Source organism: Carcharhinus amblyrhynchos, chromosome 10 (assembly GCF_965287045.1).
Source record: "Carcharhinus amblyrhynchos chromosome 10, sCarAmb.v2.hapA, whole genome shotgun sequence".
Classification (NCBI taxonomy): domain Eukaryota; kingdom Metazoa; phylum Chordata; class Chondrichthyes; order Carcharhiniformes; family Carcharhinidae; genus Carcharhinus; species Carcharhinus amblyrhynchos.
Genome location: NC_137333.1, coordinates 98,509,366 through 98,653,544, shown reverse-complemented (window position 1 = coordinate 98,653,544; position 144,179 = coordinate 98,509,366). Strand labels below are relative to the sequence as shown.

The 144,179-nt window shown below is 41.7% G+C and overlaps 1 protein-coding gene across 1 annotated transcript; it reads left to right on the top strand.

The window, feature by feature from the left end:
- The first annotated feature begins 24,395 nt into the window (after nt 1–24,395).
- prkx (protein kinase X-linked) lies at nt 24,396–134,529 on the top strand. Its single transcript, XM_080197664.1, has 9 exons — nt 24,396–24,760; nt 57,030–57,198; nt 60,090–60,353; nt 87,140–87,259; nt 95,225–95,320; nt 111,004–111,061; nt 125,281–125,358; nt 129,758–129,900; nt 131,198–134,529. The coding sequence occupies exons 1-8, from the start codon at nt 24,595–24,597 to the stop codon at nt 129,881–129,883; spliced, it is 1,077 nt and encodes a 358-aa protein (XP_080053790.1). The 5' UTR covers nt 24,396–24,594; the 3' UTR covers nt 129,884–129,900; nt 131,198–134,529.
- Nucleotides 134,530–144,179: the final 9,650 nt, after the last annotated feature.

Genomic DNA, 144,179 nt, shown 5'->3' with positions numbered 1-144,179 from the left:
TTACGGGTTTAAAATGAACAAGCCGCAAGTGAAATTAAAGGCTTGAGAAGCATCTTTCTACACAGAGTAATGAAGCAAATGCCCAAGAATAGCTATTATGGCGATGAATATCCACTCATTTGGAAAGGAACTGCAATATTAAGAATTCTTTACCACTATACTGCAATCCCTTCCTAATTGCCTGCTGGTCTTGCATTTTAATTTTCTGCAATTTGTGTACATCGGACACAACCCACAACCTTATGAACTTTGTCTGGAGAGTGTGCAAGAAACAATAGTTTTCATTGTATACTAATACATGTGGCAATAATAAATCAAAGCAAATCAAAATCAACAGCTTTGTCCCCTGAATGCTAATTGTCCCCAGCCTCTTACCCTTCATCAAATCCTCTTCTTTTCCTATATTTCTGTGCCCACTCTCCAGTCTCTGACCCAAATTTTCTGATGTGGGTATGCCGGCGTTGGACTTTTTACCAAATTTTCTGGCCATTCTCGCTGGCGGGGTCTTCCGGTCCCACCAGTGGCAAACACCTGCCGTGGGTTTCCTGGCAGCAGGCGGGGCTGGTGGTGGTGGTGGTGGGTGAATAGGACAGGAAACCCTGTTGATAGCGGTGAGCAGAAGATCGTGGAAAATCTGCCCGATGGGCGGAAAATTACCAGTTCACCCTTGCCATCGATGGGCGGAGCGAGCTGGTAAAATCGCGCAAGAGCCCCCAAAAAATCTGGTTCACATCCGATTTCTCGACTCCCGGTATCTTACCAGAGCCGGATTTCCGGAGTGCTCAACCTCTCGCTGGAAATGGGCACGAAGCTGAATAAATTATGGTAATGTATTCTAATCTTCATTTCCTTGTTAGCAAGCCCTGCACTCAGTCGTCTGGGCTCACATGCTTTAGGCCTCGCCAAGAGAGGTTCTGTCTGGCAAGGGAAACACCTGTTTTCCATGAACGGTAACAGTCATGTTGCCCTTACCTGTAGAACCAGAGGCCGTGAAGGTCCCCCCCAGGAGGTCGAGGGCAAGGAGGGTTGCCCCATTGGTGCTGCCAGCTTGGCAACTTAGCAATGCCACCCAACACTACCAGGAGCAGGGTCTATGGGGGTGGGGCCTATAGGGGTGGGACTTATAAGGGCAGGGGCTTTTTGGGATGGGGCCTGAAGGGGCAGTCCACCGGGGAGGATAGGTGAGCCGCTGTGCACTCTGCCTGTGATCAGGTTGGTGGGGGGGGGGGTGCTCAGTGCCAGTCTGCAGGCGATTGGATTAGCGAGGAAGGGGGAAGGGGGGGCCAATTGATCTGGGATGCTGGGAGCTGCATTTCAAGGTGCTGTGGGGCTCACAATCCTCCACAGGCCCCTGCAATTGCAGAGGGGTGGAATTTGTTCAGGCTGCCCGCAGCAGCAGGGGCCTGACAGCTTTCTGTCTGTCTGTCAAAACCCTGCTGTTGGAATTGCACCTGTGCAGAATCAAAGGTCTGTGCATGCACAATAGCTCCCTCTGCAGGCTGGCTGGTGAATTAGGTCCGGCCCACTGGCTGTAGCAGTTAGAAATGGTCTGGGCCATATTTTTAATATCTAAGTCCATAAGATTGGAAGTGAAAGCTCACCCAAAAGATGGATCAGGAGCTTTCCCAATTTCATGTGAATGGAGATTTGGCTGAAGGCCAAATTCTCCATTCTCGTTTGCAACAGCAGCGGGGCATGAATGACCAGTGCAATCATGCCCATTGTGCCTATTTTAAAGACAATTAATTCTCCCAATGTTGACGAGACTGGTGAAGCTGTCATCTATCATTTATCATTTGTTGACCAGTGAAAATGGTGGCAACTTAACGGCTTGCTAGGCCATTTCAAGGAACATTTGAAAGTTAATCACGCAGCTGTGGCGTTGGCAGATCAAGCTCACACATAAGTCAATTGGGGATGGTAGGTTTCCATTCCTGAAGCATATTTCTGAATTGGCTTAATTCTGACAGAAATTATAGATACTCCAAAACACGGTGGGATTCGAATTCATATCATTGAGCGACACAATGACTCAATGTTTAGTTAAAGTTAAACTTTATTTATTAATCACAAGTAAGGCTTACATTAACACTTCAATGAAGTTACTGTGAAATTCCCCTGGTTGCCACATCCTGGCGTCTGTTCAGGTCAATGCACCTAACCAGCACGTCTTCCAAAATGTGGCAGGAAACCAGAGCATAGAACATAGAACACTACAGCACAAACAGGCCCTTCGGCCCATGAGTTGCGCCGATCACATCAACACCTATCTATAACCCCCAATCCCATAAAACCCTATATACTCATCCAGAAGTCTTTTAAAAGACCCCAGCGAGTTCGCCTCCACCACCACTGACGGCAGCCGATTCCATTCACTCACCACCCTCTGAGTGAAAAACTTACCCCTAACATCACTTCTGAACCTCCCTCTCCGCACCTTAAATCTGTGTCCTCTCATAGCGACCATTTCAACCCGGGGAAATAGCCTCTGAGAATCCACCCTATCTATTCCTCTCAACATTTTATAAACCTCTATCAGGTCGCCTCTCAACCTACGTCTCTCCAGGGAAAAGAGACCCAGTTCCCTCAACCTAACTTCATAAGGCATGTCTCCCAGTCCAGGCAACATCCTTGTAAATCTCCTCTGTACCCTTTCAGTAGCTTCTACGTCTTTCCTATAGTGAGGTGACCAGAACTGCGCACAGTACTCCAAATGAGGCCTGACAAGGGTCTTATAAAGTTGCATCTGGAGGAAACCCACACAGACACAGGGAGAATGTGCAAACTCCACACAGGCAGTGACCCAAGCTGGGAATCAAACCTGGGTCCTTGGCGCTGTGAGGCAGCAGTGCTAACCACTGTGCCACCATACCACCCCATAGCACTGCTGCTGCCTCATAGCACCAGAGACACAGATTCAATTCTCGGCTTCTGTGACTGCCTGAGTGGAGTTTGCACGTTCTCTGTGGGTTTCCTCCAGGTGCTCCAGTTTCCTCCCACAGTCTGAAACAAATGTGCAGGTTAGATTGATTGGCCATGCTAAATTGCTCCTTAGTGTTCGCAGAATGTCAGGGGATTAGTATGGTAAATCTGCGCAGTTACAAGGATAGGACCTGGGCATCATTGTTGTCAGTGCAGACTCGATGGGCAGAGTGGTGTCCTGCACTGTAGGTATTCTATGATCATTCACTGGGGTTATCATTAGACCAGTCTAGCAATATACAGTCTTTGAGTCATAGAGGTTTATAGCATGGAAACAGGTCTTTCGGCCCAACTTGTCCAACCACACTCTGTGAAAAAAATGCCCCCTGGACACTTTTGTATCTCTCCCCTTTCACCTTAAACCTACGCACTCTAGTTTTAGACTCCCATACCTTTGGGAAAATAAACTGACTATCTACCTTGTCTATGCCCCTCATTTTTCTTATAGACCTCTATAAGGTCTATAAGGTCAGCCCTCAGCCTCCTACGCTCCAGAGAAAAATGTCCCAGTCTAACCAGCCTCTCCTTATAACTCAATCCATCAAGTCCCAGTAGCATCCTAGTAAATCTTTTCTGCTCTCTTTCTAGTTTAATAATATCTTTTCTATAATATAACAACTTCTTTGCCAACAACATGATGTGGAGATGCTGGCGTTGATGAAGGAACAGTGCTCCAAAAGCTCGTGATTCCAAATAAACCTGTTGGACTTTAACCCGGTGTTGTGAGATTTCTTACTTTACCCACAACAGTGAGGAAGCAGATCTTTTGAAATCAATGGCCTTTTCAAATCTCAGGTCATGTTATGTTCCTGAGTCACATTAATAATATACCATCCATTATGGTATATTTTGAACATTTACATAAGCATGCCATCTAAATTTGCAACTAGGACTTGCATGTTTATATCCAGATCCATTTTCTGTTTGTACAACTGGAAGGAGTAAAACTGAGAAATGAAAAGAATTTGTTAAGATATTCAAAGCTGAATGTGGTTAATCCCAGACCTCAGTGTCCCAGTTTTGAAAATATGAGTCAGCTCACTGTATATAAACAAGCTGATCTTCACAACCCCCTCACTTCACCCCATTGGCATTTAATTGAAAACACACAAAGATGTGTACTTGGCAATCCTCCGATGAATCCTGTACACTTCTACCCGCTATGGCCAGGAAATTTTATCGAATGTCTTAACACAGCCATTTCATATTACTGTTTTCGCTATTTGGGCAAAGTGGTACAAACCTATTTGTAAATTAAACAGGTGACACCAGCATTAAAATAACCAAGGGTTAAATGGGGAGGTGATGGCCAAGTGGTATTATCACTAGATGATTAATCCAGAAACTCAGTGAATATTCTAGAGAACTGAGCTTAAATCCCTCCATGGCAGATGGTAGTTTTTGAATTCAATTTTTAAAAAAATCAGGAATCAAGAATCTGTTGATAACCATGAAACTGTTGTCAATTGTCAGAAAAACCCATCTGATTCACTAATGTCCTTTAGGGAAGGAAATCTGTCATCCTTATCTGGTCTGGGCTACAGACCCACAGAAACGTGGTTGACTCTTAGCTGCCTTCTGAACAAGGGCTAATAGGGATGGGCAATAAATGCAGGCCAACCAGCAACACCCATGACCCATGAATAAAAGAATAAAAATAAATAAAATAAATAAATAAAACATGTATATGTTTCGGCATGTTTTAAAACAGGATCCATTTATACTCAAATTCTCAAATGTGACCATGCTGAACCTTTGCTGAATGCTGATGTTAACTGTTCAGAAGGAGATATGGACATGTGAAATACATCATCCAGCCAGAGTAAAATTTAAATGGAAATTTTTCAAATTAACTTTTGATTACCAGGATGGCAGTGATTTAGGGATACAATTCACCTTGGACTCAAGCACATCAGCTGTTCATTTAGCAATAGCTTATTTCCTTGCCCACTGCCCACAGTACCTGCCATTTTCAGACAGCAAATACATTTAAAAATGGAAATCAGAGTCCTAAGATGTAAATAGGGCCACCAATTGACATTTTAGGTTGGAAATGATTGGAGCTTCTAAAGATCTCCTTCCCTAAACCTCCCTAATTCTCTCTCCCCTCCTTGAAGCCACTTCTTCAACCAACTCCAAGATTTCAGCCATTCTAATATGGGGGATGGTGCCAGAGTGTTTATGTCTTTGCACTAGTCATCTCGAGACCCTAAGTAATGAGACCTGCATCCAAATCCTTCCATGGCTATTGGTGGAATTTTAATTCAATTAATTAATAAATCTGGAATGGAACGCTTGTCTCAATAATGAAGACTGCGAGACTATCATGATTGTTGTAAAAGCCCATCTGGTTTACTGATGCCCTTTAGGGAAGGAAATCTGCCATCTTTACCTAGTCTGGCCTCCATGTGAGTTCAGCCCCAATGCAATGTGGGTGACTTTGAAATGGTCACTCAGTTTAAGGGCAATTAAGGATGACAACAAATGCTTGGCCTTGCCTGTGGATGCCCACATCCACCTGATTCTCATAAGACCTTCGAAAAGCACTGTCAGGCCCTACAATCGAGTATTGCTTGATCATTCCCACCTCAGGATTCCCACCAACCACACACCACCAAACATATCATGTTGCCCAATCCCACAAGCATTTATTGCTAATGCTGCACTAAAGATTCTCTGGAATTAAGAAACTGGGATGTGTCCATTTTGGGAAAGTGTGCGTACGCTTATATAGGAGTGGATACCTGATGGATTCATACTCACTGTGCTTGCATCTCTGCACTCTCGTATTCTCGACTAGAGACATCTTCTAAGCTCCCAGTTAACTGTCGGAATGAGCTGCAGACAGAAAAAGATTTAAAACTTAAAGCCATGGATTCTTCCACATTCCATAATAGAAGCCCTACAGTGTAGGAGGAGGCCATCTGGCCTATCACGCCTGACAAGAATCCCAGCCAGCCCCTATCTCCTTAATTGCACGTTTTTACTCTGCTAATCCCCCTGACAGTAAGGCATAATTTTAGCACAGCCAATCCACCTAATCCACATATCTTTTGAGTGTGGGAGGAAACCGGAGCAGCCAGAGGAAACAAAGGCAGACATGGGGAGGACGTGCAAACTCCACACAGACACTGACCCAAGCCGAATCCAGTTGGGTCCCTGGCGCTGTGAGGTAGTGGTGCGAAGCACTGTACCACCGTGCTACCCTGATATATTCACTGTGCTGATTTTCCAGGTTGATTTGGGGACACTTGAGCACAGTGGCAGGTTTCTCGGAGGATATCGGATACCCTGCTGCTAAAGGACGAAATATTTTAAAACCATCCATCAAAAAGGCCACAGGAAGTGTCTTAGAAAATTCTCCCATGGATCTGGTGAGGAAACACTTCTCTGTCACTTGGCAGTTCCTAATGATGTTAATAATTCACTCCAAGGGAAAAATTGCTGTTATTCTTCTGTGCAGGGGGTTCAGTGGCAAGGATGGTTGGTGGGGCAGGAGGCTCACAGCAGAAACCACCCCATTTCCTGATCAGTTGAGAGTCTACAAAATTGCTGAACCCACAAGCTTCTAACTAAAGATAAGAGTGCCCCCAGCTGAACCATAGCTGAGACCTTCAGTCATGAGAAATGTTGGCCAGGTGCTTGATGAGATTTCCTGAACAGTTCAAGGAAAGAAATCCCAAATTCAACTTCTTAACAAAAAAATCCCTGAAGTTTTTCTTATTCATTGATGGGACGTGGGCATCACTGGCTGCCCAACAATCAATACCCATCCCTAGTCACCCTTGTATTGAATGGCTTGCTCGGTCATTTCAAAGGGCAGTTGAGAGTTAGCCACATTGCTGTGGCTTTGGGGCCACATGAAGGCCAGACCAGGTAAGGACAGCAGGTTTCCTTCCCCAAAGGGCATTCGTGAAACAGATGTGTTTTTCCAACAATCTACAATTGTTTCATAGTCATCAGTAGATTCTTAATTCCAGATTTTTTTAAATTGAATTCAATGTCCACCAACTGCCGTGGCGGGATTTGAAATCAAGTCTCCTGAACATTAGCTGAGTTTCTGGATTAATAGTGTAGTGAAAATACCACTAGGCCATTGCCTCCCCTTCTCCCCACATGGCAAGAACCCTCCATGCCATGACTTTAATACCAGCAGCAGTGTGATGGAGCTTTTAAGTGGACATTAATGGCCTACTTAAAGACCTCAATTGACAACAGGATGGGAAGGCCATCCACAGCCTTCTGGACATGTACTTAATCGGATGGGGGGCTGGGGAGAAGACAGAAATTTCCACCTGCCACCCTCCTGTCTTTTTAAATGCCTCCCAACCTCAAATTTTCCAGGGACGGATGCACCAGATTCTATCCGTGAAGTTATTAAGGAATAGAGACTAACATTTTGTCACATTTGACCTCGATCTCTTCCTCTTGGCCTTTCTAGGAAGAAGCTAACTTCCCATAACTTTTTTTGGACACAGAAGTAAACTTCTATATTTATTGTGGAGTGAGCACAGTTCTTTGGAAACATCTAATGAAATCTGCATGCACTGTAACTCACAAAACTGCTGTCTATATTGGGAAATGCTATTCTGAACTCTGGTGATTACTGCCCTATACTTTGGTTTCAGGAACTACAACACTTCTAAAACTGTCCACCACTTTATCCTTCAACCACACTCGCTATTTATATAGTGTGTCCCCATGTTTGTTACATTGGTCTTTTGGGCTGATGAGGCTATATTCAGTCTTCTCAAGTGTACGGTGCAGATGCAGATTGGCATCAGATTTTATTCATGATGTAGATTAAATGTTTGTGTTCTTTCTGCTGAATATCCCAAAACACGAAATCACTCTGGCCCACAGTCTACCAACTCAGAATTGGGGTACCAATCAATCTCATTGCGATATCAAAAGCAGAGTAGGATGAAGTTGGCTGTATAAACATTCATTGTGCTTATTGCTAGAAGGCACAGTGGCAAAGTAGTTAGCATTGCTGTCTCACAGTGCCAGGGACTCGGGTTCGATTCCTGGCTTGGGTTACTGTCTGTGTGGAGTTTGCACATTCTCTCCATGTCTGTGTGGATTTCCTCCAGGTGCTCTGGTTTCCTCCCATAATCTGAAAGATGTGCTGGTTAAGTGTATTGGCCATGCTAAATTCTCCTCAATGTACCCGAACAGGTACTGGAGTGTGGCGATTAGGGGATTTTCGCAGTGACTACGCTGCAATTTTAATGTAAACCTATTTGTGACTAATAAATAAGCTTTAAATTTTAAAAAATTGTAAACAAGTTATGGTAAATTTGTATCAACCCTGGTTACACCATATTGGAGTGCTGCATGCAATTCTAGTCACCATATCACAAAAAACGTATTGAGGTATAGGAGAAGGTGTAAGAAAAATTACAGGGATGATACCAAAAATGCTGGGGGATTACATATTAGGTGGAGATGAGCAGGTTTGGTCTCTTTATTTGCTTGAGAAGGAAAGCCTGTGAGGCCACCTAACAGAGGCTTTTGAAGCTATGAAAGGTTTTGAAAATCTGTAAGGGGGAAAACGTGGGTGGCACAGTGGCACAGTGGTTAGCACTGTGGCCTCACAGCGCCAGGGATCCAGGTTCAATTCCAGACCACCTTGGGTGGTTGCCTGTATGGAGTTTGCATGCTCTCCCCATATCTGTGTGGGTTACCTCTGGGTGCTTCGGTTTCCTCCCACAGTCCAAAGTTGTGCAGGTTAGATAGATTGGCTGTGCTAAATTGCCCCTTAGCATCCCAAGATGCGTAGAATAGAGCAATTACTGGGGTAAACGCATGGGGCTACGGGGATAGGGCCTGAATGGGATGCTCTTTTAGAGAGTTGGTGCAGACAAGATTGGCTGAATGGTTTCCTTCTGCACTGTAGACTTACTATGAAAATGCATCTGTGGCTAAACAAGGAGATTAAAGATAAGACACAAGCAGACCATATTGTAAGAGTCAGTGTTGAAACCTCTGAAAACGGAAGAAATCGCACCACAGCAACAACAAGGCAGACAGAATGGTGGGAAAGTAATGCAGAATATCGTAACTTCCACCAAAGCCAAGGAATTTTGGCTAGGAATTACTCCACGGATAGAAATGGGTTCCTGCCATAGACCGGAGCTTTCTTCAGTACTGTCCAAACTAGAGATGATGTCATCTGGAGGAAGCATGTGGACCAGCTGTTGGGGAGAACCGATCCACCGGAAATGGAATCTGCTGAAATTCCTGGTTCAGCTGTGTAAAGTCCTGATCTGAACCTTCCTGTAACCTTGACAGTGAAAGACATTGTAGACCAAACACAGGGTCAATCTCCAGTTAAAACGTTAATGGTGATCACTAGTAGTAGTATCTCTGACTGAAGTTTAAAGTGGTATAATTCTAGCTCTCTTCTTCCTTTCTGAAAGGCTCGGAGGAACAATGTGAGTGACTTTCCAATCGCATCACAGCTCCTGCACATTTTCACATAGCGCTGACCTGCAGAACCATGGTAGTGGCATAATGTTGCCCCTAACTCAGGATGGTAACACATCCGCTCCCTGCTATCTTCTCAACCAATGATGCCCAAATGTCAGCTGAGCCAAACCACCATTGTACTGGCAGGATGCTGTGCTCTCAAGGTCAAAGGGGTGGTACAGTAGCACAGTGGTTAGCACTGTCGCCTCACTGCTGACTGTCTGCGTGGAATTTGCACATTCTCCCACTTTCTGTGTGGGTTTCCTTCAGGTGCTCTGGTTCCTGCCACACTACGAAGATATACAGGGTAGGTGGATTGGCCATGCTAAATTGCCCCTTAGTGTCCACAGATGTGTAGATTGGGTAGATTGGCCATGGTGGATGTGCGGGTTTATAAAGAATAAAGAGCAAAGAAAATGAAATCACAGAGACAGGACCTTTGGCCCTTCAAGCCTGGACCAACTATGCTGCTCATCTGAACAGTGATAGGGAAGGCGATGGGGCGGCGGGGGGGTGCCTGGCTAAGGTGCTCTTTCGGAGAGTGGCTGCAGGCACCAAAAGCTAAATGTCTTCCTTCTGCACTGTAGTGATTATATGGTTTCCCGGGCGTCGACTACAAACAACTGTTCAACATTCAACTGAATGCCAGAAACCTACTCCAACACTGATACCACTTGGGAGGAACCTTGTAGAAGTAGGAAGATATGAGGGAAAAAATGTAAAAAGTGATTCTGAGAGTCATAGTGGGGAAAAAAAATTGGACGCGACGTTAGGATCTCTCTGACTGAATGAATACATTTCTTATCTGTTGCTATCATTTGGAATGAAAAGGACAGAAAAGAGTCAGAGGAATAGAAAATCATTGATAAAATAAAGAACAGAAAGCCTGCGGCTGATAACTGAGTATAAATACAGATAAGACTGCTAGATTGTGGTGAAGGATGGCTGGTTGCTATCATTGACAATAATGTTTTGTGGCTGAAACATTCATATGGAATGTTGCTGTGAAATTAAACGTATTACTGCGAAAATATTCATAATGTGTGTATCATAGAAAGAAAAAAGTTGTTCATTGGATATTTCCAGATTTTTGTACGTGCAATTGTTGATTATGATTCATAACATTGTATTTTGTTTGCAAGGAGTCCATGGGGTGGCACAGTGGTTCGCACTGCTGCCTCAGAGCGTCAGGGACCCGAGTTCAATTCCTGGCTTGGGTCACTGTCTGTGTGGAGTCTGCACTTTCTCCCCATGTCCGCATGGGTTTTCTTTGGGTGCTCCGGTTTCCTCCTACAGTCCAAAGATGTGCAGATTAGGTGGATTGGCCATGCTAAATTGCCCCTTAGTGTCAGAGATACTAGTTAAAGAAAAAGATTATTTATTAGTCACAAATAAGACTTATATTAACAACGCAGTGAAGTTACTGCGAAATTCCCCTAGTCGCCACACTCCAGCACCTGCTTGGGTCAATGCACCTAACCAGCACATCATTCAGACTGTGAGAAGAAACCAGAAGAAACCCACGCAGACACCGGGAGAGGGGGCAAACTCCACACAGACAGTGACCCAAGCCGGGAATCGAACCGGGTCCCTGGTGCTGTGAGGCAGCAGTGTTAACCACTGTGCTGTCCAGCTAGGATAAATGAATGAGGTTATGGGGATAGGGCCTGGATGGGGTTGTGGTTGGTGCAGACTCGATGGGCCAAATGACCTCCTTCCACACTGTAGAGATTCTATGATATCTGTGATGTTTTAAAAATAGAAAACTGCAATAGGAAAGGATATGTGAGAGGTTTCTCTGAAATGCTTCCGTCAAGAGCAAACAGCTGACTGGTCAACACATTTTCTTCTCTAAGATTACTCTTCAAGCTCTTTGTGAGCTTCTCTGTCAAGTCACGTGAAACATTGCAAGATTATGTTTCCTTGCAGTATCGGAATACAGATTCCTGGGTCTGTCTTGGTGCTGTACAGTTTCCCCAGTGCAGTACCCTCCACTGATAAGAATGAAGTAGCATTGCTCTGTTAGGAGAGACAAAAGTTAATTGCCACCTTACACGCAAGCTAAAGCAGATGGAATAAAACATGCATCGTGCAGAACTGCCATCAACCCCCACTGTGACACAACTGTAATAGCTACCCTTTGAGATTTAGCAAGTCGAGTTACTTGGCGATATAGCTCTTGCCTTTCCCTGGATAGAAACAAGTTATTTCTGCATGATTTTGTTCACAATGAAAAGGGGAAATGAGTACAAGAGATAAGTATGCTGGAAATATGAGCTAACTGCAGACAGTGCTTAGGGTTGGGCAGGGAACAGTGGTGGGGGATTGGGGGAGGGGGCTAGTGGCAGGGGATAGGGCAGTCAGCATCTGAAGGAGAAAGATAAGTTAATTTTTGGATGGTATCTTTCATTAGGACAGTTCTGATCAAAAGTTCCAGCCTGTTTTTCACATTCAGCCATTCAATGAGCTATGGTTTAAGTTTATTTATTAGCATCACAAATAGGCTTACATTAACAATGCAAATGAAGTTATTGACGTCACTGCAATGGAAATCTCCTAGTCACCTCACTCCGCTGCCTTGTTCGGGTACACTGAGGGAGAATTTAGCATGGCCAATGCACCCTAACCAGCATGTCTTTCAGACTGTGGGAGGAAACCAGAGCACCCAGAGGAAACCCACACAGACACAGGGAGAACATGCAAACGCCACACAGACAGTGATCCAAGCTGAGAATCGAACACAGGTCCCTAGTGCTGTGAGGCAGCAGTGCTAATCACTGTGACACCATGCCGCCCTGCAGATTTATTCCTATATGTATTTCTATTTTTAAAAATATTTAAAACAATAACCCCCAGACTCGGGACTGCCACTGGCTGTGTTTGCTTTTTAATTCCTGTCACTGAAAACATAGCACAATAACAATAATTTACATTTATATAGGCTTTTAACATAATACAATGTTCCAAGCAATTTCACTCGCTTATTATCATAGGAAATTTGACATTGAGACACATAGGGCTCGGTTTTTGCCCCCAGCAATAATATGCCAGAGGTAAGTGGTTTCAGCGAAGTAATGGTGGGATTTTGAGACAGGAATCCCGCCCGCAAGAGTCATAGAGTCATAGCTGCCAAGAGTTATGCTAGCTGGCAAGCGCTGCCAGCTAATCAGATTGAACAGGGGCAGACTAGTCTCAGCAGCACCTGAATTCAGTTCCGCTGTCGGGACAGGGAGTCCCGAGAAGGAAGATAAGATGGATACAGGTTGAAGTGAATCAAGACTTTGTTTAGGTTGGAATCAGAGACCCTAGGGACTGGAGGTTTGGTGGCAGAAAAGACAAGGGCGTTGTGATTTGGAGGCCCGGTGGATGGTCACAAAGTGGAGGGGATAACATTTTGGAGGAGTGCTCCAATGGACATAGGACACCCCATAAAGCAGTCAACCTTGCTTCCTCCCCATCTTTTCAGTCGAGATCATTAAGTAGTCAGCAGGCCTTCTTCATTCCATCTACTCCAGCCATAAATACTATTGCGCCAATGGTGGAAACAGGCCACTGATCATTACCCGACCAATTAAGGGTAAATGCATGGGGTTATGGGGATGGGGCCTGGTGGGATTGTGCTCGGTTTAAGGGTTTTTAAAATTAATTCGTGGGACATGGACATCGCTTAACTGCCCGAGGGCGGTTAAGAGTCAACCATATTGCTGTGGCTCTGGGGTCACATGTAGGCCAGACCAGGTAAGGATGGCAGATTTCCTTCCCTAAAGGACATTAGTGAACCAGATGGGTTTTTCCGACAATTGACAGTGGTTTCATGGTCATCAGTAGATTCTTAATTCCAGGTATTTTTTATTGAACTCAAATTCCTCCATTTGCCGAGATTCTAACCCATGTCCCCACTGGAGTTTCCAGTGCTTCTACCTCTCCAAAATTTCTCAACACCTGTTTCTCCGGGATCTTTCAGTGCTTCACCCTCTCTGTGGTTTGCCTGTGACCCTTCTCCACAATCTTTCACTGCCTAAGAGTCTGGCATTGCCTCTTCCATGTTGCCTCTTCTTTGATGCCTTAATTTCCTCTGCTGCCCCTTGTCCTTTGTTCAATCTTATTGTTGTACAACTTTAAATGGCATTAGCACTTTAAAACAGTCAACTTTCTTTTTTTTAAACTGCTACATTGGCTGTTTCTCTGTCAATGCTTTTCCCGCACTCTTGGAGTTTTGGCAGGAAACTACACTCCTTTTCAAAACTGTCAACTTCTCTTTTGCTCTGTTAGAAGACTTCTACAGTGATTTCCACAGTTTTCTTATTTTTTTTGGCTGGCAGAACTTATTTTGTTCCAAAACTGCCAATCTTCACTGCCTGCAGTCCCTCAGTGCAGGGATCACTATCCAGACCCCCTGCAGGCTTTGTTCAGATTGGGAGATCAGCAAATCTCAGCTTCTCACTTTTCCATGTTTCTGAAAAAAGTTCTGCAACACCCTGAGGCTGTTGCCCACCCCCTCTTTTTAGCCTTTGAGTTTACCTAACTGCAGCAGAACTCTGCCTTCTACCCAAATTTCCAATTTTTAAATCTGGACCATGGCTCTTTTTATAGATGTGAATTTGTAAATTGAGTTTGTGTCTTTATATGCCCTGTTTGTGAACTGAAATCCCACTCACTGGGTGAAGAAGCAGCGCATCGAAAGCTAATGGCTTTTGCTACCAAATAAACTTGTTGGACTTTAACCTGGTGTTGTGAGACTTCTTACTCTTTCTATAGAAAGTACCTACAGTACAGAAGGGCGCCATTTGGCCAATCGATCTGCACTGTGTACTATCCCACAAGGCCCCATCCCCATAGCCCCATGCATTTACCCTAGCTAGTCCCGCTGACACTAAGGGGCAATTTAGCATGGCCAATCCACCTAACATCCACATCTTTGGACTGGGAGAAAATCGGAGCACTTGGAGGGAACCCACGCAGACATGGGAAAAATGTGCAAACTCCAGATGGAAAAGATTGAGTACGTGAATATTAAGGAGGAGGATGTGTTGGAACTTTTGAATTCTATCAAGGTGGATAAGTCGCCTGGACCAGATGGGATGTACCCCAGGATACTGTGGGAGGCGAGGGAAGAGATTGCAGAGCCCCTGGCGATGATCTTTGCATCGTCAGTGGAGACGGGAGAGGTTCCGGAGGATTGCGGATGTAGTTCCTATTTTCAAGAAAGGGAACAGAGATAGCCCGGGAAATTACCGACCGGTGAGTCTGACCTCAGTAGTTGGTAAGCTGATGGAGAGGCTTCTGAGGGACAAGATTTACGAACATTTGGAGAGGTTTGACATGATCAGGAATAGTCAGCATGGATTTGTCAAGGGCAGGTCGTGCCTTACAAGCCTAGTTGAGTTCTTCGATAATGTGACTGAACACATTGACGAAGGAAGTGCCGTGGACGTAGTGTACATGGACTTCAGCAAGGCGTTTGATAAGGTCCCCCATGCAAGACTTCTTGAGAAGGTGAGAGGGCATGGGATCCAAGGGCCTTTGGCCTTGTGGATCCAGAATTGGCTTGCCTGCAGAAGGCAGAGAGTGGTTGTGGATGGGGCTTTTTCTGAATGGAGGTCAGTCACCAGCGGAGTGCCTCAAGGATCTGTTCTGGGACCCTTGTTGTTTGTCATTTTCCCTGGATGGGGAAGTGGAGGGATGGGTAAGTAAGTTCGCTGATGACACTAAGGTCGGTGGTGTTGTGAATGGTCTGGAAGGATGGAAAAAGTTGCAGCAGGACATAAATAGGATGCAGGACTGGGCGGAGAAGTGGCAGATGGACTTCAACGCGGATAAATGTGTAGTCGTCCATTTTGGCAGAACCAACGGGATGAACGAGTACACTATCAAGGGCAGAAGTCTGAGTAGTGTTGAAGAGCAGAAGGATCTAGGGGTCCGGGTCCACAGGACTCTTAAATCGGCCTCGCAGGTGGAGGAGGTGGTCAAGAAGGACTCTTAAATCGGCCTCGCAGGTGGAGGAGGTGGTCAAGAAGGCGTATGGTGTACTGGCCTTCATTAATCGAGGGATTGAGTTTAGGAGTCGGGAGGTAATGCTGCAACTTTATAAGACCCTTGTCAGGCCTCATTTAGAGTATTGTGCGCAGTTCTGGTCGCCTCACTATAGGAAAGATGTAGAAGCTATTGAGAGGGTACAGCGGAGATTTACAAGGATGTTGCCTGGACTGGGAGACATGCCTTATGAAGTTAGGTTGAGGGAGCTGGGACTCTTTTCCCTGCAGAGACGAAGGTTGAGAGGCGACCTGATAGAAGTTTACAAAATGTTGAGAGGAATAGATAGGGTGGACTCTCAGAGGCTATTTCCCCGGGTTGAAATGGTTGCTACGAGAGGACACAGATTTAAGGTGCAAGGAGGGAAGTTCAGAAGTGATGTTAGGGGTAAGTTTTTCACTCAGAGGGTGGTGAGTGAATGGAATCGGCTGCCGTCAGTGGTGGTGGAGGCGAACTCGCTGGGGTCTTTTAAAAGACTTCTGGATGAGTATATGGGGTTTAATGAGATTGAGGGTTATAGATAGGTCTGTAGGTTGGTAGGTGTTGATGTGATCGGCGCAACTCGTGGGCCGAAGGGCCTGTTTGTGCTGTAGTGTTCTATGTTCTATGTTCCATACAGACAGTGACCCAAGTCGGGAATTGAACCTGGTCTCTGGCGCTGTGAGACAACAATGCTAACCACTGTGCCACCGCGCAGCCTAGTGATTAGCAGGTCATATTTAGTTTTTACTTAAAACACTCCTGTCCTTTTCTCTGCAGCTCAAATTTTACTTCTCTCGCTCCTGGAGGCCAAACCCTTCATTTCAGTTTTCTATTTCATTCCAGACTTTTGATCTACCAATTGTTAATTCATCTGCAATTCAGGCTATGGCACTTCCTTGACAACTCTCTCTCAGTCTATTACCCCTAAAAAAAAAGGCACTCAGGTGAGTACTTGTGCTTTCCAAACTTCAATTCAATTGGGAGCTCACACAGAGGCTGTGTCACCCAATTGGTGTGGAGATGCATCCCATCCTTGTTGCCGATACATTATGTAGTGCGGCACACTTCTGGTACTGCCAAGAGTTGACAGACTTTGTTAGGAAGAAAAGGTATTTATTGATAAAAAGAAACTTGATATAGAGATTTGCACTTGGGTGAGTATCACCCTTTTCCAAACTTCAACTTAATTGGAGCTCACATGACCCCCTTATCACCAATTTGTCATGTAGTGTGGCACACTTCTCCAGACTTTATTAGGAAGAAAAGGTTTATATTGAGAAAGAGAAGCTTGGCACAGGGGTTTGTAGCCCTAGGCTGTCTTAGATCAGTTGCTCCAGTCAGAATGGTTGGGGTTTGGAACGTGGAATGGGGTGTTGAATGCGCTGCCTGCTGTGATAGTGGAGTAGGACACTTTAGGAACTTTCAAGCAGTTATTGGATAGGCACATGGAGCACACCAGAATAATAGGAAGTGGGATAGCTTGATCTTGGTTTCCGACAAAGCTCGGCACAACGCCGAGGGCCGAAGGGCTCGTACTGTGCTGTACTGTTATATGTTCTACTATATGGCTTCCAGATGTACTCTTCTCAAGAGAGAGGACTCCACTCTCTGGGATGATTGCTCACTCTAAGTTCCCATTGGTTCCTCAAAACAGGTGACTGTCTTGTGCTGTACTGTCTTAGAGAGACAGGCACCATAATCACAACAATCTAGACCATGAGGAAAGGCTCTCCTACTTTTCTTCAAACTAGTGCCATGAATCTTTGACAGCCAGCTGACAGGCCTCAGGTTTATATCCCATCCAAATGATGACACCTCTCTCTCAGTAAGTGCCAGTTTACATCATATGCTCTGTAATAAGGCTACGAAGTCTACATTTTGACTCATAGGTAACAGTGTTACCCACAGGGCCATGGCAGGCACCTATGTATAATATAAATTCTACTTTTATCTTACAGTTTATCTCATGGCACTTTCTTCACCACTGATATTCACAGTATGGAACAAAATGTACAGGCGGACTGTGGGAAAACTCAATGTTCCCTATGAATATTGAGTGAGGAACTGAGTGAAAGATTGAATCAAATTAGTTAAGTTATCCCTGATTATGTTAATAATCTCTGTCAGTATGGAAAATTTCGCAATTGTGTCCACTTCTCCAAAAGCATTCCACTCTAATATAAAAAATGAGAGGACGTACATTATGCAGTTTAGGGGTGGCACAGTGGTTAGCCCTGCTGCCTCACAGCACCAGGGTCCCAGGTTTGACTGATGGTTTGGGTCACTGTCTGTGCAGAGTCTGTACGTTCTCCCCCTATCTGCGTGGGCTTCCTCCGGGTACTCCAGTTTCCTCCCACAGTCTGAAAGACGTGCTGGTTATGTGCATTGGCCATGCTAAATTCTCCCTCAGCGTTTCCAAACAGGCACCGGAGTGTGGCAACTAAGAGGATTTTCACAGTAACTTCATTGCAGTCTTATTGTAAGCCTACTTGTGACATTAATAAATAATAAGAAAATAATAAGAATAATGAATATGTTCAATTTGTCAGCAGGCATAAGTTATTTATGTTCTGGGCTTATAATGACTTGAAGAGGGGGAAGTCGCAAGCTGGGTCACTCAAAGTGCACACATAGCAGGGATCCATCCATCTCATGTCTCTTTCCGAGCATAGCGCTTCCCCTAGTTTCTTGGCAGTCATGCGGATCACTTGCTCATACCCAAGGTAACAAATCTCCCTTCAGCTCTGACGAAAATTACTTTAAATGAGGACAACCAAAATCAACCACAGTCAGTAAACAACAAAAGCAGACAAGGCTCTGAATAACCTAGTGGCGCCTGCGGCAAAAACAGATGAGTTTGATATTCAGGTGTGAAACGTCTATTCGAACACAGAACTGAAATAGGTGACGTGTAACAGGCTGAAAGATTCTGGGTTATGATAGCGGAGTAAAGGTTGAATGGTTTACATAGTAATCCAAACCACGAGAGAGGATTACATCCTTGAACACTTTTTGCAGACATTATGCATACTAAGCTTTCTGACATTTATTTGAATCTCAATACTGCACGTAAATTTTAGTCAAATCAGTTTATTGGTCCAAAAACTGGCTTTTACAGCTTAGGCTTTGTGACTTCAATTAATTTGGTGTTTTATGATATTACAATGATTACTTACATTGTATAGGCTTTTATTGAGAATGAATAGTGTTATACAGTCACAACATTCCTACATGCCAACTGCATGGCGCTCTGTAACTGTGTACTTGATTTTGTTTGTTCAACTACTCGCTTTCAGCCATGCCTATCTACCAAGGATTACAGACATCTGATATCTGCACTGATATTGGTTTACTCACCCTAATGAAGTGGGACTCAGGGGATCCGAGAGGTTAATTTACCTCACCCCCGTTCCTAGACATCGGATACTGTGTATCAAATGATGGTGGCCGCTGATCGCTTTCAAAATAAATCATTGTCGTTGTCCACTGAAGTTAGTGAACAGTAGCCGGGGTGGGGAGGTGGGGGGGGCAGTCAAGTTGATCTGATATGAAATCTTTGCTGGTTTTATGAAAAAAAGCTGCAAGGGCAGTTGAATTGGCCCCAGAAGTCAATTAGAATATGATCCTTGAGCCAACTCCGCAGGAAATTACTCGGTAGGTTAATGCCTATATTCTCTACATCTTGCCTTTGATGGTCTGTTGAAGATTGATGGGCATCCGATTATGTAAATAACCAAGCAGATGCACTACCAGGATATAAGTCAAATTTTCAGTTCCGATAAGAAGACATTAGCCTTCCCGCCTCGTGGGAAAAAAGTTTAAATTCATCTGAAATGGTCTGCTTCTGCTCCTAAGATGTGGGAGCAGAAGTAGGCCATTCAGCCCATTAAGTGTGCTCCACCATTCAATGAGATCATGATAGATCTAACATGAAAATCCAGAAATCCACCAAGATAACGACGACACCTATGTTGGACTCCAACTTATTGACTACAGCTCAGCCTTCAACACTACTATTTCAACAAAACTCATCTCCAAACTCCGTGGCCTGGGCCTCGGCACCTCTCTCTGCAACTGGATTTGAACTTCCTAACTCACAGACTGCAATCAGTAAGGATAGGCAACAACACCTCCTCCACGATAATCCTCAACACCGGTGCCCCGCAAGGCTGTATTCTCAGCCCCCTACTATACTCCTTGTACATCCTATGACTGTGTGGCCAAACTTCCCTCCAATTCGATTTTCATGTTTGCTGATGACACCACCGTAGTGCGTCGGATCTCAAACAACGACGAGACAGAGTACAGGAATGAGATAGAGAATCTGGTGAACTGGTGTGGCAATAATAATCTCTCCCTCAATGTCAACAAATTGTCATCAACTTCAGGAAGGACATGTCCCTGTCTATATCAACGGAGACAAAGCAGAAAGGGTCGAAAGCTTCAAGTTTTCAGATGTTCCAGATCACCAACAACTTGTCCTGGTCCCCCTATAGTTAAGAAAGCCCACCAAAGCCTATGCTGTCTCAGAAGACTAAGGAAATTTAGTACGTCAACTACGTTCTCACCAACTTTTACAGACACACCATAGAAAGCATTCTTTCGGCTTGTATCACAGCTTGATGTGGCTACTGCTCTGCCCAAGACTGCAAGAAACTATAAAAGGTCATGAATGTAGCCCAATCGATCACGCAAACCAGCCTCCCATCCATTGACTCTGTCTACACTTCCCGATGCCTTGGCAAAGCAGCCAGCATAATTAAGGATACCACGCACCCTAGGCATTCTCTCTTCTACCTTCTTCCTTCAGGAAAAAGATACAAAAGTCTGAGGTCACGCTCCAACCAACTCAAGAACAGCTTCTTCCCTGCTGTTGTCAGACTTTTAAATGGACCTACCTTGTATTAAGTTGATCTTTCTCTACACCCTAGCTATGACTGTAACACTACATTCTGCACTGTCTTGTTTCCTTCTCTGTGAACGGTGTGTTTTGTCTGTATAGTGCAAGAAACAATACTTTTCACTGTATACTAATACATGTGACAATAATCAATCAAATCAATCAATTCCACTTTCCCACTTTATTCTTATAACCTTTGATTCTCAAACTCATTAAAAATCTACCTCAGCCTTGAACATACATAACATTGCAGCCTTTACAGACCTCTGAGATAAGGAATTCCACAGATTCACTACCCTCTGAGGGAATAAATTCCTCCTCATCTCTGTCTTAAATGAGATACCCACTGCTCTGGGAAATACTCATATCTACTGAGAATCATGAACTTCTGATACTTGCACTGATGTTAAATTTATAAAGCACCTTCACAATTTTAGAACATTCCAAAGAACATAAGAATGAAGTGAAAAAAGGTGCAGTCAGTTATGCAGGAAACAGGGTGGCTAATTTGCACACAGCAACTTCCACAACAATGCAGTAATAACTAGATATCTAGTTTCTTTTGGAAAACAAGGTTAATTGAAGGATGAATTTTGTTCCCTGTTCTTCTTTGATAATGTACGGGGATCTGTTACATCTACTTGAAAAGGCAGAATGAGCCTTGGTTGAACATCTCTCATGGTGGCATGGTGGCACAGTGGTTAGCGCTGCTGCCTCACAATGCTTTGGACCCAGGTTCAAATCTGGCCTTGGGTCACTGTCTGTTTGGAGTTTGCAAGTTCTCCCCGTGTCTGTGTGTGTATCCTCCGGGTGCTCCGGTTTCCTCCTCCCACAGTCTAAAGATGTGCGGATTAGGTAGGTTGGCCATGCTAAATTGCCCTTTAGTGTCCCAAGATGTGTAGGTTAGAGGGGATTAGAGGGGTAAATCCATGGGGTTACAGGGATAGGGCAGGGGTAAGATGCTGTGTCGGAGAGTTGGTGCAGATTTGATGGGTCAAATGACCTTCTTCTGCACTGTAGGGATTCTATGTTCTCATCTAAATGGTGGAACTTCCAACAGTGCAGCATTCCCTTACTACTGCACTCGAGTGATTGATTTTGTGTTGATGTCACTGGAATGGATTTGAATCCACAACCCTGTGACATTAAAGGTGAGAGTAATAGAGCACTGAATCTATACACACTGTAGTGTAGTTTTGCCTATCAGAGTACCAGATTTCAAACTTTAGATCCAAACCCTCTTATTTTTGGTTTTAACTGAAGCTGACTGGATATCCTAAGCCTTGGGAAACCGGGCAGCTACATCCAAGAGGGGACTTGCTAGACCTAGGAGGTGAGTGTCTTTACGTTTACCTCCAAGATTGAGGATCCCATCCTAGGAACTACCGCCTACTCACAGCCATTGGGGACCCTCACCACCTCTAGTGTTCCCTTCGAGACCTCTGACCTCCCTTCAATGTCCCCCTGAAAGCATCCAACCTTCCTCCCAAAACAGGAACCCAGGATCAGTGGACGCCATTGGATGGATCATACACCCATTTGAACTCCCAATGGACCTATCATCAGAAATGGAGATTTCAGATGCAGTAAGCAATTAAGGCAAATGGTATATTGGCTTTTATTGCAAGAGGGTTTGAGTACAGGATTAAGGAAGCTTTGCTGCAATTGGTAAAGAACATTGGCAAGAATGTATCTGGAGTATTGTGCACAGCTTTGGTCTCTTTACCTAAGGAAGGATGTTCTTGCCATAGAGGGAACGCAACAAAGGTTCACCAGACTAATTCCTGGGGTGGCAGGATTGCCCTGGGAGGAGAAGTTGCAGACTCTGGGCATATATTCTCCAGTGTTTAGAAGAATAGAGTTGATCTCATTGAAGCATACCCATTTCTCTGAGTTTATCTGGGTGGATGCAGGATGCTTTTCCTAGCTGTGGGGGTTGGGGTCCAGAACCAGGTGACACAGTTTCTGAATAAGGAGTACAGCATTTTATGACTGAGATGATGAGGAGGAATTTCTTCACTCAGAGGGTGATGAACTTTTGGAATTCTCGACACCAGTGTGCAGACTCAGTCAGTAACTACAGACTCTATTTTCCGCTGCCCTTACTACCTGTCCCAGAGAGAGGCCAATCCATATTTTTGATTTGATTTGATTTGATTAATTATTGTCACATGTATTAACATAGTGAAAACTAATGTTTCTTGCGTGCTATACAGACAAAACATATCATTCATAGAGAAGGAAACGATAGAGTGCAAAATGTAGTGTTACAGTCATAGCTAGGGTGCAGAGAACGATCAACTTAATGCAAGGTAAGTCCATTCAAAACTCTGACAGCAGCAGGGAAGAAACTGTTCTTGAGTCGATTGGTACGTGCCCTAAGACTTCTGTATCTTTTCCCCAAGGAAGATTTGGAAGAGAGAATGTCTGGGGTGCGTGGGGTCCTTAATTATGCCGGCTGTTTTGCTGAGGCAGTGGGAAGTGTAGACAGAGTCAATGGATGGGAGGCTGATCTGCATGATGTATTGGGCTACATTCACAAGCTTTCACAGTTCCTGATGCTTCCGATATTGATAGTTTCTGATATTGTGCACGTTCTCCTCGCATTGCCTCTTTTTCCAAACACTTCCGCCCTGTTCACATCACATGCCCAAAATATGTGAGCTTCCTTGATGTCATTGCCTCAATATCACTGCCTCAAACAAGTTCCTCTTAACACCAGCTTCCTCGAGCACTCACTTGTGTATCCGCTTCACTGCCATGACACACATACTGGATAAGAACATAAGAACATAAGAAATAGGAGCAGGAGTAGGCCATCTAGCCCTTCGAGCCTGCCCCACCATTCAATAAGATCATGGCTGATCTGTCGTGGCTCAGTTCCACTTTCCCGCCCTCTCCCCATAACCCTTAATCCCCTCTCTTATCAAGAACCCATCAATCCGCTTCTTAAAAATATTTAGCAAGGCAGCCTCCACCACTTCAACGGGCAGAGAATTCCAGAGATTCACCACCCTTTGAGTGAAGAAGTTCCTCCTCAACTCTGTTCTAAACCGCCTCCCCTTTATCTTGAGGCTGTACCCCCTAGTCCTACTGTCTTTTTTGAGCGGGAAGAGTCTCTCCACCTCTATCCTATCCATCCCATTCATCATCTTATACGTCTCAATGAGATCTCCCCTCATTCTTCTAAACTCTAGCTTTTTGTGATTTATGCACTAAAACACCTAGATCCCTCTGCACTTCACTCAGCTGCAGGCTACACAAATTTCTTTGGTAGACCCTACATCTTCCTTGATGAGTGGCCCAAGGGGCTGGAAGGTATCAACCAGTTCAAATTCAACTCAATTAACCTTAATGTGAACAAAAAAACAAAGAATTAGGTGAACCAAAGACACGCAATGCCCAACCCAATCCTTACCTGGCATTGGATTGACATGAGGGGGAAGGGGGCGTGCCAGTGTGGCCAATCCACGCCGGGTCCTCCACCACTCTGGAGATCGAGGGCGGGGCCAAAGCCTGACGTTCCTCCCGCTGAGGCTGTCAATCAGGGCGTCCGGGCGCCCACAGTTGCGGCGCATGAGCGGACTCTCATCTCGTGGCCAGATTTCAAATTCGAACTGCCAGAGGAACAGAAAGGGGGCGGAGCTTAAAGCCTCGCGCCGATGAGCGGCTCAGCCTGACCTGTCAGCTAACGGTCAACAGCCAACCCAGCCCCGCCCCCGCCCCGGGCACCTCCCCCCCCGTGCCCCGCCAAGATTATCATAAGCCACGCCCCGCCGTCATCCCGTCGTTTTTCTTCCAAATGACCTTATGACAAGTCACGCCCTTCCCGAAGCCACGCCTCTTTCTGGAAGCCCCGCCCTCCTCCCGCAAGCGTCCCTTCACAAGCCCGCTTCACAAACGACGCCCATTCCACTAAACCACGCCTCCTTCTGCTAAGTCGCGCCCCTCTCAAGCCACCGCCCCTCCCAGTCCCTTTGCCAAAGTCCCGCCCATATCTCCAAAGCCCCGCCCCCAGTAGCTTGCCGGCGGTTAATGGCGAGTACGGCGGCGGCGAGTGGAAATGCTTTGACAACCTGTGGAGGGATTTAAAAGTTTTTTAATTTAATTTCCGCGGGGCCGGTGCTCGGGGTTTACACACCCATAGAACCAGTAGATATTAACAGTGAGCCGCGGCCAGTCGGTCCATGTGCTCTCTGTGTTGATGCGGCTGAGCTGAGGGGAAAATGGCAGCGCTGCGAGTCAAGGCGCCGGCCGAGCCCGGCTTGCGGTTCCCGGCGGCCGGGCCCAAGGAAGGAGAGGCGGGCGCCGGGGACTTACCGCATCCCCCGGCAGCCCCGCGCCAGAGCCGGGAGTACCGGATGGAGGAGCTGGAGACTGTCGCCACCGTGGGTAAGTTCCGAGGCAGCGGCTGGGACTTCACCCCCCGTCCCTCAACCAGACCCCCGCCTCACCCCAAACGGACCCCCCCCCCCCTCACCCACCCGTCTCAAACCCCACGCCCACCCACCCGTCTCAAACCCCACGCCCACCCACCCGTCTCAAACCCCCCCCCACCCACCCACCCGTCTCAAACCCCCCCCCACCCACCCACCCGTCTCAAACCCCCCCCCACCCACCCACCCGTCTCAAACCCCCCCCCACCCACCCACCCGTCTCAAACCCCCCCCCACCCACCCACCCGTCTCAAACCCCCCCCCACCCACCCACCCGTCTCAAACCCCCCCCCACCCACCCACCCGTCTCAAACCCCCCCCCACCCACCCACCCGTCTCAAACCCCCCCCCACCCACCCACCCGTCTCAAACCCCCCCCCACCCACCCACCCGTCTCAAACCCCCCCCCACCCACCCACCCGTCTCAAACCCCCCCCACCCACCCACCCGTCTCAAACCCCCCCCCACCCACCCACCCACCCACCCGGACTCCCTCTCACCATCCGAGATCCACATCCTCCCCCATAGACCCACCACATTGCTGGACCCCCTTGCCCCCCCCCCCCCCCCATAGGCCCACCACATTGCTGGACCCCCTTGCCCCCCCTCCCCCCCCCCCCATAGGCCCACCGCGTTGCTGGAACCACCCCCCCACCCTCATAGACCCACCATATTGATGGGCACCCCACTAGACCCACACTGCTGTCCCCATCCCTCCCACTGGGGACCCACACTGGTGGATTTCTTCCTCCCCCCAACCCCGAACACTTATTTCATGGTTCTGTCTTGTCTTGGCATGAAAAGTCTTTGCAAGATGCAATTTTTCTTTTGCATTTATTAAGTCGTATTGATGTATTTCTCCAACCTGGCAATTTTTTTGCTCTTATCTCAATTGCACATGTTACCTATTTAATGACAAACTTTTGGCAACTTCCAGAATTATTACCCAAGGGCTCTTAATGTTTTGGGTTATCTGTTTATCTATGTATCAGTATTCCATTCTGTACATTACATGTGTAAATTTCTGTATAAAATTACAGAATCTTAACAGTGCAGAAGGTCATTTGGCCCCTTGCATCTGCTCCGCTCAGAATCCCACCTAGGCCCTATCTCCATAACCCCATGCGTTCACCCTAGCTAGTGCCCCTAACACTGAAGCGCAGTTTAGAGTGGTCAGTCACCTAACCTGCACATCTTTGGACTGGGAGGAAACCAGAGCAATCGAGGAAACCCATGTAGACATGGGGAGAATGTGCAAACTTCACACGTCCACTGACTCAAGCTGGGAATTGAACCGGGTTCCTGGCACTGAGGTAGTAGTGCCAACTGAATATTCTTTATGTAATGTATATAGTATGTCTATATGTATAACATATAGTATGCAATGTGTTAGGTATATTGCATACGTCATGCTTTTTATGTGTTCCCAAAATTTTTAAAAACATATATGGTGAGTTATTTTGATGCCCCTAAAGTACCTCTTTTCTCTCCTCTCCCATTCCATTTTGGTATTGTTGAAAGCTTTTTCTGTTCTGAATGTTGGTAAAGATGTGGGAATGAAGTGCAACTATTGATCAACTGGGATTCAATTTTATTGAATTGTGTTTAGTTTCCCGGTTTCGCTATTGCAGTCGTAAGTTTAAACTTTGTCTTGATCCAGTTTATTGTGGTGCTTATGGTGCTTTGCACATGATTTGAATTAAATAATCAAATGAAAATACAATTTCCCTTATTTTGGAATAATTAGCTTTGGTTTCCTTTTGTAGCCTCCACCTCTGGATGTTTATTGAGCTAGACCTGCAAGTTTACCTTGCAGATTTGAGTGCTTTTTGAACATGTTTAATACCGTGGGAATTGAAATAAAAAAAACATCAATTTGTGTAAGGCACTCATTTTTGCCATCCCCCTTTTGAACTTGGAATGCAAGCTTTTTGTGCTGTTTACATATGTCACCAATGAGAACAAATGAATTAAGTCAGATTTTAGCTAATGCAAAGCATTTTTGTTGTGTTATATTTTCACAGTGTAGGTTTTGGGTCTTGGGAGGGCAAGCTATACATTCCGATTTTCCACGTTTACTGTCACAGCATTATAACTCTGTCTTTGGTGATGTGTTGGAAGCTTGCTGATGTATTTACTGGGCAGTGGGTGAAAAAATCCATCAAAAACTAGTTTGGTTCCTTTACTAGGTTTGCCAATAAGCCACCTCTATTTTTAGTTCTGCCAACAAGTGAGTGGGACATACATTTGGAGTTGGCTGTAACGTGATTGAATTTTAAAAAAATAAACCTATCTTGTGTAGGATATTTTCTACATTGCACTGGTAGCAAACATAGGAACCAAATCCAGTGATAGCAAACATTTGAGTCAGACTTTGGAGGCTATTAACTGGATAAAAAATATGAATGTAATTGTTTGGATTATTGACGAATATAGGAAGTATTCAAATTATCTTTACTGGTTGCACTATTGAATACCTAGCTTCAGAACTTGGATAAGGCTAGAACATTTGAAGTGGCAAGAACTCTGGAGAGCAAATAGATTTAAAAATAAACTTCAGTCATTAATGTAACTAGAATTAATTCAGTTTCATATCAGTTGCTGTTCTGGCTTTACTTGATAAACTATAGATATAATGGATTAAATTTATTTTGGAATTTGTACCAAATGCTTCCTATAAATCTTATGAATGTTGCAAATCACTAAGTTTTTGTGGCAGTTTTCAGTGAAAAAAGAGGATGTCAAAGATTTAACCATGTGTGTTGATCATGTCTTTTGATTATTGTACAGTTGCATTATGAATTTTTTGGTGTTTGTACTGACTTTGTAAACTGTTGTCAGTCCAGTAGTTTATCATGACTGTCAGTTCTTGATACAAAATATTTGTCCTGATGCAATGGATTTGTTGCAATTTAGCTTGGTTTTCAGTAAAAAGTAACACTTCTTAAAGAAGAATTATTTTATTTTAATAAGGACAGTTAAAATAGACTTTCAAAAGCCCGACAAGCTTCATGTCACACATCGTAAGATCCCAAGGCATTTTACAGTTTTATCAAACGGAATTTGACACCAAGCAATTAAGGAGATATTAGGGTAAAAGCTTGGGCAATTGAGGGCAATAGGAGGGTTTAGGGAGGAAATTCTGGAGCTTTGAAACAAGGCTGCCAAAAGCACAGTCACCAATCATGGAGTAATTAAAATCAAGGATGCTTGAGTGCAACGTGTCCTTTATTTTGTGTAGTGTACGGCTGGTTTGTTTGTGGGCAGGTCCTTCACCTTTTATGCGCAGTCATCTATACATGGTAACTTCATTATACTCAGCATAAACGAGAACTTTGGGTTGTTGCATGGCTGCACAGCTCAAAAGACCCTTGCTGAAGAGGCCAGAATTATAGAAGCACAGGTATCTTGGCGGGTGGGGGGACTGGGAGGAGATTAGCGATAGATAGGACTGGGTGATGGATTAGAAAAAGGGTGAGAATTTTAAAATTGAGGCATTGGTTGACTAGGAGCCAGTGTAGGTTAGTAAGCACAGGAGTGATGGGTGAATAGGATTTGATGCAATTTAGGACACAGGCAGCGGAATATTGAGTGACTTCAAGTTTACAGAACGTAGAATATGGGAGACCAACCAGGAGAGCATTAGAACAGTGAGTCACTTTTATTTTGTTCACGGAATCTACATGATGTTGATGCGGGAACATTTGTTACTTGTACCTGATGATGGTCTTTCTCCTTAAATCACTAGACTTTCTTGCATTTGGTGCTCCTATGGTGGTCTTGAGGATTTCTAAGATCAGTGGCAATGAAAGAACAGCTATATATGTTGAATCTGCATGATAAGAGACTTGGAGGTGATAGTGCTCCTACACTATTGGTGGTAGATTTCACAGAATTGTTTGAGTGTACATGCGTTTGACGTTGCTTTTACCTTTCATGAATAATTTGTTTACGTTTTGGTTTGTTGATCAGTTTATATTGGGCAATGTTTCTACTTCAGTTAATTATTTCTATTGCAAAAAAAAGCAATTTTGAACAATAGTATATATAGAAAATTGAAAATGGAGGGTTTCGTTAAATTGGAAACCTTAATTTTTTTAGTATTTGTTTTCCTAATTTCCTGCTGTAACTGAATACAGCAAAAGGTAGTGAATGCTTTATAATCATTTTCCCTATAAAAGATGGATAAGTTTGAGGTTTTCTATTGTTAAAACTGAGCTTTACATTTTCAACTTGTTGCGGGTGGTGACTTGAGCTTCTGTTTTTCGAATTGTTTTTAAACTGAAATTATTTCATTAGCATGTTCTAAGTTTCGCGTAGCATTGAAGTTTCAATTGAGAATTCTGTAATTAAATTGGTTTGTTTTATTATGACGAGGGATGAGAAACCTGCTTGACTTTATTCTGTGAATCCTTGACACATGTTATCAAATCCTGAGGCTGCTTAATAACATTCAGCAGAACTCTATTTTGCAGCTTTTCGCATTGTATCACTTTTCTTTGCTTGGGGATGAAGCCAGAATACCTGCCACTGTGCTCCTATTTGTGACTTCAGAGGCTTAATATGAGCTTTGGAAATTTCACAAACAGAAAGATCTCTCTCAACATTTCTCCAGTTGAAGTACCCATCGATTAATGCTTGTTTCCTTTTACTAAGGTCAAGGAATAATTTGCAAACGTAATGGTAGACTGCCTGAGAGGTTTCTGAAAAAATTAACCAAATTCCAGTTTGTCATCCCATTTCTCTTCACACTCAGAAAATGGGAATTATGAAGGCTTTTAGCTTTCAAACTCTCCTCTCAAATTTTCCATATTACCTAGGTTTTTTGGTTTATTTAGTACGAAATAATCTATTATACACAGTGGAACAGATTTTGGCTCAAGGCAGTGCCTTCACTGTTGGTTTCTTCCCTCACTTCAACAAGAGTCAGCAACATCTTGTAGTTGCATTCCCATTTTAGAGTCCACTTCTTATTCAACTTTAGTCATCACTCACTTATGGAGGATGAGGACGAATGTACAGTTCATGCACTGTTCGATGCTTCAGACTTTTTGAAGTAAAATGACAAACTATCTTTTTGTCTACTTTGTCCTCTTGCCTTCAAATTTCTGCATTTTTGACACCAAATTGGAAGTGATGTTTCATATTGTTAAAAAAGCTGATTTTGACTTTAATGAACTCTCTGCAAGAGCAGACTTTTGCACAGTCAATCCCATGTTCATTCAAGCTCTGTAAAAATTAAACTTGCCTTTTAATTATGAAGTCTGAGATTCTGGATTTCAAACAACACCCGCTCTACCCTTCTGCCCATTCCCCCCTCTCAAACTCTTTCCTCCCCACCCCCCCTGCCTCAAATGCAACTCAGCACCCCCCCCCACTCTCCCTGCAAGTCTGTAACCCTGGCAAAACCACACCCCCCCGCCCCATTCACATGCTCTCGTCTTCCTATCCCCTCAGTCATCCCTCACCCCTCTTTCTCACATGTTCTCACAATCTCAATCTCTCTCAGCTTGAGTCTTCAAGACAGCCTCCTGCCTCACTTGTTGTCTCTTCTTGCTGGTAGGGCTTGATTCTGCATCTGACTGTTGCTGGCTGTCCTGACCTCATCATTGGCTGGGTCGAGTCACCCCTCGCCTGCTTCCCATGTTGCTCAACGGCTGCTGACAGCTGACTGATTTTTGTTCAGTACCTCGCTGTTGCTGGGCATCAGTCAAGACCTGTTAACTCTGCATTTGCTGAAAGGCTGTTGACTGCACTCAACGAGCAGGTATGGGGTGATTCAACCAGGGTTCAGAAAGATAAACCAGCCAGCAACAGCAAGGTGCTGAACAAAAATCACAATCTCTCATATAGCAAAAAAGGCTATCAGCTAAAGTTTTAGTCCCTGGTAAAATTTTATTTCTGGACAGAATGAATCGGGAAAATCTTGCCAATCGTGACACAGTATCAGTGTGACTAACCCTGGTTACACCTAAAAAGTCAGACAATAGATCATGCAGTTTGTGGTTTTGGATATTGCTTCATGTTCAGTTAGGTTCTAAGAATTCCTGCTGTGCTATGTATAGCACATCTATTTGGATTGTCCAGGATTATGCTGCATTTGTTACGAAACGATTCTGCAGTTGTAACAGCAAGTTTGACATTTCAGTGGGTTGTATTCTTACAGCTGATTTACAGAGATCTTTTAAAAATGATGTCAGTGATCATTCTGAAGTTTTCTGGTTAAAGAAGAATTGCTGCCTAATTCTGATCTACTGACAATGAAGTTCTTCCAGGCTTTAGTGAACTCTTAGATGTGTATCAATCATGCTAGCAACGTGGTTTTACATGTTGTGATGCTGACACATCTTGGGATTCAACTTCCAACTGTTAAATTCTAGAGAGGAAGAAACTTAAAAGTTTGCCAATCATAGTGATTTGTGTTGCCAAAAGGAAATTGAGTGGTTTCAAAAAGAGGCAAAATGTTATTGGCTACTCAGACATCTGCCTGAACTACACTATATCGACAAGCCAGACTTTTGAGTAAAACCAGAGCGTTTGTCATTTGCAATAAAGGTGACTCGCAGCATATTAGAATATGTAACCAGGTGTGGGCTCGTTCACGGCAAAAATATCCAATATCCAAAATAAAATATTTCTGAAAGCATCAATGGTTACCTCAGCTGTGTTTTTAAGAAAATGGATGCAGTATGTAGAATAATTACAATATCTTGTTACTTCAGAATTAAAGTTTATTATCAACTATTTTGTATTTCAAAAATATGGATTTGTATATGTTTACTTTGTACTGGTCACATGGATTTGATCTGTGTTGGATTTTAGTAGTTCTGACATTGTTCATGTTGTTTTATGTATAGCACTGTGGATGGAGCAGTGTTTTGTGCTTTTCAAAGTCTAGTTGTAGTAAGTAAGGACAAGTCTGAAGTCAGTTTAATTGTTGATGCTGAAGGTTTGCAGATTACCTAGTGCTTGTAAATTCCCACTAGGTTAATGTGCAAGTTTCTCGGTGGCTGAAGAAATCTATAATTCACATCATAAAATGAGCAATTTTCTTTAGATTTAACAGCTGTGTGTCTGTAACACTAAGAGGTGGTACATCCATTAATGGGCTTATTTGTGTTATTGCATGTTTAGCCTTTTTTTAGTCCACTGATGCCATGCTTTACAAACTATTATTTGATCTTGACTTTGATCATTGTGATTCAAAAAATAATCAAATCTAACTTTTTTCAAAGGTTTAAAAAGCCAACTTAATTACAAATTTGACATTAGAGTGGTTGTGTATTCACACCCAATCACACTTTCCTCCCATCAATGAAGTCATGATCATTTGTTGGTTGATGTACCCAGGAAAGTTGTGGTACCGTGTTTAACACATTAGATGATTTGAAAATAAAGCTAGGTACTTTGTTGCGGTTATTAAGTTCCACAGTTTTTGGCTTTGATTGAATAGCATACACAGATCGCTAGGACTATCACAACACAAGGTTTTAAATCTTTGTAAATTATTAAAAAGAATTGAGAGCATTCTGACATTGCATCTGAAAAAACAATCTGTGCTGAACGTAGATAGAGAGATTGGGTACATATGACCAATGATTAAGATGAAGATTAACATTACAACATCACTACTCATTCATGAACGTGTTGCTGAAGTTTGCTGGTAATTATGTGGGTTCGTTTGGCTGTCAGTCAAAGCATTTGTATGGCTTATTTATAATTTTGGACAGGATACTGTGAACATAGTTATAAAAAAAGTAAATGTACAAATATTTTGGCTCCTATCATTAGAAGTTTATTTAGTAGGAGTGCCAAGTTCCTTTCCCTAGGTTCTTTAATGACATAAATCAAATTCCTGGCACCAGCCCATATCACTCAATTTTTGAACTCTGTCTCATAACTTGCACTGATAGGATTTGAACTTCTAACTTTAAGAATTGCTAGTCCAGCGTCATAAACACAACATAACCAAGCTAGTTTTGTCATTACCACAACGTAGTCAGTAAAGTGAAGCTGATTTGCAACTTGGACCATATATAGTTTTACAATATCAGCTGAGCAGAATTTGCCAAGTTTTACTCCCTCACAAGACCATCCCATTTTGTATCTAAAACTTGAGGTATAATCTTTCCATCTTAGATTGTAAACTTATGAATCAGCCATTTCTATAGACTCAGGGAAATTGTGGTATTGAGTGTTTAACACATTAGATGATTTGAAAGTAAAACTAGGTACTTCGTTATGGTTATTAAATTCCAAATTTAAACTACACTTTGATTTTAATACTTTCTTGTTGGAGAGTTTTAAATGCAATTCTTGGTTTTTGATTAAACACTATGCTTTGGATATTGATGTTTTTGAAAACTATTTGACCCGAAGTTTCTATCTGCGCAAACTCGATCATTCAGAAATCCTGACTTGTTCTCACTAACCTACTTGAGCATTATACATCCCAAGAAATGATTTTCAAGATTCTGATCATAATTTACAAATTTCTGTTTTTTCTCCAAGCTAATTTTGCAACAAAACACAGTTATCAAATTTAACATTTTAATTGTGAATGTACTTACCGGTGGTCAATTGAGGAAAGGAAAGTGCTTGCCATTGACCTCAAGATACCTTAAAGCAGTTCATGACCAATGCTGCCGAGAAGATTATTGGCTCAATCATCTTTTGAATTCATTTGTCTGTGTATGTTATGCATTTGATTGTGTAGTTTGTCAGAGTTGAATAATTACAACTAAAACTGAAGGACTGATGATGAAAGCAGTAAATACATTCCATTAAATGCTGGCAGCAATTTTGGAGTATCCAAAGGATGGAACCTGGTTCTGCTTCTGTTGGCAAGTGGAGACTTCAGCAATTCTCTATTTCCAATGCAAGGGATGAAATAATCAATCTGCATGCCACAGACAGACAAAACAACTACTGGGACAAGTTTATGAATCAATATTTAATTGTATTTTCTAATCTGGATATAGTCATTGTAGGTTCTGCTGACAAGAGCCCAGTTTTACCTATACAAGCCAAGAACAGGTGGTATTTTGGAATTGTTCTGTGTATACAAGGTATACACAGGTATATAGAAGGTTCTGTGTATTCTGTGTTTTACAAGGATGTTGCCTGGATTGGGAGGCATGCCTTGAGGATAGGTTGAGGGAGCTAGGTCTCTTCTCCCTGGAGAGTTGAAGGTTGAGAGGTGACCTGATAGAAGTTTGTAAGATGCTGAGAGGTATAGATAGGGTGGATTCTCGGAGGCTATTTCCCAGGGCTGAAATGGTCGCTACGAGAGGACACAGGTTTAAGGTGCTGGGGAGTAGGTACAGAGGAGATGTCAGGGATAAGTTTTTCACTGAGGGTGGTGAGTGAGTGGAATCGGCTGCTGTTGCTGGTGGTAGAGGTGAACTTGCTGGGGTCTTTTAAGAGACTTCTGGATGAGTACATGGGATTTAATGGGATTGAGAGTTATAGATAGGCCTGGTAGGTATGGATATGATCGACGCAACTTGTGGGCCGAAGGGCCTGTTTGTCCTGTAGTATTCTATGTTCTGTGTATACTCGAACAGTTTTTAAAATCACTTTGGCATTGAATCTTCCTTGTCCATTTCATTGTCTTAACTCTTGTAAGAGTGTGTTAGTTTGGAAGATTTACCAGGGCTTGAGCACAAAACTTAGACTGAGTGCAATACCAAAGACAATGGATGAATAATGGATAAGCTGTTTAAAAACTTGAATCATAAAATCCTTCTTTTTATTCCTCATGTTTTTACTGGTGCTTCTCTTCACTTAAAGTTTTATTTATGTCATTTTTATTTTAACTGAATTAAAATATTTCTATAAGATTTTACAAAAAAGATTTTTGCTTAAAGTTAGAAATGTAAAAACAAGATTATGCTACAGTATCTTGCGTTTGTTTTCATTTCTTGCACACGTGAAGCAGTTTTAATTTTCAGCACCCAACGAAGAAACTACACCCTGGTTAAATGCATAGCGCAGCCTCCAGTGCTGAACTACATGCTTTAGTTCTAATGTCAGAAATAAGTCTCTGGACTTAATTGTGGAGAGCTTTTCCAGATTTCTACCCTTTACAAATTGCATCTTGTCCAAATCTTTGCTGAAAACATTCCTTGTTTCCTACATGCATCTACTAAATTTATCCTGGTACCATTTGAAAAACCTTTTCCAAATTTATAAATCCTCCCATTGCCTTTTCCTTCCTATCCCTGCAGCCTTATTCAGCCTGTATCAATTTGAACCATTGACCTTTGTATCCAGTCTCATTGTCTTACCTCTAAAGGCAGAACCCCTATTGTTTTAGCCGAGTATCCTGCACAATTAGCTGTTTTGGATTTGCTCCTTATTTAAATGCTTTCCTGTCTTTTTGAAATTAGTATAAACATTTTGAAATCTCATAAACCACTGCAATTTTTTTGTTTCTGTTCATTTGATCCATATGTATATGCCCTTGCACTCGCAGCTTTTTGCATTTTCTTTTGGCTTTTATCTCATTTTCTTCTCCACACTCAGGATTATCCGAAACTACTTGTACCCTTGTTGCCATTATACTCATTAATGGACCCTAAATATGTTCAAATCTTTTAGTTGCCTTGATCATTCCTATCTTCCTGCCACATCTTTTCAGAACGGTACTGTCCTCCAATCCTACATTCTCCTCATCCATTGTTGATTTCCTTCACTATTAACATGGTAGCACCATGGTTAGCACTGCCACCTCACAGCTCCAGGGACTTGGGTTCAATTCCAGCCTTAGGTGACCAAATGGAGCTTATATATTCTTCCTGTGTCTGCGTGGGTTTCCTCCGGGCGCTTCAGTTTTTTTCCATTATCCCAAGACGTGTAGGTTAGATGGATTGGCCATGGTAAATGTGTGGGTTTACAGGGAGAGAGGTCCTGGATGATCTGTCAGAAAGTCAGTGCAGACTTGATGGGCCAAATGGTTTCTTCAGCACTAGGGATTCTATGATTTTGTATTATTGGAAAAGGCAATAGCCGAGTAAGTCCTGTTTTATAGCACGTCTTGTGTCACCTTCCATTACTCTATTGATGATTGTGAGTAGACTGATGGAATGGTAATGAAATAGATTTGATTTTTCTTGTGTTCTTGTGGACAGGACACACCTAGGCAATTTTCCACATTAAGAAGTTGCCAGTGTTGTAGCTGTGCTGGGAAGCTCGTCTAAGGGTGTGGCTAAGTCTAAAACTCAAGTCTACAACACTATTAAAATGTTAATTGCAGCTATTAAGTGATACTTTATACACAGGGTACAATAAAACCATCAGATCTTTGACCATCTGCCAAACCTGCAGGGTAGTTGAACATCTGATTGAAGGTATTTTTAAATTAAATTGCTGTTTCGATTCGTAGAACACTACAGCACAGACAGGCCCTTCGGCCCACACGTTGCGCCAATCACATCTATACCTACCAAGCCATAGAACTATCTGTAACTCCTGATGTCATTAGATCCCATATACTCATCCAGAAGTCTTTTAAAAGACCCCAGTGAGTTTGCCTCCCCCACCACTGACGGCAGCCAATTCCACTCACTCACCTCTGAATGAAAAACTTTCCCCTAACATCTCCTCTGTACTTGCTTCCCAGCACCTTAAACCTGTGTCTTCTCGTAGCGACCATTTCAACCCTGGGAAATAGCCTCCGAGAATCCACCCTATTTATTCCTCTCAACATTTTATAAACCTCCATCAGGTCGCCTCTCAACCTTCGTCTCTCCAGGGAGAAGAGACCTAGCTCCCTTAACCTATCTTCATAAGACATACCACCCAATCCAGGCAACATCCTTGTAAGTCTCCTCTGCACCCTCTCAATAGCTTCCTGTAGTGAGGCGACCAGAACTGCGCACAGTACTCCAAGTGGGGTCTGACAAGGGTCTTGTAAAGTTGCAGCATTACCTCCCAACTCCTAAACTCAATCCCTCGATTAATGAAGGCCAGTACACCATACGCCTTCTTGACCACATCCTCCACCTGTGAGGCCGATTTAAGAGTCCTATGGACTTTCCCTTTCATCCTGTTCTCAGACTCTAGCATAAAGGATGAACTGCTCCATTCACATTGGCATTTTCTTGACTATTTCTGTTCCCTTTGCCTGAAAAGATTGCTTCACATTGGAATATGGTTCCAGTGACCTAATCCTCCAGTGCTTTGAACATATGACTATTTTTAATGTACAATTTTTTTTTGGTTTACCATTCAACTGAGGAAAGTGAAGTTGAAACAAATTTGATCTTGCCTTTTCCTAGTGTTCACAGGGATGCTTTCCATTAGTTCCTAAAATGCTGTCTATGTTTATTGATCCACCATTTTAATTTATCGGCAGGGAGATTAATTAAGCAGTTCCAAAATAATTGCCAGAGCTGATCATTGAGTGGAGGTGAAATCTTGAATCTTGCTGGTCTGTCCAGCACAAGAGCTTATCTGGCAGTATGTTTGTCAATGGAGTTACTAAGTGCAAAGTTCTCGAGTTTGCAACAGAAAATATTCTCCACTCTTCTTTCTTAGCAGTCAACCCATTCAGCTAAAAATATGGCTGAAGACCTTCTGGAAATGCGTGGCCATGCTTGGTATAGTAAATATAAAAGTGACCAGTTTGGCTCAGTTCTAAGTATTACACGTATGACCATTGGAACCATAAGGCCAATGAAATGTTATCAATATCTGTTTCTTTTCCATCAAGAGAGATTATTAGTTCCTGGAAAAATGTGATCGTCACAACAGTTTACGTATATTCACTCCTCGCACGCAAAAACAACTTGAAGTGGATATGGAGGGTGTACTTTGTGACCTGAATCTGGAGAAAAGTCCTGAGACATGCTTTTGAAAATTTAAGAATAGAGTTAGCAAGAGATAGCAGTTGATGTCTTCATCTTTGGCCTCCATTGTTGGAGTGGGCAGATGGAACATAGAACACTACAGCTCAAACAGGCTCTTTGGCCCACAAGTTGCACCGATCATATCCCTACCTATAATCCTCAATCCCATTAAATCCCATGTACTCATCCATAAGTCTCAAGACCCCAACGAGTTTGCCTCCATCACCACTGACGGCAGCCGATTCCACTCACTCACCACTGAGTGAAAAACTTACCCCTGACATCTCCTCTGTACCTATTCCCCAGCATCTTAGACTTGTGCCCTCTCGTAGCGACCATTTTAGCCCTGGGAAATAGCCTCCGAGAATCCACCCTATCTATACCTCTCAACATCTTATAAACCTGCATCAGGTCGCCTCTCATCCTTTGTCTCTCCAGGGAGAAAAGACCTAGCTCCCTCAACCTATCCTCATAAGGCATGCCACCCAATCCAGACAACATCCTTGTAAATCTCCTCTGCACCCTTTCAATAGCTTCCACGTCCTTCTTGTAGTGAGGCGACCAGAACTGCGCACAGTACTCCAAGTGGGGTCTGACAAGGGTCTTGTAAAGTTTCAGCATTATCTCCCGACTCCTAAACTCAATCCCTCGATTAATGAAGGCCAGTACACCATATGCCTTCTTGACCATGTCCTCCATCTGCAAGGCCGATTTAAGAGTCCTATGGACCTGGATCCCAAGGTCCTTCTGATCCTGTACACTGCTAAGAGTCCTACTCTTGAAATTATATGACGTATGGTTATCTAATGTCAGAACTATAGCGTGCTTGAGTAGAGTTTCCAAATTGAAATGACAAAATTCAAAAATTCATAAAGAAGTTGTGTATGGGATCATAGAATTCTGTAAGAAATCTCACAACATCAGGTTAAAGTCCAACAGGTTTATTTGGTAGCAAACGCCACTAGCTTTCGGGGCTCTGCCCCTTTGTCAAGTGAGTGGGGAGTTCTGATCACAAGCAGGGCATATAGAGACACACACTCAATTTACGGTTTTCTAGGTATTGTTTGTCAGCTGAGCTAGTGCAGAGTTCTGGAGTTTTCAGCAGAAATTTATCTCTGCCCTACTTCCACATCGGTCAATTCATTGAACTAAAATGTGATTGAGGATTCCCCAGGGAGTACCTGGCTGCTGCACGTCTAATCAAGTTAGACTTAGTTATTCTATCACTGATTTATGCTCAATTCAAGAGGCCCTCTTAAACAGTTGGAGTATTGCTTCCAAATTTTAGGACTAAGTTGCTGCCTGGGGACCTTGGTGTAATATATGCTGTAGGTGCTAATATGCAACTAAGTATTAGCTAAGAAGCTTAGCCTGCTTAAGGAAATGTCTGGAGCCAGTGAACTCAAGGTAATTTCTACAGATTCAAATTTGTAACCATTGATGTTTATGAATAAAGTTTAACAGTGAATGCTGATACTTCTTGTTTACTATGCGCTGTTATATATTTTGAGTTAATTTGAAATACTTGTCTTGCCTTGATGAATATGCTAGGATTTTGTGATAATAGCTTAATAAAGCCAGCATTCAAAGAAAAAGCAATTTGTGCAACAGATTGTATACCTTTATCAGCTACAAGTTAGACTTCCTTGGGTTTCCAAAAGCTTGATTTGTTTAAATATGCTGTAGAATAAGCATTCTGGAAAAACTCTAAAATAGCTCATTAGTCATTAGTGGAGAGTGTTCTGTAGATTTTAAGATTTTTGGTTGCTTTCTGGGAACAATATGGATGATTTTATATTTCAATGTTGTGTTGGCAAGGGTAAGGCATTAGAGCATACACTGATAGGCAAGTTTAAAATACAGTAAAAAGTCTGACAACACCAGGTTTTAGTCCAACCTATTTATTTGATAATATTATATAATAGTATATTATCAAATAAGTAGGTTGGGCGAGTATATTATCAAATAAATAGGTTGGACTAAAACCTGGTGTTGTCAGACTTTTTACTGTGTTTACACCAGTCCAACGCCGGCATACCCACATCAAGTTTAAAATATGCAGTTTTTGGTTGTGTTTGACTTGACGAGGCTTATGTGGTGGTCTTGCCAGTGACACCTACATCTCAATAAGGTATTTTAAAAAGTAGGGGTGGGCCTATAAGGAGCATTATGAGGTGCTGCTGAGAAAGTTGGAGAGATGAACAGCTTAGCTACCATCTCTGCATTGCACTCAGTTCCCTGGTGACGGTGGCTGTTACCCTTTTTGCCATGTTTATCCAGGCTAGTTTTATTGGGGCCTGGGGGAGTTCAAGCAGTTTTGAGGGAACAGTTGCCTCATCTGCCTTCTTGAACTCACTTTCTTCATTAGGGCTTTAATGTTTGAAGCATGAGAGAATCACAGTAGGACTAGGGGGCACAGCCTCAAGATAAAGGGGGGGTGGTTTAGAACAGAGTTGAGGAAGAACTTCTTCACTCAAAGGGTGGTGAATCTCTGGAATTCTCTGCCCGTTGAGGTGGTGGAGGCTACCTCGCTAAATATTTTTAAGACGCGGGTTGATGGGATTCTGATGAGAGGGGATTAAGGGTTATGGGGAGAGGGCAGGAATGTGGAACTGAGCCACGACAGATCAGCCATGATCTTATTGAATGGCGGGGCAGGCTCGAAGGGCCAGATGGCCTACTCCTGCTCCTATTTCTTATGTTCTTATTTGACTTAGCTTGCCAAAAGTCCAGGTAAAGGTTCAGCCTTACTTTAAGAGGGACATACTTTAAAGCAGGCCTCCTCAGTTGCACTGGGAATCACATCAGTGATGTTGGTGAGCTGGCTAACTTGTAGTTATGATAGCCCACCAATTGTTTTAACATTTGGATCAGGAGTTTTAAATTAAAGCACAGGTCTTGTGAAAATGCCATCCGTATGTGTATCCAGTTCAGAACTTAAGTTAAAATTGGAACTTTAGCTTTTTCTGCTGAATTTGGAGTTTGAAGTTGCAGAGGTGAAATGAAGCTCATAATGCAATAGTCCTTCCCTGAAATTAGTACAATATATTATGAATTAAGAGGGTTAAGGGCCATCAAATTTGGTGACAAAATTGTGTTCAGATGATTTAATGTTTGTACTAAACAGAACTGATAAATGGCCATAAAAATATGCTTTCTTAAAGTTGTTCTTGTACACAAGTTAAATTATTAGTTGCAATCATGCACTGTCCAAAATTATTCATCTCTATTATTGATGCATGATTGGGCAAAGGATATTTTTTAATTTAAGGAATTTTGATAAGAGTCAGAACTTATGGTGCAGGATGTTGCCATTGCCCTAAGAGGAGACAAGGTAACTCAAGAAATGGTGGCAAAGTGACATCAGCTTGGGACTTTTAAAAGCCTTTGATGATGGAGGAATGCAAGCTCGTATAAAAATAGTGTGCTGCTGCTGCTTAATAATATGCTCAACGTGCAGGAAGGGGGAAGTACAGAATGGCACTTTTAAACTTCAGAAAAGAAAATAGCAAATTACAAGCACTAATAGCTACAGCATATTAGAATTATACAGTTTAAAAAACAAATCGGCAGTTTGTCCCATCCCATGTTGGTTTTTATCCTCCGGATGAGCATTAGCCCGAATTGCTTATTACTGCCATGCTCCCATATTTCCTCACTTCCCTTTCCTTCAATTGCTTAAGTAATCTGTCAACGTGAACTGAGCTTCACGTGCTTGTGCTCCAAGTTCATCATGTTAGTTTCTCCTGTCTGAACTAGATCCCTTAGATTTCATTTTGCCTCTATGTTTTGTCTTTCTGGGATCTGTGAATCACTAGAAATGATATTTGTCTCATATCCTGGCCAATGTTTATCCCTCAACTGTATTGCAACTGCACTTCAAATGTACTTATGCACTTTGGACGTTCTGTGGCCGTGAAGCTCTTCTAAATAATTCCAAATGAAAGTTATTTATTTATTTATTTGATTCCATCCCTTTATATCTTAAGTATTTCCATTGTATCATCCTGTAATCTCTATCTGTTTTGTATTTGTATTTCCTCATTCCAGCTGTATCCCAGTGAATCTGTGCTGATGCTTTCCATTTCCTCAACATCCTCCTTGTGGTGTGCAGCCTGAAATAACACTCTCTAATGGAGTTGTGATTTCCCTTGGGTTTAATATAGATTCACCAGCACGTTTCAACATTTATATTCATACCAGTTACCATAAAATTCTGTATTTCATTAGCTTTTTATTGCCTCATTCAAAACAGTGTTGGTTGTGCAGTCGTCTGACCTTGAACCACAAAATGTTTCTTCCTCATCAACCAGCTTCCTTTGAGCAATAATGTACCTTTTTTCAAGCAAAATCTACTCCCTTTCATCTACCGTTATTGAATTCCATCTGCCACTACTTCGCTAATTTCACCATTCAATAATATGCTCTTTGTGCCGAATTATCAGTAGTTCCACGGTACAACCGTACAAACTAATGGCAAACATAGCCCCTGAGCCTGTTATTTAAATTTTATTTTTCAGGATGTGTGTTGCTGATTAGGCCAACATTATTGCCCAACCCGAGTTGCCCTTGGTGGGGTGACCTGCCTTGGATCACTGCAGCCCCTCAAATGTAGGTAGACTTTCACATGTGGAAGGGAGGGAGTTCCAGGATTTTAATCCAGCAAGAATGAAGAAACAGTCATGTGTTTCCAAGTCAGGATGGTGATGAAGGCATGTAAAATCACTGGCTCAACACATCTGTCCCTGATGAGCTCAATGCATTCTACACCTCTTTTGAGCAAGCGGTCAGTGAGAGCATACCCTCCACCCTGGAAGCCCTGAATGAACCTGTATTTGGGGTCACCATTACAGATGTCAGAGCAGCTTTGAAGGTCAGCACAGAGAAAGCAACTGGCCCGGATGGGGTGCCTGGACATGCACTCGTCCTGTGTGGATCAACTGGTGGAGGTATTCACAGATATCTTCAACCACTCTTTACACCAATCTGAGTCCATATTTGCTTCAGGAAGGCAACCATCATCGCGATACCTAAAACAAACCAAGCAACATGCCTTAATGACTATCGGCCGGTGGCTCTGACATCCATCGTTATGAAGTGCTTCGAAACGTTAGGCTGGAATTGATTTGTGCAATACTATCGGACTACCTGGATCGCTACAGTTTGCCTACCACAGCAGTTGGTCCGCAGCAGATACAATTTCCCTGGCTCTGCATTCAACTCTGGAACACCTAGATAATAAGGACACCTATGTCAGACTCCTATTTATTGACTACAGCTCAGCCTTCAGGATTATTATTCTCACAAAACTCAACTCATCTCCAAATTCTATGGCCTGGGCCTCAACACCTCCCTCTGCGGCTGAATCCTGAACTTCCTAATTCACAAACCACAGTCAGTAAAGAGAGGCAACAACACCACCTCCATGATCATCCTCAACACCGGTGCCCCACAAGGCTGTGTTCTCAGCCCCCCACTTATACTCCTTGTACACCTATGAATGTGCGGCCAAATTCCCCTCCAATTCAATTTTCAAGTTTGCTGACAACACCACCGTAGTGGGTTGGATCTTAAACAATGATGAGACAGAGTACAGGAATGATAGGGAATTTGATGAACTGGTGTGGCAACAATAACCTCTCCTTCAATGTCAACAAAATGAAGGAGATTGTCATCGACTTCAGGAAGCATAAAAGGAGAACATGACCATGTCTACATCAGTGGAGGAGAAAGGGTCGAGAGCTTCAAGTTTTTAGGTGTCCAGATCACCAACAACCTGTCCTGGGCTGCCCATGCCAACACTATAATTAAGAAAGCCCACCAAAACTCTACTTTCTCAGAAGACTAAAGAAATTTGGCACTTCAGTGATGACTCTCACCAACTTTTACAGATGCACCATAGAAAATATTATTTCTGGTTGTATCACAGCTTGGTATGGCTCCTGCTTTGCCCAAGACTGCAAGGAACTACAAAAGGTCATGAATCCAATCCATCATGCAAGCCAGCCTCCCATCCATTGACCTTGTCTACACTTACTGCTGCCTTGGCAAAGCAGCCAGCATAATTAAGGACCCCATGCGTCCTGGACATTCTCTCTTCCACCTTCTTCCATCGAGAAAAAGATAAAAGTCTGAGGTCATGTGCCAACCGACTCGAGAACAGCATCTTCCCTGCTGCTGTCAGACTTTTGAATGGACTTACCTTGCATTAAGTTGATCTTTCTCTACACCCTGGCTGTGACTATAATACTAATCCTGCGCATTCTCATTTCCTTCTCTATGAACGGTATGTTTTGTCTGTACAGCATGCAAGAAACGATACCTTTCACTATGTTAATACATGTGACAACAATAAATCAAATCAAAAGGAGTCGTCCCCTTGTTCCTAAGCAAAAATCTAACTTTCCTTTAAGCCATGTCTGCTTTCACATCGTAAAAGCTCATTACCATATGGGTATTTGAACCAAACTGAAGTCATAAGTCTTTAAAATACAGAAGCAAAAATTGCACATTAAGCTATAACCTAATTCTAATATTTACAAATACAACTATAGATTATTTAAAATTACCTCTGTTTCCCTGACACACAATCTCTGCATTTATCATATGAAGGGCTCAGGATCTTGCATCTTTAATAAGATCGCCCCTCACTCTTTTAAATTTCAATGGATAAAGGCTCAACCTGTCTTGGTTCGCATGTGTCAAAACACATACACCGAATTCTGCAGTATATCTCCATTTAAATAACATGCTGCCTTTCTATTCCTCCTAAAGTTGACAAGTTCACATTTTCCCACATTCTCGCGTTTTCCCACGTAACTCCATTTGCCAGTTTTTTTTTGTCCTGTCATCGAACTTATCGATACCCCTTTGCAAGCTACTTGTAAGTCTTTGTTTCCTTCCTATCTTTGTGTCCTTAGGACATTTAGCAACTAAACGTTCAGTCCCTTGATATAATTTGTAAATAGTTATACCCCCGATCTCTGTGACACTCCACTCATTACATCTTGCCAACCCAAAAATGACATAAAAAATTTGTCTACTTTGTTTCCTGTTGGCTAACCCATCAGCACACCGTCGTTAATTCCACCCTGTTTTCTTCCTCCTCATTAGTATTTTGATACGTTAGTCCCAAAGCCCTTAACTTTTTTCTCACCAAACTTCTGTATGGAATTGTGTCAAAGATCTTAGGAAAGTTCATGTATCACATAATCACTGCATTTCTGCAGCATGCCTCCTACCCACCTCCCTTCCCCTCAATCTGCCATAATACATCGCCTCAGCACTGTTACCTGACTTAGCTGTCTACCCTTTCTGAAATCCATGTTGGCTAGATGAAAATTTTAGTGAGTCTTTCAGGGAAAGAAACCGGATAACAGGGGAATTGCTTGATAGAACAGACGCAGCACGGTTTCGTTAAGGGGAAGTCGTGTCTGACAAATTTATTGGAGTTCTATGAGGATGTGTCTAGGGCGGTAGATAGAGGAGAGCCGGTGGATGTGGTCTTTCTTGATTTTTAGAAGGCTTTTGACAAGGTACCTCACAAGAGGTTATTGCAGAAGATAAGGGGGCATGGAGTTGGGGGTAGGGTGTTAGCGTGGATAGAGGATTGGTCATCAAATAGGAGGCAGAGAGTGGGGGTTAATGGGTGCTATTCGGATTGGTGGTTGGTGACTAGTGGAGTGCCCCGGGGTCAGTGCTGGGGCCTCAGCTATTTACCATTTATATAGATGATCTGGAGGAGGGAACCGAGTGTATGGTGTCGAAATTTGCTGATGACACCAAGATTGGTGGAACGGCAAATTGTGCGGAGGGTGTGGAGAGTCTGCAGAAGGATCTAGATAGGCTGGGCGAATGGGCCAGGAACTGACAAAATGGAATTTAATGTTGGCAAGTGCGAGGTGGTCCACTTTGGTAGGAATAATGGTAGGAAGGACTATTACTTGGCGAAAAACTGCAGCAGGCGACGGTGCAGAGGGACCTCGGGGTCCTTGTGCATGAGTCGCAAAAACCCAGCCTGCAGGTGCAGCAGGTGGTCAGGAAGGCTAATGGGATGCTGGCCTTCATAGCGAGGGGGATTGAATATAAAAGTAGGGAGGTCTTGCTGCAGCTGTATAGGGCATTGGTGAGGCCGCAGCTGGAGTACTGTGTGCAGTTTTGGTCGCCGCACTAACGCAAGGATATTTTGGCCTTGGAGGGAGTGCAGAGGAGGTTTACTAGGCTGATACCGGAGTTGAGGGGGTTGAGCTATGAGGAGAGGCTGAATAAACTAGGCTTGTGCTCGTTAGAGTTTAGAAGAATGAGGGGAGATCTCATTGAGACGTATAAGATGATGAATGGGATGGATAGGATAGAGGTGGAGAGACTCTTTCTGCTCAGAAAGGACAGTAGGACTAGGGGGCACAGCCTCAAGATAAAGGGGGGGCGGTTTAGAACGGAGTTGAGGAGGAACTTCTTCACTCAAAGGGTGGTGAATCTCTGGAATTCTCTGCCCGTTGGAGTGGTGGAGGCTGCCTCGCTAAATATTTTTAAGACGCGGGTTGATGGGTTTTTGATAAGCAAGAGGATTAAGGGTTATGGGGAAAGGGCGGGAATGTGGAACTGAGCCACGACAGATCAGCCATGATCTTATTGAATGGCGGGGCAGGCTCGAAGGGCTAGATGGCCTACTCCTGCTCGTATTTCTTCATGTTCTTATAATATAATGTTGGGTTCCTCTGACATCGGAGAAATTCAACATTGTATAGATTTTAAACATTATCCTTAGTAATATTTGTGAACTGGATTTTGTTTTCCAGCACAAAAATATTTTCTTCAGTTTTTGAAATGTCACACCTCAGTCTACCTGGAGAGTCACTTGCAGGCAACCTGAGACAGTTCAGACCAATTTCGAAGGAGCTACAGGAATTCCATTTGCATTTGATAAGCCACTTTACTAGCAGGGTAAATAAGAACATAAGAACATAAGAAATAGGAGCAGGAGTAGGCCATCTAGCCCTTCGAGCCTGCCCCGCCATTCAATAAGATCATGGCTGATCTGTTGTGGCTCAGTTCCACTTTCCCGCCCTCTCCCCATAACCCTTAATCCCCTCTCTTATCAAGAACCCATCAACCCGCTTCTTAAAAATATTTAGCGAGGCAGCCTCCACCACTTCAACGGGCAGAGAATTCCAGAGATTCACCACCCTTTGAGTGAAGAAGTTCCTCCTCAACTCCGTTCTAAACCGCCTCCCCTTTATCTTGAGGCTGTGCCCCCTAGTCCTACTGTCTTTTTTGAGCGGGAAGAGTCTCTCCACCTCTATCCTATCCATCCCATTCATCATCTTATACGTCTCAATGAGATCTCCCCTCATTCTTCTAAACTCTAACGAGTACAAGCCTAGTTTATTCAGCCTCTCCTCATAGCTCAATCCCCTCAACTCCGGTATCAGCCTAGTAAACCTCCTCTGCACTCCCTCCAGGGCCAAAATATCCTTGCGCAGGTGCGACGCCCAAAACTGCACACAGTACTCCAGCTGCGGCCTCACCAATGCCCTATACAGCTGCAGCAAGACCTCCCTACTTTTATATTCAATCCCCCTCGCTATGAAGGCCAGCATCGCATTCGCCTTCCTGACCACCTGCTGCACCTGCAAGCTGGGTTTTTGCGACTCATGCACAAGGACCCCGCGGTCCCTCTGCACCGTCGCCTGCTGCAGTTTTTCGGATCAATTGACTTCCCAACTGCCAAATCCTTAACATAAATAGCACTCCATTCAACCCATAATGGCTGAGACATTATTAGTCCTGAAGGCACAGCCAATTCCAAATGTTAGATAAGCCTCAAGACTCTGGTCCTTTACATATTACATTTCTAGGCTGCATATTGAGTTTGCTGTTTACCATCCAATGCTGGAGTGTAGAAGAACGAGGGGAGATTTGATAGAGGTGTATAAGATTTGATAGGTATAGATAGAGTGAATGCAAGCAGGTTTTTTCCACTGAAGCTAAGGGAGGAAAAAAAACAGAGGGCATGGGTTAAGGGTGAAAGGAGAAAAGTTTAAAGGGAATATTGCGGGGCGGGGGGGCTTCTTCACGCAGAGAGTGGTGGGAGTGTGGAATGAGCTGCCGGATAAAGTGGTAAATGCAGGGTCACTTTTAACATTTAAGAAAAACTTGGACGGTCTCCTGGATGAGAGGGGTGTGGAGGGATATGGTCCAAGTGGGACTAGGCAAAAAATGGTTTGGCACAGACAAGAAGAGCCAAAAGGCCTGTTTCTGAGCTATAATTTTCTATGGTTCTATTAAGCTTTTTATGCTCTCTAACTGTACTTTGGGGGGAGGGGTGGGGGAGGAAGGATTCTGTTGTCTCGCTGACCAACTTGTTTTCTCCTATTATCAGTTTTTAATTCCCGGCCTTTACTCTTTTATGTAAATGAACCTAGGCAGATTTAATGCAAATTATTTGTTCTACATTGACAGTTACAATGCTTTTGTTTTAGTTTCATCAAAGCACTGTTGCTACTTATCAAACCATTAATGGGCGCAGTAACATTAGAGTAACGTTAGTAGAAATTCCAAAATGAAAATGGACTGTTAGGCCCAACCAGGCTTCTCCGATGATTTGAACAATAAATTTATTGTTTCCTTCTGTGTTATTGTGCAAGTTAGCCACAGTGGTAACTGCTGTCCAGTGTAATGACTGCTGTTAATGCAGACATCTCATCAGATTTCCTATGAGATTTCTTGATCAAAATCTATTTAGCTTGCATTAAATTCTGTTTTTCTGGAGGAAAATTTTGATCTCTAGTGTAGGAGGAGTATGAAATACTGATGCAACTGTTAGCAGTTGCATCTCTGTTGTAGTGATCTTTTGGTAACACTCAGGTGAATCCCCTTGGGACATTTTATCATGTTAAAGGTGTTAGCTAAAAGCAAGTTGTTACTGCTACACAAATTTAATACTGTAAGTGGGTTGGGGGGGGGGGGGGGGGCGGTGGCGGAGGGCTAAATGAAGCAAAACAGTTCAAATTAACAGTGCCTTAACTGATAGGTGAAATTTAATTAGCATTTGCTTTGTGTTTTGTAATATTATTTTGAAACAAAACACAATTGGTTTTGCTTTCTTGTCATGTTAAATTGAACTCCCTTTTCCTGTTGTCTCCAACTTGTGCTCCTCCTGCTATGATGAAATTAAACCTGCTGGCATGTTGCAAGACCTTTGTTCACTAAGTCAGATTCTGATGGCATCCATGAGCTGTCGTCCCAAGATTTCAGAAGCTGCTTCTTTGTAATGTATGTTACTAATTTGTGTTCAGTGGCTTTTGTTCTGGAAAAACTGGGCCCAAGCTAACAAGGAATAGTCAAGAATTATCTTGTCTTCAGCACCTTTTATTTTTTCCCGTGGGTACAATGGTAAATAATGTAGAATTGACTTTTAAAATTGAATTAAATTGAAGGTGAAGTTTATCTTACTTGTTGCTACATGTTGGAGACAATTTATAGGTGTACATGTATAGTATTTTAGATCCTGGGCTTTTGTTCAAATATTATAAAAATTATCCCTCTGCTGACCATTAATATTCTGAGACACTCAAACAAATTATCATGAAGGAATCTGTTCCACAAAGCTGTAGTGTGAAAATGGAAACTTGTGTATTGAGGATCGCTGAGAAATCTTCAGGGATATAGTATATTACATTGCTGTAGAGGTTTTTGGTCCTACCTGTCATAAGTATCAAGATTGATTTGATTTAAAAACAATGAGTTAATTCAGAAAGTAATCGAACAAAAACGTCACCTCTGGAAAGGTTTTCCTCATGACAGGACATCACTATCCAAGCATTTATGCTTACTGAAAAATCTGTAGAACTGTCTAGTGAAAGCTCAGAGATGCAAGACGTTTGGTTAAATCAAAAAGCAGATGGACTTCACTCATATGCAAACTCCAAAAACCGGAAAGGATTCTTTGATGCTCTGAAATCTGTCCCGGTCTACAGGTGCTGTCTTGATGACCTTTCCACACTGTTAGAAGCAATGAACCCAGTCAAACACCTGGCTGGCAGAAATGCTCCAGGAGCTGACGCTATTAGGTCTGAAAGGCTGGAGATCTGGTCAATAAGCTGTCTAAACTTTTTCTGTATATGTGGGAGCAAGGAACCATCATGCAAGAATGCAGGCATGCTTCCATTGACCATCTGTGCAAGCAGAAATCAAATCCCCAATCTTGTGACAATCGTAGAGGAATCTCTCACCTCTCCATCGCCCGCAAAATCTTTGCCAGAATGGGTCTGAAGTGCAATATCTCAACCAGGATCTGTTGTGAGGGAGTCAGTTTCAGAAAAAGGTCAAGGAACTACTGATATGATGTTTGTAGTGAGACAACTCCAGCAGAAATGTTAAGGACAGAACCTGGACCTTTAACACCACATTTATTGACCAGGTGAAGGCCTTTGCTACATTCACCATGACATAATCTGAGGTGTTTACCCAAGCATCCATGCCATATTGAGAATCACAACTGAGCCTTGTTGGTCATCTGGCCAGAATTTTGACGCTCACTTTCCAACATTAATCCTCTATGGAGAGCTTGAGTCTGGATGTGTTTTCATGATCAGAGAAAGCTCTACCAGAACGCACTGAAGGGTTAATTTAGGAGTTTTAATATTGGTGTCAAATGCTGGGAGAAATTTACCCAGGGATGCTGCATCTGGTGCACCAAATGAAAAATGGTGCAGCTTCCATTGAAGGCAAGTGTGTATCTGAAACAGAGAAACTGCAAGCCAAAGAAACCCCCCGCCACTAACCTCAGTCATCTGCAGTACCATGTCCTATTTGCAGCAAATCCTTCTGGGTACGGGTTGGCCATAGCCATTTACATGTCCACCAAAACCCTATCAAACACTGCAGATGATCAGCATGGCCATCTTTGTTTCAAAGGGCAACCAAGATGATCATTCCGTGTTTAATTTAGTTCCCCCTATTCACCTTCAAGCTTTTCCACTCAGTGTAGGATTGTAATATTAATGCCACAGTATAAATGATGTAGAGCCGTAAGAGATTACAGAGATAATGAACGATGAGTCCATGAAGGAATTTGTAAAAGATCATTTTAAAATCGACACGGGGAGCCAGCATAAGTTAGTGAACATAGTGGGAATGGACGAGTGGGACTAGGTACAAGTTAAGGCATGTGTGACAGAGCAAGTTTATGCAGGGTAGAACAGTGTCTAAAAGAATTTCAATCTCATCAAACCTGCAGCAACCAGGTCTCCATATTTACAGCATGTTATGAAATATATGCAATATTACTCAAAGAAACATACAATTTTTTCAAAATAGGTTTGCAATTTTTAGGCCTGTTTCTGTGCTGTAATGTTGTATGGTTCTATTTTAAACCATCAGCAATTGAGATGGTTGCATTCGCTGCCAGAGCCAGGATGACAGATTAAAAATGTTTTTGCAAGCCAATTGTTCTGCCAAACAAGCCGGTGGTGACAATCTGTTAATTGAAGTGATGTGTTTCTTATGACTTGCTCCATTTTATTTTTTAAACTGTCTTCAATTTTTTTATCAGAATTGAAATATTAGAAAAGTCAGAAGGAAAAGAATCAACAAATTTCTACATATTGACTTCTAATTTTCTCTTGCTTTGCTTACCTACTTGTCACCTGCTATTTCTGAAAACTATGTCCAGACATCAAATAGATCTTTGGCTCATGGCCAACCTCCTGTAATTTCTCTTTCTCCTTCAATAGCGTTGTATTCCTTTCCATCACTTGTTTCAATGGATCTGGTGAAGGCTGAGTATGTTTAGATGTCACTTCACTGGTCCTGCTTGCCAAAATTGCACAGTTCACCCCACTTTGGCAGCCATGCAGCGTTGTCCATCACTTGTGCACTTGCAGTATTTTCTGTAAAGCACCAGCTAAACAAATGCCAAGTTCTTAAGTTAGCATCCCCTGTGTTAATTAAATTGCCCAAGAAAATCTTGAGAGAACTGCATCTCTCCTTCCGAAAGGTGGCCTGTGCTTCAGTGAATTGTCCGGCAGATCTAAATGTGGTGTTGTATGAATTCACCTAAAGAGAAGGTGATGAAGGGTGCATTTTTTTTTGCTTCATTGAATAAGTGACCCTTCAGTTTTCAGATGTCTAAAGATGCAGTATCAGATGAACTAATAAACAGTGTGGTCCAATCAATATATGACTCCTGTCCGATAGCAACATATTGATTCTTCCTTGCTCATTTAGGTTTAAATGACAAATTGTGGCTCAGCAAGTGCCACCCATACTTACCACAGAACCATAGAAAATTACGGTTCAGAAACAGGCCTTTTGGCTCTTCTTATCTGTGCCGAACGATTTTTTTGCCTAGTCCCACTGATCTGCACTTGGACGTCTGTTAGGGAATTCCCGAAAATTCACTTTTTTAGGGAATTCTGTACCTGTATTCCCAGATCCCTCAGTTCAACTGCATTCTTCAGAGTCCTGCCATTTACCCTGTACGTTCTACTTTGGTTTGTCCTCCCAAAGTGCAATACCTCTCACTTGTTTGCATTAAATTCCATTGGCCATTTTTCAGCTCGTTTTTCTAGTTGATTCAAATCCATCTGCAAGCTTTGTAAACCTCCAATCTTTGTATCATCAGCAAATTTGCTGATCCAGTTTACCACATTATCATTCAGAACATTGATATAGATGACGCAACAATGGACCCAACACCGATCCCTGCGGCATACCACTAGTCACTAGTCTTCATTCAGGGAAGCAATCCTCCACAACCACACTCTGGCTTCTTCCATTGAGCCAGTGTCTCATCCAATTTACTACCTCCCATGTATACTTGTACCCACTGCTGCACCTTCAAAACAAGATGTGCCTTTAAAAATGGACTGCATCAATTCATTGCATGTCTGTGGCCAATCTACCGCATGTGATGAGCATTTTGGAAACATTGGGATAGAACGTGAAAGGCTGGCCAGGCATGCATTGAAGTAGTTAAGTCAAGAGTGTAATAGAAGGAATAGATGTTGGTTTTATCAGCAGATCAACCATTCCTCTGCTGTGCTGTCTTAAAACTTTTTTCCATTTGATAGACAACATGCAATAAGTTCAGTGTTGGTCATCTGTCTGCCTACTGAATGAAGTGCCTCTCTCCAGGTCCCTTTTGGTTTTGTGTATATTATTGCATCATTTTCTATTCTGTCCATGTGTTAATGGGCAACATATACTGTTACCCATCAGATTTCTAATGCTCGCCAAGAAATCCAGCCAGTAAATTGGTCAGAAATAACTGGAGCCTCTGCATGAAGGTTGTAACTTACTTCTCCACCTCTAATATTGATGCACCTTCGTTACTGATGGTATGAAGTGGAATTTTGACAATTTTTTTCTACTAAAGGAAAGTTAAATTGAACAAGCTGGACTGAAGTACAAATTTGAGCATAATAAACAGGGGACTTGCATGATGTCAGTGGGGATCAAGGCAATGGCAATAGAGGTATTATTGCTGGACTAATCCAGCATAATGCTCTTGGGCAGATGGTGAAATTTGAAATCAATAAAAATCTGGAATTAAAAGTCCAATGATAACTGAAGTTTTTGCCAGTTGTAAAACCCATCTAGTTCACTAATGATCTGATGCCCTTATCTGGCCTGGTCTACATGTGACTGCATGTGCCCTCAGGGCACTTAGAGGTGGGCAGTAAATGCTGGCCAGCCATCAGCATCCACATGAATGAATAAATAAAATGTCACAAACACTTTGGTCAATGAATTGTCTTTGAATTTTCATTTTTATACTGCTGCAATGCAGAAAATTCAACATTGGCAATTATTTTGGCCACCAGCTAATCTAACCTAATACTACATAAACCTTGGGGAAATGCCTTACAAGTCGATGTGCTGTGAAGCACAGTGTTTACTGTCTCTCTGAAATCTAGATGGGGAACATGTACCATTATCTGTCAGATTTCTAATGCTATCCAAGAAATCCAACCAGCAAATTGGTCAGAAATAACCTGAGCCTCTGTGCAGGGAGATTGTAACTTACTTCTCCATCTCTAATATTGATACACTCTCATTACTGATGTTACTAAGTGGAATTTTGGCAGAAGGCTTTACTACTGAAGGAAAGTCTCATGCTTAGAACTAGCCTGTCCGCATTGAAAGGTTGGACTTTAACCTGGCGATGTGAAGCTTCTTACTGTGTTTATCCCAGTCCAATGCTGGCATTCCCACATCATGTATTGAAAGGTGCCAAGTTTAATTTATGGGTGATATTGACTGCATAATGGGAAAAATCAATCAGGTTTCCTACTTAATGGTTTGTGACTAATGTAGGCCATTTTAAAAATATACTTTCATGGGATTTGGGTATCACTGGCCATCCCTAATTTCCCATGAACTGAGTGGTTTGCCATATAGATATTAATATGTAATGTTTCCTTTATTGGGATATGGGAAATCCAGCGTTCATTGCTCTGAGACGACTGAATCAAGCTAGTAATTATAGTACTGAGGTCATACATTAATATCCCACAGTAGCAAGTTGTGAAACCTGGTACTTTGTAAGCAAACGTCAGAAAATGAAAACCCAAGCAGTTCATTAATCCCCCTCAGGAAAGGACATCTTTCTATCTAGTCTGGCTTAATGTGAATCCAATGCTGTGGTACCTGGTTGACTTTTGATCCTCTCAGGGCAACAATTACTGCTGTTCCACATTCCTAGAACAAAAAATGTTTCTATCACTTTTCTTTGCACCCTTTTGGAATTATCAGTGGTCTCCAGATGATCTCTCGACAACCTTGGGCGACACGGTGGCACGATGGTTAGAACATAAGAAATAGGAGCAGGAGTAGATCATCTAGCCCTTCAAGCCTGCCCCGCCATTCAATAAGATCATGGCTGATCTAATAGTGGTTCAGTTCCACTTACCCACCTCCTCCCCATAACCCTTAATTCCCTTTATTGGTCAAAAATCTATCTATCTGTGACTTAAACACATTTAACGAGGTAGCCTCCACTGCTTCAATGGGCAGAGAATTCCAAAATTTCACTACCCTCTGGGAGAAATTGTTCCTCCTCAACTCTGTTCTAATTGACTTCCCCCTTATTTTGAGGCTGTGCCCTCTTGTTCTTGTTTCCATTCTAAGTGGAAATAATCTCTCTGCTTCCACCCCGTCTAGTCCCATCATTATCTTATGTCTCTATAAGATCTCCACTCAGCCTTCTAAACTCCAATGAATACAGGCCCAGTCTACTCAATCTGCCCTCATAAGCTAACCCTCTTGTCTCTGGACTCAACCTGGCGAACCTTTTCTGCACCCCCTCCAAAGCTAATATATCCTTTCTCAAATAAGGGGATCAAAATTGTACACAGTACTCTAGGTGCAGCCTCACCAGTACCTTGTACGATTGTAGCAAGACCTCCCTGCTTTTATGCTCCATCCCTCTCGCAATAAAGGCCAACATTCCATTTGCCTTCTTGATCACCTGCAAACTGAGTTTTTGTGATTCATGCACAAGGACCCCCAGGTCCCTCTGCACTGTAGTATGTTGTAATTTTTTACCATTTAAATAATAGTCCATTTTATTATCCCTTCCAAAGTGGATAACCTCACACTTGCCAACGTTATACTCCATCTGCCAGATCTTTCCCCACTCACTTAGCACTGCTGCCACACAGCATCAGGGACCCAGGTTTGATTCCAAGCTTGGGTCACTGCCTGTGCAGAATCTATGCGGGTTTCCTCCCGAGTCCAAAAGACATGCTGATCAGGTGCATTGACTGTGCTAAATTCTCCCTCAGTGTACTCATCAGGACTAGGGCATTTTCATAATAACTTCATTGCCATGCTACTGTAAGTCTACCTGTGACACCAATGAATAAACAGTTTGTGTATTTGCTATTTGTTAAAGCTTAATGGTTACAAAAGTACGTACTTTCTCTTTGTTCACCTCAACTTGCCTGCCATTTTCTGTTTTCATTTCAATTTGCCGCGTTATCAGATTTGCTGACCACCTTTATTTCAAAAGTTTCAGTACAGGCAATTAATTTCATTGCAAATATCCTGTGGAAATATTTGGACCATAACTCTTGCATTTGTTGCTTAAAATATAAAATGTATTTAAGAAAAGTTTAAGTTTATTTATTAATGCCCCAAATAGGCTTGCATTGCAAGTGTTTCAGTATAGGTGTCATATGCTCCATTGTGTATCTCTCTACATTTTATTTGAAAGTAGATTTGATGCATAGTCAAAGATCTCCCACAGTTGCTGTCTCCAGTGTGTCAGTGTGCTCACTTGTTGGAATTGCAACCAATGTATTTAACAGCCTTGGTGGTGTGATCATTAATGTGATGGTGATCAACTAACCAATGTACTTATTCCTGCAATGTAGCACATGCTCAATTCTATGCCCTCCCATGTAAACAGCAAACATTTTGCAAACTGTTCCCGATATCACCTTTCAGTATGGGCTTGTCAAGTTGAGTAAGTAATAGTTCAGCTCCTTGCATAAGAACATAAGAAATAGGAGCAGGAGTAGGCCATCTAGCCCCTACAGCCTGCCCCGCCATTCAATAAGGTCATGGCTGATCTGAAGTGGATCAGTTCCACTTTCCACTTAGTAATTTGCACTAATGCAAATTACATTGTACCCTCATTATGCAGATTACTGGCGATGGGAATCCTTTTATCATATTTGGCACTTAAAAATATTCAGGAGCTTGGATGTGCAACTTTACTGATATTCTTTATCGATGTCTGAAATGTATTAGGTCCATCGAGGCATCAGCCTGGCATAATTGTGGGACTGAGGCTTGACTGCTCTAACCAACCCTTGTGCGCAAAAGCTGAGTTCCTGTTAGAATCTCTACTTCTTGATATAACTATTGATTATCTTTGCAACTCGTTTGTTTTAGCCTAAATCAAATAATTATCTGACCAAAGAGATCTATATTGAATAGAGTTAATTTGCACAAGGTATGTCAGTAGCAGCTGTATAAACTATAAATAGTATTGGTGATAAATGCCTGTCATTTTTGGTTGATGGCAATGTTTCTGGCCTTGATATTTCAGGTTTGCATATTATGTAATGTATTGCTGCAGATTCTATTGAATAACCATTCTGAATGCTGCCAGTGGTGTTGAACAGAAATCGGCATGCTTTGGCTTCTTTGGCCTCCTTCGTAACCATTCTATGACTCTAAGATTTTAGCAGTTTGAGCGATATGAAAATTGCATTAAAGTTGGAAAAGTCTCTGCAAATAAACAGTATTTTGATGCAAATGTGAACATTTTTAAAAAAACTGAGATGGTTAGATAATGAAGTTCTGTGATAATTTTCTATGTCTGGGTTTTCAGAGACTGATCGTCTTTGTGCTGTTTTTCAGGGACTGGAACCTTTGGGCGAGTTCTGCTGGTCAAAGACAAGAAGACGCGAGAATACTGTGCTTTGAAAGTGATGAGCATTCCTGATGTAATCCGGCTTAAACAGGAACAGCATGTGCATAATGAGAAAAGCATCTTAACAGAGATCCATCATCCATTTCTTATACGGCTGTAAGTAGGTTTGTGTTTAGTTAAGATGATTTTGCCTGCTTAATGCAGTGTTACAATTAGACTTGCATGCAGTGTAGTCAGTGTTGCTAGTGTTAAGTTACTTTTCTGCCTTCTCTTCAGCATGAATGGCTGAGTTTACATTTGACAAATCTAAGTTAAATGATTTGACTTTTTTCCTGCTTGGTCCTTATTGAACTCCATTTTTTCCTTAACTGTCATGCCGGGAATTGTTTTGTGTTGCTGTGCATGAAAAATGAAGAATTTTGAAAAAATGTTAACTTTAATCTTCAGCATTAGATTGCACAGATGCTCCAACTGTTTAAAAGAAATAGTGTGGTCCATATGGGGTGCAGTCACATTTTAACATCAAACCAGCTTAAAATTTGTCATTAGATTATGGTAACAGCAGCTTGCATTTATAAGAACATAAGAAATAGGAGCAGGAGTAGGTCATCTAGCCCTTTGAGCCTGCCCCGCCATTCAATAAGATCATGGCTGATCTGAAGTGGATCAGTTCCACTTGCCCGCTTTCTCCCCATAACCCTTAATTCCCTTGCCTATCAGAAATCTGTCTACCCGTGACTTGAATATATTCAACGAGATAGCCTCCACCACTTCAATGGGTAGAGAATTCCAGAGATTCACCACCCTTTGAGTGAAGAAGTTCCTCCTCAACTCCGTTCTAAAGTGTGCCCTCTAGTTCTGTTTATTTTGGGTGTGGTTGACGTTTTAATTTTTAAAATTCCTTTTTATTTCGCTAAATGTCAATGCCATAATGCCTCTCTATGCCCACGTTCAATTTCTGACCTCGTGAACTCTGGTGCACTTCTGTGTAACATCTGTGTTTTGTATATGTATCTACTTGGGTACCTGATGGTTAATTTGCCTCATTCCTGGAGTACTGGCTACAGCGTTGGTCTCCTTATTTAAGAAAGTACATAATTGCATTAGAATCAGTTCAGAGCGGGTTCACTGAAAAATTGAACAAGTTGGACCTGCACCTATTGTAATTTAGAAGGATGAGAGGTGATATTATTGAAATATGTAAGACCCTGAGGGAACTTGACAGAATGTGGAAGACTTGAGCTAGAGGACACAATTTAAGAACAAGAGGTGGATTGTGCGGTGTTACTGGGGGATAGGAAGGACAGGGGTAGGCCTGGGTAAGATGCTCTTTTTGAAAGTTGTTGCAGACTAGCTGGGCCAAATGGTCTCCTTCTGCATTGTAGGAATACTATGGTTTTGTAACCTTTTTAAGATAGAGATGAGAAGGTTTTATCCCTTGGATAAACTTTATGCTGTGGAACTTTATTTCCCAGTAAGTGGTGGAGGCTGGGTCATTGAATTTATTCCAGGCTGAATTTGATAGATTTTTGATGGACAAGGGAGTCAAAGGTTATGGGATGGGGTGACAGTAAAGACAAGAAAGTGGACTTGAGCCCACAGTCAGACCAGGGACATCAAATGGTGTAGCAGGGTTCAAGAGCTAAATGGCCTACTTCTCCTAAGCTCCAGATAGCTGGGTCATCTCCCGACATGAAAACATACAAAAGGTGGAAAGAGACCATATGGCCCTGTTCCACCATTGAATGGAGAAGTGGAAACATGGAAGAGAGAAAGAAGGTTGAAAAAAGTGGATTAATGAAATGGAAAGAAACAACAGAATGAAATAAAGTAAATTGAAATGGGGTGAAGATGGAGGGGATTGTGCATGCTCAAGTTGTTAAACTGTTCAGTCTGGAACGCTGTAATGTGCCCAATTGGAAGATGAAGTGCAGTTCCTCCAGTTTAGAACATAAGAACATAAGAAATAGGAGCAGGAGTAGGCCATCTAGCCCTTCGAGCCTGCCCCGCCATTCAATAAGATCATGGCTGATCTGTTGTGGCTCAGTTCCACTTTCCCGCCCTCTCCCCATAACCCTTAATCCCCTCTCTTATCAAAAACCCATCAACCCGCTTCTTAAAAATATTTAGCGAGGCAGCCTCCACCACTTCAACGGGCAGAGAATTCCAGAGATTCACCACCCTTTGAGTGAAGAAGTTCCTCCTCAACTCCGTTCTAAACCGCCTCCCCTTTATCTTGAGGCTGTGCCCCCTAGTCCTGGTTTGCTAGAACATTGTAAAAGGCCAAGGACGGAAATGTGGGCACGAGAGCAGGATGGTGTTTTGAAGTGGCAAATGATAGGAAGGTCTGGGTCCTGCTTGCAGACGGACCGAAGGTGTTCAGCAGACCAGTCTACATTTGGTCTCTCCAATGTCGAGTAGACCACATTGGGAGCAGCAAATGCAGCAGATATGATTGAAGGAGGTGCATGTGAAATGCTGGGATGGTGAGCAGGGAGGAGATGAAGGGGCAGGTGTTGCACCTTCTACGATTGCACGGGAAGGCATCATGAACAGGCGGTGAAGTGTTGGGTGTGACGGTGGAGGTATCCCAGGGTGCCCCAGAGAAAACTATCCCTGTGGAGTGCTGATGGGGAATGAGGGAGATATAGTGGTGGCAATGGCAGAGGATGATCCTTTGAACGCAGAGACTGGTGGGGTGAAAAGTGAGGACAGGGTTCTGGGAGCAGTGGCCTGGGGGACGGGTATTATACACCTTGTTGCCTATTTACTTGAGCTTTCTATAGCACTTTGCAGCCTCTGTGCCCCCCTCACAACTTAAATTTCCACTTAGTTTTGCATCATCAGGAACACCACAATAATGAGTTGAATTTTACTTGGAGCTACTGATTTATCATTCAATTTGTCATTATTTTTGTACAAGATGCCAAAATGTTGCTGTTGATTTGGGATCTCATTTTGCCATTTGCTTATTTTTCAGCTGTCAGAATCAGTGGCCTTAATCATTTTTCTGCTGTGTTAACCTATCTATTAATGTTTAACAACAGGTACTGGACACATCACGATGAACGCTTTTTATATATGTTAATGGAATATGTGCCTGGAGGAGAATTGTTTTCTTACTTGCGTAACCTTGGACGTTTCAACAATGGTACTGGACTTTTTTACTCTGCAGAGATTGTGTGTGCAATAGAATATCTACATGCCAAAGATATTGTTTACAGAGACTTGAAACCTGAAAATATTCTACTGGACAGAGAAGGTCATATTAAACTTACAGACTTTGGATTTGCAAAGAAACTTGTTGACCGGTAAGTTCTTTTGCCTTGGCTACCTACTCCTAAGGCTGCCTGCTTAATATCTATCACTTTGCAACGTTTTATTGTTTTGTGCAGTGGAGCAAACCATCTTGTTAATATGTTTGAGAAATAAACATTACTTTATTTCAAGAGATTGTAATAGTTTAATGGCGATTGAGAATTAATGACTTTTTATGAACAAATAACTTGTTATGGTGTGGGCCTGTTGAGTGATATGTACTTAGAAATGATGGGGAAAATGTTTGGAATCTCTCATTGCAATAACACCTTCCACAGAACACTAACACCCAGGAAGTGAAATTAACAATCCACTGTTTCTGCTGTTGCTTTTAAGCGTGTATATTTAAGTTTCAATTTGAGATATTCTCCAGTGGATAAAATAATTCCCTCCACTGGTGCGCTAAATCTCCCAGAAATTTATCAATTTAAGTAAAACGTTAAGCATCAAAATGCTTTGTTTGGAGAAATTTTAATATTTGGAAACTTCTTCCTGTGTAAATAGCCTGTCCGGAATTCTCTGGCCGTTCACACTGGCAGTACGCTCCTGCCCTTGAGTTTCCCGCTGGAGTAGGGTGACGTCAGTAGGAATTCCCATTAACAGCGGCGGAACCAGAGAATCCCACCGCTAGCAAACAGTGTGCCACCTCCTGTCGGTGGGAAACACCCGGCTGGGAGGCTGGAGAATCTCGTCCCCTGTCTTATGGCCTGAAAGAACCCACTTTTCACAGAGTCAACTGAGCTCAGTTGATATACATGACGTTGACACCCTTGGGCTAAGAAAAAGAAAAGCCTGATGTTGGCCTTTGTTACTGACTAATATTTCAAGACCCCTACTGGAGAGCACATTAGATGTTTGTAAAGCACAGGGTTGAACTCAGCTGTGTCTGAAGTTTTGAGACGTTATGTTTCTATAAAGGCAAGCTTATTGAATTAGAATTATGGTAAATCATGTCCCGAGTTAGATTTTCTGTCAATGTATTTTTCAGTCCATAGTGTGCATCAAAAAGAATATTGACAAATGGTTGGCAATGCTTGAATAAATTATTGGTGTAAAACAGCAAGAATGTTCAATGTTGAGCGTTTTACACTTCAAGGTATTTTCAAGTTGATTTTGCACAAATTTAAAAATAAATAATTCAGGCGCGAGAGCACTATTTTTCATTGCATTAGCCACATGTGGCTTAACTGAGAATTCTAATGTGGTTAATTGAAATTTTTGGTCAGTAAAACTGACTTGGGTATGTACTCTTGATGCTCATTCTCACAGAACCGCACAGTGCTTAGCACTGCTGCCTTACAGCGCCAGGGACCCGGGTTCGATTCCCGGCTTGGGTCACTGTCTGTGCAGAGTCTGCACGTTCTCACCGTGTTTGCATGGGTTTCCTCCGTGTGTTCCGACTTCCTCCCACAGTCCAAAAGGCATGCTGGTTAGGTGGGTTGAGCATGCTAAATTCTTCCTCAGTGTACCCAGACAGGCGCCAGTGTATGGCAACTAGGGGATTTTTGCAGTAACTTCATTGCAGTGCTAATGTAAGTCTACCTGTGACACTTTTAAATAAAACTTTAAACACACTGCATTTTTGCTTTATTTTCTTGATTACAACACCTTGGTGTTGCACACTAATTTAGAAGATAGCCAATCAAGGGCATTTGGGATGGACAATAAATGTTAGCCTTGCCAGCGATGCCCACATCCCCTGAACGAATTAAAAACGAAAGAAACAGAAACACCAGAATGAAAGTCATAAACAAGGAAGCTCCTCAAGTGATTGCAACATCCCTCCAGTTCAGCAGAAGAAAACAAGCTCATCTGATAGCTCGCAGCTTCGGTACATCCCTTCATGGCGCAGGGCAAAGAACATCTGGTGTGTCTCCGTAGTCTTAGCAATCCATCTGCTAAAGTCAAAATGCTGTTTGCAACAGCTGGATAGAATAACTGTCACAGCACTTAAATTCTTTAATTACATCATAACTATGCTAGAACTTAAGCTTTAATGAAAGACTGAAAAGTTTTGCATTGAATGATAGATGTTTGATAAATAGGAAAGTAAATTTGTCCATTTGTATTTTGTAATATGGTATTCTAAAATTACTGCATATGGATATTAAAATGTTGCTGTAGCCACATGTGGGTGGTTTAGCAACTTCAGTTGGAAAATACTGCCTAGGCACAAGTGTAGCACAAGCTATTAAGGCTTCTAAAAAGCTAGAAGATTGGCAAATAATTGAGGAAGATTGTAACGGATGTCAGGAGGGCATGGGTCAGAGAGATGAAATACATTTTAATGTAGAGAGTTGAGAGGTAATGCATTAAGAAAATAGAGGATGGTAGTTACATATGCGATGGAAGAATACAGTCGAATGCCTCATTTCCTGAAACTGAATTTTTCTTCCATCAAATTTTTATACAAAGAGATCTATCTTTGAACATCTGTAAAGAGAAGACAAATTGGCAAACCTGTAGAGTATTTTGTGCATTGTTTTCTTTATGTCCAACGGGATATGCTTCAAATTGTTAAATTTGCCACACAACGGACCTGAGGGCAAATTTCGAACTGGTGGGATAAGAGGCAATTGCAATGTGGATACTAAATTGGACGAGTGACAGGAAACAAACTTAACTGTGTGACAGGAAATATTTGTTTTTTGAACTGGAGGAAGATTTATAGTGGAGCTTACTGGGGTCGGTGTTTGGACCCCTACTTTCCTGAATTTCAAAATTTGCTGATGATATGCAACCTAGAAATGTTGTGAACTGTAAAGAGGATATTGTAGAACTTTAAAAGGAGAGGAAATGTAGCAGAAGCAATTTCAGGTAGGAAGTGATTTGGTAGGAAAATCTTGGCAATATAAAACAAAGGAAACAATCCAAAAGAGTTGCAAGAGTAGAAGGACCTGACTGCATACGTGCATAAGTCATTGAAGATAGAATGTTAGGTTGAGAAAGCAGGTAATAAACCATACAGTAACCTAAGCTTTATTAATAGGGGCATTGAGTACACAAACAAAAGTTACATTAAACTTGTATAAAACATTGAGCGTTGTTCAAGTTCTGGGTACTGCCCATTACGAAGGATGAGAAAGCACTTGGGAGGGTGCAGGAAAGGTAAATGGTTTCAGGGATGAGTGACTTCAGTTACGTTTAAGTTTTTTTTAGTGTCACAACTCAGCTTACATTAACATTGCAATGAAATTGCTGTGAAAATCCACCAGTTGCCATACTCTGGCGCCTGCCCAGGTACACTGAGGGAGAATTTAGCATGGTCAGTACACCATTCCAGCATGTCTCTAGGACTGTGGGAGGAAACCAGAGCACCCGAAGACGACCAGTGCAGACACAGAACGCGCGGACTCTGCACGAACCCAAGCCGGGAATCAAATTCAGGTCACTGGCGCTATGAGGCAGCAGTACTAACCATTATGCCACCATGCGTTATGCCCATGGATAGATTGGAGAAGTTGGGACTGTTTTCTTTAGAGCAGAGTAAATGGGCAAAAAATCTATTCCCATTGATGGAAGGATCAAAAACCAAAGGACACTGACTTAAGGGGGCCTTATGGCACTGGCATAGCTGTATTGTCGCTGGATTAGTAATCCAAAGTTCCAGGGTAATTCTCTGGGGACCTGGGTTTGAATCCCATCATGGTGAAATTTGAATTCAGTAAACTTCTGGAATTAAACATCACAAAGCCAATGCCAATTGTCATAAAAATCCATCTGGTCCCATAACGTTCTTTAGGGAATGAAATCTGCCGTCTTTACTTGGTCTGGCCTGTGTGACTTCAGGGTCATCACAATGTAGTTGACTCTTAACTACCCTCAGGGATGGGCAAAAAATGCTGGCCCAGCCAGCAATAACAATGAATGATTATTTTTTAAAAATGTGATTAGCATAAGCGCCAACAGTGACCTGAGTTGTGACCTGGAAGGAATTACCTGACTGTGTGGTGAAAGCAGTTTGAGTCACGGAATTCAAGAGGTAAGTGGATTATTATCTGAAAAAGAAGAATGTCTAAGGCTATGGAGAGAAGGTGGGGGAGTAGTGCCAGCTCAGTTGCTCCTTTAGGGAGCCATTTGAACAAGGGTCAAATGGCTTTGTTCTGTCTGTAGCCTATCTTGAGTCTCTGTCCTGAAGATCAGTAAAATTATAAGTTTGATTAAAATAATTGAGCATGGCAGTGTGTGGAGCTAGAGTAGGTTGACCACAGATTTTAATTATGTTTTTGACAACTTAATTGAAACATTTTATTTTCATGTTGTATGAGCATTGTGGGCAAGGTTAACATTTGTTCCTCATTCCTGACTGCCATTGTGGTGAACTGCCCTCTTGAATCACTGCAGTCTATCTGATGCAGGTAAACTACACCCACAATGCTGTTATAAAGATTTTTGACACAGTAACTGAAGGAATGGCAATATAGTTCCAAGTTAGGATAGCCAGTGGTAGGGAGAGGATCTTGCAGATGGTGGTGTTCCTATGTGCCTGCAGCCTTTGTCCTTTTAAGTGGCAGAAGTCAGTTGTTTGGAAGGTGCTGTTAAAAGAGGCTTGATGAGTTGCTATATTGAATCTTTGACTTGTGTGTTGGTGGTGGAGGAAATGAATGTTTAAAGTGGTGGTTGGGTTGCTCATTAGGCAGACTGCTTTGCCCAGGGTGGTGTTGAGTTTCTTGAATGTTGTTCGAGCTGCATTCATCCTCGAAGTGGAAAGTATTCCATCCTACTCCTTGTGCCTTTGTGGACAGGCTTTGGGAAATCAGGAGGCGAGTTAGTTACCATAGAATTCCCAACCTCTGACATATCATGTAGCCACAAGGGAACTCAGCAATGATAATGCCATTTAAATGGCATGGGGCAATGATTAGATTTTCTCTTGTTGGAGATGGTTATTGTCTGGCACTAGTGGAATGCGATGTAATGTGGGGATGGTGGTTTCCCCATGGGAGAAGATTCCTTTTAAAGCCACTTTGGCTCCTCCCTGTTATTGGCATCATTTATATTATATGGAAGAGGTTATATCTTGTAAGATCCAAATTATGTAATTGAGCGATGAGATGAGGTAGATTAATGGTATTAAATGGGATTGAAATCAATTTAAAAACTCTGAGGAATGATACTTAATATCGATAAATAAGTTATTTTGGTTCCTCTTGCCCATGCCCCTTCCCCCAGTCACCCATTATTTAAATGCTCACTGGGATGTGATATATTACTGTTTAAATTTTTCTCTTTATAATCTCCTCATTCCCTTGTTCCTTAGGGAAGCCTACTCCCCCAGTACTATCATAGCCTCCCCCCACCCTGAACCTGTGCCACTCACTTCTTAACAATGTGTTTTCTTTCCATGTTTCAAAAAACATTGTCTTCAGGAACACAGTTGTTTGAAGAAGCTGTCTCCTGATAAGCATGAGATGAAACCTGAAGACTTCTGTGAAGCATGATAATTTTGAACTTTGTAGGAAGTTTAAAAACTGGTGAGGGAGAAAATGAGATTCTTGAAATTATGACAGCTTTGTTAAAAGTTCTTACTTTTTTTAAAATTTGCATGGGATTATGGCCAGTGATTATTTAGCATGTCTTTATAAAAACAGGTGCCATAGGATGAGTAGTGTGAAGGTGAAAAAAAACTGTTTCACTGATGCTGCGGCGCTGCACTTTTGACTTTGGGCTGAGGCATATTCACAGACTCAAAGTCCCTACTGCAGAAGGAGGCCATTTGGTCCATCGAGCCTGCGATGGCAACAATCCCATCCAGGCCTTATCCCTGTGACCCCATATATTTACCCAGCTAATCCCTCTGACACTAAGGGGTAATTTAGTGTGACCAATCAACCTAACCTGCACATCTTTGGACTCCGGGAAGAAACTGGAGCACCTGGAGGAAACCCACGCAGACATGGGGAGAACGTGTAAACTCCACACAGTCACCCAAGACCGAGTTGAACTTGGGTCCCTGGAGCTGAGAGGCAGCAGTGCTAACCACAGTACCACTTTCTGGGACTTTGCATAACTTTTTTCTCTGATGTATAAGAATGTAAGAAATAGGTACAAGAGTAGGTCATTTGGCCCCTCAAATTTAATCTGCCATTTAGTAAAATCAAGGCTGAACTGATTATGTGCTTAACACTATGTTCCTACCTAACCTTGATGCTTACACTAAGCAATGCTAGATGCCCCTTCTCAGCACTAATATTCCTTTCCTTGATAACAATCTTTTCAAAAAAACATAGCTGAACATACAGTCTAAAGGTTGAAGGTTCTAACAAAATAACTTGCACAAATATATGGCCTTTACTTTGAGATGAACTCTTGAACCCTGACACAAATTTGATTAATAGTTGAACTAATATATTTTTAAATACAATTTTAATATATTTTTGGCTATCTGTTGCTTTCACTGCTTGTTTTATCATACTGCAGGATTATTCTGTTCCATTGGGAACAATCCTTTAAAGGTCCTCCCATTGGTCTAAAGGACACTAATACAAAGATAATTCAAGGGTTAATCAAACCATTGGCTACTGTTTTAAGACACCTCCTGTCATGGTACTTCAACATCCGTCTTCCCACTACAGACAACTCACGTTGATTTTTTTTTTAAAATTCATTCGTGGCACATGGGTGTCATGGGCTGGCCAGTGTTATTGCCCCACCCCTAGTTTCCCAAGGGCAGTTGAGAGTCAGCCATGTTGCTGTGGGTCTGGAGTCACATGTAGGCCGGTTTTTACAGCAATTGATAATGGTGTCATGGTCATCTGTAGATTCTTAATTCCAGATTTGTTTTTTACTGAATTTCAGTTCCACCACTGGCCATGGCTAGATTTGAACCCGGGTTGCCAGAATATTAGCTGAGCTTCTGGATTAATAGTCCAGCAATAATCACTACGCCATTGCCTCCCTCTGTAAAGAATATAAAGATGAACTGAATATTAATTTGGCACAAAAGATAGATGTAGCTACTTTTATGATAGTTTTATACAGCTGGTTGCTGGAATGGTCAGTGAGATAAAGTGGCTGTGTTTTTGTGTGTGTTCAAGAAATGTTTCATTGGATCTTCAGCCGGCCTGACCAGAATATGGCAATTTATCATGACATCACTATTCTTTACATCAATGCCAACCAAAATGTTTTGGCCAGACTCTTTCAGAGATGAAATATCAGGCCACCCACACTGCAACTGGCTTACAGGAAGACCAGCTACGTGTTATAAAATAAATACTGAAAGTGGCTGAGCTAACTTGCTCTTTTGAGACTTAGACTTGGAAAGCAAATTATGAATCATGCTGTCACCACAGTTAACAGATTTCAAAGGCAAACATTTGATGCTCACAATATCCTTTGCATTGAACTTTATTGACGATAACACATTTTAGAATTAAATGCTTTGTGGAGCATCATTTTTATAGAATCCCTACAATGCAGAAAGAGACCATTTGGCCCATCGACAGCAATCCCACTCAGGTCCTATCCCCTTAACCCCAGATAATCCCCCTGACACAAAGGGCCAATCTCACCCAAACCTGTTCCCCGTAACCCCAAGTGTTTACCCCGCTAATCGTTCTAACCTCCACATCTTGGGACACTAAGGGGCAATTTAGCATGGCCAATGAACCTAACCCAAACATCTTCGGACAGAGGGAGGAAACAAAGGAGGTGAAGGAAAGTGTTAAACTAAAAGTGGAGGAATTTAGAGTAGCTAAGAGTAGTGGGCGAGAAGAGGATTGGGAGAGGTTTAAATGTCAACAAAGATTGACAAAGAAGTTGATAAAGAAGGGTAGGAGAAACTATGAAGCTGGGCTAGCGCTTAATACAAAAAAGGATAGCAAGAGTTTTTATAAATATATAAAAAGGAAGAGGCTGGCTAGGGTGAACGTTGGTCCTTTAGAGGATGAGAAAGGGGACCTAGTGGTAGGGGATGGGAATATGGCTAAGGTATTGAATAACTTTTTTGTTTCTGTCTTCACGGAGGAGGACGTGAATAATTTGCCGGGTGTTAGTGATGGAAAGGTGGTAGGACTGGAGGGTCTTAATGACATTACTGTTACTAGAGAGGCGGTGCTCGACAGACTGGAGGGGCTGATTGTGGACAAGTCCCCAGGACCGGATGGAATGCATCCGAGGGTTCTGAAAGAAATGGCGGAGGTGATAGTGGATGCCTTGGTGGTTATTTTCCAGATGTCGCTGGATTCTGGGGAAGTGCCAGGTGATTGGAAAACGGCTAATGTTACGCTGTTGTTTAAGAAGGGTGCCAGGCAAAAGGCGGGGAATTATAGGCCGGTTAGTTTAACGTCTGTGGTAGGTAAAATGTTAGAATCTGTCATTAAGGAGGAAATTGCGAGGCATCTTGAAGGGAATTGCTTGATAGAGCAGATGCAGCACGGTTTCATTAAAGGGAAGTCGTGTCTGACAAATTTAGTGGAGTTCTATGAGGATGTGTCTAGGGCGGTGGATAGAGGAGAGCCGGTGGATGTGGTCTTTCTAGATTTTCAGAAGGCGTTTGACAAAGTACCTCACAAGAGGTTATTGCAGAAGGTCGAGGGACATGGAGTTGGGGGTAGGGTGTTAGCGTGGATAGAGGATTGGTTGTCAAATAGGAGGCAGAGAGTGGGGGTCAACGGGTGCTATTCGGATTGGCGGATGGTGACTAGTGGAGTGCTCCAGGGGTCGGTGCTGGGACCTCAGCTTTTTACCATTTATATAGATGATCTGGAGGAGGGAACCGAGTGTAGAGTGTCGAAATTTGCTGATGACACCAAGATTGGTGGAACGGCAAATTGTGCGGAGGGTGTGGAGAGTCTGCAGAAGGATCTAGATAGGCTGGACGAATGGGCCAGGAAATGGCAAATGGAATTTAATGTTGGCAAGTGTGAGGTGGTCCACTTTGGTAGGAAGAATGGTAGGAAGGACTATTACTTACGGGGCAAAAAGCTGCAGCAGGCGACGGTGCAGAGGGACCTCGGGGTCCTTGTGCATGAGTTGCAAAAACCCAGCTTGCAGGTGCAGCAGGTGGTCAGGAAGGCGAATGGGATGCTGGCCTTCATAACCAAGGGGATTGAATATAAAAGTAGGGAGGTCTTGCTGCAGCTGTATAGGGCATTGGTGAGGCCGCAGCTGGAGTACTGTGTGCAGTTTTGGGCGCCGCACCTGCGCAAAGATATTTTGGCCTTGGAGGGAGTGCAGAGGAGGTTTACTAGGCTGATACCGGAGTTGAGGGGGTTGAGCTATGAGGAGAGGCTGAATAAACTGGGCTTGTACTCGTTAGAGTTTAGAAGAATGAGGGGAGATCTCATTGAGATGTATAAGATGATGAATGGGATGGATAGGATAGAGGTGGAAAGACTCTTCCCGCTCAAAAAAGACAGTAGGACTAGGGGGCACAGCCTCAAGATAAAAGGGGAGGCGGTTTAGAACGGAGTTGAGGAGGAACTTCTTCACTCAAAGGGTGGTGAATCTCTGGAATTCTCTGCCCGTTGAAGTGGTGGAGGCTGCCTCGCTAAATATTTTTAAGACGTGGGTTGATGGGTTTTTGATAAGAGAGGGGATTAAGGGTTATGGGGAGAGGGCGTGAAAGTGGAACTGAGCAGCGACAGATCAGCCATGATCTTATTGAATGGCGGGGCAGGCTCGAAGGGCTAGATGGCCTACTCCTCCTATTTCTTATGTTCTTATGTTCTTAAACCGGGGCACCCGGAGGAAATGCAGACATTGGGAGAATGTGCAAAGTCCATACAGACAGTCACTCAAGGCTGGGATTAAACAAGGATCTCTGGCAGTACGAGGCAGCAGTGCTAACCACTGTGCTGCGTCTTATGCTCAAGTTACATTCAGACCTGGGTGACTAAATGGGTCGAGGCAGATTGGTATGAAAATTGGACTGTTCTATCATTAGTTTTTGCAGCAATCAGATCAAGTGTGCAGTTCCACTTGAGCAGCAAAAGCTTGGGTATCTGAAAGATAAAGGAGACCATTTCACAACCCTAGCCCCATGCCCGTTATAGCAACGAGCATGGCTATTTAGTTCACCCCCTCAATCATGTAGTCAAATTATTTAAATATGCATTAGATATTACAGACATTAATATTTAGTGGATTACAAGAGCTAATTTTGGAAAATATAATCTCAATTTGTAGTTAACAGGTTGGATTTTATTAAAACTGACAAATGATTTTCAGTTTGCTTACCAGATTGATTCTTGGGTTCATTACTTTGGTAGTTCAAACTCTCAAATTCCTATTAGCATCTCTATGGTAGATCTGTATTAACACTGCTTGCATATATGACCTACTGTATTTAGTCAGTGTACCTGGATCAGATGTATGCACTAGGTTCCATTTCTAATGTATTTCTTTATGTATCTGGAAAAGACAAATTTACTGGAGTTCTATGAGGATGTGTCTAGGGCGGTGGATAGAGGAGAGCTGGCGGATGTGGTCTGTCTTGATTTTCAGAAGGCGTTTGACAAGGTACCTCACAAGAGGTTATTGCAGAAGGCCAGGGGACATGGAGTTGGGGGTAGGGTGTTAGCGTGGATAGAGGACTGGTTGTCAAATAGGAGGCAGAGAGTGGGGGTCAATAGGTGCTATTCGGATTGGTGGTTGGTGACTAGTGGAGTGCCTCAGGGGTCGGTGCTGGGGCCTCAGCTATTTACCATTTATATAGATGATCTGGAGGAGGGAACCGAGTGCATGGTGTCGAAATTTGCTGATGACACCAAGATTGGTGGAACGGCAAATTGCGCGGAGGGTGTGGAGAGTCTACAGAAGGATCTAGATAGGCTGGGCGAATGGGCCAGGAACTGGCAAATGGAATTTAATGTTGGCAAGTGCGAGGTGGTCCACTTTGGTAGGAAGGATTATTACTTACGTGGCGAAAAACTGCAGCAGGCGACGGTGCAGAGGGACCTCGGGGTCCTTGTGCATGAATCGCAAAAACCCAATTTGCGGGTGCAGCAGGTGGTCAGGAAGGCGAATGGGATGCTGGCCTTCATAGCGAGGGGGATTGAATATAAAAGTAGGGAGGTCTTGCTGCGGCTATATAGGGCATTGGTGAGGCCGCAGCTGGAGTACTGTGTGCAGTTTTGGGCGCCGTACTTACGCAAGGATATTTTGGCCTTGGAGGGAGTGCAGAGGAGGTTTACTAGGCTGATGCCGGAGTTGAGGGGGTTGAGCTATGAGGAGAGGCTGAATAAACTAGGCTTGTACTCGTTAGAGTTTAGAAGAATGAGGGGAGATCTCATTGAGACATATAAGATGATGAATGGGATGAATAGGGTAGAGGTGGAGAGACTCTTCCCGCTCAGAAAGGACAGTAGGACTAGGGGGCACAGCCTCAAGATAAAGGGGGGGGGGGCGCGGTTTAGAATGGAGTTGAGGAGGAACTTCTTCACTCAAAGGGTGGTGAATCTCTGGAATTCTCTGCCCGTTGAAGTAGTGGAGGCTACCTCATTAAATATTTTTAAGACGCGGGTTGATGGGTTTTTGATAAGAGAGGGGATTAAGGGTTATGGGGAGAGGGTGGGAATGTGGAACTGAGCCACGACAGATCAGCCATGATCTTACTGAATGGCGGGGCAGGCTCGAAGGGCTAGATGGCCTACTCCTCCTATTTCTTATGTTCTTATGCAAATTCTGGACTGAGAATATATCTACAATATCACTATATTGTATTGTGTATTTTCTTCGTAATGTACTAAATAGTTTTACTTTCACCAGTGCATCACTTTTGAGTGCATTGTCAACAGTGATGTTAATGAATTCATCTTAGTTTGCAGCGAGAGTTGATTAGTAGTTTATTAATATTGTATTGGACTATGGCTATGTTTACATGGGTAAGTTGTCAGTTCATGTCCCCCTCCAGAAGTGACCATTGGATATTGGCTGAGTTTCTATTCCAATATAGATAGAGGGTGTGCTGTTATTGCTTAAGGCACCATCTTACTAGTGACTAGTTTAACCAGTTCCATCTGCAGCTTCATGTAGATGGCATTATTTTGAAGAGAAACAGTGTGTTCTAGCCAGCATGTATATAATCCACAGAAAGGGTCATTAGTTTGATCTTTGGTGTGGAGGGGTTTTCATTGGAGATAGATTGAGTTGGTTGGGCCTGTACTCACTGGAGTTTTGAAGAATGAGAGGCTACCTTGTTTAGATATCTAGGATTCTGAGGGCTTGACAGGGCAGATACTGAGAGGTTATCTTCCCACGTGGGAGAGTTTAGACCAGAAATGTCAGGGTAAGGAGTTGCCCATTTAAGACTGAGATGAGGAGAAATATTTTGAGGATAATGAATCTGAAATTCCTTACCACAGAGGGCTGTTACTGTTGGGCTAAGTATGCTCAAGGCTGAGATGGGCAGTTTTTTTAATCAGTAAGGGAATAGAGCGTATGGAAACAAGGTGGGGAAGTGGAGCTGAAGATCACATCAGATCAGTCATGATATCATTGAGTGGTGGACTGGACTCGATGGGCTGAATGGCCTACTTCTGTTCCTAAGACATGGTCTTATTCCTCAGTCAATATCGCTAGGACATATCATTTGATCGTTACCTCATTTGTGGGTCTAAAACGTAAATCTTTTTTCTCTTCCCCCTATATGTGCCCTAGATCTGAGGAGTATTTCTAACATTTTGTGGGTTTTTTTTATTCATCGGACTTCACTGTTTGAAATTTGGCTGGGTTTCCTAGATTACAACATTCAAAAGTATGTAATTGCCTGTTTTGGATGTCTTAAGATTATGAAAAGCAGAGTATAAATGCAAGCCTTTCTTTTGTTAACGTTGACAGTGCACGAATCATAAGCCTGTTCTCTCCCCTATAAAATCCCGATAACTTCCCATGCTAGAAAAAATGTTGTTTCTCCAGTTTGTCCATTCGCACGAGTTTCCTGATGCAGATTAACAGTGCTGGAAAGTCCGAGGGAAAAACCCAGCTCCCCAGAGTTAGTTGCAAGTTTTGGTTTGGATGCTGAGGTGGTGAATAATACTATTGCAAGAATAAAGGATTCTTGAAATCAGAACTATTAAATTCCATACAACTAAATTGCCAAGCACTTCTATTTGTGTCTGCTCACCCTGTTTTTCTGCATTTCTTTTAACTTGACGTTTCTTTATAACATACCCCATTATATATTGTGTCCTTTTTAGTAATCTGTTAAACTTAAAGTGAATTGCCAGTCTTGTCAGTTGATAAGCCTGCTGTGCGTTCCTAGTATTTCCTGTTTTTCAGCATTTAAAGCAAGACCTGTCGCAATAGTGTTCACACAGTAAAAAGTCTGACAACACCAGGTTTTAGTCCAACCTATTTATTTGATAATATTCTCAAGCTTTCGAGGGGTTACCCTCTTCGTCAGGTGAATGGAGAGTTCTGGCCTCAGACAGAGCATATAAAGCACAGACAGTTTAGAGATTACTGATTAAAATGCGAATCCTTACACCTAACCTGCTGTTCAAGACCTGAAGTGGCTGACAATGTGAGTGGTAGGAGCACTGATCACAGTTTAAAGAGATGTGTATTGTCTCCAGACAGTACAGTAAGTGAGGTTTTGCAAACCCAGGCAAGTCACGGGGGTTACAGATAGTGCAACATGAACCCAAGATCCCTGTTGAGACCGTCCTCATGTGTGCGGAACTTGGCTATCAGTCTCTGCTCAGCGACTCGTGGCATTCAGCCTCTGACCTTCGGGTAAGCATTCTCCAAAGCGGCCTTCACAACACACGACAGTGCAGAGTCGCTGAGCAGAGACTGATAGCCAAGTTCCGCACACATGAGGACGGTCTCAACAGGGATCTTGGGTTCATGTTGCACTATCTGTAACCCCCGTGACTTGCCTGGGTTTGCAAAACCTCACTTACTGTACTGTCTGGAGACAATACACATCTCTTTAAACTGTGATCAGTGCTCCTACCACTCACATTGTCAGCCACTTCAGGTCTTGAACAGCAGGTTAGGTGTAAGGATTCGCATTTTAATCAGTAATCTCTAAACTGTCTGTGCTTTATATGCTCTGTCTGAGGCCAGAACACTCCATTCACCTGACGAAGAGGGTAACCCCTCGAAAGCTTGTGAGAATATTATCAAATAAATAGGTTGGACTAAAACCTGGTGTTGTCAGACTTTTTACTGTGTTTACGCCAGTCCAACGCCGGCATACCCACATCATGGCAATAGTGTTTCCCACCCCTTTTTATTTGCCATTATAGAAACTCCACGTTCCCCTTTTCACCCATACATCCAGACTGGAGATGGGAGCTGAGAATTCTGACTCTGTCTACATCATGTGGTCACCCATCTTTCCTTTACATCAAAACCCTTGGAACTGTTTTAATTTAATTCTTCCTGGTCTCCAGTCTTTAGAGTTTGGTAATCTTATATGTCCAGTTGTGTGTCTGGATACAATAGATCGTTATGATACATATATTCATTAGTATTACACAAATACTATTTTAAATTATGCTTCATTTTGTAGAGCAGCTCACTGGACATTTCACAATGCTGAGATTACTTCGAATCTTAGAAGCCCTACAGTGTAGAAAGAGCCATTCGGCCTCTCTAATCTGCACTGATTTTCCAACAGAGCTTATTGGCTAAGCCCACCCTCCCGCCCTATCCTCATAACCCCACACGTTTATCCCACTAATCCTCCTGGCCTACACATTTTGAAATGCTAAGGGGCAATTTAGCATGGACAATTAACCTAACCTACACATCTTTGGACTGTGGGAGAAACTAGTGCACCCGGAGGAAACCCACGCAGACGCGGGGAGAACATGCAGACTCCACATAGTCTCACACAGCCAGAATTGAACACGAGTTCCTGGCATTGAGGTGGCAATATTAGTCGCTGTGCTCCCCGTGTTGATCAGGGAGACTTTCATTTGAGTGAATGGGAAGAGGCAAACCAAATCATCTAACTGTTCTCCTACATCTGTCTGTAATATGAAGCTGGCAGAAAGAATTGTAATGTTTCTGCATCTACTTCATGGCACTCAATTTGCCTTCATATCTTTCATTTGTGTTAATGCTCTTAAAATACGACTAAATGCAGAGTTTCTAATCCTGAATACATTATTTATCTCCCCCTTTTGAAATGGTACATTTTCATCTTAGCTTGTATTTGATATCATATAAAATAGTTATTGTATTTTTTATAAATTATCCTAGTGCATATATTGACAATTTTTCGTAGATTCCTCCGTGATCACACGAGCACAGTAAGAAATCTCTCAACACCAGGTTAAAGTCCAACAGGTCTATTTGGCACTGGCTTTGAGTATCAGGCTCCTTCATCAGGTGAGTGAAGACTTGTTTCTACCTATTGGACTTTAACCCAGTGCTGTGAGACTTCTTACAGTGCTTACCCCAGTCCAACGCTGGCATCTCCATATGATCACGAGTGCAATTGAAACATTTAATTCTGCTGTGAAATCACTTTTTACCTTGCAATGCTATATTTATCTCTAATGTTTTCTTTCAATTACAGTAATAATTTTGCCTTGGGCATTTTACCTCTTCAGAATCTATAACCTGCACACCCTGAATGCCAGCATGAACTTGTCTGCTTCACCTTTTTCTTTTGGTGCAGGTGCTCCACCTACTGGCTAACTTGAGCCATGACTAGTCTCAATTTTGACAAACTTTCCACCCTTTTGTTGTGAAGTTTATCACGCCATGCCCGTTGTGGAATTTTAGCTCAAAAGTTGGACTGTTGGTCCAGTAACAACTACTTAGCAACCAGCTGTACCATCCCTACCAGTCTGGCCTACACATGATTGCAATTCGATATTTTCCCTTCCTAACAGCACTGTGGGTCACAGTAGTTTAGTATAGTGGCTCACATTCACCTTCTCAAGGGCAGTTGGGAATGGGCAACAAATGCTGGCCTAACGAGCAGCAACAACGTCCCATGAAAGAGTAAATAAAAGATTATATGGCTAAATCTGGATGTTATCCACTCCATCACCGCCGGGATGACCCTTTAGATCTGAGATGGGGAGTAATTTCTTCAGCCAGAGGGTGGTGAATCTATGAATTTCACTGCCACAGAAGGTTGCTAGGTCATTAAGGTTAGTAGAAGAATGGGGTTGGGAAACTTATCAGCCATAATTGAATGGCAGAACAGACTCAATGGGCCAAATGGCCTAATTCTGCTGCATCTTATGGAATCCAACTGCTTGCATCTTCAGCTATCATTTTGATGCTGAGCTGCACTTCAGATTCTGTCTATCACCTGTACTACCTGCTTACATCTTTTTGCCTGACACAACTACTGTCTCAGCTTATCTGCTGCTTGAAATCCTCAGTCTCCAGATCCCACAATCCTGATGCTGTCTTGGGCCAGTCTCCCAGATCCTCCTCCCCCTCCAGGAGCTTGAGCTTATTCAAAACTCTGTCCGTAGCTTCACTGGCACCATCTCCCATGTAGTATAGATAGAACCACAGTGCTGTTAGGAAGGGTACATGTGGGGCTGGTATCACAAAGACCAGCCTAAGTAGGGGTGGCACAGCTGGTTGCTGAGCAGTTATGATACTGGACCAACAATCCATTGGATGGACTAAAATTCTGCTGCCCCCCACATGCTTGCTGGCCTACAAAAGTTACCATCATGGCAACACATTGATAGTAAAATGATCATCTTTGATCAAATCCTACATGGTTTCACATCTTCCTTTCTGTGTAACCTTCTCCAGCCTTTATAGCCCTTCAAGATTTCTGACCTCTAATGTGCTCTGATTTTAATCACTGCACCATTCACCACTCTGTTATTAGCTGCTCAGATCCTATCCTCTGGAATTTGATCCTTGAACCTCCACCTCTTTATCCCTCTTTCCTCTAAGTCAGTCTTGCGATGAAACCTGAACTCAGGTTGAGAACTCAAATTTTAACATGCCTCGAGTCTCCTATGTACAGGAGGGAAATAAAATGAGTCAAGCCTTGGACACCCTGTCAAACTTCAAGAAAAGCTTTTATTCCACGTGTGTGAAGGAGCGCTGAACTCGGGCCTGAAATCTCAGGTTGCCTGCAAGCCTTCTCTGCCCTGGTAGAGTGGTACAGGTTAATATACTGTTTTAAGTCACAAGGTTTACATTAGCATGTTAATTCCTCAAGTTGGATACAAAATGGCTCTTAATCTTGTTATGCAGACTGTTCAACTGTCTGACTGTTTAGTGCAACTTTGTTAATCTGTTTCTTGAACAGTTCAGTTTACCCGATTATAATGTCAGAGCGTCGTATTTGCCCAACTGATTTGCACTGGTGTGTTAATCGATATCCCCCTCTGCTAGCTGATCATGTTTTATGGAAGACTATACCCTCCCAAAACTATGTGGAGCCTGACTGTCTTAATGCCGGTTATTCCATTGTCATGATAACTTAAGTGATCTCCCGTACATCAGAAGTTGATAGCATGCGTTAATCATTATCTGTTGGCAGAGCCGGCTTCTCACTGCCTGCATTAACCCTTTCCTTTCCTTCTGGTGAAGTCCACCCCTCTGGGCTTGCTGTACGTGGTCCTGCATATGTTATACTGAAACTAATGCCTGAACGGACATATAAACGAAAATATAAAAAACATGATCCCCAATATTGCCCTACAGCATGTGCATATGCTGGCTGGTTGGGAAATGGCTGTCCACGCACTGTTCAGTGGGTTTACGTGCTTTGTCTGGCATTCTTGAGCAGAAGAACCAAGAATGATGTGATAGGGCAAGTCAGTGTACCTGATACAGAACACCCTCTTGTAGGTGTCCCAGGGTACAGGGAAAAGGTCCCAAACTAGGGAGGGGAATGAGGAGTAGTCCCAAAAGGGTATTTTGAAGTCAAGGATGAGGATAGGACAGAAATAGGTCCCATGTGTGAAATAAAAGAAAGGAGCAGAGTAATAGGCTCAGAGCTCAAGAAAGAGCTGCAGGGAGCAGACGTTATGCTAGGTGGCATGAGAGGAGTCCTGAAGGTCTGAGAAAGCAACTGAAGGTTCGTGACTCCATGCCATGAGCTACTGGGGCAAAAATAACTGCTGGACCAGTGGTGTTCTGCTCGGCACAACCGAATATCTGACATTGTGCATGGAAGATAAAGCTGGAACATGCTGAGTTGTAGGGGGAAAGAATCTCGACTGGCAAGATTGAAACCCTACATGGTGTGGCATGCTTCTCTGATTGGGAGTGACCTCTGGAGAGAATTCATGAGCAGGATCTTCAAATGTGGTGATTGGACACCCTGGTGAAAAGGAGGTGTTCCAGTGGGAGTGGTTGGCTCTCAATGTGATAAGTCTCGGTGGGTTGTTGAAAGATCCATGGAATCTGTTTTAGTGGCATCTGTCATCTATTCTATTGTATGGCATGTTTGACCATAACTCACCTGTTAACTCACCTGTTAATTCACATGTACCTCACACTACTTACCCTGAATGTTAGAATACAAGATCGAGTTTGTAAATTCTCTTATCTTTCAGAACTTGTATGGTAAAGTTTGTTCAAAGCTCTTGGATATTTGTGGATTTATTCATAGTTGCAAACATTATCTACTTTTGAACAAAATGTAATTTGTTCCGAACTGGATTGCCACACATCTCCGGTCTTTCTTCGAATGGAAAGTTTCTGGTGCATAACAGAATGGCTGTCTGTAGTGCAGAGCAAATTGTCATCCCATACAACTTTGTGTCTCTTTCCAACGTGTTGCATACCACCTCTCCATTTACTGCAGTCTACTTCCATGATGATAGGTCTCTTGGGTAATCTGCTGAGTACCATAAGGCATCATCTATGTTTTTGATATTGTGAAGTAATAAATGCAGTGCCAAATTACAGGCTGCTATCAAACATCACAATCAATTAATCTAGTCATTTAAAAATCTACTTGAACCACTTTGAAATTTCATAAGAACACAAGAAATAGGAGCAGGAGTAGGCCATCTGGCCCTTCGAGCCTGCCCCGCCATTCAATAAGATCATGGCTGATCTGTTGTGGCTCAGTTCCACATTCCCACCCTCTCCCCATAACCCTTAATCCCCTCTCTTATCAAAAACCCATCAACCCGCTGTTAAAAATATTTAGCGAGGTAGCCTCCACCACTTCAACAGGCAGAGAATTCCAGAGATTCACCACCCCTTGAGTGAAGAAATTCTTCCTCAACTCCGTTCTAAACCGCCCCCCCTTTATCTTGAGGCTGTGCCCCCTAGTCCTACTGTCCTTTCTGAGCGGGAAGAGTCTCTCCACCTCTATCCTATCCATCCCATTCATCATCTTATACGTCTCAATGAGATCTCCCCTCATTCTTCTAAACTCTAACGAGTACAAGCCTAGTTTATTCAGCCTCTCCTCATAGCTCAACCTCCTCAACTCCGGCATCAGCCTAGTAAACCTCCTCTGCACTCCCTCCAAGGCCAAAATATCCTTGCGTAAGTACGGCGCCCAAAACTGCACACAGTACTCCAGCTGCGGCCTCGCCAATGCCCTATATAGCCGCAGCAAGACCTCCCTACTTTTATATTCAATCCCCCTCGCTATGAAGGCCAGCATCCCATTCGCCTTCCTGACCACCTGCTGCACCTGCAAATTGGGTTTTTGCGACTCATGCACAAGGACCCCGAGGTCCCTCTGCACCGTCGCCTGCTGCAGTTTTTCGCCACGTAAGTAATAATCCTTCCTACCATTATTCCTACCAAAGTGGACCACCTCGCACTTGCCAACATTAAATTCCATTTGCCAGTTCCTGGCCCATTCGCCCAGCCTATCTAGACCCTTCTGTAGACTCTCCACACCCTCCGCGCAATTTGCCGTTCCACCAATCTTGATGTCATCAGCAAATTTCCACACCATACACTCGGTTCCCTCCTCCAGATCATCTATATAAATGGTAAATAGCTGAGGCCCCAGCACCGACCCCTGGGGCACTCCACTAGTCACCAACCGCCAATCCGAATAGCACCCGTTGACCCCCACTCACTGCCTCCTATTTGACAACCAATCCTCTATCCACGCTAACACCCTACCCCCAACTCCATGTCCCCTGACCTTCTGCAATAACCTCTCGTGAGGTACCTTGTCAAACACCTTCTGAAAATCCAGAAAGACCACATCCACCGGCTCTCCTCTATCCACCGCCCTAGACACATCCTCATAGAACTCCAGTAAATTTGTCAGACACGACTTCCCCTTTTTGACATTAACTTTTAGAAATTATTGGTACACTATACAGAAAACACATCTAGCCCAACCAGACAAGGCAGCATTTATACATTGTTCGAGCCCCCTTCATTCTTCCTCATTTTAACTTCTTCAACATAACCCTCTTTTCTTCATACTTGTCTGGCTCTAACTTGCGTTTAGTGTTTGTTTAAATATAACCAACCCAATCTAGACGAATCAGTGAAATACAAGTGTCTCATACGTTTGGAGAGCATTAATTTTGATGAAAATTATTATTAATTCAATATGTTTTTTATTCCTCCATTTCTGTTCAACCACCTTGGGGTTGCTGAGGCTGGTGCTGGGGAGCTGAAGTAAAATCAATGGAGGGGACTCTTACTTAACCCTATGATTCAACCGTGTGTTCTTTCACCTCCCTCATCCTGTCAGGCTTCTGCTGGGAGTCAGTAAAGCATGACATTACCAATACTCACTCGTATGGCTTTATATTACATTGTTTTATAGAAGTATGTGATTTTACTTGCATTGTCTGAGTTATCATAGAATCCCTACAGTGCAAATGAGGCCATCCGGCCCATCAAGACTGCACTGTTTCTCTGACAGAGCATCTTAACCAGGACTCCTCCCCCACCCTATCCCCATAACCCCATATATTTCTCATGGCTCACCCATCTAACCTTAGGATGCTTATGGCATCATGAAGTTTGGAATATGAAACCACCTCTCTACATTTGATACTGGAACCAAAAGTTGGCTTATGATTCCCTTCACTAAGATTTGCATGTTCAAAGTGAAAACTGTGCAAAATACATCCCAGTATTTCAACCAGTTTGATTCAAAGAGTACATGATTTGATTTATTATTGTCACGTGTATTAGTATACAGTGATAAGTATTGTTTCTTGCGCGCTATACAGACAAAGCGTACCGTTCATAGAGGAGAGTGTGCAGGCTCGAAGGGCTAGATGGCCTATTCCTGCTCCTATTTCTTATGTTCTTATGTGTCATGTTACAGTCATAGCTGGGATAGAACATAGAACACTACAGCACAAACAGGCCCTTCGGCCCACAAGTTGCGCCGATCACATCACCTACCAACCTACAGACCTATCTATAACCCTCAATCTCATTAAACCCCATATACTCATCCAGAAGTCTTTTAAAAGACCCCAGCGAGTTCGCCTCCACCACCACTGACGGGATGTAGAGAAAGATCAACTTAGTGCGAGGTAGGTCCATTCAAAAGTCTAATTTTGCTCCTCAGTTTAGTGTGTCTGAACCCAGAAACTTTGGCCAATCCGCCTAACCTGCATGTTTTTGGACAGTTATGTTTTAACTGGTCTCTCATTTGTTGAGTGTTGTGGTTGAGGTTTGAAAAAAAAGTTAACTGTATCAAGTACTTTCAGTCAATTCACTGAGAGCAACAAATTTGAAAGTCAGTACGTTATGCATAGAGGTCAGTTACCACAGCTGCTTTGACTATCAATATGTTAAGTAAATGTCCATATTCTAACTCTTAACGAGTGCCACTCACCCATCATCCCTGTTTTCTGAGCTATGTTTGTCTCCCAAACCACCAGAGCCTTGGTTTTAAAATTCTCATGCTTCTGTTCAAATCCTTGCATGGCCTCACACTTCCCTATCTCCTTCAGTCCTATAATTGTTAGAGGAGGTAGTGACATTGTCACTTGACAAGTAATCCAGAGACCCAGGATAAGGTCCGAACCTGGAGTGTTTGGATCTTGGTTCGAATCCCACCATAGCACATGGCAAAATTTTGAATTCAATAAAAATCGGGAATTAAAATTCTAATGATAACCATGAAACCATTGTTGATTGTCATAAAAACCCACTTGGTTCACTAATGTCCTTAAGGGAAGGAAATTTGTCATCCTAAATGGTCTGACCTACATTTGACTTGAGACCCACAGCAAAGCGGTTGACTCCCATATGCCTTGAGGATGGACAACAAATGCTGGCCCAGTCAACGACACCCACATCCCATGAATGAATAAATAAATATACTTCCAGCTCTGCTGAGTTTTTATTACCTGCCACTGGCTCCCTTAGCCTCTGCCACTCTTGTTGCTTTCTGCTTTTAGCATATTCCTTTAAGCTACCTTTTGAAGTCTTTGAGGACCTGTCAGAATATCTCATTCTTTAGCTTGGAGTCCATCTTTCTATGTTAAAGACACTTTTTAAATAGAAGTAGTTGATGGAAGATCCTATTGAATATATATATTTAAAAAAAAAGCTGTTATTGTTCGGAGCTTGTTTGCGGGCTCAGACACATTAAACTTGGAGTAAAGATCATGTATTCTTTGAACATTATTTGAATCAAATTAGCCTTGAAACACTGGTATTCGGCCTTCGGTTTGTGTGCAATCAGGATCCTGATTTTCCTATTGCTTGCCATTTTAACACAATCCTGCTCCCATGTCCACATGTTTGTCCTTGGCTTGCTGTGATGTTCCAGTGAAGCTCAATGCAAACTAGAGGAGCAGCATCTCATCTTCTGGCTAGGCATGTTTATTTAATTTTTAACTGTTCTCTACCTTTTATTTCTTTATTGTCTTTATTTTTCTTCCCCTTCCGTTCTTTCCCCCTATTTTATCCCCCACAGGCTTCCCTTTTCTCCATCTTTGCTACCCTTTTCTCCCTTCCCAGTTTTGCCCCTCTCCCTGCAGGGGAGTCTAAAGCTGGAGGGCATAGGTTTAAGGTGAGAGGGGAGAGATACAGAAGTGTCTAGAGGGGCAATTTTTTTCACAGAGGGTGGTGAGTGCCTGGAGCAAGCTGCCAGAGGTAGTACTAGAGGCGGGTAGAATTTTATCTTTTAAAAAGCATTTAAATAGTTACATGGATACGGTGGGTATTAGAGGGATATGGGCCAAATGCAGGCAATTGGGATTAACTTAGGGGTTTCAAAAAAAAAAATAAGGGCGGCGTGGAAAAGTTGGGCTGAAGGGCCTGTTTCCATTCTGTAAACTCTATGACTCTGATTCCCACCCATCTCCCCCTTCTCCCATATCTTCATCTGTTACAGCTTACTCTCTGATTTCGGCTTCTCTGCTGTATGGCCATTCACACCTTCTATTCTTTCTATGGACTGCTATTAACAGCTCTTTGCTTTTCCCCTTTTTTGTGGCTATGACTCATCTTCCGTTCCCTCATTGGAGTATAAATACCTCCCATTTTCTATGCTTTTTTTTAGCTTTGACAAAGGGTCACCTGGACTCGTCAGCCCTTTTCTCTCCTTACAGATGCTGCCAGACCTGCTGAGATTTTCCAGCATTTTCTCTTTTAGCTTGAAATACTGAGATGTACCCTACAGGGTTTTCTGTTATTACTTTGAATGCGCAAATCCTAGCGAAGAGAAGGGAATCATAAGCCAACTTTTGGTTTGAGTATTAAATGTCGAGGTGGTTTCATATTCCAACTTCATAACAGCCATATGATGAGAAACAAAACAGATTTTCCAGTTCTGCTGAATTGCTTCTTAATTTTTAAGAGTTAATTAAGAGTGGGCTGTTCCTTTAATGAAACATTTGTGTTAGTTAACAGAACAGTGTTGTGCAATTGCGTAAACACTGGAAGTGATCTGTTTTCCCAGTTGAAGAACAGTGTGTTGTTGATTTACCATAATTGTAAAGCAGATATGGATGTTGAAACCATACCAGCTGTATAAAGTTGACATTTGTTTTCAGGAGTTACATTGTGCAGTTGGATACCAAGTATCTGTGTGTTTTTAATTATATTTGAAGTCCAGTGGGCAACACAGTAGTTAGCATTGCTGCCTCATAGCATCAGGGACCCAGGTTTGATTCCCTGCATGGGTCACTGTCTGTGTGGAGTTTGCATGTTCTCCCTGTGTCTGAGAGTTTCTTCCAGGTGCCCTGATTTCCTCCCACAGTCCGAAAGATTTGCTGGTTAGGAGCATTGGCCGTGCTAAATTCTCTTAGTGTCCCTGAACAGATGCCAGAGTTTTGATTTGACAAACTCAGTTTACAAAATAATGGTTGGAATGAGGCCACCTTGGAGATCACTTACCCGAAGATCAGAGGCCAAATGCCCGTGACCGTTGAAGTGTTCCTCAACAGGAAGAGAGCACTCTTGCCTGGTGATTGTTGAGTGGTGTTCCTTCTTCTGTTGTTGTAGCGTCTGCATGGTATTTGTAGTGGTGCATATGTCGTAGCGTCTACCGTGCAGACACTATGACAACAGATGAATGAACACCGCTTGACCATCATCAGAAGTGTTTTCTTCCTGTTGGGGAACACTTCATTGGTCACGGGCATTTGAACTATGATCTTTGGGTAACCGTTCTCCGAGACAGTCTTCACGACACACGACAATGCAGTCGCTGAGCAGAGACTGATAGCCAAGTTCCACACACGTGGGAACGGCCTTAACTGGGATCTTGGGTTCATGCCATACTAGTTGTAACCCCCCCACGACTTGCCTGGGCTTGCAAAATCTCACTAACTGTCCTGGCTGGAGATAATACACATCTCTTTACCCTGTGCTTAACCCCCTCTCTGCTCACATTGTCTGTACCTTTTAAGACTTGATTACCTGTATAGTCTTGCACTCCAACCATTATTTTGTAAATTGAGTTTGTCTTTATATGCCCTGTTTGTGAACAGAAGAAGCAGCGCTTCGAAAGCTAGTGGCTTGTGCTACCAAATAAACTGTTGGACTTTAACCTGGTTTTGTGAGACTTCTTATTGAGCAGAAAGTTGCTAGTTGCTACATCGAGGCACCATGAGGTGTTGGTTAGGAAGCAGACCCCACCTCCCCTAGCCTTGCCTAACCGCGCTATGCGGACCATTCAATGGATTGAGAAGCCCTTTGATTGTAAGGCACTGTCTGGTGAAACAGGAGTGAGCTGCTTCTCCGTGAAACAGAGCACATAGCAGTCCCTCAGTTTTCTTTGGAAACTGATGACTAGGACTTTGGAGTATGGCAACTAGGGGATTTTCACAGTAATTTCACTGCAGTGTTAATGTAAGCCTACTTATGATGCAAATAAATGTCAAAAACTTTTCTTTAGAATGAAGAGCTCAGCAAATTTCTTGTGGAGTCAGCAAAAAACATTGGGCTAGACCTCGCTAAGAAAATGTTGAAAATCTGCACGCAGTGAGTAAATAACCCAGCAATTTGTAGCGAGGAAGAGGAATGCCATGAATTGTGAATGGGCTCGGAACGTTATTTCTGATTCTCTCTTTACAGATGCTGCTTGATCTGTTGAGTCTTTCGAGCATTTTCTGTTCTATTAGAAAGCTTTAATTCACATTCTTTCCTTCTCTGTCAGTACTGTTTCTTCTTCTAATTTTGAATCTCATTGATTAAAACAAACTGGCCCCATTATTCATCAAGATCCCAGGTAGCCCAGTGTCCTCACTGCGTGGTTATTGGCTTGCACTTTCAGCTGAATGATTAATTAGGAAAAGCAATCTAACAAAACAGGCATCATCGCTTGTACAGGTTATGGGCCATTGTCTTTGAATAAGTAATCTGAGACTTTTAGCCAAATCTAAATATCTGACCGAAGAATTGTATTGTCTGGGATCTGGTGACTTGTTTCAGTACACGTTTTTTGATGGATTTTTGAATTATACAAATATCAAAGCTATAGAGTTGAAGAGGGATTGAGGGAGGAGAAGTCAAACCCACTTCATAATGTTAACTTTGGGAGAATTTTCCATTTTGAGAATGTAGTCAAGAAATGTTTTGTATATTGAGGAATGTTCAGTTGAAAGCTGAGCCCTGCTTGTAGCAAGCCAATTTTTGCTGATGATTTAAGTGGCCATAATATGTGCGCTTCACTTGTTCTAACACCAGATGGTATTATGGTCCTGCATTGTAACAATGAGGTTAGTTATATTCTGATCAAGACCATATTGTACGTGATTTTTTAAAAACACTAAATGTCCTCTTTTTAAAAAAATACATGTTCTGGTATGTCTTAACTTGGATTACAACAGCAATTTTCAGCATAAGAATTTGAATGTATGTTTGTCACTTTAGCATCATACAGTGGCACAGTGATTAGCATGTAGCCTCACAGCGCCAGGGACTCAGGTTCGATTTCTGGCTGGAGTCACTGTCGGTCAGGAGAGTGCATGTTCTCCCCATATCTGCGTGGATTTCCTCAGTTTCCAGTTTGCTCCCACAGTCTGAAAGACGTGCCGGTTAGGTGCGTGGGCCATGCTAAATTCTCCCTCAGTGTACCTGAACAGGTGTCAGACTGTGGCGACTAGGGGATTTTTCACAGTAACTTTGTTGAAGTGTTAATGTAAGCCTACTTGTGACACTAATAAATAAACTTTACACTTTAGAATTTATTGGGATGTGTTGCATGTTAGGAATCGAGGGAATTCCACTTTTGAACTATGGTGTGCCAACCTGCTTAATACTGATAGCCTAAAGTGGAAGAGTGCTCCATTGCCCACCAAACATTTTTGCACAATTTTGAAACACCTGATATCCAATATATAATAAAATCACTCAAATATACAACTGTTTATTATTTGACTATATTTTGTTCGTTGTACATTAACCTGTTTCATCAATAACAGTAATTTGATCTGATTCTCTTTTCAACAAAATAAATGTCTTTTTTCACCTTTGTTAGAACTTGGACACTCTGTGGGACACCTGAATACCTTGCACCAGAGGTTATACAGAGTAAAGGTCATGGGAGAGCTGTAGACTGGTGGGCATTAGGCGTACTGATGTTTGAAATGCTTTCAGGGTAAGTGTTCTTTGGAGATTTTTCGATTATTCCCTCAAAACAGGATGGCGCAGTGGTTAGCCCTGCTGCCTCGTAGCACCAGAACCAAGGTTCGATCTCAGTTTCAGGTTACTGCCTGTGTAAAGTTTGCACTTTCACTGTCTAGTTGAGTACAGTCTGAACTCTGCCTATAATGAGTAACCGAAGGCACATGATGTTTGATTCAATCAGCCAGTTGCAGGGATGTGCAGCCTACATGCTGGGCATCGACCAGTATTGAAATTCATGCACAACTTTGCTCGATTGTGTGGTAAGTAAAATGTCTATTTGGACTGAGGCAGGCAACTTATTAATGGAAGGTTCAACACCCACCATGCAATTGAGCAAGGTTGTGAATGAATTTCAGTACCATTACAATGCAAGGTACACAGCCGTGCACCAAATAGTTGGTTCATCAAATAAAACAGCATAGTTGCTCAATCAGCAGAACGCAGACTGTATTTGCCAGCCTGTGTTTGCAAAATCCGAAATAAACCACCTACTTACTGTTAGATATGGTTTTGTAATTGGACAACACTTGTTGAACAATCCTGAGTGCGCTAATAGCTACACTAACAACCAATTTAATATGTTCAGCCAAGATTGTAACACAGCTCACTTACGCTGTTAAGGAGTGACCTACATTTATATGCAGGAATCTTTTTCTGCTGACAAAAGGAATATTTTCAAGCCTTGCACCTACTTTGAATTAACCAGGAGTTGCCTGTTGCTTTATATATGGCAGTGCCTCGGCCGATGGGAGACAAATTGCCAATCGTTCAGTTTCTTACTCTCCTGCAGTTTAAATTTTCTTGGAATTTGGCCTTCATGCATTTGCATATCTCTTTTCAGCAATGAATAAAACTAGATTGATCGCTGAAGTTAGAAAGCAGGTGAATTTTTAATTTAATGTTATTTCTTTACTCTGAGGAAACTACTATATCCCTGCTCCGGAAAGCTAAACTTGACGCACATTACTTGACAGCTGACCTGTTATGTGGAATGGATAGTGGATCTCTGTCTAAAACCTTTTATGAGCTTCCCTACTTGTTAAATGAAAGCACCATCTGATTTGGTACTGAGTCAGGAAAGTCAGAGGTAAATCTTTGGTCTTTGGGCAAAAGTCTCAGGGCAGTGTAGTTTTGGTGCTCTTAGCTAGGGAGAGGAAACACTGACCAGAGGTGCTTATTTGATGTTATCCAATGACTCCTGTAAAATTTATTCAGATTAGAATATTGGACGAGAAGACCATTAGTTTCAGAGTAGAATCTGGTACTTTTGGGATTCTTGATAACGGTTGAGGGAAGGTGGGGATGCTGGTCATTTTTATCATTAACCAAAATTGCTGTAGACATTTAGACACCTATAATATCTTTTGAAGTAAATGATTTGAAGTCATATGGCTAAGCTTGGAAGTGATCAAAAAACAAAATTATTGGCACTACAACATGGCAAAACAATAAGCCGACCATGGACAAATCCATTTTACGGCTTAGGATTTTTATATATAGTGGCCACTGAGGCATTAAGTGAAACTCCCTGGATTGTGTCAACTCAATATAGTTGGGTATACTTGTCAAATTTTGTTAATGCTCACTCTGATGTTTTTTTAAAAGCCTTTTAAAGGGCCTTTATAAGTTGTTGTGGATGTTGTTTGTATAATTTAAAATCCTGCAACCAATAGTAAATGTTCCTCAAAAATGAATCGAGTAAAATCTTTGAGCATTTTTCAAATAGATATTTAGCCTTAACATGCTTGTACTAGGTTTTAAAGGGAAAGTCTAATACTTCATTGTGTGAATGTTTAATAAGAAAGCAACTTGGTTGCTTAAGGTTCTGGTTTTTTTAATGAATTCCCTTCTCCTTCCCTACAAACCCCTTCAAAACTTCATCTGTCTGTTCAGCAAAATATAACATGTACATTTGCCAAGAAATTTTCCAGACTCCAGTCTCAAAATTGTATCCTTAATTGCAAAGCCAAAGGCAAGGTGTTTATGGTCTGAGAACTTTTTAGAAAACATTTGGAGCAATTGATCGAGGCAATTCTTTATTATTTGGAATATGGAACTATTTATTTTTGTAAAAGACAATGGCTTTCAGAATAGTTTGCAAAAAATTACTTGGATTACTGCACATCCGCTTTAGTACAAATCTGTATGAATGCGTGGCTTATTGTCTAGAGTTTTCTAACTTGAATTCTAGAAAAATAGACTTTTTAAAAATTTTTTGTTATATCTGAGTTGCCAACGTAATTATGTTGACAATTGCACTAGTTAATCTTCTAAGTTGTGGCAAATATGGAGTCAAGTTTTAGATGTGGGTGTCGTAAGTTAGCAATCCCTTGTTGCCCTGAGGAAGTAGATGTGACTTCCAAAGTAACTTCATAAGGCATTTAAAAGCTAAACCACCTTTGTGTGAAACTGGACACATAAAGGCAGATTGAGTAAGGATAAAATGTTTCCTTCCATCAAGGACTCAAATTCACTTGATTATTAGCTCAGCAAAGTAATAAGAACATAAGAAATAGGAGCAGGAGTAGGCCATCTAGCTCTTATGGCATATGCATAAAAGAAGAAGCATATAACAGAATGAAATTGTTTGGAAAAATGCCAGCAGTTCACCCTACTGTTTTTGATGGCAATGCGAGACCAAAGCCCCATGTGACTACTTGGGCAGATGTAAAAGGAATGCCTTGGCACCATTGGAAAAGAGCCTGGAACTTATTCCTGGTGTCTTGGCCAATGTTTATCCCTCAACCAATATCACTAACACAATGAACTGCTCAGTATCATGTTACTGTTTGTAGGACCTTCATTTCATAGAATCAATACTGTGCAGATTTGGTTCATTAAGTCCATGCTGGCTCTCTAGAGAAATCAAAACAGTCCCATTCCCCTGTCTATTCCACTGGCCCTATAACTTTATTCCCCTCTTGTGTCTAGTGCTGCCTTTAGGATTCCTACAACAATGACTACGTTTCGAATGTACTTTATCCATAAATTCAGGACATCCTGAGGTGATGAAGAGTACTAAATAAATTCACGTTTCTTTCTATATTCTGTTTCCATCTTGCTGGATCATCATTTTCAAGGTTTTCCTGTCATAAGAACATAAGAAATAGGAGCAGGAGTAGGCCATCTAGCCCTTCGAGCCTGCCCCGCCATTCAATAAGATCATGGCTGATCTGTCGTGGCTCAGTTCCACATTCCCGCCCTCTCCCCATAACCCTTAATCCCCTCACTTATCAAAAACCCATCAACCCGCGTCTTAAAAATATTTAGCGAGGCAGCCTCCACCACTTCAACGGGCAGAGAATTCAAAGATTCATCACCCTTTGAGTGAAGAAGTTCCTCCTCAACTCCGTTCTAAACCGCTCCCCCCCCCCCCCCCCCCCATCTTGAGGCTGTGCCCCCTCGTCCTACTGTCCTTTCTGAGCGGGAAGAGTTTCTCCACCTCTATCCTATCCATCCCATTCATCATCTTATATGTCTCAATGAGATCTCCCCTCATTCTTCTAAACTCTAACGAGTACAAGCCTAGTTTATTCAGCCTCTCCTCATAGCTCAACCCCCTCAACTCCGGCATCAGCCTAGTAAACCTCTGCACTCCCTCCGAGGCCAAAATATCCTTGCGTAAGTACGGCGACCAAAACTGCACACAGTACTCCAGCTGCGGCCTCACCAGTGCCCTATACAGCTGCAGCAAGACCTCCCTACTCTTATATTCAATCCCCCTCGCTATGAAGGCCAGCATCCCATTAGCCTTCCTGACCACCTGCTGCACTTGCAGACTGGGTTTTTGTGACTCATGCACAAGGACCCCAAGGTCCCTCTGCACCGTCACCTGCTGCAGTTTTTCGCCACGTAAGTAATAGTCCTTCCTACCATTATTCCCACCAAAGTGGACCACCTCGCACTTGCCAACACCGTATTGTTCCATTCTGTTTCTCTCTATTCAGTTTTATGTTCCTCATTCTCTACCCTGCCAAGCATTCTTTACACAGCCAGTTTATTGCCTTGTTTACTGTTGAATGGTTCCATCATTGGGTTCAGTTGTGGCCATTTTAACATCCTTTCTGAGAATATTTGTTCTGTGCTGGGTAATCCATGTGTTGTTCTCTTCGTATAATGGCTTGTCAGTTACATGGATGTGTCTCCTCATATTGATCTGAAAGGAATATTTGCAGTTTTTCAGTTAAAATAATGCATCAGCTGTTAAGCTGTTGAGTCTTTGGCAGAACGTTAAGGACAGATTTCAACTGTCCTTGTTATGCAAATGTGCTAAGTAGCAGCACGGTAATGCTATATAAAGGCTAATCACACTTTTGTTTAGGGATATTTTAGAACAAGTTCAATTCTGGTACATCTGTTCATTTTTTTTTCTCCTATTCATTTTGTCTCTAAAGTTTTAGGATATTGCATTTAGTTTGAAAGCCTCCATGTACTTAACCACCCTTTATTGAGTAGTTTATCATTTGCTTTGTCATGATGAAAGGACGGATGTGCTGGCTACACCAGCCTGTACTAACAACCTTTGGTGCCTTGCCTATATGGTGATTTTTCATGGATGAGCATGGACAACAGGTTGGAAGTTTATTTGTTGCAACAGTTCCATGGATCCTTACACAGCATTGATGGGGAAATTATTGGAGAAAAATTTGAAGGAGAGAATTAATCTTCAGTTTGGAGAGGCATGGTTTGATCAGGGATAGTCAGCATGACTTTGTTGAAAAGAGGACATGCCTAACAAACTTGATTACATTTTTTGAGGAAGTAATTGGATGTGTAGGTGAGAGTAATGCAATTAATGTGTTTTTATGTGGATTTCAGAAAAGCCTTTAAGATCCCACATGGAGACTGAAAAAGGTAAAAGCACATGGGGTCCAGGGTAACTTGGCAGATTGGATCCAAAATTAGCTTGGATGTTGAAGGCTGTTTGTGTGACTGCAGCCCAGTGTCAATGGCATACCTCAGGGAGAGTGCTAGGTCCCTTATTGTTCATGATATTCTTTTATGGAGGGGAGGGGATGGTAAGTAAATTTGAAGATCGCATGAAGTTTGGGGTGGTTAATATTAAGGAAGAAGTTCTTGGGTTGCAGGAAGATATAGACGGTTGGTCAGAAGGGGGCAAGTCAGTGGTAGATAGAACTTGACCTTGAAAAGTAAGTGGTGATGGACTTTAGGAGTAACAAGAGAAGGGAGTACTCAATAAATGGTAGGACAGTAGAAGCTGAGGAATCTAGCAGTGCTTCTCCACAGTTCCCTGAAGGTGGCAAGACAGGTTAATAGGGTAGCTAAGAAGGCATATCGGATATTTGCCTTTATCACTCGTGGCAGTGATTATATGGGCAGGAAGGTTATTGATCAGAGCAGCATGGTGGCTTGAGAACGACAACTGGCATCAGTTCCTGAGATTTTCCCCAAAGCTTTGATGGACCAGTCAAAGGTCTGTTGATCTTGGGTGGGGATTTTGGACTGGATGGCTAAGGAAGGCAGAAACACAGCTGTGTGGTTTGCATTCCCAATCATATCTGGTAACTCCTGCTGCACTGCGTGCATGCACATCTGGTCACTGGCAACCATTTTTAAGCAAACTCAGCCAAGGGGACATAATTTAAGATGAGGGTCAGGACATTAAATGAGATTTGAAGAGAAGTTATTTCATCTACATTGTAGTAAGAATCTGGAATGTACTACCTCGCCCATCAAGCCTGCACCAACAACAATCCCACCCAGGCCTTTCCCCATAACCCCATGCATACACCATGCAACTCCCCCTGACACTGAGGGGCAATTTAGCATAGGCAATCTACCCTAACCCGCACATCTTTAGAATGTGGGAGGAAACCAAAGCACCTGGAGGAAACTCTTGCAGACACAAAGAAAACATGTAAACTCCACATAGTCACCTGATGTCGGAATTGAACCTGGGTTCCTGGCGCTGAGGGGCAGCAGTGCTAACCACTGTGCTGACCTTAAGTTAAGTGGTGTTTGAATTTCTGTTTTCAAATTATTAACCCAGACCTCTGGGTTATTAGACCAATTACATAACCACTGTGCTGCCATTTCATTGGCATTTCTGCAGCCCAGTGAATTCAGATCCATTTGCACTTTAACTGTTGACAGCTGAAATCAGCTAAGCACCAGCTGGAAATTGAAGCTGGGATCACCTATTCTGTGTAGCTTCATATTAAATTTTCCCATATGATCCAAGATAGTCAAAGCAAATTGGACAAAATCTGATTATTTTGGTGGCTAACTGGACAACTTACTATTCTTTTAGAATTGGAATCTGCAAGACTTGTTTACTTGACATCAGTATTGAACACTTTATCGCTCTTTGGGCTTAAAGTTGAGGCAAACACCAAAGAATACTAGTTTTAAATTCATTAAATTTCTGACCTACAAAATGATTTTTTTTGGATTGTATACAGTAACATGTGGCTTAGTGACAAAGAATCACACCGTATAAAATTGTTATAGATTATTACAAATTATATAGCTCTGAATAATAACTTCTTAAAACACCGTACCAGACTTACAAATAACAGATAACGTCAATATCCATCCCTGGTAATTGAGGAAAGAGATATGTTGGACTTGGGTGTACAGCCTCCCAGCCCTGGGGAATAGTTATTTGCTTGGCATATTGTTGATCAACCAGTTAGATGTAAGTTCTTTCCCCTAAGCACATGGTTCTGGTGCAGATTTCATAGTTTGGAGGTCCTGTGTGCTTGGTTTTGATTTATTAATAATAGCTTTGACATTTTCATAACAGCGAAATCAAGGAAGTTCTGGTCAATAGAGAATTCTTCTCTATTTCAAACTCCAAAGACTGAAGTTGCTTGATCCTTATTGCTTTTTCATTTCAACGTTAATTCTGCAATTTTCATTTAAAACCGTACAAAGAATGCAGGTACATGGTGTAAATTGGCTTCCACAAATCTAGCACAATCTACTTGCTATAATGTTTCACTTTAATTTAGCGTGAAGTTCTGAACATTTTTAGAAGTAACCGTGCAAAACTAAAACATCCGGGTTGAGAAATCAGTATTTCCCACATTTTGCATATCACGAATGCATGAATCACCCCCAGGCAGTGGAAAGATGTCCGTTTTAAGATCCACTATATTTTGCTCCCAAAATGGTGGAAGGCCCGCATACCAGCAGGCACTAATTTAAGGTGATTGGCAAAAGAAGCAAAGGCAGAGGAAAAACCTTTTTACGCAGCAAGTCTTTAGGACCTGGAATACACTATCTGAGAACATGGTTGAGGCAGATTCAATTGTGGCCTTCAAAAGGAAATTGCATCATTAGCTGAAGAGGAAAAGATTGCAGAACTACAGGGGAAAGGCAGGAAAGTGGCACCAGGTGAATTGTTCTTGTAAAGGTTTAGCACAAATGAGCTGAATGTAACCATTGTGATTCTAAGATATACCTTTAAACCTAATTTCAGTTTGACCTTGACCCCTGAAGAATGCTCTGAGGAACAACACTAGTAGGGCATTTTTACTACTTCGCATTTCATTACAACTATTGTGAATGAGATTCTGAAGTTGCGCAGATTTATTGGCATTTTGTTCTGTGGCCTTCTCAATCTAGTGTTTAGTGCCAGATTTCCCAAACACATTTCAATCTGTTGACTTGTAGCTGGCACAGAGAGGGGGAGAAGAGACATCATTTCCAAGCTGCCAAGTTTAAAGAACATGTCTTCATTAAATTTCCAGTAACCAGTACTGAAAGCAATGATAAATTTTCATAAAACAATAACTTTCATAAACCTGCTTTGCTATTCAATGGGGAAGAAAACTGGGTGCAGTGTGAAAAAAGGCTGCTGATTTGCTATCACATACGTGCTGCTACTGCTGAAGACCCTTTGATGTTCATCAGGTAACAAAATGTGCTTCAAGAAAGTTCTTTCAGACCATTCTTTGTTTTTTTTTTGCAGGTATCCACCATTTTTTGATGACAACCCTTTTGGTATTTACCAGAAGATTCTTGCTGGAAAGTTGGACTTCCCAAGACACCTCGATTTCTATGTGAAGTAAGTTTAATTAAACCCTTCAATGATTAGGATATTGCAAAATAATTATGAATCAGTCAGGCCATTCTTAGATTGTCCATTAAAAGAAGAATGTTGTAGTATGTAGGTATTAACTAACTCCTGATTTTCGTCTCGAGTGTTCTGTCTGGAACTTCATTCCTTGTGTTGCTTACTCGATGTCTGTGACAACTTCCTCATTTCAATTTTGCATTTGCTGTATACTACTTTGAACCTGTTTTTCCTTGCTCTGTTCTCAAAACTTGACTTGCGCATCTTACTGGAAAAGCAAATTAATGTTTTTTGCTGTTATTATTGTGCAAATCAGCAACTTACTTTTATTATTTACATTCAATTTTTTTGGGCTCTCCAACCTTTGTCATTTGTCTTTGGTTGCATTGTTCTTACCCACCACTCCCTTGCAAAACCCCTTCATGCCTTTCTCCCCTCCCATGTCAGCTGTTCCAATACTCTCAATCTCATTGCCCTATAAATGTCAACTTCATTCAATTTTGTTGCCTGTATTCTATCTTGCACTAAGTCCTAAACATTGTGATTATTCTCTTTGCTGACTGGCAAAGGACTCCTGGTTCAGCAATGCTCCAATATAAAATTCTCATCTCTGTCTTAATCCTTTGCCCGTCCAGCCCTTGTTTGTCTGCATAAACTTTGGGCTGGGTTTTGTGGGAGTTGGAATGGGGGGAGAAAAATGGAGAAATGGGGATGGGGGAGGGAAAAAGAGAGAATGACTTGCCTGTTGTGATAATCAGCCAGTCGCTGATGCACAGAAGAGAAGACCCGCTGCCCTAAACAGACCAACATTGGAACTGAAGTCTCATATTTGAGAGCTGCCAATCTCCGCAATCTGAATTGAGATGTGGCTGCTGCGGGTATTGAAAGCAGGCCCAGGACAGAGGCAGCCATGGCCTCCACACCAAGTGGGTGAAGGCCTGGCATGGAGAGATGGGAGGGGATGTTTTGGAGGTCAGGCAGGGAAGAACAAACATCTTGGGATTGAGGGATCTCTCTGCAAAGCCTGATGGGCAAAGTGAACCACCGCCCTCCCTACTAAAACAAGAGGATTTGAGTTTAGGGATAAGGATGTTTTGCTGCAATTGTTAGTGAAGCCACGCCTGGAGTATTGTGTGCAGCTTTAGTGTCCTTATTTGAGGAAGGATGCCCTGGCTATAGAGCAAGTACAGTGACAGTTTACCAGGCTGATTCTTGGGATGGCAGGTCTGTCCTATGAGGAGAGACTAAATTGGTTAGGATTATATTCATTGGAGTTTAGAAGAGTGAGAGGGGATCTTGTAGAAACTTATAAAATTCTAACAGGGTTAAACAGGGTAGAATCAGAAAGAATGTTTCCAGTGGTGAGTCCAGAACTCAGGGTCATGGTTTGAGGTGAACCTTTTAGAACTGAGGTGAGGAGAAATTTCTTCACCCAGAGGATGTTGAATGTGTGGAATTCACTAACACAGAATGCGGTTGAGGCCAAAATGTTGCCCAATTTCAAGAACAAATGAGATAGCACTAAGAGGTGAAGGACTCAGGGATATGGTGGGGAGGAAGAATCAGGATATTGAATTTGATCAGCCATGATATAGCGGAGCAGTCTCAAAGGGCTGAATGGCCTACTCCTGTTTCTAGTTTCTATGTTTCTTCCCCTTCCAAATAATTTGCCACGCTGTCAGCTTTACAAAAGATTTTTTTAAAAATAACCAACTCACTCCCCACCCACTTGCTCAAGCCATCTGGATTATAGTGTGAATAATGGCTTGTTAACCAGCTCAAATTAAGAAAGAATTTGGGTTTTATTGTTGGAGACAGACATGCTTACACTATCTAAGATGGAGATTTTGCCATCAATTAGGAATGGAAGTCTGGTTCCCTTCTTGCGACATAGGCTCATTTTCCATTCGAGTCGAGTGGGAAGATAATATGTTAGCTTGTATAGTAAGGATCTCAAAGGGAACTTTGTACTTGAGGAAATGCAATCTGTTTAAGGCCACAGAACAAACCAGGTTTCCATGTTGTAACACAGCATACAGAGCTAACTAGGTATTCATACATTTGGGTGAGATTGAGAACTCTTGAAACTGCAGTACAATAAGTATGAATGTGTCTGGACTAGCTCCTATCCTGTTGTAAGTAACAGCAAATCCATTGCACAATGTTGATGACAGCTTCACATAAATTTAATTTTATTACTAATGGAGGGGAAGGTGTCTTGTGAGAAATGTTAGAGCAGTAAAAATTAGAACAGATTTTTTAAAGCAACTTTTAGAGTGCAGCTGGCCTGGGCTCCATATGACATGGGAAACGCTTTAAATTAGTTGCCTCGTTAATGGGAAACCCAAGTTTTTGATCCATGTGTTGGACTTTTGAGTAAAAATATTCGAACAACTCTATCCTTTATTCAAGCAGCACCCAATTTTTATTAACTTGCTCAGGAGAAAATTAGTAACTTTAGTTAATTGATACACTGACAACTCACTGATGAAACAAATACGATGTTATGGTATGCATTGTATTTATGGTGTATTATTGCAGTCCAGAATGGCAGCCTTCCATAGCTGTCCTAAAAAAAAGGAAGCCATTCAACTTGTTTTGACTCATTCATTCAAAGTTACACTAAAGTTGCTTTCTGTTGCAGGTATCTATTTGTTACTGAGTGATTTTAAGGTTCTCACCTCCAGTACTTTTATCTGAGTGTCAATTCCATGTGTCACAGTCTTGGGAAGAATGCTTTGTGATATTAGTCCTAAATCTGCTTTTTGCTAGTTTAAACCATTAACCTTTGTCCTACTCAAATAATTATTTTGCATTTCCAAATTTGTCATTTTAATACCATGTACAACCTTGTGCAGCTATCCCTCTCTTGTTTAGCACTCCTAATATATCCTTAAAAGCAACATGCTAAATGAAAGTAACTTTCCTGAAAGAAAGCATGTAGTAAGGTTAGGTTATATTTCTGAACTAGAATTATTTCATTAAATATCTGTTGGTTGATTTGAACCTAACTGGCCCAAAAGCCATCTTAATAACTCTAAGTAATTTCCCTCAGCTTAATGCATATCGCTCACTGCTTCCCTATTCTGGCCCCCCATTCACCGCATCCCTAGCTCAATCCCCTCACTCGCTACTTCGCTCTCTCCATCCTTCTGTCCCTCTCCCTCTTGCAGTCACACTCAGTGAGAGGCGGTGAGTAGGAGGATCAGGATAGAAGTTGCAAGTGGATAGGTTTGGATAGGGATGATGAAAAGCTACGATTGGGGAGCAAAAAGGAGTGGTGGGGTTAGGGAAGTTGAGCAGGTAGGTTGTGGATTGGCGGTTCAGAGGAGTTAAGCTGTGAGTAAGGAGAGTGTTGAAGGAATTAAGTGGCAGGTGGGATTTAGTGAGGCTAAGCAAAGAGCAGCAGTTGGTATTAAGTGGCAAGTGAGAGGGTCAGTGAGAAAAGGAGTCAGCTTGTGGGAGTTGAGCGGCAAGCAATTTGTAAAGGGGAATTAAGCAGGATAGGGTTGGTGAGTGAAGCACCAGGTGGAAGTGTCCTGGGAGGAATATGGTGAGCGAGAGGATTGGGATGAGAAGTGGTGATCAGGGAAGGAAGCAGAGGATTTGTGAAAAGGTGGTTTGTTTTTAACAAGAGTTAAACATGTGCAGAGACTGTACAGGGACTGGGTGGCTCAGTGGCACAATGGTTAACACTGCTGCTTCACAGCTCTAGGGACCCAGTGCGATTCCCAGCTTGGGTCACTGTGTGGAGTTTGCACGTTTTCCCCGTTTCCTGCGGGTGCACCGGTTTCCTCAAAGACATTCTGGTTAGGTGCATTGATTCGAACAGGTGCTGGACTGGCAGCTAGGGGAATTTCACAGTAACTTCATTGCAGTGTTAATATAAGCCTTACTTGTGTCTAATAAATAAACTTAACTTTACTAAAATAACAAGGGAGCAATTGAAAGAATTGAATTATCAGGGAAAGTCCTACAATTATGAACCGTGCTAGACTGAAAAAGCTCAAACATGCTTTAAGCAGAAGATACCTGAAGAAGATCATCTCGCTCACTGCATATCAGTGGTGGGAAGCTTTAGTTTCCCCAGTTTTTTCCATTTATTTGAAAGCACCTTGAGAAGAATATAAAAGACATGTTTCAATGAAAAGAAAAAGGTTAAAAGAAAAAATCTTTTAAACTGCTGAAACATTTAGTTTTTTAATTTTAGTTTTTAGTTTTCTTTTGTGTGGAGGCAAACACCATGATAATTAGGACTGTCATTGCCCTGTATAAGAAATCCATGTAGAAGACTGCTGTCTTGTGACTGTGCTGTTGAAAAATCTGGCCCTTTTGTTAATCTGTCAAATTCTGACTGCTAGCAGCACCCTGGGTAACAAAATGTTAGGCGCAATTGTTCCCAAATGAGTTTGAAGGATTGCTGTCTTAATTGCAGAAACAAAACAAGTTGGAGATATTATTTTTGGCCCACTTATGAGGCTTGACATTCCCAAGTATCTGACTAAGACAGATAAGAAGTAGAATCCACCAACCTTCACCACCTAGATTTACAAGTGTTGAATATCTAACAAGGAATACAGATTCAGCAGCTCCCAAGGCTTGCATGCCAATATCGTGAATCATATTTTATTCGCTAGTGTTTATGTAATAAATCTTTTTAATGGACATTTTAGGTACCCTTAAGTTGAACTCCTTCAGGTGTGAGTTTAAAACAAGTATCTTAACAGATTAGCAAGGAGGTTAGTTTGGGCTGCTGAGGCCAAATGGAACAATTCTTCAGCTAAACACTTAAATTATAACAACTCGCCATAACTGTTCTGACAGCCATCTCAATGCCTTTAAGATTTAACACCTAAACAGTAACTGTAAGATGATGAATGTTTTGTTGAAGGTCTAGTTTAATGCAAATGTCACCAAAGCTGTGAGAGAGTGCAGTGATTAGGTGACACTGGACATATGCAGTAAAAACTTGAAGCATCTAAAAGGAAAAGTAGTAAGTGATGCTGGCAAAAGACCAAGTTGGAGCAAGAGGTTGTCAAGTGATCACAGATAAGTGTTGTCAAGCAGATGAAAGGCTGTTGCTACTGCTGCTCATTGCTACTCCTGCCAGGAGATCTGTTATCATGATATTTCACGCTCGTAGGTTTTCCAGTATCCTCAGACATCCACTGCAGGCCATCTGCAACCACTGTGTGAAATCTGTCATCTAGCTATGCCTAGGCTGACCCCTCTTTCTGCTGCCTTCTACTTTGCCCTCTGCAGGAGATTTCTGCTGCTTTTCAGCTCTGCTCAAATGGCTGAAATATCAACTTTTTTTTTCTGGATGTCATTCCTTAGATTTATTTGTCTTTGTTTCAAACTCCTCATTTGTCTTCTGACCTGTGTGGGGAATTTTAAGCATATGCCTTAGCATTCACATTTCAATATGTTTTAGTTAATCGTGGTCCTATTTTCTCTAGATGGCTGTATGGCATTGAGATTTCTTTAAATCTTAAAACTGGTTTATGATGACTTGAACTAAATTTTTGTCTACTGAATTTACCTCTGTTTCTCTCCTGAAGATAATGAGATGTAATTTTGTAGGTTTAGATGGGAGATGTTAGTGGGCTATTCTACAAACAAAGCTGAATAGGACTCTGCTCCAGTCAGATTGACCGTAACAATCAGCAACAGGGCTCATGAGTTCAGTAACATTCCTACATCTGGCTCAATGCAGACTCAGCATCCTTTGATCTTTGATGTTGCTGCTGCAGCATATTCTGCCTTATCAGACAATATGGGAGGAGGCGATCACTATCCTTCACTTTCAGAAAACATTTGATAAGCTGCACCAAAGATTCTATCGCTACTATTTGTATGTATTGACTATATAGAAAGGTAGAAAGTCGGAGCAGAAGAAGGCCATCACAGAATTGAATTCCTCACAAAATATTAGAGGTTTCTATGAGATCACGCCCCCCCCCCCCCCCCCCCGCCCTCCTCCTGAAGTCCAGCGAATACAAAATTCTAATCAACTCCATCTCTTCTCATACATCAGTCCTACCATCCCAGGAATTAGTCTGGTAAACCATCTCTGCACTCCTACCTGAAATAAGGAGACCAAAACTGCACACGATATTCCAGGTGTGGCCTCACCAAGCCCCTGTATAATTGCAGTAAGAAGTCCCAGTCCCAGTGTTTACCCCAGTCCAACACCGGCATCTCCACATCATAATTGCAGCAAGACATCCATGCCCCTGTAATTGAGTCCTCTCGCTTGAAGGCCAACATACCATTTGCCTTTTTGCTCCCTGCTGCATGCTAACCTTCAGTAAATGGTGTCTATATGTTGCAAAATAAATTGAATTAGTTGCTTTCCTCCTCTCTACTCCTGTGATGCAAATGAGAAATGCTTGACAATCTCTTACTCTAATTTGGTCTTTGTCAGCACCTTAAAACTGTAGCACCCCTTACTGCTTTTCCTTCTAGAAATGCATCAGGCTTTTAGTGTGCGTGTTCATTGTCATGTAATCATTGCACCTCTTGTCTTCCCCAGCTTTGATGGTTTCTTGATTTACCTAGTCCTTCAGCTTGGTTTCTCAATAAAAGAAAATTTCAATAAAAAATGAAACATCTTGTAGAGGAGTTCATGCAGTCTCATTAACTAGAGTTGCTAGAGTCTGTTATCAAGTAACTCGGCATTTGGACGGCAACAAAGTCAGCATGAATATACAAAAGGGATATCATGCTTGATATATCTATTGGAATTTTTTGAGGATGTAACTAGTAGACTTGACCGAGGAGAACCAGTGGATGTGGTTTATTTAGACTTTCAGAAAGCTTTCGACAAGGTTTCACGCAACAGATTATGTAAAGTTAAAGCACGTGGGATTGCAGATAATGTCTTGAGATGGATGGAAAGCTGGTTAGCAGATAGGAGGCAAAGAATTGGCATAAATGGGTCTTTTCATAATTGACATCAGTGACTAGTGGGGTTCCGCAGAGAGCTATGCTCGGACCCCAACAGTTCACATCATGTATTAATGGTTTGGAAGAGGGAACTGAATGTATTATCTCTAACTTTGTAGATGATACAAAGTTGGGTGGGAGGGTGAGCTGTGAGGAGGATGCAGAGATGCTTCAATGTGATTTGGACAGGATGAGTGTGTGGGTATCTGCATGGCAGATGCAATATAATGTGGATAAATGTGAGATTATCCACTTTGGTGGCAATTATAGGGAGACAGATTATTACTTGAATGGGTGCAATTTGAGATGGATATTCAGCAAGACCTTGGAGTCCTCGTGCATCAATCACTGGAAGTAAGCTTCACAGCGAGAGGATTTAAATATTAGAGATAGGGATATTTTGCTGCAATTGTACAGGGCATTGGTGAGACCGCATCTGGGGTATTGTGTGCAGTTTTGGTGTCTTTATCTGAGAAAGGATGTCCTTGCTACAAAGGGAGTACAGCGATGATTTGCCAGGCTGATTCCTGGGATGGCAGGTCTATCATATGAGGAGAGACTAAATATAATAAGAACATAAGAAGTAGGTGCAGGAGTAGGCCATCTAGCCATTCGAGCCTGCCCTGCCATTCAATAAGATCATGGCTGATCTGAAGTGGCTCAGTTCCACTTTCCTGCTTTCTCCCCATAACCCTTAATTCCCTTGCCTACCAAAAACCTATCTACCCATGTCTTAAATATATTTAGCGAGGTAGCCTCCACCACTTCAACGGGCAGAGAATTCCAGAGATTCACCACCCTTTGAGTGAAGAAGTTCCTCCTCAACTCTGTTCTAAACTATCTTGAGGCTGTGCCCCCTAGTCCTGTTGTCCTTTCTGAGTGGGAAGAATCTCTCCACCTCTACCCTATCCATCCCCTTCATTATCTTATACGTCTCTATAACAACCCCCCTCATCCTTCTAAACTCCAACGAGTACAGACCCAGTCTATTTAGTCTCTCTTCATAGTCTAACCCCCTCATCTCCGGTATCAGCCGAGTGAACCTCCCCTACACTCCCTCCAAGGCCAAAATATCCTTGCGCAAGTACGGCGACCAAAACTGCACACAGTACTCCAGCTGCGGCTTCACCAGTGCCCTGTACAGTTGCAGCTGTGCAGGGCACTGGTGAGGCCCTCCAGTGAATACAACCCTGACTGAACCAGTTAGGGTTGTATTCACTGGAGTTCAGAAGAATGAGAGGGGATGTCATATAAATTTATAATATTCTAACAGGATTAGACAGGGTAGATTCAGAAAGAAGGACCCCTGTGGAGGGGTGGTGGTAGCGATGGTGGAGCAGTCTCGAAAGGCCAAGTGGCCTACTTCTGTTTCTAGTTTCTATGTATCTATGTAATTCCAAGGAAAAATTCAGTGGTATTTTGGTTCTCTGAATATTGAGATTGAATTACTGCCTTTTATTAATTTAAACATGTAACTTGTGGAATAGTTTTGCACAGAAGAGCATAACAAGTCTGATTAGTGAGGAAAATAGACATCGTTAAAAGTATACACTTGAGTAGCTACCATCTGCTTTTCTGTTTGTTCTTAGCTTCAGATAAAAATTCACTACAAAAATAAATAGAGAATGCTGCTCCTAAAATTATCATATTTATTCTTTCATCTGATTATGCAAAATACTGCTTTCTAAGTTGCACTGGGCTTTTCCCCTTGAGTGGGTAAATTTTAACAATCCAACTTGGAAATTATTTAATTCTATTGCATTCTTCTGCAAGTTAGGATGTTGTACACATTCCTTATCAGGCAGCAGTCAAGTAAGATGGTTCATTTTAACAGTAATGCTGATGGTTTATTTTTATAACACCTTTTTAACATCGTCACAGCCCATCAGTTTCAAAACTACATGTGAAAGTAATTTAAAGCACATTTCTCAAACGTTTACAGGCAATTGCATTTTTTCAGGTATCCAGATGGCCACAATCTGTTAAATAGTTATTTGAAAGTTTACTTGATCATGGTCCTATTTGGATATAATATATATATCACACTTTCTCAATAATAAAGCAATTTCCTTTTTTTATATAAATATATTAGGGACAGCACAGTGGTTAGCACAGTGCCAGGGACCCGGGTTCAATTCCTGGCATGAGTCACTGTCTGTGTGGAGTTTGCACATCCTCCCCGTGGATTACTTCTGGGTGCTCCAGTTTCCTCCCACAGTCCAAAGATGTGCAGGTTAGGTGGATTGGCCATGCTAAATTTCCCCCTCAATGTCTGGGGGGCTAGCTAGGGTAAATGTATGGGGTTATGGGGATAGGGTCTGAGTGGGATTCTGGTTGATGCAGACTTGATGGGCTGAATGGCCTCCTGCACTGTAGGATTCTATATGCTGCTTAATATATTTGGTAGATTGCATCAGCTATAAAGCACCACTTGGCCCAATCAGAACTTGTCTGTGTTTCTAATTCATTCGAGCCTCCTCTCTTTGTTTCCTATCCAACTATTGGTAATGCTCTCTGTTCCAATGCTTCCCAAACCTTTTCCCGCTGTGACCCCATCTTGAGGCTTGAAGATTTCTGTGGCCCTTCACTGAGAACTAAGAAAAAGGGGGCTGGGAGGGGAGGGACAGAGCTGTGAGGTGGTGGTACAGGATAAGTGTTTAATCTTAAGGGATTTTAAAAAAACCCTGTCTTTCACAGGTTTATGTGGGGCAGTACAGTGGTTAGCACTGTTGTCTCACAGCACCAGCGACCTGGTTCAATTCCTGGATTGGGTGACTGCCTGTGTGGTGGTGGTTGTTTTCCCTGTGCCTGCGTGTGTTTCCTCCATGTGCTCCGGTTTGCTCCCACAATCCGAAAGATGCGCTGGTTAGTTGTTTTGACTAGGCTAAATTTTCCCTCAGTTACCCGAGCAGATGCCAGCATGTGGCGACTAGGGGATTTTTCACAGTAACTTCATTACGGTGTCAATGCAAGCCTCCTTGTGATACTAATAAATAAACTGGAGAACTAAAGGAGGAATCACACTTAAAGGATCAGTTAGATCCATGCAGGGATTTGTTGATGTTAACATTTGGTTAGAGGTCTAAAGTGGCCATTGCTTCCTGAGAGCTTGGCACCTACAGTTTGGGAAGCCCTGCTCCATTCCCTTCTCCCTTATCATTTAGATTTCCTTTAAATGTATCTGTTTGGTTCAACCATTTCGTGTGGTGGTATGTTCCACATTCTTGCCATTTTGTATGAAAACATTTCTTCTCAATCCCGATTTGATTTCTTGTGACCTGCATATTGATAGTCGAGAGTTTCTGTCCTCCCTTTGGTGAGTTAAGTGGTGTGAGGGTGGCAGGTAGGGGCTACCACCTTCCCATCTTCACCTCAATTAAGTCAATGACAGAGAGGCCTATGAATGGCCTTCCCGCCTCTTTTCCACTTGAGGCCCTTAAATGGGCAATTAATGCTCACTTAACAGTCTGATCTCACCGCCACTGGTATTAACTGAGGGCAGATGGCCTATCATGCTGGGACATCATAAGTAAATCCGCATTAATCTGGTTATTGTGAGACTTCTTACTAAATCCATATGGGGAAAGGTTCTTCATTCAAAGGCACTCAGTGCTTGATTATAAGAACTAGGAGTAGGCCATCTGGCCCTCAAGCCTGCTCTGCCATTCAATAAGATCATGAATGACTTTTTCTTGGACTCCACTCCACTTACCCGCCTGCTCACCATAACCCTTAATTCCTTTACTGTTCAAAAATCTGTCTGTCTTTGCCTTCAAAACATTCAACGAGAGAGCCTCAACTGCTTCACTGGGCAGGGAATTCCACAAATTCACAACTCTTTGGGTGAAGAAATTCCTCCTCAACTCAGTCCTAAATCTGCTTTCCCTCATTTTGAGACTGTGCCCCTAGTTCTAGTTACACTCCAGTGGAAACAGATTCCCTGCTTCTATCTTACTTATTCTCTTCATAATTTTATGGTTCTATAAGATCCCCCTTGTTCTTCCAAATTCTAATTCATAAAGTTTTTGCTTCCATTCTACTTCACCCAACTCCTTCCTCATCCCATTCTTTGTTTAAGAACAAGACACTGGCATTGGATTTTACCATCTCGTGTTCCATCTGTATTTTAAATTCAATCATTGCTTTTTCCAAGAGGACCCCTAACTATGAGATCATTAATTATTCTTGTCTCGGTACACAGGACCAGATCAAGGATAGCTTGCACCCTCATAGGTTCCATTTCATACTGTTCGAGGAAACTATCGCAAATACATTCTATGAACTCCTCAAGGCTGCCTTGATTGAGGGGCCACTGTCAAAAAAGCGTGGTACGGAATGCTTTCAGAGCTGGCTATTTGCCCTTAGAGTTGCCTTCCCTCCCTTACAAATCTCCTCTTGTCATCGCCAGATCTAGTGGTGACATTAGGCCTAGGGTGGGGACCAGTTGTACTGGTGGTGGCACTGCTTATCAATGGAGCTGCAGGCCTCTGATTGCCTGGCAGCTCCAGGCAGATGGGGTCTCTAACCCAGGTCCTTGATCCCGGCAGAGGCCCACCATTGCATGACTAAGTTCCTGAGTGGCTCTCTCTCCGACTCTCTAACCGGTGGCAAGACCCCCAATACCTTCCTCAAGTACAGGCACCTAGGTAACCCTATCAAAAACTTTTATTTTTAAACATCTCTTTTCAAGAGAAAAAAAATGGCCCAGTTATTCATCCATTCCTGATGGTTTTAACCTTGCATTTATGGACCTGATAAATATTTCTTGCACTCTCTCTCCTGTTTCTCAATACTTGTTTTGTAACCTGACTACCAGAGCTACTCGCAGTACTCTCAACTGTATTCTAACCAAGATTCAATTCAAGTTTAGCAGAACCTATCTGCTTTTCAATTCTGTTGTTCCAGGAATGAAACCTAATGTTTGGTTTACTTATGTCATGGTCACCTTAATTTGATTGAAAATGTAACATGTATATTAGAATAAGATACAAAGCCATATACAGATAAATTGCACTGCAAGTTTTCTTTCTAGCCTGCTGGTGGCACCAGATCTAATATTGTAATGCAATTTAAATACTTACCACTTTGTGCTGCGCTGTTCTATTGAATAAATAGCATATTCTCCTATGAACTTTACTTCCACTGTAGTAGTTTGGAAATGCCTTGCACATTGTGACAGATTTAAGGGACCATTTCTTTGCTCGTTATGGTGTTACAGAAGCAAACAAACTAACGACAGCACAGTGCTTGTATTCTCCCACATACAAAATTTATGTGACACAATCATAAGCTGAGGTTGTTTGTAGTGGGAATTAAAATGTGTTTTTTTTCTTGTGATTTTTCAAATGTTATTATGTGAGGCTACAGATGCTCGCTGTAGGGCATAATCAAAATGGCAGTGTCATGTTTGAGAAATCACAAATTAGTCATGAGAATCATAGCAATAAAAAATATAGAAAAGTCACCAACTTGCGTATAACCAAGCAGATCTATCTTTGCTTTATTTCTGACGGTGGTTTGCACTGCTGCCTCACACCCATGAAGGGGAGATGCCAGTGTTGGACTGGGGTAAGCAGAATAAGAAGGCCCTCAACACCAGGTTAAAATCCAACAGATTTATTTGGTAGCACAAGCTTTTGGAGGGTCAATCCATCTTCAGGTCAGCTCGCCTGAAGAAGGAATAAAACTGAAAGCTTGTGCTATCAGATAAACCTGTTGGACTTTAACTGGTGTTGTGAGGCTTCTTACTCTTCCTCAGTGCCAGGGACCTGGGTTCGATTCCTGGCTTGGGTCATGCAGAATTTACACATTCTCCTCACGTATGCGTGGGTTTACTCTGAGTGCTTGGGTTTCCTTCCAGAGTCCGAAAGACGTGCTGGTTAGGTGCATTGGCCATGTGAAATTCTCCTTCAATGTACCTGAACAGGCGCTTGAAGTGGCAACTAGGGGATTTTCACAGGAACTTTATTGCTGTGTTAATGTAAGTGTACTTGATGCTAATAAGTTAACTTACAACTTAAACATATTGATGAGCAACAGATATTTTTAATCTACAAATTAAAGGATCAGTAGAAAATAGTGCCACAGTAACTAATTGCTGAGGTGGGACACCATTGGATCTCAGTACTAGATGGCTCGAGTTTGTAGTAGCTAATATTTAGATTCAAAATTCCCACAGGGAAATTATTAATTCTGATTATTTAATTCCTGTGCAGTAAAAAGAGAATAAGCACATTACCACATTCCTGTCTGTTAAGTTATGTTGTGCATATGAGTTTATATTCACATAGTAGTTTGCATGACCTTAGAATGTTCTAAAGTGCTTTACAGCAAATGATTGCCAAGTATGGTCAGTGTCTTTGCGGAGAATTGCTCCAGCTGATCTGCACAAAAGGAAATCCACCCCACACTGCCCCAAACAGCGATGAGATGAATGATGACTCCACTCTGCCATCCTTTCCCCGTAGTCCTGCAAATTTAAACTCACTTCGGACAACTACCCAATTCCATTTTGAAAACCCAAATGAATCTTCATCCACCACAGTCTCATGCAGTGCATTTCAGATCATAACCAGTAACCAATGTGAACATTTTTCTTCATTTTACCTTTGCTCCTTTTGCCACTCACCCTATATTGGTATCATAGAATCCCTTCAGTGCAGGAGGTGACTAATCGGCCCATTGAGTCTGCACCAACTCTGTCAGAGTGTCTGGCGCTGAGAGGAGTGCTCACCATGGTGCCACCATGCCACCCAATATGAGGGATGTCTGCTTGGGTAGAATGCATTTGTGCCTGGTTTATTAGGTACTCAGTAATAGTATAGTTGACTAAAAATAAAGCTCTGTCTCTCTTATCCCTCATTAACACATTTAGGGGGAGGTTACACTTGTGTTCACTTAGATTCAGAGTACTTTTGACAACTGAAGTGTGTGAAGTTTCTCCTGTTGAGCTAGCTATGATTGGGTGAACATAGGTATGGGTGCCAGACAAGACTTTGTCCTTCAGTTTAAAAAAAAAGCAAAGTACATATTTTATGCAATCCCTGAATGGTTAAAAGACAGGTGTTGGCACATTAGACCAAATTATTGTGATGTGATATTCAGGATATAAAGGCCACTTAGAGTGATTTGACAGTGATTTAGTGAGGAGGAAGCCTGGGGTCCGTATCATATTCTGTATCTGAGATTACGTGCTACCAAGACAGATACCACATTCAAGTTTTGAACAGTACTTGGAAAGTAATTTCCCTGTATTTTCCTTTCCCCCCTTGAAGTCTAAAGGTAGAGATAAAATATCATTTTCTTTTGAGTATTTACTTGTTGTTTGATGACATATGTTAGGGAATAAAGAACAAACACAGAAAATGCTGGAAAATCTCAGCAGTTCTGACAACATCTGTGGAGAGAGAATGGAGCCAATGTTTCAAGGCAGGATGACCTGTGAAAGGCCCCCTCGAAGGGTCATCCTAACTCAACGTTGGCTCTGGTCTTTGTCTCCACAGATGCTGTCAGGCCTGCTGAGATTTTCCAGCATTTTCTGTTTTTGTTTCAGATTCCAGCATCCACAGTATTTTGCTTTTATCCTGGGGTATAGAGAATGTTGTTGTTTTAAATTTCACATTCTCCAAAAGCAGCAATGTACATAATGTCCAAAAGTTCTATTTCTGAAAGAATCAGAGAAAAGCTCTTTTATTGGCTATTTTGGCTCCCCAATCATACAATAATATGTTTTTTTTTATTTATCACAAGACAATAAATATTCTGTTTTTAAAAAAAACTTCCCTGTAAACTTTCCCTCCCCTGTTTCAATGCTTTGAATACAAAGATAAAGTAAAAATAAAGTTTATTTATTAGTAAACTTACATTAACTCTGCAATGAAGTTACTGTGAAATTCCCCTAGTAGCCACGTTCCAGCACCTGTTCAGGTAAATGCACCTAACCAGTGCATCTTTCAGACTGTGGGAGAAAACCAGACCACCCAGAGGAAACCCATTCAAACGCCACACAGACAGTGACCCAAGCCAGGAATCGAACTTGGATTCCTGGAGCTGTGAGGCAGCAGTGTGCCACTGTGCCAAACTTATTTTTGGTGGGGAAATTCAGCACAAGGTGGACAAATTTTCAAGTTGAAGCTAAATCAGTAAGGAGGGACTTCAGGAAGCACTTCACACAAAGGTGAATGCTAATCTGGAATACTACTTCTCCTCCAACCTGAAGAGGCTGTGAATGCTGGGTCGATTGAAATTTTCAAGATTAATTCAGGGTGTCATTATGTGATGGACCAAGATTGAATGGCCTCATCCTGTTCCTGCTGCCTTATGTTGAAGATTGGCTTCTGAAACTCATTTCAGGGGTTTAGATCTTTGGGGTAATCTTTGGATTTTAATAGTTTCTGAGCCTCTGCTGTTGAAAGTTGACATGTTTTTGGCTGATCTGCTTTTCTCCTCTTTGTATCTTGGGATAACCGTGAGCAATGACCCAGGAGATCTAGTGTCATATGGAATTGGAATATTCTAGATATTCTAAAATGACAAAATATTTCAGTTCCCAGGCTATCCTTGTTTAATAGTCAGTCTTTTAAATAATCTGTTACTGGTACTAAATGATACTATTTTAGAAAACTTTAGTGGATTTACTTCTATTCTCTTTATGCATGTTCAAACAGGATCAGTACTCCATAGGGAAAAGTAGTTCTGATGTTACATGTCACTTTTTTCTGTTTCAGAGACCTCATAAAAAAGCTCCTAGTTATTGACAGAACAAGACGATTAGGAAATATGAAGGCAAGTAATGAATATATAGAAAGCAACCACCAACTAACATGGCTTCATCATTAATTTGCAAGTTATGTAATTGATGTTGACCACATTGAGCAATCCTCTTACCTTTAGAATGAATGTATCATTAAAACCATTTACTGTCTTTAATTGTCTGTAAGCGTCGATACTGTTAAAAGAAATGGCATTTTCTGAATTGTTACAAGATACTTCGTGTTTAGCTTTATTTCTGTTTTTAAATGCTTTTTAAATCTGTGCAAGATGAGCTGCGAGCACATGGTTTGAGTAGAACTTTCTCTCACCTTCTCGGGCAGACACCTCCATCCAGCACCACATTTGGTTAGGAATGCTGTCCAGAACCGATACTTTGTCATAACGCTACCTAATCAGAATTTCTTGCAAGTGCAGCAAGTTCTTTCCAACAATATTTTATACTCCCACATAGTCACGGTTCATTTCAGAACCACAAGCCACAGAAAAATTAATAGCTTAGATTTGTGTGTTCAGCTTAAGAGTGGACAGTTAACCAGAATTCACAACTGTTTTTGTGTACTATTTCAGCAAGCTAAAACTTTAATAATGCTAAACTAGGAGGGTCAGTGATATTCAAGCAGGCGGCTTGAAGAATGAGTTGGACAAAATATGTAACTGGTTAGAACAGTGGAGGATGGAATTTATTGCTGACGAAATGTAAAATATTATACATTGAAAAAAAAATAAACAGCACATGTATTGAAGAGTGAAGCTGAACACGACTTGGAATCCTTGGAGGAGTGAGGAGCCAAGCCATGCAGAGCAGCAGTTTAATAAACCCAACAAAATGTTGATCGAAAAGTTAAAACAGTAGAATGCAAGTCAGATCAATCGAACTGTATCCGACCTTTATTAAACTATACTTTGAATAGCATGTTGAATTCTAGTTGCCTTACCAGAAGGAAATATTCAAGCTATAGAGGTAGTGTGGAAAGGAGTCACTGCACTGGCTTCCCAGTCTTGGAGTTGTCAATAAGGAAACGCTAGAGGCATATAAAATTGCCTACCTTGAAAGGAGATCTTTTAAAAGTGAGTCTTCTAGAGGTATGCAGTATTGCAAATGGAATAGAAAAAGGCAAATCTCGAAAATGGCGTTGAGTTAAAAGTTTGAGTAGAATGAGCTACAGCTTTAAACTAAAAATAAATGTAGGATTGATACCAGGAGGTTTTTCTCACAGTAATAAACAACTGAAATTGACTCTATGGAATAGTGACAATAGAAGCTTTAGAATCATTTAACCCCATTAAATACTAAAATGGTAGAACTTAAGGCCATTCCAAATAGCGAAGATTAATTAAATGAACTTCAGCAGTAATTTCCTTGTGAGCTTAATTTTCTCCTTATAAAAGAGAGAATCACTTTGATGAAATGCTTTTGCTGAAATGCTTTGGTGCCCACCTTATAGGAAAGATGCTTCAAGCTATGAATTTTCTTTTAGGCAAACCTCGTAAGAATGAGTGAACTAAATCAACTGAACTTGATAGTAATCTCATCACTTATAGATTTGAGCACAAATCTGGGATTTGAGCAAATAGTTCTTGGCAGACAATTCAGTGCAGTATTGAGAGAGTCAAAGGTGCGAGCTTTCCGTTGGGGTCCTGTCTTTTCAGGGAGTCACGAGGTTTCATGGTACTTTTTCAAGAGCAGAGAGTTTGTGTGTCCTGGTCAACATTCATTCCTCAACCAAACAAAATGGATTAATAGGTTAATCATCATATTGTGGGGTCCTATAAGATCAGTGGACCAAGTAATTCATTGAAAGTGTTGCGGATTGGATTGTCTGTCAAAATGAAAGGCACTATATAAATAGAACAAATAGTACAGCACAGGAACAGGCCCTTCAGCCACCTAGCCTGTGCCAATCATGTTATCCTATCTAGACCAACCGCCTTATCTCTGTATTCTCTGTCTGTGTCAATCAAGATGACTTGAATGTCACTAACGTGCCTCAACCACCTCAGTTGGCAGTGTGCCACCACCTTTTGTATAAAAAATAAAACTTCCCTCACACACCTCTACTGAACCTTTGCCCCTTGTAATTGTTATTTCTGCCCTGGGAAAAAGCTTCCAACTATTCACCTTACCTATGTCCCTAAATCTTATTAACTTCTATCAGGCCGCTCCTTAGCCTCCTTATTTCCAAGGAGAGCAATCCCAGTTTATTCGAGATCTCCTCATAGCTATATTCTCCATAGCAGGGAACATCCTGGTAAACCTTTACTGCACTCCCTCCAAAGCTTCTGATCGTATTCCCTGCATGATCTGCTAGCATCTTTTGGACTGTGGATGGAATTACTACCCTATAATGTTTGTATTTTGTTAGTGGTCTTAAGATTTTAATTTTTGCAACAAATTGACTTCAATGTGCATCAAGGCAGAGAAGGTGTTAGGTGTAGCTTGAGGTTCCATTTTAACTTTTCCTTGTCATTCAGCAATGGCAGCTGCTGGGCAGGACAGTATCTCATATTTTACTTAATTTGGCCAAATCCTGCAAATAAATCTTACCAAACAGTTTACATAGAATCCTACAGTGCAGAAAGAGGACATTTGGCCCATCGAGTCTGCACCGGTCACAATCGCAACCAGACCCTATCCCCATTACTCCATGAATTACCCTACCAGGCCCTGACACTAGGGCAATTTAGCATGGCCAATCAACTTAACTCGCACATCTTTTCACTATGGGAGGAAACTGGAGCACCCGGAGGAATCACATGCAGACATGGAGGAGAACATGTAAACTCCACACAGCCAATCACCTGAGGATTAAACCTGGCTCCCCGGTGCTGTGAGGCAGCAGTGCTAACCACTGTGCCACCCATAAAACTGGCAATAAATGAAGATACGTCCAGGATATTTATAGTTTATAGTATTTATATGATATTTATAGTTCTCTTGTGGAGTCACTCATTTATAAACTGATATATTATATCCTCGAGGCTAATTGCAGCTGCAAATCATTTAAATTTGAAGCAGCAATTGGGATGTCATTACTGGCATACCCACAGTTTAATGCTTCATCACTGCTCTGAGTAGAATTAATGAGAGAAAGTAAACTTTCAAATAAACTTGTTTGCAGGTCAATTTGCTGAATAATTGTGTTCGGGGGCTGTGTTTTTTAGCAGGGTAGTTCTGCGTAGCATTTGTTTTTAGTAGCGAAGCTGCAATTGCCTCAGTTATAGAATGACTTGAGCGCAATAAATAAAAACTCCAAAATTAAGGTGACTACACAACAATTGAAATGTAATTTCAGGAAAATACCAACAAATTGATTCTCAAAATTTGATTACTTGTTTCTAAAGCAATAAAAATTTGGTTTGGTGGAAACTTTTCTCATTTTTTTTGATGTCTGTCAAGGCAAAAATGCAAAGTCCCATGAAAGTTTGAATGTATTTGTTTTGCATTATGTAATAAAACCACGTGTAGGTTTGTCTTTATTTGTTTTTTCTTGGATGCATTACATTAGAAACCTGCCAAAAAAGACATACACTCTACCCATAAGACTTGCATGTTATCATTCAACCTGTTGGTGTAGCTGGATAGCCTGTCCAGTTAGGTGGAGCTGCAGCTGCTGAATCTTGGTAACTTGAGATTTTTTGAAGTTCTGTGCATCAGGAGAGCACTTCCAGATTGAATTCACAACTTGCTATGTCCATCTCTTCAATTCCCATACATCAACTGATTGACTGTGAACGTTATTAGTGTGGCTCCCAGATTAAGCTATCATCTGTTAGCTCAACCCACATAATTGGCAGATGCCATACTAGTTTTGTACGCTTGTGCTTGTGAAAAAATTATTCGGCGAGCATATGTTCAGTCACATTCTCCAAGTTATAATATGTGTGCCTTAGTCAATTGCTGACTGGAATGATTCTGAGTTGCTCCGTTTTTATTCCCCATCACAAAATAATTGGCATGCTGGGCAACTGTCAACTTTAGTCTGCGTTAATTTAACAAATTAATTTGATGGCAATCATGGAGAGGTGGTTGGGTCAGAGATGTGTAGCTATAAACAAAACAATGGAAATAGGTTTATACATGCCAAGTTTATTTAAATGGATGGCAAGATTCCATTTCCCAGTCTTTCGCCTAATGGCCTCTTAAATTTTTATTTGGGATATTCATCCATATCCCTCTTAAAAGCTATTATAGGTTTTGTATCCTGTAAGAAATCCCATGTCCTAACAACCGTATATTTAAAAGAAATTCTTGTCAATCTTCCTCTTCATCCTTTTTGTGATCTAAATGAAACCCTTTATGTAACCACTGGCTATTAATAAAATTATTTATTACTTTATCAAAATCACATGTACTTCTGGGATGCATGCCATCATGGTTCACTTTTTTTATCTGCAGTTATCCTATCTAATTGCTCCACTTTATACTCATCCTGTTTCATTTACCTCGCTCTTAGAGAAATCTAGGCAAATTACATCTCATGGGATCTTGACTCAGTAGTTGTCCTCTGATTTGTCAGAGGTTCAATTCCCTCTCATTGACTTCATGACAAATATTAGGCTGCTATTTTGGTGAAGGACAGAGATAATGTTCTTTTGGAGGAGATTAACTGAGGCTGCATCTGTTCAAGTGGGTGTAAAAGATTCAAGGTGTTGGCTGCCTGAGTTCAGGACATCTGCTCTGGGCTGGCGAGGAACTAACAGTGAAAGGAAGGATCCAGTTATCAATAATATATATAGGTCAAGTAGAAATGTTCTGCTTGGAAGTATTTGGCTCGGGGCTATATTAAAAAGCAGAACCTTGGAGGTAATCTCTGGGTTATTACCTGAGCCATGAACAAATTGTACTTCAAAGATTGATTTGGGAGAAATGGGTTTTATTTCGTGGAGCACTGGGACCAGTACTGGGGAAAGTGGGAAATGTATAGTTAGAGCAGCCTTCTCTGGAACTGTGCTGGGACCAGCGTTCTGGTGAATTGTATAGCTAGGGCATTAGCGAAGGTTTCAAACCAAATGGAGAGGGTGAGCAATCAAGCGAGGATTAAATAGAGAGGTTGTGTCAAAAGAGCAAGGTACCAATAAGGTTTTAAAGTTTTATTTTATTAGTCACAAGTAAGGCTTACACTGCAATTAAGTGCAATTCAGTGCAATTAAATTGCATTAACACTACAATGAGGTTACCGTGAAATAGCCCTAGCTGCCACAGTCCAGTTTCTGTTTGGATCAATGCACATAACCAGCACATCTTTCAGAATGTGGGACGAAACTGGAGCACCTGGAGGAAACCCACACTGACATGTGGAGAATGTGCAGACTCCATGCAGACAGTGACCCAAGCCCGCTATGGAACCCAGGTCCCTGACACTGGGAGGCAGCAGTGCTAATCACTGTGCTACCGTGCCACCCCCAGGTCATGATGATCAGAGCGTAGCAGGAAGGGACAGACCATACAAACCAGAGTGCATCAGCAAATGAGGCTACAGATTACAAAAATGGTTAAAAGACAGAACTAAAGATTTTTTGAATGTGCGTAGCGGTCGTAACAAAACAGATGAATTGAGAACTCAGAAATAAATGTGTAATATGATAGCCATTACATATAATAAATGTAATATCTGACAGACATTGCTGCAAGATGACAAAGGCTGGGACCTGAAATTTAAAAGTGTGACCTTCTGGAAGCTTGGGAAGCTAGGAAAAAGTGGTGCAGTAGCTCTTAATTAAGGATAACAATGCAATAGTGAGGGATGACTTTTATTCTAAAGATCAAAATGTAGAATCAGTTTGAGTAGAGCTAAGAAGTAGCAAAGATCAGAACCTATTTGTAGGAGTACTTATAAAAGTATATAAAAGTAGGGAGGCCTTGCTGCAGCTGTATAGGGCACTGGTGAGGCCGCAGCTGGAGTACTGTGTGCAGTTTTGGTCGCCACACTCACGCAAGGATATTTTGGCCTTGGAGGGAGTGCAGAGGAGGTTTACTAGGCTGATTCCGGAGTTGAGGGTGTTGAACTATGAGGAGAGGCTGAACAAACTAGGCTTGTACTCTTTAGAGTTTAGAAGAATGAGGGGAGATCTCATTGAGATGTATAAGATGTTGAATGGGATGGATAGGATAGAGGTGGAGAGGCTCTTCCCGCTCAAAGGACAGTAGGACTAGAGGGCACAGCCTCAAGATAAAGGGGGGGCGGTTTAGAACGGAGTTGAGGAGGAACTTCTTCACTCAAAGGGTGGTGAATCTCTGGAATTCTCTGCCCGTTGAAGTGGTGGAGGCTGCCTCGCTCAATATTTTTAAGACGCGGGTTGATAGGTTTTCGATAGGCAAGGGGATTAAGGGTTATGGGGAGAGGGCGGGAATGTGGAACTGAGCCACGACAGATCAGCCATGATCTTCTGGAATGGTGGGGCAGGCTCGAGGGGCTAGATGGCCTACTCCTGCTCCTATTTCTTATGTTCATAAGTACTTTGTATGCCTCTATAATATGCATGCCCCCATCATAGGATAGATTAAGAAATAATAGGGGCTTGTAAGAAAGGTATAGTGATAATCGTAGATTATTTTAATCTGCATGTAGATTGTGCAATCAGATTGTAAAATTATCCAAGATGGTTAGTTCATAATGATTTTGGGATGGTTTCTGAGAAGACTGCATTCTAGAGCCAACCAGGGAGCAGGCTATTCTAGATTTGCTGATGTGCAGTGAGACAAATTAATTCATGACCTTGTGGTAAAAGCATCTTAAGGTGGCAGTAATCATAACCTGATGAATTTCATATTCATTTTGTGGGAGAGACAAGTAAGACGATGTTTGAATAATAAAGACAAGTGTGAGAGTATTAAAGTGAAATGAGGAATTGGGTTAAGGGGTAGTGCAGTAGAGATGTAGTTAAGGAGATACTTCATAACATTCAGCAAAGATGCATTGCTGCGAGAAAGAAGGACTCTTAGGGAAGGATGCATCATTCGTGGCTAACTAAGGAAGTTAACAATTGTATCAAATTGAAAGAAAAAGTTTAAAATTCCATGTGTCCAACTGAAGTGTTTATATTCTGGTTCTTCAATTTCTTCAGTTATTCTGGTTATCAAATCTTTCTGTATCTTTTCAAAAGCTGGATTATCCGTTTTGTACTGCACTGACCAGAATTATGCACCAATGATTTACAAAATGACTCATTACTCTTTTAAATTGGCTCAATATTGACCATTTAATATATTTTGATATTTGATTTGTTTTACTGGCCATAAGCCATCTTGTAATTTTTTGTCAGAATCCTGATCACTTTTCATTTTCCATGTATATTTTCTTTCCAAGTAAGTAATGATCCCTTCCTTGTTTTTTTTTGTGCCCACGTGGAATGCTTTATTGCTCATGCATTGAAATGTATTTGATTACCATTTGAGTGTTATCTGCTCAATGAGAATATTGAATAAATGATAATCCAAAACAAGTACTACCCTCTGGATTTTATCACTCAGTGAGTTATCCATTGCAGGGCAGCACGGTGGCACATCGGTTAGACGGCTGCCTGAGCACCAAGAACTTGGGTTCGATTCCTGGTTTGCATCACTGTGCAGAGTTTGCATGTTCTCCCTGTGTCTGCGTGGGTTTCCTCCCAGTGCTCTGGTTTCCTCAGTTCGAAAGATGTGATGGTTAGATGCATTGGCCATGCTAAATCCTCCCTCAGTGTACCTAAGCAGAGCTGGAGTGTGACGACTAGAGGATTTTCACTAACTTTGTTGCAGTGTTAATGTAAGCCTACTTGTGGCACAAACAAAATAAATTTTTAAGAAAGCAGGAAGCACAGTTTTTTACTTTCCAGTAGAACGGCAACAAAAGCCTTACTTAAATCCAGGTACAATACATCCACTGCTACACCCTTTTCAAGTTCTTTTGTTACGTTCTCAGAAAAGCAGTTAATTAGATTCACAAGACCTCTTTCTTAGAATCAGAGAATAATTATAGAGCAGGAGGATTTTCGATTGATCATGTACATGCCAGCTTTCCAAGACCAACTCGGTCCCCTTCCCACATTCATCCTCGTAGCACTGCAAAATGCTTTTGTACTATATTTGCCTTTAAAGTCCAAAATCCTGTATGTCTTTTTAATTACTTTCTGGAGCTATCCTGCCATCTCGAATCACTTGTGTGTGTATGGCCTGGACCTCCTGCACCCCCTTTAAAACCATACCCTTTATTTTGCATTGCCTCTCTTTGTTCTTCCTACCAATATATATCACTTAATTCTTTTCTGCATTACATTATATTTGCCACATGATCTTCCATTTCATCAGCCGATCATTCTTCTATTATCTACACTATAGTGTAGAATGGCATGGTGGTCAGCACTGCTGCCTCACAACGCCAGGGGCCCAGGTTCGATTCCCGGCTTGGGTCTTTGTGCAGAGTCTGCATATTTTCCCTGTGTCTGCGTGGGTTTCCTTCCACAATCCAAAAGATGTGCTGGTTAGGTGCATTGGGCAAGCTAAATTCTCCTTCAGTGTATCCAAACAGGTGCCAGAGTGTGGCAACTAGGGGATTTTCACAGTAATTTCATTGCAGTATTAATGTAAGCCTACTTGTGATACTAATAAAAAAACTTTAAAGTTCATAGTACTCCCATGTTTTGTCATTTGCACATTTGAAATTATGCCTTGCACACTTGAGGTCATTGATATGTATCAAGAAAAAAGTAGTCCTAGTACTGAACCCCAGGAATTGCACTGTGTTCCTCCAGTCCAAAAAAAAGCCATTGACTACTATCTGTATCCTGTCCCTCAGTCAACTTTGTACATGTGCCACCACTGTTGCTTTTATTTTTGTGGACTTCAGCTTTGACTGCATTCTTATGTAGCAATTTTATTAACTGCTTCTTGCAAGCCTTTATACATCACATCAACTGCATTACACTCAGCAATTCTCCATTACTTAAATAATAAACTCATCAAGTTAGTTAAACACAATTTGTCTCTAACAAATTTGTGCTAGCCTCCTTAACTAATTAATCCACGCTTGTCCAAGTGATAATTTTGTTGCAGATTATCATTTCTAAAAGCTTTTGTACCATCAAGGTTAAACTAACTGGCCTGTATTTCCAGGATTTATCCTTGCGATCCTTTTTGAACAAGAGTGCAACATTTGCAATTCTTCAGTCCCTTGGCAGCATCCTTTGATTTTTGATTTGGTTTATTATTGTCACATGTATTGACGTACAGTGAAAAGTATTGTTCCTTGTGCGCTATACAGATAAAGTATACTGTTCACAGAGAAGAAAGGAGAGAGTGCAGAATGTAATGTTACAGTCATAGCTAGGGTGTAGAGAAAGATCAGCTTAATGCACGGTAAGTCCATTCAAAAGTCTGAGAGCAGCAGGGAAGAAGTTGTTCTTGAGTCTGTTGGTACGTGGCCTCAGACTTTTGTATCTTTTTCCCAAAGGAAGGTGGAAGATATAGTGTCCGGTGTGCATGGGGTCCTTAATTATGTGGGTTGCTTTGCCAAGGCAGCGGAAAGTGTAGACAGAGTCAGTGGATGGGAGGCTGGTTTGCATGATAGATTGGGCTATATTCACAACTTCTTGTAGTTCCTTGTGGTCTTGGGCAGAGCAGGAGCCATACCAAGCTGTGATACAACGAGAAAAAATGCTGTCCCTGGCGCATCTGTATAAGTTAGTGAGAGCTGTAGCTGACATGCATAATTTTCTTAGTCTTCTGAGAAAGAAGCGGCATTAGTGCCCCATAGCTAAAGGAGAATCAGAGAATATTGGACACATATTGGCTATTCTTTGTTTTTTTTTTAAACATCCAGAGCCCCATGATCTTTAGGTGCACTTTTTATCACTTTACACGCAATGGACATGGAACTCATTGGTCCATAATTCCTTGTTTTTTCTATCCTTGAAGAAAATAGATGCAACATCTCTCTTCTAGTATTCACATACCTTTCCAGTATGCAGTGATTTCTGGAAGATTTGTGCCAAAGCTTGTGTGATTTATTCACTCACTTGAAGGATTTTCGTTTGCATCTCAGCTGGCCCTTGAGATTTATTTGTTTAATAACTGCAGTATGAATCATGTAATAACTTCATGCTGTGACACCATCTAGCTTCCTTTCCAGATCAGGGAAGAACTAAGGCAAAACTATGACATGGAACATTGCAGCCTGTGCAGCATCAGTTGTCATCCACTCACTTGATGCTACTTTCAATGGTCTCACTTAATCCCTCATATTCCTGCTTTCCAGTATTAAGATGTTATTATTAGCCATCACTTCCATTTAAGGATGTTTAATACTAAGTGCATTGTAAAAATAGAATAGGCGTTGAGTGAGTATATTTGTAGAATCTAAACACTTTTAATTTTTCTCTGTGGGTCATAGGGCACTGCAGAGCATTAGATTTAGTATTAATTCTGGAGGATTAACGTTTTGAGTCCATGTGACCCTTGGGCTCGAAACTTTAACTTTATTTCTCGCTCCACAGATGCTGCCAGGCCTGCTGAATTTATCTAGCATTTTCTGCCTTTATTTCAGCATCCACAGTATTTTGCTTTTATTAAATTAAGTATGCCTAGTTGGTTCTGAAATAGAATTTCTGTATGCAGGTAGCATTCACAAGGATGGTTGTAACGACTGGAAGTATGTCACAGGTGTACTGATAGATCTCTTCCAGACTCTGGGATAAACGAGAATGTTGCAATCCTGAAGCTAAACTATGTGGTTGTGTTCTAAGTGCCAAATGTTAGTGAAACATGAAGCAACTTTGTCAACGTCAATGGGGATGAAGTAGAAAGAATCAAGAGCTTCAAGTCCAGATCATCACCATTCTGCCCTGGTTCCCCCATGCTCACACTATAATTAAGAAAACCCATCAACCCTTTCTCAGAAGACTAAGGAAATTTGGCATGTCAGCCAAGGCTCTCACCATCCTTTATAGATGTCCCTCAGAATGTAATCTTTCTGGTTGTATCACAGTTTGGTATGGCTCCTGCTCTGTCCAAGACCGCAAGGAACTACAAAAGGTCATGAATGTAACCCAACCTATCACGCAACCCAGCTTCCCATTCATTGACTCTGTCTACACTTGCCGCTGCCTCGGCAGAGCAGCCAGCATAACTCAGGACCCCACGCACCCTGGATATTCTCTCTTCCACCTTTTTCCATTGGGAGAAAGATACAAAGTCTGAGGTCAGGTTCCAACCAACTCAAGAACAGCATCTTCCCTCCTCCTGTCAGACTTTTGAACGGACCTACCTCGCATTCAGTTGATCTTTCTCTGCACCCTAGCTATGTGTGTAACACTACATTCTACACTCTCTCATTTCCTCCTCTATGAGCGGTATGTTTTGTCTGCATAGCGTGTAAGAAACAATACTTTTCACTATGTTAATATGTGACATATGGCAAATCAAATTAAATCAAACCAAATAATATAGATATGTTACACCATAATGTAATTGAGCATTCCCACACTCGATGATGGAACTTGAACAAAATACAAAAGTAACATTTAAAATTGTAGTGTGGTTCAGTTTAGACCTGCATGAATCTCTCAATACCTTTTCTGATCTTTCACTCAATCTAAACTTAGCTGGGCACTTGGAGGAAAATGAGAAGGCAGTCCAAATTTTTTTTTAACGCTACATCTATTTTTCCGCATTCAATTATCTAGTTCGTTGCCTCAAAAAATCTGTAGTACTGAAATCGAAGAAGATTTTTCATTTTTTGAGCACCCTGGGAGAGCAAACAAGGAAATGCCTGTGGCCAGTTTGAGATTTTTCTGTCTGTTTCAGGCACTTCAACACAGAATGTAAACTAATACTTCAGTGTGGTATGAAGGGGCTGTGCACCACCAGAGCTGCACTCTTTCCAAGGAGATGCTTAATAGACTCCTGTCTTAAGCTGATATAAGAGATCCCATGACAGTATTTTGAAGAAAAACAAGGGAGTTCTCTTTGATTTGATTTATTATTGTCACATGTATTAACATGCAGTGAAAAGTATTGTTTCTTGCGCGCTATACAGACAAAGCATACCATTCATAGAGAAGGAAAGAGTACAGAACGTAGTGTTACAGTCATAGGGTGTAGATAAAGTTCAATTTAGTGCAATGTAGATCCATTCAAAAGTTTGACAGCAGCAGGAAAAAATCGGTTGGTACGCGACCTTAGACTTTTGTATATTTTTCCTGACGGAAGAAGATGGAAGAAAATATGTCGGGGTCCTCAATTATGCTGCTTTTCCGAGGCAGCGAGAAGTATGGATAGTGTCAGTGGATGGGAGACTGGTTTGTGTGATGGATTGTGCTACATTCATGATCGTTTGTAGTTTCTTGCATTCTTGGGCAGAGCAGGAGCCATTCCAAGCTGTGATACAACCAGAAAGTGCTCCCTGGTGCCCTGGCAAATAACACAAAATCTGATTATTTAGTCATTACCTCATTGCTACCACTTGATCCAAAGTGACACTTGGAAGTTACCAGTCACTATTGTAAGTGTTCTGCTTTGAACCCTACTGCTGGAGGCTTGCCTCCCAGTCCACATTTACATAAGTTCATCAGATCTGCTGTTCATAAATCAGCTGCCACATTTCCTACATTGCAGCAGTGACTGTTCTTTAAAAATGCTTCATTGGCTGTGAAGTGCTTTGAATATCTTGAGATTGTGAAAAGTCCTACGTAAATGGAAGCTCTTTCCAAAATTATGATGGATAATAAAGTATATGCAGTTTCTCAGTATGTACTCCTGATATGTTCAGGAGCACTGAAGTACAAAATCTCCATTGAATTTATAGCTGTAGCCAAGGTCATTCAGTGAGCTTTTGGCTCTTACTGTTATGTGAAATAACTTAATATAAATTTAAATGGTGGCTAGACTGCTTGCTCTTTTGCATTTTATAAGTATTCATCTGTATCTAATATTTGTTTTTATAATGCAATTTTTAAAAAATATTAGCAAGGCTCATTCTACTCAGGTAAAAATCCATCAATTCAATTGAATTTCCTACTCTTTGAATGGTCAGGTGGAAACTTTTACAAACAACTGAAAAGGTTTTGATTAACACTTCATTGAAAGCAGATCTTACCAAGAATGCAGCATGCCTTCAGTACTGACCATGAATTGTCAATTGTGGCCTAGGATTGGAATCAGTCTTGAACCTGAAACATTTTGAATTGAACAGAAGTGCTGTCCCTTGAGCCAAGCTGATGCTTGGAAGTTCGGTGGCACATTAAAATGCCAGTCACTATTGTAAACGTTCTCCTTTGAACACTAGAGGCTTGCCTCCCAGTCCACTTTTACCACTGAATTGAAGGACTCTTTCTGCTTTAATAGCAATTGCAATTTGATTCACTGGATATATTCACAAGATGAGTTTGGAAATAGATTTCTGTTCACCCCAATTGATCCAAATTTGTTATAATCTGAAACCATCTCATTACATATTATGACTGTCTGTTAACTGATTTGAATGTCTTGCCCTCGACCACACTCCCCAGCCACTCATTCCATCCATTTGTTCATCCCTTCTCTAAAAAGTGAATGCTGTAATAAATTTGACTTTCACAATCCTGAACTTTCTAAAGTTTAAAGTTTATTTATTAGTGTCATGAGTAGGCTTACATTCACACTGCAATGAATTTACTGTGAAAATCCCCTAGTCGCTACTCTCCACCGGTTCGGGTACACAGAGAGAATTTAGCATGGCCAATGCACCTAACCAGCATGTCTTTCAGATTGTGGGAGGAAAGCGGAGCACCCAGAGGAAACCTCTGCAGACAGGGGGGAACTTGCAGACTTCGCACAGACAGTGACCCAAGCTGGGAATCGAACTCGGGTCCCTGGCGCTGTGAGGCAGTGCTAACTACTGTGCCACCATGCCCTCTTGAACAGTAAAATTTATTTATTCGTCACAAGTTGATTTACATTTACTGTGAAAATACCCTAGTCGCCATACTCCTGTTCGGGTATTTGTTCCAGTTTTATGAAAGATTTGAAATGATACCTTACTTGGCGGTGTAAACTCCAGTTGAGGCTGAAATACCTTGAGTTATTCCTCATACATCATTCTCCGATACAAAATTAACTGAATTAATATTGTGTAAAATCTGTCCTCTGCACATTGAATAGAACAGTGGGTTAGTCATGACACTAGCAATACATTAAATGTCCACATTTATTTAATCCCATTGTAAGTGTAATCCTTAGCAGATTAAGAATTCTAAAACTTTTTCCCATTAATTTTCAGAATGGAGCAGATGATATTAAGCGTCACCGATGGTTTAAATATGTGGACTGGGAAGCAGTGCCTCTCCGAAAATTAAAGGTGAGTTGAGAACAATAGTTGAATCCAGAATATGCGCCACTTCTTATTCTTTGTAGTTTTTGAGTTTAAACACTAGCAACAATTAAACCTGATAACACAATTATCCACTAATTATTTTACTACTGTATACCAATCAGATTGGTGTTTCAAGTATGTGGCATGCTGTGTAATTTTTTTTAACTGAGGAACAAACTGTAGAAAATCCATTCTTGTTCTGTGTACTTTGCCTTCCTGTAAAGCAGGATATACTAAAGCTTTTCACTCACTCCTGTATGATCTTATCTTGTGAACACATGCCCAACTCTGTAAATCATCTCATAAAACTTACTCTTTCCCAAATGCTTTCCAGTGCATCTCTATAATTTTGATAGGATATTGGGAATAGTTTTGTGTAGCCTAAGTGTAACAATTATTAGGGATACAAGGATAGCTTAACAGATATTAAAATAAGTCAAGATTAATAGTAACTTTGACTTTTTTGAATGGAAATTTCAAGTGATTAATGGCTGATCAATAATCATACGAGTACCTTCTCTTTTCCACCTTTGCTAATGTCCCTCAATTCTATTTGTTATAAAATAAAACTGCTTAAACTGTGCATGCTTTACTGTTACACTGCCCACCACATTTCATTGATGTATAATTGTTCACACTGGAGCTATTTAATGGTAGGAAACGTATTAAGTTGTTTTGCTGAAGAGAGAGGTAATTGACACTGGGGAGGGGGTGGAGTGAAGAATTTAGTTTTGAGGAGACCATAGGGTATTGTGCTGTAATGTTTATATCACTGATCGAGAGAATCTGAGCTCAAGTTTCACCATGGCAATTTGAGCATTTGAATTCCATTGGAAATTCTGGAAATAATGGTTAGCTGCATTGATCCGAACAGGCGTCGGAGTGTGGCGACTAGGGGAATTTCACAGTAACTTCATTGCAGCATTAATGCATGCCTTACTAGCGACACTAATAAATAAATACACTTTTTTTGCTTTAAAAGACCGGTAAAATTAACAGAAACCGTGAAGCTGTTGGTTTGTTTAACAGTACCAGAACCGGTTCAGTTGCATTGTTTAAGGGTTAGGAAACCTATTTCTTTACCTGATTTGATCTATCAATTACCTCAATCCTACACCAACATCTAACTTAACTTGAAGTGGTCGAGGAAGACTCTCATTTGTTAGAGTTGGACAAAGCCTAGCAGTCTTCCCAGCAATGCCCACATTCTAAGTATTAATAATAAACTACATCCATAGAATTCCTACAGTGCAAAAGAGGTCATTCAGCCCATCGAGTCAGCACCAACTCTCTGACAGAGGATCTTACCCAGTGCCTCTCCCCTACTGTATCCCCATAACACTGCATCTTTTCCATGGCTAATCTACCTAACCTAAGGGGCAATTTAGCATGGCCATTCCACCTAACCCGCTTCAGGAGGAACCCTGAGCAGCCAGAGGAAACCCATGCAGACACGGGGTGAATCTGTTAACTCCACACAGTCACCCAGACCAGAATTGAACTCGGGTCCCTGGCGCTGTGAGGCAGCAGTGCTAGCCACTGTGCCATCGTGCTGCCCAGACGTCTAAAACAAAAACTAGATCTTCAAAGTAATTGACGTAATTTCAGACTGATCAATGGAATTGAGGTTTATTTTGCTATTAGCTGGTGATTGTGTTATAAATTGGAAGGCATCAATTGCAGTCAGTTCTCTGAAAGTATACAGTAATTTTCAGTTAAACCTCTAAGTTAACAGGGGTTTTAAATTAACATTGGCAAAAATTCTGACATATGGTATTCCTACATATTTAATTAGGAACATGAGGTTATGCAAGAAAACAAGATATTGAGCAAGTATTAAACTAATTTTGTTTGTTGCATGTTTTTTTAATATGCAAATTGAATCAGGCTGCCTACATGACTGTTACCATGCAGTAGTATTTGTGTAAAGCAATTGATCTGTCAAACCAGTAACCACTGGGTAAACCTTCAGCAGTGAAAAATTTCTCTTCTGTTTGAATCTCTTCTATTTCAGTGCAGTTTCAATGGCTTCATTTTCCTCCGGTCAAATATTTTCTGCTGCAGACATACAAAATAATCAATAGATGATGTGCAGCCGTTACTCAACCCCCTACCGTCAGCACATTTCCACATGTATATCAGGAATTCCATTTTGTCTGTTTCAATTTAGCTGTATGATTGTGAAATTATGCACCATTGCTCACAACTCAGGGGGAAAAGTTTAAAAAAAGACGTAAGAGGCAAGCTTTTCACAGAAGACGACAAATGCGTGGAACGTGCTGCTGGAGGTGGTGTGGAAGCAGATTCTATAACAACGTTCAAGAGGTACTTGGATAGATACGTGAATAGGCAGGGAATAGAGGGATATGGACCACGCAGAGGCAAGAAAATATTAGGTTAGAGAGGCATCTGTGTTGGCAGCACAGCCTTGGTGGGCTGAAGGACTTGTTCCTGTTCTTTGTTCTGATGTGCATGCTTCAAAACGTTATGCTTTAGTGTCCAAATAAAAATAAACCAGCTTTACATGTTTCAAAATCAACTGTTAAGGACTTTAAAGATCACTTGGCATCTGTGTAGGAACTTGTTATTTCATCTTATGTGTTTGTTTTGTTAAAATCCGAGATATTTTAATATAACTTCAACTTTTTCCCTTTAATTTCTGATATGATCTCTCAAACTTGTGTTCTTGAATATTTAAACTCGTAGTTGTTTCCAGCCATTTTCCTTTCTTTGTTCATCCTCATTCTACTGTAAACTGTAGGACTGTTGTGATTTTTGTAACACTGTTTTGATGATAGTAAGATCCTTTTAAAGTAGATCATTAAATTATCATAACTGTCTAGAAGTGAAGGTGGGGGAGAATAGATAAGGGAATGCAGTCAGTATCAATACACCGTAGCACAGGAAACTGAAGATTATCATCTTCTGCTTGTTCATATTCTGATCACCGAAAGATTCTAAGCAGAAGCTTCATGAAATTTAAGGAAATTTGGAGGGGCAAGGATCTGGGGAGGAAAATGTCATTGAGTCATCCTTGACCCCTTTGCTCATTTTCAAGTAACTTAATTTCAGAATCGTATTGACAGAGGATTAAGGTCACTTTGCAAAGGCTGAAATGTTCCAAAAACAAGAACGCAGTAAAATACCCTGAGGAAAAAGAAGTCAAATTTGGACATTTCTCTCAAAGGAATTAGAATCAAAAGTGATACTTAGCCATAGAATCTTGTTGGACCCTACCTGGAGTACTTCATTTAGTTTTAGGCACAAATTCTTCGGAAAGATAAATTGGTTTTGGATGAGGTGCAGCACGGATTCACCTGACTGACTACAGAGGTTAATGATTTAAATAAAAAACAGGGTTGTAAAAGTTCTATTTGTATTTCATTTCATTTCATTTATAAGGTTGATGGATGATATAATTGTGAACAGAATACAAGGATTGGATAAGATGAATGTGGAGAGGCTTTTTCCTTTAGCAGGTTCTAGAACATTGGGTCATAGTTTTCAAATTAGAACAAGTGAAATCAGAATGCACTTCATAAAGAAGAGTGGAAATGTGGAATTCTCCCTCTCAAAGGCTGTGGCTGCTGGATCAATTGAGAAAAAATATTAAGGAATATGGGGACCAAATGAGTTTCAGGTATCAGTTATGATTCAGCTGCATACTGAAAAAGCCTGAGTTACTAAAACCCTCCTTTCCTCACATTCCTGTGTAAATAAGTTTAGAACGAACCTGTGGAGAAAAAGTTCCTGACTCTTCTACGTCCATGATTTCTCTGTTCAGATCCTATGGTCTTAGTGTGTATTTTAAACTGTTAATGAGTATTCCTTGATGATAATTGAAACACTGTCTAATCTCTCTGGGCAGCTTTGGGTTTCACAGCTCTGTCTCATTTAGCTTTTGCAATTGGAGATAGCAGGTTGTGCTGGCCATAAATATATTATCTTGATGGTAAATGCATCACATTCCCAATGGAAGCGGTAGAACAATTACGTTGATTGGCCTGAAGTTAGCAGCTCTCTGCATATGATTTTGAACTGAAGTGATTAATTGAATCTGCCATGATCCATTGGATCATTCCCAATATAGTAAAACTGTTTTTCATAGGATTAGGTGTAATGAGTTGAGTTTCTCCAACCTAATCTCCAATCTTCAAAGACCAGAACAAAGTGCTTCATAAGCACCTCAATTGCAGTAATGTTTATTAAATGCATATGGCAGCCACCTTATGCATGGCAAGAGATAAAATGGATGACCGGTAAATCAATTGATAAGGAAAGATATTTCTGCTCCCCTTTGACTGCACAGGACATCAGAATTATATAAATTATTCTAGATCAACTAAAACTTAGTTACCTGACAGACACAATTTTCTCGTTTCAGCCGCCAATAGTACCGAAGCTCTCTCATGATGGGGATACGTCAAATTTTGAATCCTATCCGGAAAATGAGTGGAAAAAGATTCCACCTGTTCCTCCCAAGGATCTGGAAATTTTCAAGACCTTCTGATTATGCTACTAGTTAAGGTGAACTCTATCATTTAAGGCTCAAAAGTCTGCAACAAGACTTTTCAACAGTTTCTTATCCAATCTCTTTTTGTACTGTAACATTGTGAGATTCTCTAAGGTCAGTGTTTTGTTTTTAACTGGCTGTGGAAAAAGTATTTGAAAGTTTTTGAGGTGGCTGATCTTTCCATGGATAAACATTTTGTGTCTTACTTTAAAGTTATAATGTCCATATTAAAACATCGTGGCCCAGACAGCGGATAGATATAACAAACTACCTAAGGAACACAGCTCTTCCTTCTGAAGTTTGCAATGATGTTATCTGCCATTCAGTTGAGCTGCAGGAATTGAAACAGATATCCAATTAATTTTACTCCGCTGATCATTCCTTGTGAATATTACAATTTTCCTTTTGACTCAGCTTGTGGCTGAAGTTACGACATAAAATGAAGAAGCCAGGCGCACAACACTCGTTTCTTGGGGAAGAATAAGTTGAGAGGTGTGCTGAAAAGATGAATGAGTATCAGAAAGGGTAGCATTACTTAGCTTTATTGTCCATCCCTGTAGCAAAGAAATCACCTGCATTTCAGCATCAACATATATTTATTTGATATTCAGTGAGAAAAAAGTATTTCCAAATGGGCCAGCAGAATATATAATGGGAAACCTTATTCACTAAGCAGGGGATCTTTAACTCAGTTAATACTTGTTGCTGTAGTCACTGTGTTTCTTAATGCAGTTTTGAAAATTTCCATCTCTGTGCGATATTGATGCAGTGTCATTGATTTGAAATATTTTCTACATATATACATTCTTTCATGAGTTGTGGATTTCAAAGACTAGGCCAGCATTTAGTGCCATCCTTTAATTGCCCCATTGAAGGTGGTGGTGAGCTGCCTTCTGGCTTACATTACACTATAATGAAGTTGCTGTGAAAATCCTCAAGTCACCATCCTCCAGCACCTGTTCAGGTACACTAAGGGAGAATTTATCATGGCTAGTCCATCGAATCAGCACATTTCCCAGACTGGAAGGAAACCAGAGCACTTGGAAGAAACCCACAGACAAGCTGGGAATCAAATCTGGATCCCTGGCGCTGTGAGGCAGCAGCAGTAGCCACTGTGCTACCATGCCACACCATGAGCTTGTTGAAAGAATGCCTGAGACTCTGATTATATCTTTAACAGGCCTGATAGGCTTGAAGTCCAGTCCTTTAATCATTGACCTACAAAATGTCATCTTTTGAGAAGGAAAAATCATCTCAAGTGTAAAATAATCTTTACCTTTCTTATTATATGTACTTTCTTCCTCCCTATAGAACACTGACAAGGAGCGTGACCAAGAGGAATATACTCATAAGAAGGATCGGACATCAAATTGCACATTTTAAGTTTCACACTTGGGTTTTGCTACATGGCCTGCCTGTGCCTATGAAGACTTTGTACAAAGAAGCGCATTAGGAGATTCTAGACGGAATCATGGTTTGACTTCAGAACCGAACAGTATGCTGTGACTAAAAGGTGTACGCTAAGGATTGGAGGTCTGAACTGGAATTTTACTTTACATGGATATGTGATATCGATTATGTAATGGAACTCCCAAATTTTTTATAACTATATTATTACATGTCCATTACGATGGCTGTTTTTAATAATTAAATCCCTGTTTCAGCTATTTTAAAATGCGGTATTAAGCGATGGATCGAGATTTCTTCATTATTGTAAAATTGCCTTGATTGAAAAGCACAAGTATTTCCTTATAATGTTTTATTTTTTAAAAGAATTATTTGTGTTTATAGAGATGTAAAACTATGGTCATTTCACTTTGTATATACGGATATCTGAAATAGATGCACTATGCAAATATAATTTTTTCAGATTTTATGGTTTTTGTTTTGAGTAGAATCAGGATGTGTTTTGAGTTTTTTTTTAAAAAATGTATATAGACTTTATGTTTAAAGGGATCATCCTAATTACCAGCATCATGCCATTTTTTTCTTTATTTTGAGATGTAAGTATTTAATGTCTGCAAAACGCTGGAGTTATCACTGGCTCCTGTAAGTTAAAACTGCTTTCGCACTCCTTAAATTGCAGATTCATTTTTTTCCTAAAACAGGCTGACAATTTGAATACTGTTGATCATTGCCAAAGCTGCAATGGCACACAAGTCTTTTACAGCTTAAAAATCTTTTATGGATTTTAATTCTAAAACTTTTCATCTGTTTATCCCACATCTTGAAGTCGTACCTTTTCTTGCATGGGCTTAACTTCAATTTTTGAAAAGTAAATGTATGGGAAGGATGATGTAGAGGTGCCAACGCTGGATTGGGGTGAGCACAATAAGATGTCTCACAACACCAGATTAAAGTCCAACAGGTTCATTTGGAATCACAAGCTTTCGGAGCACTGCTCCCTCATCTGGAGAGTGACGAAAGAGCAGCTCTCCAAAAGCGCGTGATTCAAAATAAAGCTGATGGCAAGGAGATGGTCATCAAAGCTAATGAACCCGAGTGGACCGTTGTGAATGGATTATAACTTGCTAAGTAGTGGAATAAACATATCTGTCTTGGATAAAATATTAATACACCAGAATTTCTTTATTGTATAGGAGAAAACACAACATTTTTTTTATTGTCTTGGTCATGAAGGTTTCTGTTGTGCTTACCTTGACGTGTGTTTGAATACATTTTTGTGATGTATTTAAATCGCTTGGAAACCCAGTATAGCACTAAATTCTGACCATTGTGAAATAATGTCTCATCACTGCTGTTTGCTATGTGATATGTTAACTTTCTTCCTTCACTCACAATCCCCAGCCTCCCAAACACTCTAAATGGTTCCTCCCATATTATTTCTTAATCGGGGGTTGGTTATATAACCTATCACTCCCAGTTTGGCAGCTGTGAGGTGTCCTGTGCTGTTTAGCATGGTCAACATGTTCGATCCATTCCTAGCTCCCCTTCCCTTGATGACCTAGATGACCTAAATCATTGTGCGCGAAATCATGGCACTCAGTGGCAAGCTTTATTCATTTGCATAACACACACAATGCCTTATGTTTTTTTCTTAAAATATCATAAAGAACCCCATAGAGAGAGTACCTGATTCTCACTGAGTATCGGTGCATAGCCTGCTTCTCAGAATCACAGGCCATGAAGATCTGCGCTTTGAAACCTAGCTCATGCACTGAATTTTACGGTTTACATTTAATGTTATCCAACTGTATGTTGCTTGGTTGAGTTTGATTAACGCAAGGCCAGATAAATGAGGAACAGCTAACTGCGCAAATACATAAATGTGAAGTTGAAGGAAAGCTGCAAGTATGTTTGTTGTAAAGATATTTACATAGCATCCTTCATTTGCCAACCTACAATATCCTGTTTTTCTGTGACTACGTTTTGTATAATGAGATACTGTTCAAGTTTAAGGCTTTTAATCAACCTCCTTTTTATCCAGTGGCGATTTAACCTGTATAGACGTTGCATTCTAAGTAGCCTTACTATTGCTGTACAGAGACAAATTTCTTACTTGTTTTATGTACGACAATTCTTAATATGATCTCTTTTTAAATGTATGCTCTTGAATAATGTGTAAAAGAAAGAAAGTTGAGAGGTTTTGCTTCCATTTTTAGCAGGATTGCACTGTACATTTTGAAGACATTTTTTAGGTTTACAACTTTCCACATTTGTGGGCATGAACATGGCAGGTAACTGTCACTGCGCACAGTCTGATTTGGGTGCGATTTACATCCTGTAAATACGAGCAAAAATATAAAGTTAAGCGCATTTAGACTGGAAAAAGGGGATTAACCACTGGTGATAACCATTGTAAAATTAAAAAAAACTGCACCTCCCAAGAAACTGACCCATTTGAGGACTGTCAAAATGAAAAAACAAAGCTCTGTTTATTGTGTATTTGTTATGTAATTGTATTGTACATGCTGAAATACAAATGTTTATTGCTGTTGGAAATCATTTTTAGCCAAATGAATTTGTTTCAGAGGAACTAATGACAATCTAATGATAAGTAATTGGTATCAGGGTTTTGACATTGTTTCTTCCTTTTTGGTGCTTCGTTTCTTTGCTGTCACAGCCTCTACCAATTCAGACATTTTAAATCAAATGGAGAACTGAGAACATGCAATTTTATTTATTTTTTAAAAAGGATTGCCCTCCCCCACATGTGCCTTGATCCGTGTATTCTGAATCGTGATTAAGATAATAGACATGAGTCCCAAGGTCTGTATCTCTTGCAATGTTCCTTGCAGCTAGCTTGTTACGAACCTGTTGAGGTGGATTAGATCTACAGCTTTTGTTTTCAAACAGCTTCCAACTTCCTAATTGTCAGAGTAGTTGTGCTTCACCAAACGGCCTGGTTAAAGTCGCTGTGCTCTCTGACTATTGATGTGAAGAAGCAACTCGTTAGACCATAAGATATAGAAGCAATTTAGGCCAAGGCAGCTTTGTGTTATATCAGTGGACAGATAATCCAAGGATCTGGATTAATGATCCAGAGAAATGGGGTAGAATCAAATGGCCATCCCCTGAAAGCAGCCTGAGGGGCTGATTGCAAGTTGCTTAATGGGACAGCAAGGTATAGGGTGTAGAGTCTATCATCATCCTAATTTCCTTTCCCTACTCTCCCTCCTTTCCCCCCCCCCCCCCCCCCAAATTAAATCTTGGGAGGACAACCTTCCTTTCTCCCCCTCTCCCTCCACACCCCCCGCCCCCTTAGGCTAATTGATCATCAGACCATAATATTTAGGAGCAGAATTAGGCGATTCAGTCCATTGAGTCAATTCTGCCATTCAGTCATGGCCAATAAGTTTCTCAACCCCATTCTCCTGCCTTTTCCCCATAACCTTTGATTCCCCTACCAATCAAGAACCTAGCTATCACTGTCTTAAATATACTCAGTGACCTAGCCTCCGCAGCCTTCTGTGGCAATGAATTCTACAAATTCATCACCCTCTGGCTGAAGAAATTCCTCATCAATTCATTAGATTTCATCTTTAAACCTGTACTATTTTTAATGTAGTTATACATGTCCTGCTGTGTACACTTCAGGTCAAAATATGTATGGGTCATTTTGATCTTGAAGGCTGCTTAACAAACCTCAAGACCCTGCTTGACGGTTTGCAGAACTTTTCCATGTCCTCTACAATTTGGAGTTAGCCTTTGCCCAACATATGACTGTGTGATAACATGACCACAAGGTTGTAACATGAAGCTCTGTTGGTGTACTGGATGCTGCCACCTCACGGATTGATAAACACTGAAGTGAGAGGAAGCCAGTTGTACTTCCACAAGCTGCTTCTTTGTGTTAACTATTGAAAATAACAGAGCACACCATCATTATGTGACCTGTTAGTGAGCTGAATTGACTTTCAAATCTCTGACACTAATCCGCTCTAACCCCTTCAGAAGAGAAAACACCCCCCAACCCTCACCCCCTTTGGTGACTGTTCCTGCTCCAAAGTTTGTTGAGTTTCTTGAATTCTAGCAGTCTGAAGGCCAAAGGTCTGGCCTCTGACTCTCCCCCTAGTTCAATGTGATTGGGAATTAGCCGATCAAACCTGCTCCCACCCTTCCCAGGTATGAGCTCCTCTGGAGAAGTTACCCTCTCTCTGGGGTCAAGTGAAAGGGTCCATTGCAGCATGTTTGGTGAAAGTTACTGGAATGCATTAGAAATCATAAAATCCTACAGTACTGAAGGGGCCCATCGAATCTGTACCAACCACAAATCCCGCCCAGGCCCTATCCCCACAACCCCTAGCTGGTCCCCTTGACAGTAAGGGGCAATTCAACATGGCCAATCCACCTAATCTAAACATCTTTGGGTGGTGGGAGGAAACCCATGCAGACATGGGGAGAACATGCAAACCCCACTGAAAGTGACCCAAACCGGGAATTGAACCCGGGATCCCTAACGCTATGAGGCTGCAGTGCTAACCACTGTGATGCCCCAATCGAAGGAAGTTTTGTTGTCTTAAGCTGATGGGATATGCAAGAAACACCATTCTGTCAGATGTTTCTTCTGGGTCTAATCCTCATTCCAGAAGCTTGATGATGTGTGGACGTTAGCCCCTTTTGTGAGTCAGATTGAACTTTAATTAATCAACCTCTTATTTGCCCCAGGCTAAGGAGTCACATCTCTTCAAACACGGCTGTTGCCATGAAAACTTGAAACAACACAAGGTAGATCGGTGTTTTGGGATTTTTTTCATGAACTGTCACTTCTCAGTGCAACCTGTAAATCAAGTAATGTATAAAAAGACCTGTCAAAACAAAGTGCAGATGATTCTTCAGCAGTAATTGAGTGTGAGGTGCGATGATCTAAATCTGTCTAATTACTGCAATCATGTGAACAAGTTTAATTTTGTAAATCAATTTTGCAGCATTGTACAGTCACTGATTTATTCTTTAATTTGCTCTAGTATAGCCAAACAGCTGGATTTGCCTTACAGGATTGTTATTTTTGCAGCACCTAATAAACCAGCATTCTATATTTGTGTTGTGTTTTTTTTGTTCCCCTAGGTTGCTAAGAAACACTTTTGTAGAGATGTGATCATACTTGCACGCACCAATCAATTGAACTCCATGACCGATTCTATTCATTTCACAGAATAGAATTACACAAATGGTTATTCTAATCAAATCTCCTTCCAAATATTGATATTGAGGAGCTTGTGGTAACACCGTACTTCCCATTATAGAGGGAGGAGAGGAAAATAAATCATCCTTGGCCAAGTCTTGATGGGGGAAGCAGGTCAGTCTAACCTGGTCATGTAGCGATGGTAATGAGCATCTCCAGTCAAAGCCAACTGCCATCGTTAGCCAAATTAGGCTGTGGAGTGATGAGAGCTAGTAGCGGTGAGGGTAATGTGAACATTTCTCTCCCTTTCTCACTCCCCCACAACAAACTAAGAAATTGGTAAATGATTGTGTGATCTGTCTGAGCTAATTGTGGAATAACAGTAAGCAATGGAACTGAACCAATCCAGAAAAGCTTTATTTGCTGCATTTGATTTTTATTTGATTTATTATTGTCACATGTATTAATAGCGTATGGGCTGAAGGTTTTGTTTAAGTTAGGGCATCATGATCAGCACAGGCTGAAGGGCCTGTTCCTGTGCTGTACATTTCTTTGTACTTTGGTGTAGTAATGAGTGATATTTGATTTGATTTATTATTGTCACGTATTAACATACAGTAAAAAGTATTGTTTCTTGTGCTATAAGACAAAGCATATTGTTCATAGAGAAGGAAACAAGAGTGCCAGTGCAGTTTTACAGTCATAGCTAGGGCATAGAGAAAGATCAACTTAACGTGAGGTCCATTCAAAAGTCTGATGGCGACAGGGAAGAAGCTGTTCTTGAGGCAGTTGGTATGTGACCTCAGACTTTTGTATCTTTTTGCTTGTGCAATTTGTGATCAGACAAAAACAGGACGCTAAACGCTTGAAGCAGGTGCAGAATGTTTCTCAGCAGTTTCCATCAGTCTATGAATTTTCTAAGTTGAAGCCAAAGACCACCTGAGATCTAACCTAACTCATTTGGTGCTAAAGGCAACTCAGCAAACCATCGAAAATATTAGGGGTCAGCAACACGATGTTGGATGCATCTGAGATCATTTCTAGGATGTAGTTATCAACATCGGGAAACCACAAAAACTTGTATTCATTTGGCACCTTCAATGTAATGCAAAGCCAGAAGGTGCTTCACTGGAGATAAGTCAAAATATGAGACCAAGCTGCATGACAATAGGTCAAATAACCAAAAGCTTTTCCAGAGGTAAGTTTTAAGAAGTGCCTGAAAGGATTTAAGAAAGCTATAGGGAGGGAATTCCAGAGCTTGAGGCCCCGGCAATGGAGGGGCACAATGGTGGTGCAACTGTTATAATTGGGAATTTACAGGAGGCCAGAATTAGAGGAGAACAGGTACCTCAAGAGTTGTGAGGCTAGAGGAGGTCACAGAGGAGTGAGGCCGAGGAGGAATTTGAAAGCAAGGCTGAGAATTTTTTCAACTCGAGCCATTGTTTGACTGGGAGCCAATTTTAATTCAGCAAGCACAGGGATGATCAGGAAATGGGAATTGCTGTGAGTTATGACACGGCAGCTGGGTTTCAGACGACCTCCAGTTGATGGAGGGTAGATTGTGGGAGACTGGCCAGGAGTTATTGGACTAGTCAGGTCTGGAGGCAATTAAGCCATGAAATGAAGGTTTTGGCAGCAGATGAGCTGAGACAGACAAAGTCGAATGATGTTACGTAGCTAGAGATGAGCAGTGTTCCTGAGGGCACTCGTGTCAGAAGTTCATCTCTGGCTCTCGTGTGGCACAGGTTACTAACAGACTGACTTAACTGTCACAAGGGAGAGGGATGAAGTCAGAAGCTAGGGGATAGGTTTTGGGATAGGGACCAAAAACTGGCAAAACCAACACCAATCAGTGACTTGAATTCTGTATTAAGTAGTACCAAAGACAATTGATTTTGATGTGTACGATGTTACTACCCTATATTGTTGACATTGTCATTTCAGTCTGCTCCCTCAAGTAAGAGGAAAGTGTGGTATCATGCAAATTTATAAAGTCATGAAACCCACACTTGCATGATGCCTCTGGGTAAATTAATTTTGGATCAGTGTCTCCAGTGCTGAGTGATTTAAGACTAACGTGTAACAGCAGTCGGTGTGTTTCAAATTAAAACCTACCCCAGTTCATCTATCTGCACTTGCTGTAAGGACAGGATTTTGATTATTTGGAACGAGGTATGGAATTGATAGACTCCCACAATTAACAAGGGAATTTTTGTGGGTCATTGTGTTTAGCAAATGAAATTGGGGAGGATTAACTGTTGGTGGAAAAGTGTATTGAAATTTCTTTCAGACACTAAAATGTGCAAATTTTAAAAGGTCAAGATCAGTATTACTAGCTTTAAAAGAAATTCCATCTTCAAGAATACGTTCTATTTTCAATGCTAACCTTTGTGCCCGCCCCCCCCGCCGCCGCCGCCGGTGTTTAAGACATTTACCATTTACCCAAGTTGCCTATACCAGTTTCCTTTTCAGAATTTTGAAAACTTCAATTGGGTAATTCTAAAATTCATCTTACTTCAACTTCCCACTTAGTACCTGGATTATGTAGTTTGCCTCTATTTGCTTCAGAACAATAATATCTTTTCTTGGATTAGGTGAACAGAATTGCATGCAGACCTCCAGATAGAATCCCATCAGCATCTTGTAATTATACACCTTCTTTGATTTGTAGTGATGGGCCGTGCCTTGGACCCCAAGTTTGAAATTTCTTCCCTCACTTCTCATGACTATCTGTCTCTCGTTTATCCTTTAAGTCACTTCGTTAAGCCATACCTCTTTTGCCTTCGGTTTTCTGATGGAATATTTTCTTGTGTGCCTCATTTCTGTTGCTTCAGGGAAGCATCTTGGGATGTTTCATTTATGTTAGCGGTGCTATGTAAATGCAAGTTGTTGCTGTGGTTGTCGCTGACTATCCTGCAACCATGCACTGCCCTGACTATTTATCCACAAGTGCTCTAGCACCCTCGTTGCACCTTAATTATGATTATCGAATTTGAGACATCAATTGGAAACTGGCTTTAGTTACTTTAGCTCAGTCGGCTGAACAACTGGTTATTGATGCAGAGTGACACCAACAGCGTGGGTTCAGTTCCCATACCGGCTGAGGTTATTCATGAAGGCCCTACCTTCTCAACCTTGTCTCTCGCCTGAGGTGTGGTGATCCACCAGTCACTGCTTATGATCACTTTTATCTTTTGTGCTTAGTGTCTTGGTGAAACTTTATTTTGACATTGTTATCCCATACTCAAGAAATACATTTCCATACACCACATTGGCGCAACACTTTACAGCGTACTCCACTTTGTTGCATGGTTATCATAAGATTCTGAACCGGCAAGCTAATGCTGCATTTAACATATTTTGGGACTGCTTTCTTTTTCTTTATAAATATTTACATAATCAAGTATTCAGTAAGTATTGATTGAATTATAAAATAGTCCTTAATACTTCTGGTTGCTCAAAATGGTTTTCAGAAGATGTAAGCTCGCATGTCGGAACCATTAGCCAAGCTTGTACTTGTCCTGAGGATTCTGTGTTAGGCAACCTTGAGCTACTGAAATGATTTGGAGGAAAATGTAACTGGTTTGATTAGTAAGTTTGTTGACGGCACAAAGGTTGGGGATTTGTGGATAGCGACGAGGACTGTCAGAGGATACATACAGCAAGATGCAGATCGGTTGGAAAGATAGGAGATGGAGTTTAATCTGGACAAACGTGAGGTAATGCATTTTGGAAGGTCGAATACAGAGGGAAAATATACAGTAAATGGCAGATACTCTTCAGAGTATTGATAGATGGATCTGGGGTAGAGGTACACAGGTCACAAAGTGAAAACGCAGGTGGGGAAGGTCAAGAAAGCAAATGACATGCTTGCTTTCATTGGACAGGACATTGAATTTAAAAATTGGCAAGTCATGTTGCAGCTTTTTAGAACCTTGGAATATAGTGTTCAATTCTGGTTGCCACACTCCCAGAAGGATGTGGAGGCTTTGGGGATGGTACAGAAAAGATTTACCAGGATGTTGCTGGTATGGAGTGTATTAGCTATGAGGAGAGGTTGGAGAAACTTGGTATGTTCTCATTGGAACGACAGAGGTTGAGGTGCAAACTGATATAAGTGTACAAGATTGAGAGCCGTGGACAGTCAGAAGATTTTTCCCAGGTTGGAAGAGTCAATTACTAGGGGGCATAGTAATGATAGACAGGGGAATTAAGGGTTATGGGGAGAAAGCGGGAAAGTGGAGCTGATCCACTTCAGTTAAGCCATGATCTTATTGAATGGCGGGGCAGGCTCGAAGGGCTAGATGGCCTACTCCTGCTCCTATTTCTTATGTTCTTACGTTCATAGGTTTAAAGTGCAAGGTTTCAAGGAGATGTACGAGACTAATTTTTAGGATGGTGGGTGCCTGGAAGTCGCAGCCAGGGGATGTAGTGGAAGCAGATACAATAGTGAGTTTTAAGGACCATCTTGACAAATACATGAATAGGATGGGAATAGAACAGTATGGTCCCTGGAAGGATAGGGGGCTTTAGTTTAGGCAGCCAGCATGGTTGGCGCAGGCTTGGACGGCCTGATCCTGTGCTGTAATTTTCTTGTTTTCTGTATTGCAAGAATTTTGTTCTTCGGTGATGGCACTCCCATGCTTACTAGGTAGGGTTTCCAACTCAGACAATGATGAACACCGATGCACAGGAACAGGAGTGGGTCATTTGTCCCCTCGAGTCTGTTCCACAAAGAAGATGAGAATGAATTTACATTCTGGTATCAGGCTAGTGAATCTGTGCAGTAATTCCTCCAGTTTGTTGGCAAAAACTGAAGGCAGCGTTCCAGCTGGAATCTGATCAAGTGTGTGCACAGCTCAAACATCTCATCAGTTTTGTGTTCCAACTCCTCTTTAAGATATAGACCCTGGTCTTTTTGATTACTTCCTGTATCCTGACTGTGACCTTTGTGACTTGTGTGCATGTGCTAGTCAGAATAATGTGTTACTTGGAGGACAATGTAAAGGCGATGATGTTCACTGTGTATCCTGCAGCAGAACATTTGGAACGTTTTGTCCCTAATCATCCAAAAAAGCAAATAGTTTAGGTGTCCGCATTTCATTGTCTCAAAGACAACAGGTTCTCCTTGGTTGCCTACCAAACTGACCACTGTAAAAATGTACAGAGTACATTCATGCCTACCTTTAATACCAGAAGGTTTTGGTTTCACATCTATGTGAAATTTGGTTTCACATTTATGTGTAGACCCAAGAGATGTTAAATCAAAATGGAGTGAGAATCACTTCCCAAAGTCTTCTGTAAGCCCTGACACCAGATTCAGGCCAGTTGCATGTCCACAGTGTTAGTGCAAAGTGGTTTCACATCCCAGAGCTATTCTAGCTTTTAACTGTTGCATTCTCAATGTATTATCACCCCTTTTTAAGAAATCCTTGTGCCATCATGAAAATTAATTCACAATTTAAAGTCTCCCATTGTCCCACTTTGGATTTCCACTCTATACCTATGCACTTCTTCCTAGATTGAATCCATGACTTGGCGCTCCATACCCAAGGAATACCAGCTTTGGGTATCCTAAGTTGGTATTTTACCAGGATGTTGCCTGGTATGGAGGGGAGATCCTACGAGGAGAGACTGAGAGATTTGGGGTTGTTTTCGCTGGAAAGAAGGCGGCTAAGAGGGGACCTTATTGAAACATATAAGATGATTAGAGGTTTAGACAGGGTGGATAGTGATAGCCTTTTTCCTAGGATGGAGAAAGCTAGCACGAGGGGGCACAGCTTTAAATTAAGGGGGGGTAGTTATAGGACTGATGTCAGGGGTAGGTTCTTTACCCAGAGGGTGGTGAGGGACTGGAATGCCCTGCCAGCTGCAGTTGTAAATGCGCCTAGTTTGGGGGCGTTTAAGAGATCTGTGGATAGGTTTATGGACGAAATGGGATTGGTTTAGATTAGTGGGTTAGTGTTTTTTTTTTAAAAGCTGGTCGGCGCAACATCGTGGGCCGAAGGGCCTGTTCTGCGCTGTAATGTTCTATGTTCTATGTTAAGTCTTTTTTAAATTCATTCATGGAACGAGCACCTATTGCCCTCGGGAAATGTAGTTGAGCCACCTTGACAACTGAGTGGCTTGTTTGGCTATTTCAGATGGTCTGGAGTCAAACTGGATAAGGATGCTATATTTACTTCCCTAATGGATATCAGTGAACTGGGTGGGTTTCTTCTTGTGGACAGCACAGTGGCACTTTGGTGAGCGCTGTTGCCTCACAGTGCCAGAGACCTGGGTTCAATTCCCGGCTTGGGTCACTATCTGTGCGGACTTTGCATGCTCTCCCGGTGTCTGCAAGGGTTTGCTCTGGATTCCTCCCACAGTCTGGAAGACATGCTGGTTAGGTGTGCTGACCCAAATAGGTGCTGGAGTGTGACGACTAGGGGAATTTCACAGTAACTTCATTGCACTGTTAATGTAAGCCTTACTTGTGACTAATAAATAAGCTTTAAAGCTTTCTTTAGTTACATCTGGTAGTTTGCCTGGTTACTAATGCTAGCTCTTTATTTCAGATTACTCGACGAACTGAATTTCAATTTCTCAGGTGTCCAAGTGAGATTTGAATTTGTGGGTTAAATTTTACAGCCCCATCGGGGAGGCCAGAAAATGTGGTGAGCCATTCATAAGTTATACAGTCATACAGTCATAGAGCAATGCAGCACAAAAACAGGCCTTTCGGCCCAACCCATCCATGCCGTCCATGGTTCTCTCTCAGCTAGTCCCAACTGCCTGCTTTCGGCCTTATCCTTCTAATCCCTTCCCATCCATGTACTTATCCCAATGCTTTTTTAAATGTTGCTATTGTATCTGCCTCAACCACTTTCTCTGGCAGCTCATTCCATAAACACACCATCTTCTGTGTAAAAAAAAATTGCCCCTCCGTTTCCTTTTAATTCTTATCCCTCTCACCTTAATCCTATGCCCTCTAGTGTTCAATTCCCTTACCCTGGGAAAAAGATTACATGTGTTCATCCCATCTATGCCCCTTATGACTTTATACACGATACTCCAAGTGCAGCCTTGCCAACAACTTATACAACTGTAACTTAACGTCCTGACTTCCACACTCAGTGCCCTAACTGATGAAGGCTAGTGTGCTAAACACCTTCTTCACCATTCTGTGTACCTGTGGTGCACTTTAAAGAAACCATGTACTTGGACTCCTAGCTCCCTCTGTTCCTTAACACTCCCCAGGGCTCTACCATTCACTATATAAGTCCTATCCTGGTTTGACGTCCAAAGTGCAACACCTCACACTTACCTGTATTGAAATCCTTGGCCCACTTCGCTAACTGATCAAGAGCCCCCCCTGTAATTTCTGATAACCTTCTCCGCTATCAACAATACCTACTAATTTGGTATCATCCTCAAACTTATTAACCATACCTTGTACATTCACATCCAGATCACTTACACAAATAATGAATAACAAGGATCTCAGAACTGACCCCTAAGGCACACCACTAGTTGCAGGCTCCCTGCCATTGAGCCAATTTTGAATCCATTGACTTTAGGAAAATCCTGCCAGTGGGAGGGGCTGTAAAATTCTACCACATGTCTCCGAAACATTAGTGCAGACGCCCACTTCATAAAGCAACCACTGTGTTGCAAAGCTAGACAGTCCAGCAAGAGAAGGAATTAGGATATTTCTGACTGAATCCT

Coding starts and splice junctions, on each gene's coding strand:
- prkx (XM_080197664.1), top strand. CDS start 24,595: ATGGCAGCGCTGCGAGTCAAGGCGCCGGCCGAGCCCGGCTTGCGGTTC. Junction 24,761..57,029: donor GGAGACTGTCGCCACCGTGG/GTAAGTTCCGAG, acceptor GCTGTTTTTCAG/GGACTGGAACCTTTGGGCGA. Junction 111,062..125,280: donor GACGATTAGGAAATATGAAG/GCAAGTAATGAA, acceptor ATTAATTTTCAG/AATGGAGCAGATGATATTAA.